The 144,179-nt window shown below is 42.7% G+C and overlaps 3 protein-coding genes and 1 pseudogene across 3 annotated transcripts; 3 read left to right on the forward strand and 1 right to left on the reverse strand.

Annotated features, from left to right (window-relative positions):
- Window positions 1–5,728: 5,728 nt before the first annotated feature.
- dnajb14 (DnaJ heat shock protein family (Hsp40) member B14) lies at window positions 5,729–71,209 on the reverse strand. The gene is made up of 8 exons (XM_067441595.1): window positions 71,019–71,209; window positions 46,132–46,306; window positions 18,935–19,080; window positions 18,656–18,829; window positions 15,177–15,262; window positions 10,078–10,187; window positions 7,391–7,563; window positions 5,729–7,270 (listed from the first exon to the last, which is right to left on the reverse strand). Exons 1-8 carry the CDS (start codon window positions 71,152–71,154, stop codon window positions 7,146–7,148), a joined length of 1,125 nt encoding a protein of 374 aa, XP_067297696.1. The 5' UTR covers window positions 71,155–71,209; the 3' UTR covers window positions 5,729–7,145.
- A 5,451-nt stretch (window positions 71,210–76,660) lies between these two features.
- On the forward strand, window positions 76,661–83,667 carry LOC137073793 (proline-rich protein 36-like). The gene is made up of 4 exons (XM_067442498.1): window positions 76,661–77,188; window positions 78,108–78,812; window positions 80,801–80,930; window positions 83,636–83,667. The coding sequence occupies exons 1-4, from the start codon at window positions 76,661–76,663 to the stop codon at window positions 83,665–83,667; spliced, it is 1,395 nt and encodes a 464-aa protein (XP_067298599.1).
- Window positions 83,668–106,482: 22,815 nt separating this feature from the next.
- On the forward strand, window positions 106,483–107,156 carry LOC137074028 (transmembrane emp24 domain-containing protein 1 pseudogene; annotated as a pseudogene).
- Window positions 107,157–108,208: 1,052 nt separating this feature from the next.
- Window positions 108,209–109,418, forward strand: LOC137073794 (uncharacterized; the record flags this gene model as incomplete). Its single annotated transcript, XM_067442499.1, has 2 exons — window positions 108,209–108,724; window positions 109,200–109,418. Coding segments are annotated over 2 exons (735 nt in total), but the record flags the coding sequence as incomplete, so codon positions are not given.
- Window positions 109,419–144,179: the final 34,761 nt, after the last annotated feature.

The raw sequence follows: 144,179 nt of genomic DNA on the forward strand, positions 1-144,179 counted from the left end.
AGACAGACATAGGTGGGCTTCAAAAGGGAGGAAAAGAACCGAAGAGTCGGTTCATTTGAAGAGTCAGTTCATATGAAGAGTCGAACAGACTGAGTCGGTTCGTTTAAACACTTGATCGGACATAGTCGGATCTTATAGTAGAATGAATGGTGCTTGGGGACTACTTGTGTATAGGCCAACAACAGTAAAAGAGGAACCTTAGATAGAGAGAAGCCCTGCTTGTAAAGCTGGGACCTCCAAGTTATAAAATCTGATAAAAGTGGACGGAGAGGCCCAGCCCGCCGCCGCACAGATATCTTCCATGGAAATACCACGTGACCAAGCCCAAGATGAGGCCATGCCTCTAGTAGAGTGGGCTAGAGGTGAGCCTTAGTGGGCTTAGACCTGTATGCTAGAGAAATAGCATCCACTATCCAGTGAGAGAGTCTTTGCTTCGTGACAGCATAACCTTTAGTGCGGCCGCCGAAGCACATGAAGAGCTGGTCTGACTGCCTGAAGGGGGAGGAGCGCTCTAAGTACAATGCCAATGCTCTGACCGGGCAGAGTAGGTTCGCGTCCTGCTCCCCCAGAGACGCTGACAATGGAAGTAGCGTAATAATCTGTGCCCTGAAAGGGGTATAGCACTTTGGGTATAAAACCATGTCTGGGTTTGAGCACAACCTTGGAGTTGTTGGGCCTGAACTGGAGACAGGACGGACTCACTGAGAGTGCGTGTAAGTCACTCACTCTCTTAACCGAGGATAAAGCCAGCAGAAACGCGGTTTTGAGTGATAAGAGCTTTAAGCTCGTGGTGTGAAGTGGCTCGAAGGGGGGACCCTTCATGGCTTCCAAAATCACGGCGAGGTCCCATATAGGGACCGAGGGAGAAGAGGCGGATTCAATCTCCTGGCCCCTTATAAACGTATAATGAGCTCACTTTTCCCTAGTGAATGTCCCGCAATCTGAGCGTGGTTAGCTGCTATGGTGGCGACATAACCTTTGAGCGTGGAGGGGGAATGACCCGCATCCATTAGCTCTTGGAGAAAAGCAAGCACTTCTGCCACCTTGCATGAGTGTGCGTCGATGTATCGCACAGCACACCAGTTTGAAATCACTGACCATTTTAAAGAATAGAGCCGCCTGGTCGCGGGGGCTCTAGCTTCCGAAATAGTGTTCATAACTCTGTCAGAGAGGTTTCCGGATACCCGTTGATGGGCCATACGTGAAGGGGCCCATAGTTCGGGACTGGGATGCCAGATTTTGCCCTTCGCCTGCGTGAGGCCAACGCTGGAGGGGGCGCATGTTTAACAGTCCCAGCCTGAGTACTGACGATGCAGAGGCCATAAGGCCGAGCATCCTCTGAAAATGTTTCAGGGGAACGCGAGCCACGACTTTGAATGAGGCCACCATGCTCTGAATAGATAGAAATAGATAGCTCGCGCTGTGACGTAAGCCACGCTCTCATGAGTTTCGAGTCCAAAACTGTGCCCAGAAAAGATATCTTTTGGGTGCGGGACAGCGAGCTTTTGGCGATATTGATCCTGAGACCCAAACAACCTAAGTGGTTGAGGAGCCAGGATCTGTGTTTCAATAACTGTGCTCGGGACTGGGCTATCACCAGCCAGTCGTCGAGGTAGTTGAGCACGCACCCCTTTCAACCTGAGCGGGGCTAATGCCGCGTCCATGCATTTCGTAAATGTGCGAGGTGCTGGGGGTAAGCCAAACGGCAGGACTGTGTACTGATAAGCCCGTCCCTCGAAGGCAAATCTCAAGAATGGCCTGTGGTGGGGGGCTATCTGAACGTGGAAGTATGCATCTTCCAGATCTATTTTGATAAACCAGTCCTCGGGGTGAATGTGTGCGAGGATCTGTTTCACCATCAGCATTTTGAAAGAGCGAGACATCAGAGCTTTGTTCAAATGTCTTAGATCTAGTATGGGCCTGAGCCCTCCGTCCCTCTTTGGGACAAGGAAGTATCGGCTGTAGAAGCCTTACTCGCTTAGGGATGGGCAAACGGGCTCCACCACTCCCTTCTCTAACAGTTTCATGATCTCGGTGCGAAGCACGTGACTTACGCTGTTTCTCACCAAGGTCTTGACCACGGCGCGAAAGTGCAGGGGCCTGCGAGCAAACTGTAGTGAGTAACCCCGTTTTATTGTGTTTACAACCCAACTTGATATGCCGGGGATGGCCTGCCAGGCCTGAGCCCGAAACGATAGTGGTTGGAGCTGGCGCGAGTAAAGGTTGCCTACTGGAGGGAACTCTGTAGCACGGCCATTTTGTGTTTGTGACACAGGGGGGGAAGTGCTTGTGTGTGGCGGCGTGCACTGTGCAGTGGGTGCCGGAACACTTATAGCATGGGTGAAAGGGGTATGTGAGTGTAGGAGTGCATACTGAGAAGTGGGCACATTTACTACAGAGAAAAAGCTCTTTTTGAGATTTATTTGGGTCGCCGTGATAACGGCGTTTGTGTGCAGGCGAGCGTGTTTGACAGCGGGCTCGTTGGCTGCAAAGTTGAGGTCGGCAGTCACCTGGGTGCAGGGAACTGGGAGACCGGGAGGGAGAGATGAGGGTCCGGCCGAGGCGGGACCTGGCCATCTTCTCTTTATCTGTGTGGCTAGGACGGCTTTGGAGGCTCGGGGTTCAACACAAGCTTGGGTCGAGGTCCCCGACGTTCGGGCTGTCTGCTGCGGTTTGTAGAGTGGGAACGTGGGCGCGTTCTGGAAGCCGAGCGAGGCTGAGAAGATGATGGAGCCCGGCTAAGCGGGCTGAGAGGGCGGAGCCCTATCTTGACGGCCTGAAGAGCTGGAGCGTCAAGTTTGCTATGTTCTTCCCAATGGCTTGCGCGGGGGCTTTAGTAGCACGAAGGGCTAAGTCCGTCGCGCTGCGAAGGTCCTTAAAAGTTTCGGAGTCGGGGACAGGGGGGACACTCATATCTGGTTACTGGCGAGGGTGAGGCACACGGTGAAACGTCCGGCTTGCAGTCGCTCTGTCGCTCAGGTGGCCTCTGGTCGTGACGCTTCTTGCTGCGCGGTCCAGGGGTTGAGGGGAGGACTGGGTCGAAGGAGGCGAGGTGAGCCTGAAGGGTCTGCAGTGCCATCTCGTCGCATTCGGGGCAGCCACCTCTGGAGAGCCCGAGCTGTGCGTGGTCCCGTCCAAGACATGTCACGCAGATGGATGATGTGACGGTCGCCATTGGAGAGTTGTGCTCTGCAAACAATGCCTCACGCTCTTTTAGAAAGAAAGAAAGGATACGGCGCCGGATGGCGTAGCTGGAACTGCAGAGATGAAGGCGGAGAAATCCGGTGTCCTCACTGCTGCGGGTTCCGCTGTGGTGCTTGATTCGACAGCAGTTGCTTCTTCTTCCAGAGGTCAGCGAAGGTGTCGCTGAAGGAGATAAAATCTGACACCTGTGGCGCAACAGGGTCTTTTATAGCCACCTGTATGCTAATATAAGCCCCCTTTTCCGGCAGGCTCTCTGGAGCGCCCCCATTATTTCGTTCCTCTCAGCCCCCTCACCATAGGTTCCTGCAGTTGCCGCGGCCCGGCCAATCAGAGCGCGCCTGGCTATTGCCGTGCAGCTGCACTGCGCTTAAGATGGATACCTTTATTAATAAAGTTTTGCTTCATATTCTCGAGAAAAGGAGTTTTTCCCATACACAATACGAGGAACCTCTCGATAAGGGAACTATTTATATTGTGAGCTTCAGCCTCCACAAAATAGTCTACCACATTTTTCCATATTTTAATTAATATTACCAGTTATTATTAACAACGAATTTCAGTTATTAACTGCTTTTTATTCATTGTATAGTATTAGTTTCTATTTGTTTCTTTCATTTTCTTCTGCTTTGATATAATTCTGCAACTGTCAGTTGTTGTTAGGCTATTTGACAAACATTTGTGTCATGTAAACATAATAATAATAATGAATAAACTGTGGCACGATATGAAGGGGGAGGAGAATTAATGCTTGCGTTTAGCCGATAAAACACTTCCGCAAAGGATCCACTTGTGTATAAATAAATATGGAAATAAATGTAGCCTATAAATAATTATTCATTTTTGGGTTTTGTTTTCTATGTATATTTATGTATACATTTATTTTTGCTTTATTACATTTCTTTGTATATTTATTTATGTATTTATTATGTAATTTATTATTACTGAATTGGCTCTATCACCCTCTCTCCTCTCCACCTATGGCTGGGTGTGGTGAGCGCACTGGCGCCGTTGTACTGTGGCTGCCGTCGCAACCTCCAAGTGGATGCTGCACACTGGTGGTGGTTGAGGAGAAACCCCTGACATGAGTGTGAAGCGCTTTGGGTGTAGGCCTACAGTAGTACATATGAAAGCTCTATATAAATATATATATAACTTTTTAAGCTGTTAATTGTCACATTTCATTTCCATTCTTTTGGAAAAAAAAAAAAAAAAACTATATATATATATAAAAAAAGTTATCTGATATAATAATAATAATAATAATAATAATAAAAATAAAAAGTTTTAAAAAAGTAAAAAAAAAAAAGGCACCCCATCATGCGCAACTGGGATTTAACCGCAGCTTGTGTCTTCTGCAGATGTGGAACTAGATTTGTATACATGGGGTGGCCAAGGCTACTTTAGGGGGTCCATAGACCATGAATATCAGGTGTAATACTTACGTTTTCATTGTTTTGACCGATGCAACATTAAATATAACAATACATAAGCAACCAATGTAGCAGTAAAATTTCACAAATCTCAACTTATATTTCACAGCAAAAACTACAAGCTTAATAATATAAATTTAAAACATTATTGAATACAAGTGAACAGTAAGCAATAAAGTAAGAACAGTGCTAAGAACGAAGTGCTTGAAGTTTCAGGTCACACTGATTCAGGTAAAGAAATTGAAAAATCAAACACAATGACATAATCTTCACTGTAAAGAAAGCCTTTACAGATTGTGGCCAAAACTGGTACTGCAATCACTTTTCAAATTACTGTAGCATTGTGTCCCCTCTCTCTCCCCTCCCCCCTGACTCAAGGTTGCCAGATAGGCTGCAGGATCCAGCAGAATGTTTGTAGCTGCAGCTGTGGTAAGTAGAACAGAGCTGGCAACCCTGGATGCCGAAACACTACTGACTTCATGATTGATCACTTAATCTTACATAAAAAAATAAAATAAAATAAAAACCCTCTTCCTCCTCTATTTCTCTTTTCTTCTTCCCTTTTCTGTTGTTTGCTACTTTTATACAAATCTTGGTATTTGGGGCACTTTTTGCGTTTCTTTGCCTCTTCTTGACGGATCGCTTCCTGTACTCCTGAGTTGTTAGTCGCTTTGGATAAAAGCGTCTGCTAAATGCATAAATGTAAATGGTAGATAGGTGGAGTGTGGCACTTCAGGCCAAAACACAAAATGTCAACATCAGTTGAGGGCTGCAACAACTTTTAAATGACAATATCCTGCCCGGACTACTGTTGTCAGATATAAGTATTTGAAATTACCATGATTTCTACTGACATATCAGGGCCATTTTATGATTAATTGGAATACATTTCATGCATACAGTTCCTTTAAATATACATTAATGCATGTGGAAACTAACTACAAAAGTTATCCAGTCAAGACCAGTGGGTGATTTTTTTTCTTTCTTTAATTATTTAAGTTTTTGAAGGAAAAAAAAAAAAAAAAAACCTAATGAAAAAATATATATTAATAATAACAATAACATTTATTTTTCCTAGGGACAAATTCAAAGATCAAAAGTATGTGTGATGGTGTGTATGGTGATGTATAGCAGGGACATTACATAATTTCTCTATAAAGTTTAACAATGTGTAATTATTTTTGTTATTGATTGGTATTAAGGATTTTTTTTTAAAGACTCAATTTCTAGCAAGAATAATTTACATTTAATGTATGAATTTCACAAATTTTGTCTACAGGTGTAGTATTTATTTACCATACAAAATATAGTTCACAACATACTCAAACATTTTGATTCTGTGTGTAAGAGCATATAACATATTTTAGAGATCATTTATAATTAACATTTCTTGGGGCAAATAAAACAGAGCTAACATCAGACCAAAAGTTTAAAGACAAATCACAGTTATAAAACAAAGGAGCCATAAATGTCCAATACTGTTCTGTCTTTATCTCTGTCATACAATATAGAATACAATGTCTACTTTTACCTCTTTCACTACCTGTTTAGCTAATCTGTCCACTTCTTCATTTTCTTTAATTCTCACATGAGCCGGAACCCACATAAACTGCACTGTTGTAAGACAAGTATACTTTGAATGATATCTAATTTTTATATCTGGCCCTGTTTCTGGTTGTTGAGTACCAGTACTAATTAATGCCAAACATAAGTCTCAGCATATGACAGCCTTCTGAATGTCTAAGTCAAGAATTGTACTGCTAGCAGAATGGCCATCAGTTCTTGTACACACAGATAACTGATCAGTTATTCTAGCCTTATTTGTAAACTTCAACTTTGGGAAATTGACTGCCATTCTACTTGGCCTCTATTTGAAATTCTTTACTCCCTTCTTCTTTTTTTCCTCACACCAGTCATGTTAGATTTGAGTGTGGGATAATCTATAAACAAACAGGTGGATATACTATATATTTTCAATGAGTGAAATTTTTAGTTGTGTGGACTTTCAATTGATGGAAAAAAAGAGAGAATATTACAAAATATCAAAACTTCCGTTCTGAAAATGAACAGAACAGTAGTCCTCTATTTACTATCTTACATTACATCTGTATAATTTAAGGTTCATTAAGATTCAAAATAGTGATCACTTCAAGTTAGTAGCACTGTAAAAACTCTAAGAGAACATTGACATGGATTGGATGCAAATTTGGGTTCAAAGTCAAGAAAGAAAAAAGATTGTGATTCAAGTGTAGATGTTCTAGGCCCATTCCCCACTGTTTAGTGAAGTCAGACATAATAGAGAGAGAGATTAAAATGGGTAAAATTATATTTTCTCAGTTGATTTTCTGTACTATGAGGCAAAGCATATTCCAGAAGAATATTAAGAGACTTTTAACATTTTTAATGTTTTCTATAAGAATGTTTAAAAAAACAACAACAACAACAACAAAACAATACATTTATACAATGGTGTCTTATTTTCCTAAGTGTCTATTAGTTTCTGTTTGAGGTTTATCCACCACGAAAAAGGTTGTTTAATCTGTCCAGCTCTTTGCAGTTCTCCATGGTCATGAGCTCAGCCTTTCGCTGTAATCTTTCATCTCTGTAGACCTTAGCAGCATACAGCAGATCCGTTTCTGAAGGGGATGACATGATGACAAAACTTTTATTACAACCTCAAAGCATATCCCTAGGACCAAAGCATATAAACCCCTAATGAAACAATAAGATGCTAAAGATGATATAATGACACATACTTGTCTGTCTTTCCTTCCAGCAGTTGTTGCGCACATTAGAAACATAATCATCCTCTACATTCTTCTCAATCTTTAACAAAGCTGAGCCTTTATATTCTGATTTGAAATCTCTGGTGACAAAATAGTCCACATGAAGGTTCTCAGTTTGTCTCTTAACAGTCTGTCCTGTAGACCTAGATGTGAAGGAGCAGAGATCACAACCATTACACAGTAATAGAGTAGAATTTAATGGTACAAGCATATAAAAGTGCTAGAATCTAATATATTTATTCAGATTTTCTGGTAACATGAGGCAAGATGACCCCCAAACCCCACCCCATAGATGGCACAAAATCTCCGCACTTTTGACGTAGTTTGAAAATGTGTAGGTCACAAACCACCAATCACAAGGTGCGGGTGGGCACTAGAATATCATTAACTATGCTCCAAAGTAGAGGAGGCTCGTTCAAATCTGGAAGCAAGCCATTCTGCATTATTCCTCTGTGTTCCAAAGCATTACATGACATTTCACAGTGAAGTAGCGCACCAATACCAGCAGCTAAAAAGGCTTCCCACACAATGACACCTCCACCTGTCAATAACTGAATTGTGTCTTTAATGTGTTTTTTTTCTGAGACAGCAATGGCTTTTTAAGTAATGCATTTGCTTACATTTGGCCAATTGCCTGACTAATCATTTATGGTTAAGACTTTTTTCTGCCCAGGAGAAAATATATCACTTACTCACACTCACACACACACACGTGCACGCATGCACATTTCAAAACAGTAATTTACATCTTTTGCACACTGTAGTGTGTCAGTAGTAATTATCCAAAACATTCCTTTTGTAATTTAGTGATAATCCAGTGATTTTTTGTATGCACAAGGAGTCTGGCAACAGATGGTATGTTCCACAGAGATCTGATCTTTCCAGCATTGAGTCTGTCTGTGATTACATGAAGAATTGGGGGAAAAAAACCTAGACTAAATCCAGAAGAATTTTGGCAGTATCTCCAGGACCCTTGAAGAAACCTACCAGCAAACTTACCTAAAAAACTATATGTAAGTGTACCTGGGACAAAAGCCCAGGTATTGATAAATAAAATATATTTATGTATTTAAATACATTATTTTAGAAAGCATTCTCACTTCACACAGCATTTTTACACAAGCACCTACAACTTTTCACAGTACTATAGCTTTGCAGGAGGGTTTCTTTATGCATGTTGGAGATCATGGCACAGTTTAGAAATTGGATTCAGACTCAGTGTTTTTTTTTATTCTTCATGTAATCCCATATGGACTCGATGACGGTGAGATCAGACCTCCTTTTGGATATACTCATATCGTGGATATACAGCATACTCGTGCATTCCAAAATTTCACTGGATTATTTAATGGCAGAATACTGTGTATATACACTGATCAGGCATAACATTATGATCAATGACAGGTGAATTGAATAACACTGATTATCTCTTCATCATGGCACCTGTTAGTGGCTGGGATATATTAGGCAGCAAGTGAAAAATGGGTAAGCGCAAGGATTTGAGCAAGTTTGACAAGCGCCAAATTGAGATGGCCAGACAGCTGGGTCAGAGCATCTCCAAAACTGCAGCTCTTGTGGGTGTTCCCGGACTGCAGCGGTCAGTATCTATTAAAAATGGTCCAGGGAAGAAACAGTGGTGAAACGGTGACGAGGTCATGGGTGGCCAAGGCTCATTGATGCATGTGGGGAGTGAAGGCTGGCCCATGTGGTGCATATGGGGCTGCTTAGCCACAGACCAGTCAGGGTGCCCATGCTGACCCTTGTCCACTGCCGAAAGCACCAACAGCTGGAAAGTAAGCATCATAACTGGACCATGGAGCAATAAAAGAAGGTGCCCTGGTCTGATGAATCATGTTTTCTTTTACATCATGTGGATAACTGGGTGCGTGTGCATCGCTTTCCTAGGGGGAAACATGGTACTAGGATGCACAACCGGAAGAAGGCAAGCCGGTGGAGGCAGGGTGATGCTTTGGGCAATGTTCTACTGGGAAACCTTTGGGTCCTGCAATCCATGTTGATGTTAATTTGACACATACCACCTACCTAAGCATTGTTGCAAACCATGCACACTCTTTCATGGAAAAAAGTGGTCTTCACTGGTGACTGTGGCCTATTTCAGCAGGATAATGCACCCTGATACAAAACAAAAATGGCTCAGGAATGGTTTAAGGAGCATAACGAGTTTGAGGTGTTGACTTGGCCTCCAGATTCCCCAGTTCTCAATCCAATCGAGCATCTGTGGGATGTGCTGAACAAACAAGTCTGATCCATGGAGGCCCTACCTCGCAACTTACAGGTTTTAAAGGATCTGCTGCTAACATCTTGGTACCAGATACCACAGCACACCTTCAGGGGTTTAGTGGAGTCAATGCCTCGATGGGTCAGGGCTGTTTTGGCAGCAAATACAATTGGGGGACCAATACAATATTAGGTAATGCCTGATCTATATATATATATATATATATATATATATATATATATATATATATATATATATATATATATATATACACACACACACATACACACACACACTCTCTCTGAAGTACAGTTTGTATAGTGCTGTGAGGTATGTATCATAAGGCATTATTACACATGATCTAAAGCATAAATTGTATGGTTGTATGAGGCAAGTATTGTAAGGTATTATGACATACGGTCTGGAGTAAAGGCTATAAGGAGGTGTGGACACCAACATCTGGCTGAGGATTGAGACCAAGACCAGCACAACTATCGGCATCAGCTGAACAAACATGGAGTACCCACCCTGAAGAATAGACACCGGCATCAGTGATTATGTACATGTTACTTCAAAACAAGAACAACAGAAAAACATTCAAATAGGGCTAGGTAAAAATAAGGATTTTCAGATTAATTGTGATATTTATTTGAACAATCCTGTCATTGAATCTTAAAAAACACCAAAGTCAATATTTTATTTTATGGCTATTATAAGTGGCAGTGTGACTATTTCTTATTTCTAAACTTATTTCTACAACAAGTCTTTTTTTTCTTACAGATATCACTTTGTACTGCTGAGCAAACTTGCTTGTGCACAGAGCAAACTCGCTTGTGCCCTGTTAATTTTGAAAGACCCCCTGTGGTGAAAGTAATGTTCTTTATATGTTGTGTTTTGAATATGCTTCAAGACAAACCAAGTGCAAATTCATATTGAGTATTTTTTTCCCTTAAAACTGCAGTTTACCAAAGACAGTTTCAAAAATGCGTTGTGAAATTACAGATGTTTCTTACGTCACAAACTACCTTGTAGCCAAACATGTCAATGTGCAGGCGAGCTTTAGCATGCAATTAACTGCAAAGGCAGGGGATGCTCAAGAGAAGCCAGGTTCCCTTTTGAAAGGGAACTTGCATTGCCTCCCCTAGGGGTCTGGAAGCATGAGTCCAAACATGATGATAAACTTTGTCAGGCGGCAGCATATGACGTTACTACTGGTGTGACTAAGTATAAAAGGGCACTTGTGGAATACATCATCCTCTTTCTGTCTTTATGAGACTATTTGTAAACATGAGTGAGAAGCATGAGGGAAATCCACACATTGTGAGGATTTCTCTATGAAATGCTCTGTTCACACTGTCCATATTCTCTAGGGATGTGGGACGCACGCGCATATGGGTGGAATGCTGTTGACTCTTCAAAGAAGCTGGATCCACTTGGTATGATGTAGTCACTAGACTAGTGCCCAACCTTTTTTGAACAAAAATCTACTTTTACATTTGTCAGTGTGCCGAGATCTACTCAGGCTGAATTCAGATTAGCTTACTAGCATACTACACTTGCTATTCCAACCATTTATATGAAATAGTAGTATTAGTAGTAGAGTAATAGTAGAGTAGTATGTTAAAGGGTTAGTTCACCCAAAAATGAAATTGATGTCATTAATGAACACAGTTTAAGATATTTTATATTTTAGTCCCAGAGCATATGCACTCTATGCCCACTTTACTGTCCATGCCCAGAAAGCTAATAAAAACATCATCAAAGTAGTCCATATGTAACATCAGTTGGTTGATTAGAATCTCTTGAAGCATCGAAAATATAGCCTGACAAGCCAGACCCACATCAAGATGTTTGGTCTGGAAACTTACAATTGACAGGGCTCAATCCAAAAATATCAAAAACTATGACTTATTAAGCATTGTCTTCTCTTCCGTGTTCCTCCAAAAAGATTCAAACGGTTCATGAATCAGTGAATCGATCAATGATTTGGGTCGCCAATGTCACGTGATTTCAGCAGTTTGAATAAAGTCATAGTTTTTGATATTTTTGGACCAAAATGTATTTTCGATGCTTCAAGAGATTCTAAATCAACCAGCTGATATCACATATTTGATGATGTTTTAATTAGCTTTCTGGACACGGACAGTAAAGTGGGTATAGACTGCATATGCTCTGGGACTCAAATATAAAATATCTTAAACTGTGTTCCGGTCTTACGGGTGTGATCTCGTGTTGTTTACTTGTCACATCGCACGGGTAGTTGGGAAACGTAGTTTGCGCACTGAAGAGAGAGAGAGTTGTCGGCGATTCTTCCTCTTGTTCAGTCATGCAGTGTGAACTCCTCTGTCGTCAAACCATTGTGCAGTGTGAACACAGCAGTGACTGAATGATACCCCAGATAGTCATGCAGTGTGAAAAGAGCAGTGACCCGACGAGTTTGAAAGTCTGAACCAGGCTTTAGTGTCTTGTGGCCGCCATTGGAAATTAGGCACGGGGGATGTAGGCAGAGCAGAGACGAGTCAAATAGGAAGGACTTGTTAGCTCAAATCATACTATTGTTCAATGCATATATCTAATTCTGAGGAATTGGAGACAGAAGAGTGTAGTATTCATTATAATTATAACAATTAGGAGTTATGCAAGAGACAGACTATGGAAAACATTTCTGTCTGGACATAACTGCCCCGCTCGTGTTGATATGCCACCTGGATAGCAGTATTGAGTCGTCTTGCCCTTGGGTTTGAGCGTTGCTAGGCCTTTTGTTCGAGGACTTCACTCTTCGGGGCTGACTCAGAAAATCTAAGTGTTAGGTTCTCTGTGAGGGTCTTTGGACGCTGGCCTGAATATGAACGTAGTTAGGCCGGAGACACACCACAAAGCGCTGCTGCTGCTATTGATGTACAGGGAAGCCCTATACTTCATGTTAAATATAAATATATTACCTATTCATACAACAAACACAACGTCGGCAGTATTGACCATACATATCTTTGGTATTGAAAGCAAAATAGGCTACAGCAGGGGTCTCAAACTCAAATTACCTGGGGGCCGCTAGAGGTAGACTCTGGGTCAGGCTGGGCCGCATCAAATTTTCCCAAAAAAAAAAAAAAAGTACAACTGATCAAATATTCTCAATCTTTATTATTAACAGTTCTTCAACATTAATGTTTCTTCTGAACATGAACATGGCTTCTCTTGCTTATTCGTGTTTTTTTATTTTTTATTGCCAATATATTTGAGATTTTTGGATCTGTTTATCCTTCGTCCTTCGCACCTATCTATTACCAACAGGTGTGTGATGGTAATTGTGTACTAATAAATATGGCCAATAGAAATTAAATCATTATGTAATACTAAAATAATAAATGTGTTTATTTTTATTTAAAATAATAGACTATTTCAAAGCAAGGCCATAACCAGGTCAAACAGATCAGTGAACGAAATTCTACGAAATTCTGAACGACATTTGCATTAATTGTTGTCAAATATTATTAGTCCCGAGATTATTCCCATGAGTGAATAAATACGTACATCCGCTGCTTATATTTGAGTTCCTTAGTGGTCTAATAGTAGACTTTTAGTAAATCGTCTCAAATGTTTAGTTTTAATCCGCTCATATAGTTTTCTTCATTATAATGTTCAGCAATGATTGTATATTAAGAGCATGGAAACGTTGCATTTTGTGTGTGTGCAATTTAGTTTTGTGATTTCACCGGAAAGAATAGTCTCTCTTCGCAACGGCATTACGCGATAGATTGACACGCTCGTGTGTGTGTGTGTGTGTGAAGACTGCGGGAGCATGTGCGCGAGCCAAAAGAGAATGTAAATCCCGCCTACTTTGATTTGATTGGCCATTTGAGCGCCGTTAAACCACATTCATTTCGACTGTCTGAACATGTCAATCACGCGGTGTCAACCAATTGTACTGCATGAGAGAGGGCCGAGCTAACTCTCTCAACACACACACACACACACACACACACACACACACACACACACACACACACACACACACACACACACACACACACACACACACACACACACACACACACACACACACACACACACACACACACACACAAAGTGAGGCATAAAGCGCGGCACACGCAACGACTCCGCCAAAAATGGTTTTCAGAGCAACACGCGGGACGCACTAACATTAAACTTTGATGTCAAGTAGGGGGCCACAAAATATCATCCTGCGGGCCGCAAGTGGCCCGCGGGCCGGGAGTTTGAGACCCCTGGGCTACAGAATTTCGTTCTGTATTGACAGGTTTAATATTTCAAAATCGATAATTTTGTTGTTTTTTATTATTACACTTAGGCCTATATCTGCATTTATGTTAACCTACAGACTTTTAAATATGAAAATGGCATTTATTAATATGTATATTCGTGTCAAAATGACATATAAACATCTTTTCCGATTCTATTTTGCCTGGAAACGCTTCCAACACACTTGCGTTTTGCATGAAAAATAGGTGTCTCTTCTATTTCAAGCTTGCACGTTTTCTGCGCGGCTTGAGTCGCATGTGAGCCGTGCGTCACGCAGACAGTGTGCAAGCTCTAACCGGTTAACATGGGAGCCAAAATAAAAACAGACATGTCACGCAGCCGGAACGCTCACGGCACGCTTGCAGTGTGTCCTCGGCTTTAGGCTTCTTCTCTTTAAAGTCATCCTGTTGAGGCCTCCGTTCTTGAGATACTCCAGTCTAGTTATTTTGTTATATGTAAAACAATAAAAAGTTGATCACAAAAAAAAAGAACGGAGACCTCAAAATGATGACTCTAAAGAGAGGAAGCCTAACTACGTTCAAATTCTGTCCAGAATCCAAGGAGGCTCACAGCGAGCCTAACACTCAGAATTGCTGTTCAGGCAGTCCTGAAGAGTGGAGACCTCAAACAAGGCATAGGCAACACACTAACCCAAGGGCAGTACCGAGAAAGTCTCAGAAAGAGCTATAAGCTTAGGCTCGGCTCTGCACTAGCTTGTGAAGCTCTGCAAAGTGGAGGCCTCCATACAATGACTCTTATAATGATAAAAGGCCTATAAACACTCTGCACTGAGGTCATCTCACAAGGAGGGTCACAGACAGCCTACTACTTGCAGTCGCTATCCCAGAGGAGCACAAGAGAGTGGAGGCCTCAAAAAATATAATTATCTTTAACAAGAGGCCGCCTGACAATACTCGCAGTAGCCAAGGAGGCTCACAGAGAGACTAACAACTTAGCAAACCTTAGCTAATCTCCAGGAAAGGAGGCCTCAATGTGACAACTCTCTAAATCAAGAAGATATCAAACAATGCCCCATGCTCAGGAGTGCCAACAACTCGTAATTGCTGTCGGAGCTCTGGGGAGTGGAGGCCTCAAGGATAACTCTCAGGGTACATGTTGTATTATGCGACTATGTATTACTTTACTGAGAGCGCATGACCTAAAATAATTTCTTTAAAACCAGCTAGTAGTTACCAAGTCTCAAATATGATTGAGAAAGACAAAAAAAGATGCTCATACATCTCCTCTCTCCTCCGTTTTTTCTCTTCTGGTTTGGTCCGTATGGTGACTGTATGTTCGGTCATTAGTGAATTCATGTGTGTTCGCTGAAAAAAACAAACACAAAATCACATATTCAGTTACCCACACACCTAACCAGACCTGACATAATAAAGGTGCAATAAGCAATTTCTGAGGAAGGCTGTTAAAAGTGGATCGGACAGACCACCACAACACACTTATACCCAGTCAGCAATAGCAGGCGTATACACTTAAGATGAGGGAGGAGAGAGAGTGAGCAAGAGGGAGATTTGAAGAAAGACTGTAGAGAAAGAAGAGTAAGAGACATTACCAAAGAGATAAGGTAAATGAACACTGAAAAAAAGGGATTAGATTGTTTAGATTTCTCCCCTATATTAATAAGCTATTAAGTTTTAAGTTACATTATCTTAACAAGCAAAGCAATTCAAAATTACATTAAATAAAATATTTTGGCAATAGATTATCAAAAATGTGACAGTTGGGTTAGGTGTACAGGTCCTTCTAAAAAAATTAGCATATTATGATAAAGTTCATTATTTTCCATAATGTAATGATAAATATTAAACTTTCATATATTTTAGATTCATTGCACACCAACTGAAATATCTCAGGTCTTTTATTGTTTTAATACTGATGATTTTGGCATACAGCTTATGAAAACCCAAAATTCCTCTCTCAAAGAATTAGCATATTTCATCTGACCAATAAAAGAAAAGTGTTTTTAATACAAAAAAAGTCAACCTTCAAATAATTATGTTCAGTTATGCACTCAATACTTGGTCGGGAATCCTTTTGCAGAAATGATGCTTCAATGCGGCGTGGTATGGAGGCCATCAGCCTGTGGCACTGCTGAGGTTATATGGAGGCCCAGGGTGCTTCGATAGCGGCCTTAAGCTCATCCAGAGTGTTGGGTCTTGCGTCTCTCAACTTTCCTTTCACAATAACCCACAGATTCTCTATGGGGTTCAGGTCAGGAGAGTTAGCAGGCAAATTGAGCACAGTAATACCATGGTCAGTAAACCATTTACCAGTGGTTTTGGCACTGTGAGTAGGTGCCAGGTCGTGCTGAAAAACAAAATCAACTCCATAAAGCTTTTCAGCAGATGGAAGCATTAAGTGCTCCAAAATCTCCTGATAGCTAGCTGCATTGACCCTGCCCTTGATAAAACACAGTGGACCAACACCAGCAGCTGACATGGCACCCCAGACCATCACTGACTGTGGGTACTTGACACTGGACTTCAGGCATTTTGGCATTTCCTTCTCCCCAGTCTTCCTCCAGACTCTGGCACCTTGATTTCCTAATGACATGCAAAATTAGCTTTCATCCGAAAAAAGTACTTTGGACCACTGAGCAACAGTCCAGTGCTGCTTCTCTGTAGCCCAAAAGTGGCTTGACCAGGGGAATGCGGCACCTGTAGCCCATTTCCTGCACACGCCTGTGCACGGTGGCTCTGGATGTTTCTACTCCAGACTCAGTCCACTGCTTCCGCAGGTCCCCCAAGGTCTGGAATCGGTCCTACTCCACAATCTTCATCAGGATCCGGTCACGTCTTCTCGTTGTGCAGCGTTTTTTTGCCACACTTTTTCCTTCCCACAGACTTCCCACTGAGGTGCCTTGATACAGCACTCTGGGAACAGCCTATTTGTTCAGAAATTTCTTTGTCTTACCCTCTCGCTTGAGTGTGTCAATGATGGCCTTCTGGACAGCAATCAGGTCGACAGTCTTACCCATGATTGCAGTTTTGAGTAATGAACCAGGCTGGGAGTTTTTAAAAGCCTCAGGAATCTTTTGCAGGTGTTTAGAGTTAATTGGTTGATTCAGATGATTAGGTTAATAGCTCATTTAGAGAACCTTTTCATGATATGCTAATTTTTTTAGATGAATTTTGGGTTTTCATGAGCTGTATGCCAAAATCATCAGTATTAAAACAATAAAAGACCTGAAATATTTCATTTGGTGTGCAATGAATCTAAAATATATGAAAGTTTAATTTATCATTACATTATGGAAAATAATGACCTTTATCACAATATGCTAATTTTTTGAGAAGAACCTGTAAGCACTGAAAATGTTGAGGTACCATCGTAGTAGTTTTGTGTGTGTCAACATTATGGCAACGTACAACACTAAGTACCTCATGCGGGAAACAATGTGTAAATGCATGTAACTAACGTAAATCAAGTAAGCTAGTATGCATAGGTCATGAAGTGTTGGCGAAATAACACATTAGCGGAACAAAAGGGACTAATGTGTAATTTTTAGGGATGCTCTGATCGATCGGCACTGGTCGATAATCATATTTTATGACTCGATCGGTGCTCACTAAACTTGGCCAATCTCACGAACCAATCGCAATTTGATGACGTCAGCGCCTGAGGACATGCCAACATGCCATGACACATAGGGTAGTAGCAAATATTCAAACGAGAGTGAATTGGAGAAGGGTTCCAAAATGTGACCGGCAGTTGAACATGGGTCAGTCGGTCCTAAGTGATGGGCGAACGCCATTCGGAAGTATCGATATATAGTCTGATACTAACACATCTGAAAAATAGTGCGGAGTAGGCCTACGCAGAATGAGCTGATGCAGGGAAAGTGCGTGATACAACTTGTCCTAAACATGACACATACTTTATATTAAGGGCTTTAAAATAACTGGTAAGCATCTTAAGTGAGATTCCAATCCAAAGGAAGCGAATGTTCAGTTCGAAGGGTACTGCAAACAGCATTGAGAAGAAAGGAACATCGATACATCTCTTCACAGGAAGTGGAGAGTGAAAAATCACCCAACTGTTATTGCGCGTCACATCACCTGTCTTAAATAACGATGGAGCAGAGCCATTAGAAACAGCTCTACGATGGAGTAGTTTACATATGCATGTGAAAATTCATAGTTATTATACAAACTAGAGTAGGCCTATTTATGAATGGTTATGGCAATAACTGTTACATTCACATATCATGTTTTATGAATATGTAAACAATTTAAAAGTGTTAAGAAACAGCTGAGGGCTGTCATTTTACCTCAGGAATGTTAACTATGCAGCTGCGCGTAGAAAAGAAAGTGTTTGCGTTTCTTTAATGATGTTGGAGGGTGTTCCACATAACATGAGCAATTATTGTCAGCGAAGTCCACTTCAGCCGATATACTGTACTTAGGGAGTAGGGAGCAGTGAACAGTGCGTCAAATGGAATGCACATGTGAATCCAGCTATAAAAATAGCCGAAACATTTGTACTATTTTTATCTCCTGCTTCCTGCTTGATAGATAAATAAATAAAAACAAAAGTATTTTGAGTGTAGACCTTTTTTTGTACCACACTATACCCTCTTTAACCTCATAATAACCAGAATTTATAAAGTGAATGCTGTGCAGATTAATCCATCTGTGTGGAGAAAACCTACACATGTATTGCATCTGCTGATTTTACATGATCTACACAAAATGTCTTACATGAAGGGAAGCTGCCTCCAAAGAACATGTTAAAGAGATCTTCAGGTGTAATATCAGATTCAAAGCCTCTGTGGAAATCAAATCCTCCATGAGCACTGCTGGGCTCCTCTCCACTTGCATCATACTGCCTCTTCTTCTCTGGGTTACTGAGCACTGTGTAAGCATTTCCAATCTCTGGAGAAGAACAAAAACAGCATTTATTGTATCATATTTTAAATTGTAAATTTTTTAACAAGGTATTGGAACAAAATTGGTATGGTGTTTCAGGGACAGCATTACTTTTAAAGGCCTCGGTTGCTCCTGGCGCATGGTTTTTGTCAGGGTGGAATTTCAAAGCCAGTTTTCTGTAGGCCTTTTTCAGTTCCTCAACATTGGCATCTTTTCTGATAGCCAGTACCTCATAGTAATTCTTACAATTCTTTATCCTAAAGACAACAAAAAGCAACAGTTTTTAAAACATTTTATCTATTTTATATTAAACTTCCTTTTATTATTACAACTGTGGCTGCAACAAACTATTAAGTGCAGCTTTGCCGAGCTACATATACACAAACACACTCATCAAACACTTTATTAGGTACACCTGCTTAACTGCTCATTAACAAAAATATTTAAATCAGCCAATCACAATAGCATCTCAATGTACTTAGGCATGTAGACATTAGCCACGTTTCCATTACAGATTTGCGCAAAACTTTTGCGATATTTTCTAAATGTTGATAAAAAACGATAGCAAAATGACAGCATTTCCATTAGCCGCAGTTATGCGACAAACGTATTTTCCTCTCGCGATAGGTGCCATAATTTTGGGAATGACCTATGTTGGTAGGTTTCCTATATCCCATCCACCGCACAAGCCATTATTTTTATTGGAAGAAGACGTGTTATCCAAGAGTTAATGGCATGTAAAGCCCCTTACTTAAGCAGCACAGAGATGTTTGTGGGTGTTTTCCCCTCAGATCTGTTTCAAGGTCTTCATGATAATGTGGCAATTCTGTGTTTAGAATCCAGTATTCCTGTAATTCTATTGTCTTTTATGAGTTTAATAATGAACTCGGTCTAATCTTCTGTCCAAACATACCGCGCCATCTGTAAAGAATAATTGACTTACGCATGCCAGGTTATTGTGACGCATTGTCACATATAGCTAAAGAGTGAAATGTTTAAATTTGCAGGGTGGTAACAACGGATGACTCCTTCTCAAAACCCTCCGCTGTAGGCTTGCGGTTTTTGAGAGGGAGTCATCCGTTTTTCCCTGCCGCGCTCCCAAACCGCGCAGGCCTATCTTAGATCTGCGAGCTGGGGTTCGCATGTAGAGCTCAAGTATGTGGAGTGCAAGCAGACGGACCTCGCCCTTTCTCTCCCTCCCTCCCCCAAGCACGTGTGCGGGGTTCTGCCGGTCAAGTTCTCTCATGATTACTCATGTCCTAGCCCAGAAGCACGCAAGTTGGTTTCTTTCGGGATAAATGACATCATGATCACTGCAGCGTCCGACTTTAAGGATTTCGGGCCTGCTTTAATCGACAATGCTCTCCCACCTAACGGCCAGGAAGCACATCCTTCAGCGACCTATGCTGAGCTTATTGACGTGCTTTCGCGCGCTACTGAAAAGCTCGCTATTGAGTGGCCAGACAAGCCCCGAGTGACGCAATCTTCTCGACTCAACAAGAGATTTTTAAGGGCTCCTAATTCTAGGCCAGCACGGAGAAAGCTGCCATTTTTCGGTGATCGACATCTCCAGATCCTGGAAACAGCCCTTCTCAGTCCGAGATTGGGCCAGAATGCAAAATCATTTCTGCCCATCTCTCCCCAGCTTTCCTTGTCCATCTCTGTCACTTTCGCCGGCCAGCACGTTTCAGAGTACAGAACTGTCCAACCCACCCCTCCTTCGGAGCTAAACGAAAGAGACGCTTCTTGCTTTCTCCCCTCATGTCCGATCGACCTACCATCCGCCGCTCGCTTGGACAGAGACTCTTTCGGTTTTCTCCAGGAGCCAGTGGGGACCACTTTCTCCACTCAGGCTGTGACACCTCCCACTCCGCATCAGGACGCCAAGCACTCTCCTTCATCGAACCTTATCTCAGGTATGTCCACTACACCTCAGCACCCCACTTCCTGTCACATTTCTCTCACAAGTGGAAAAATCTGCCAGGGGTATCACCCTGGGTCCTCCACACAGTTCTGTCCGGTTACATACTCCGGTTCTGTCAAGTTCCATATTCAGGTCGTCCGACGATGTAGGAAGTGTCATCATTGGCTCATACAAGCCCACTCCAGGGATTTGGTGATTCGCCACCATTCATTTGGTGTTGCTCTTCAGCACATTCAATCACTTGGCTTGAGAGTGAACACCAACAAGTGTGTTCTCACCCCAGCTCAACAGACAACCTTCTTAGGGGTTCGCCTGGAATCTGTTCTGATGCAGACCAGTAACCCAAACCGTTTTTTTTTTTTTTTAACCACTTCGTTATTTTGGCTTGAAATTTCAATTGTTGGAACTGAATTTAGAAATGCTTTTGAAATGAAAAAAATTGCGTTTAATAAACAAAATACATTTTTGAAATAAAGCATTTGAAGTGCAGTATATGCAAAATAATCTGTTTCCCGAGTCCAAAAATAAAAGCAGACAGTTTATAGTTTATAATTATGTATTAAACTTATCTGTATGGCTAAAAATGATGGAGCATTGGGAGTTGTTTTGACTGTCTTAAAGGGGTGATGAATTAAGAAATCAACTTTCACTTGAGCTGGAAAGTTCGGAAATATCATGGTAATATAAGAATATCCTGTAAGTTTCAAAGCTGAAAACTTCCTTGTTAGTCAAAGAAAAGCTTTTACAGACACCAGGCCCAGAAAACGATTGTGTGCTTCATCCTGACATAATCGTGTGGTAAAAACACCTCTACAGAATAAGAACCACATGTAATTCAGTAGCCTCACACACCGACTCATCAGATCACACTAGCCAGCAGCAATAAATATGTGGAAGAAGATGGCAAGATAACATGGAAGAACACAGTTGCTGCATAAGCTTCCTTCGGATCCTAATATTAGGAATGTATGATACTTCCATTTTTAATGAAGTTCCAGCTCACGAGGGGAAGACATGCACGTGTTCACTTCATTTCACTGCGGAATCGGTTGTAAACAAGTCTCAAGTGCTGGACTTGCAGACACAATGTTATGCCTTCTATACTGGATCCGACAAGAATGGTGCAACAAACTTATGTGGGTAAAACGTCTTTTATATGTAATAGTAGTTCCGGGGCTATGTGTTTTCCAGACGGGCTATCAAAACGTAAGCCTGTCGACAGGCTGATGAATCTTTCGCAACGCGCGATCGCTGCTGAGGTTGGACGCTGTAAGATAAAATCCCATAAAATCCTGTGAGTTATGGAACAAAAATGTCAAGTGGTAGACCCAAAAAGATTTCACCTGCACTGAGCCGCAGGATCCGACGGGTTGTCCGTGAAGACACAGGTCGATCCTCAACCCAAATTAAGGCCCTTACTGATGCTGACTGTAGCCCAATAACCATAAGACGTCATCTGCTAGAGAAGGGCTTCAAGAACAAAAAACGTCTTCAAAGGCCACGTCTCCTCACATGACACAAACTTGCCCGTTTAGAATTTGCAAGGGAGCACCAAACATGGGACATTGAAAAGTGGAAGAAAGTTTTATTCTCTTGACGAGAAAAAATTTAACCTTGACGGTCCTAATGGCTTCCAACGTTACTGGCATGACAAGGAGATCCCACCTGAGATGTTTTCTACGCGGCACCGTGGAGGAGGCTCCATCATGATCTGGGGTGCTTTTCCTTCAATGGGAAAATGAAGCTTCAGGTTGTGCAGGGGCGTCAAACGGCGACTGGGTATGTGGATCTGTTTGACCGAGGGCCCACGTCTGTGCGGTAAAGACTACGTTTTTCAACAGCTGCAATTCACAAAGCCCGCCTGACGAAGGACTTCTTCCAAGAGAATAATGTTGCTCTTTTGGACCATCCTGCGTGTTCCCCTGATCTAAACCCATTGAGAACATTTGGGGATGGATGGCAAGGGAAGTTTACAAAAATGGACATCAGTTCCAGACCGTGGATGCCCTTTGTGTAGGGCTGGGCGATATGGCACAAAAAAAAAAAAAATCACAATATAATTTTCCATATCAGTCGATATCGATAAATATCACGATAAATGTAAAATCTTTATTTCTTTAAAGTTTAAAGGCATATTTTTGCTCCTGAGTGAAATATGTAGAAAACAGACAGTTAACTGTGGTTTTAAACTATCCTTTATTGTCAAAACATGACAAACACTTCCCAAACAGGTGAACAATTTATTAAAACTAAGGTAGATTTATTTATTAAAATCTTAATTGTGGTCAGCATTTTTGTACTCTACACTGTATATCAATAATATCATTACTTATTGTGTAAGTAGTAAACCACTAAAAATGCAAACGGGCAAAAAAAGTTCCTCTGTGCATCTCTCTCTCTCCGTCTCTCTGTACGCACGCATGCACGCACGCAGTGGGCTGGTCGTGAGAGGAGGGAGAGAGCAAAGTTCAATATTTGTGGATCTCCAGTAAGGGCTGTCTAGTCTATTTTATTCATTTTAAACATCGGATGACATTATTTCTCTTTTGATACAGGAGATGCTGAGTTATTAATAAATCATCAAAGACAATTATGATAGCGATCGTGTACAAGTCCGATGTTTTAGTGATTATAGTTTGGTACAGTTAGCGTTAGCTAGTTGTAAGTCACCCACCGCAACTAACAAGGTAATAAGCCTGTGTGTGAATGAAGTTAATGTAGATTTACCGCTGTGCTGGGCTCAATGTTATATGGAAGAACTTCGAAGAAGCAGGATAATTTAATAAGTAAATTCCGTGTAGTGAACGTGAACCTATGATTAGGGCTGCACGTTTTCAAGTTTTTCATTAACCGTTAACCGAGGCCCTTAGCGGTTAATACTCGGTTAACCATAGTGTGCATCAGGGTTTTTATTTTTATTTTATTAATTTGACGACCGCCATCTCAGTATAGTGAACGCGCCTATAGAGAGAAATGTACAGCATGGATTACATAATCAGAGAGTAGCCTATTTCTTTTTGTTTTAAATTGTTAAAAGACATTTCAAGCTTTCTTAAGATATATTTCATGTCTGTGAGGCCTACGCTGAGTTTCGTTAAATTAGGATGAGATGCGCTCCAGTTCACGAGCAATGCAAGTGGCCGCGAGGGCGCCTGTATGATTAGGGCATGTAGTAAAATATGCAGCCGAGAATGATTCACACAGCGTTTGACTGAGCCTCTCCCGGCAGAGAGTTCAAGCATCTGTGGACTCGTTCCTTCAGCTCTGGCCATCTTGGGTTCAGTCCGGGATTAGCTTTTTTTTGTTTTCTTCATTACAGTTAAAGTAGCCTCTGCTTTTCACTAGTCCCTCACAAGTTTCTCACTTCAAACTTTCTTTCTTCTGATCCGTTATGTACAGCGCGTGCGGCTCCCGCTCTGCTTCTGCCCTAATGCGACTTATAGTCCAGTGCGACTTGTTATTTTCCTCTTCATGACGCATTTTTTGACTGATGTGACTTATTCTCCGGAGCGACTTATAGCCTGAAAAATGCGGTAAGCATTGCATTGCAATACTTGCATTTTGCCCCGTCACTCTCAATTTGTTTTATTGAGTCAATTTGTTTTATTGACTGTTTTAAGTCGGATGAGATCCAAAATATCTCCAAACCACTGAAGTTGAGCGAACTAACTTGTCAGTGCTATCTGTGTCCTCCGAGCTGGTCGTGAGTTATGAGTTTTTCACTATCGCTCATTTTTATTGCTCCACTTCACTCCGATCCTCCAAGCCTGTCAGTCACTGACTGCAAACAACAGCGCGTGCAGCACCCAGAAGCCCGGTCTGCAATACGCATGTGCAGCATTATGCATAACGCGTAAGGATTATATCGAGAATTTATCGAACTGTTGTTATTGTTTTATCGAGGAAAATTAATATTAATATGATAAATATCGTTATCGTTTTATCGCCCAGCCCTACCTTTATGAAGCCATCTTTAACACATGGAGCAACGTTCCCAACAGCCTCCTGGAAACAGTCGCATCAAGCATGCCGAAACGAGTTTTTGAAGTGATCAACAAGAATGATGGGGCAACTCACTACCGAGTCCTTTTTTGACACTTTTAGTGCTGTTGTGCGTTTATTTTTGGGCTATGGTCTTAAACTTTTGATCAGCTGATTTTTTGTTTGTTAAATTAAAGTTTTAGTTTTTTTATGTGACGACCCAGTGAGTTAACCGCATGTTGAATCAATTTAGTCTCTCAAACCAACTCTTGAATTGTCTTGCCTATATAAACTTTAATTTAACAAACAAAAAATTGCTCTGATTATTTTTCTAAATTAGGTTAATAAAGAAACGAAACTAAATATAACTACTTTGACATTAAAAACAAAACTGAACTATTTTAATGGCTGCAACAATGTAAAAAAAAAAAAAAAAAAAAAAAAAAACACGGGCTCAAGTCGGACTCGGGCTGAGAATTTTGATAAGCTGTCGGTTTTTACTAAGGAAAATGACTAAAATAGTAACTCACAGTGACTTGGATAAGTAACTTTAATCTGACTACTGGTTTGGAAATAGTAACGCGTTAGATTACTCGTTACTGGAAAAAAGTAGTCAGATTAGAGTAGTAGACTGGCATCACTGGTTGTAAGTGATCTATGTGAAATTAGCTATGGCCGCTGCGGATGACGGGCTGCGTTCGAAACAAATGATCAATCTCCTGACGACTCCTCTGTTAAGTGGGGTTTCCCCAGGCTGAGGAGGATGGTTGGCTGGCTTTGCCCTTAACTGGCTGTTCTCAGATAGCTTGATTAAAGGGTTACTTCAGCGATTAGCATATGGCTTTGTATCAGTAGAAACCCTGGAGAATATTCAAATTATTGTGCTTTCCCCTCTCATATCTCCCTGAGACGAGAGATTTATGCATTTTATTTCAGGAAAAATTCCTCCTATGATGCAAAATGCCGATTTTTGCATCATAGGAGGAATGTTTGCCCAGAGGCTAAAGACTACAGCCAGCAGAGGGAGCCATTTCCGCATGTTTTGAATCCGGCATTGGGGGATGGGAGATTACACTCAGCTTGCAGGGAGAGCTCAGCTTGCAGACAGGATCATTTAAACGGAGTTATGGTGAGCAATGTAAGTCTTTTAACTTCTCAAATTCATTTCTATGAAAGTTAAGCTTGCAAAGGCATGAACTGAAACGCGCCAGACTGAACTCGCGTTGTGAATGTATGCCGCGAGTGTAGTCGTGATTTTACCTCAGCTCTCATCACTCGTGCAGTTAGTGATCAGTGCTGTGAGACTCGCGCGGTGACTCACTCATTATATTGTAGTGTCTCTAACTCAGTCACAGTAATGAAGTTGTTGGCGTTGGGAATGGCCTCACAGGGCAGCGAAGCATTCTGGGAATTGTAGTCTTTCATCCCCATGGGACAAAAATACATTTTCTGTCTTTTCTCAGTCTAGAAGACAACAAATTCAAAAATAATTTCACATTTCTACTGCATTGATGACCCAGTTTAAATACAGATTCATCTTCCCAGCGCTGAAGTACCCCTTTAAGCACAACTGTTTTCTGACTTCCTGTTGGGTTAAAAGGAGTCTGAGAAAAAGGCCCAAGAGTCGGCAGGCTGGACTTGATTGTTGTTTTGAGTTTGTTTGACTTTGTTTCTTTGGTACATCCAACACTACAACAGCACATTACCCTTTCATGCATTCATTACACAACACACTGATTCCTGACTGTTACACTTAATACTGTTTTTTTTCTTTATAGTTCTATTTTGTTAATACATTTTGTATTTTATTTCGGCTTTCGTGTGTGTCCCAATCTTTGTTGCGTCCCTTGGAACCATGGGGCGTAACACTGATGTCAGGCCGTTAACGTTAGCTAACAAGCGGTGTTTTTTCTGTTTCTTTTGATGTTCTTGTCAGTCCGTGTTTTTGTTTGTTTAAGAGTATTTGCGCTAGTGAGCTGATTTTGATTTATTTCACCATTTGCCTAAACGGTGACAAGTGAGTGCAGTGGCATCATCAATAAATAGTCAAATTGCCTTTTTGTCTCGCGTATACTTTTTGGTTGGCCCCTTCCCAACGAACCCTTTGAAAGCAAGGTTCATAACAGTATTGTGTACGGTGCATTATTGTATTTGTAGAGAGTGTGTGTGTGTGTGTGTGTGTGTGTGGGGGGGGGGGTGTTATGGCGACGGCGTGGGGTGTGTTGATCGTTAGTGATGACTGAAACCCCATGGTACGCTATTGTGTATATTATTTATATTATTATATATATACACACACATACAAAATACATGCATGAAAAACAAGTAAATATTTTTATAGAAATAGTATATACTAAGAAATGACATGTATTTTGATATAGCACATTTTTTTAATGAGGAATAAACATATAGATTGGGCAGAACAAGAAAGGCTATTAATAATCTCTCATAGCGCAAAAGTATTATAATATAGAGCGGCAGAAAACACGTATGCGCATCCCATGTGCAGGATGATGCGCTTGAAATAACAGTCTGCATTGAGAAGTTCAAAACACAAAGTGAATACGTAGTGTATCTATGCAATATTTTACTAAGCCATTTATTTTAACAGTTTAACATTTCAGTTACTGTGTGTGAAGAACAATACAATATATAGTCCAGTGTTGTGCTCTAACAGACACCCGGTAGAAAGTAACACAATTTACAGCAATAAACGCCAGCACGACAAAGTAATTTTATGCAAAACCATACACCGTTATCAGGGCCGTTTCTAGCCTTTCTGGCACCCTAGGCAAGATTCATATGTTGAAACTAAAGCACGCTGTAACGAGTAGAAATATAGTGTGGCCCCTTTAAGAGTTGCGCGCGCTCCCTGCAAAATAAGTCTGCATTTTGTGTATGTGCGCACTGAGTCTTGAGCTCCCATGTGTGGGGATTATTTTCTGTTTTCTGTTGCTAACAGTCAGTTATTTTGTTTTATTAAGTAATGCTGTGGACGGAAAGGGCGTTTGTGATGAAAGTTCAGCGGGGAATAAAGTGCGATCTGTTTGATGTTAATCGCCTCCGTGTTTGAATCCACTCCAGTTACATTAAGTGAGCTATCCGCATTTTTCACTCCAACACAAGCGTTACAACGCCATGGATGACGACGTTCCCTGCCGCCCTCTACATGATCTCATTTCATTACAGCAGCGCCACTATCACCATGGCGACTTCTCTCCAATAATCGCAACTAATCATAATGCCTTGAAATAGCAAAAGTATGAAATATTAATAATAAAATATATATGAAATAACTAAAAAAAAATTGTTGGGGTGGGGGCTCACTGGCGCCCCCCAGCTGTTGGCGCCCTAGGCGACCGCCTAGTTTGCCTATGTCTAGAAACGGCACTGACCGTTATTAACAGATCAAGCATAATTACAGGAACAGTTAATCATTTTGGAGAGGGTTTCATCGTGTTGACTCTCGTAAACCAAACGCGACACACAGTTTGAATGCTGAATGGAGAGTGACTGAGCCGCAGCGGAGGGAAACATGCATTGATGTGAACTTGAATTTAATGACTTAAATATTCATCTGTACCTCACATTAAACTATGGAATGGCTTCAGAACACTTATAATATAGTGCACAAATCATTGGTGGTGCTTTATAATGTTTTTGAGCCTTTTGTGGGGCACTGGGGCTTAACAATAACAGAATATTATACACGGACAGCATCAGATTCGGATCGGCCTTGTCTGACCGATAACCGATCTGGCAAACAATTGGGGATCGGAGCCGATGACGTCAACGCAAAATGCGCGAGACCCCGTTTCGTTTGGCGGTGTGCACGTCAATTTTTTTAATTTTGCGTGTGGCTCCACAGCCGAAGAACCATGAGTGCCAGACGAATCTGGTCAAGCATGACGTCTCATCACGCCGCACCCAGTCTGCACATCTAGTTTAAACACCTCCTCAAACGGACGAGGTGCACACTCCGTCAGCGAGAGAGACATGGGCTGCGTCCGAAAACCTAGGCAGCTGACTCATTGCCTCGCTGCCTTATCAGACAATGACTTGTAAGGCAGTGTTTTGTGCATGAAGGCACCCCACAAAACTAATTTCGGACAAACTTCTAAGACAGTATAACAGTTTAATGATCCACATTAAAATAGAGCGAGCTTTGGTGAGAACTAAACTTATTTAATTACTAAATTAGTAATTTCTCGCTAAAAATGACATCAGAAGTGGAAAAAATTGGTAAAAAACATACATTTACACACAAACTGACCAGCAAACGCTACTTTCGGACGCCATCTTTTTCCCCCAGCTCAACTGCCACTGAATGGAAAGCACAGGATTGTGGGATATCAAAGGCAACAAAGGATACATGTATGCAGCCTTCAAAAATCGATCAGATGAAGGTCTCTCAGGAGACAGGAAGTAAAGCAAACATTAGATTATGACGTTATGACGTTGCTTGATGCCATCCTACCTTCAAATGTGTCCTCTGAAGGCAGCATTTTCCAGGTTTAAGACGCAGCTACGGAAAACAAACAAACAAGCATGCAAATGGAAATGGAAATGATCACGGCCGGAAATTTTTTGAGCTCATTATTTTTATTGTGCGATTAATTGATTTATTGACCATTGCGACAGGCCTATGTTTTGGTAGCCCGGCTTTGTAAGCACTGGGAGTCTGAAACCATATCGCAATTAACCAACAAATAAGGGATTCTCCAGCCTGTGACAGCGTGCTGGTATGTTCTGTAAGACAGGTCATGTACACAATCAATACGATCTTTAACAAAATGCAATACTATCGCATATTAAAAAAAAACATGTTTTACTCACACAAGTGTGCGGCACCTTTCCTGTCGTATCCAATATAGAATGCACAGCACTGTGTTTTAAATATATGTCTGCAAATCCAGTGATGACCTGTGCCTTGTTTACAAACAATTACCTTGCTATCTTTGGCATGTTTATTGATCGGTAATGCGATCAGTTTAGCTCCACGAGTCAGTGGGCAGGGCTGCAGAAGCAGACATACACATATAGAGGCAGATTTCACCCTTCTAATACGTCATTGATTTGAGAGTCTCTTTTTCTGAGCATGTGTCTATGAAAGCTTATCTCTTAACAAGGAAGTTTTCAGTTCTGAAACTTACAGGATATTCTTATTAGGGCTGCACGATATTGGAAAAAAATTACATTGCGATATTTTTTCCCCCAACGATATATATTGCGATATTGAGAGCCATCAATCCAGGCTAAAGTCAATAATTACCATTCCGTGATATTAATAATTTCACTAATAAGGAAGCTTCATTACAAGTGACAAAAAGAAATGTTGGAAAGTATGTGCAAAGATGAAACTAAACCTCCAGTAGGTGGCAGCAGATGACCGTCTTAACAAGTGAGTCACTGAGTCGTTCATTCAAACGATTCATTCGAACGCGGAATCGTTCACACTTGTTGCTCTGAGTGAGACGCGTTACGGGTCTGCTGTGAACGATTTTCACTGCTGAAATAGAACAAAAACACTAAATATTGCATCTAAAATGTAAGTGACTAAGTGAATGTTAATTAGTTGTTTATGCAACTGTCATATGAAATCAGTGTCATTTTCAGTCGTGATGGTATTCAGGAAAACGCTCAAGTGTTGTAATTTCTCCTCGAGAGGCTGCACGAGCGTGAACAGCGCGACCTTATTATCGTCAGTTCATTATATATTATCCACAATCGATCGCCACTTACACTAAATTAATGCACAAACATTCTTGCATTTTGGTGATTCGCTAGTTATTTTTTGTTTTAATCAGGCTCGCCTCTTGTCCGTTAGTCAAGTAAAATTCTCTTTCACTTGTCCCTTCAAAACACCCACGTCCCGGACAAGCGTTATTGTCGAGCCCTGCTTTGTATTCGTCGTAAAGATCTTTGTGGTGCCGTTTTAAGTGATCAGACAAATTGGTGGTGTTTTCTTGTTTTGTGGCCACAAGACACTCCATGCAAAGTACCTCTTTTTGTTCAACATCCTCCTTTATGTAGCCAAAATAGTCCCAAAAAGATGATTTCTGGTACAAACCTTTTTTTCCCTATTCGGATCCTCTTCGTTGCGCATTTTGCGAACCAATCACTGTGCAGGCATGAGGAACGTGCATAGTAAACACAGTAAACACAAACTTGTGTTTACTGTGTGCTACCGTTCTCTTAATAAACCATGGGCTACGACCCTTCACATCGCAAGTTCCGGCGATGTGACTATCGCACACGCGCACATCGCGATGTCGATGTTAAAACAGAATATCGTTCAGCCCTAATTCTAACATTACCATGACCTTTTATATATCAAAGGCTCAAGGGAAAGTTGATTTCTCAATTCATCAGCCCTTTAAACAGAAGTGGTCCAAGAACAGAGCCTTGAGGAACCCCCTGATAGAGAGAACACAGAGAAGATTTGAAGTTATGAATAATAATGAAAAAATGTATATCGGTATAAACCAAGATAGTGCACTATCTGTAATGCTGATAGCAGATATTCAAGAGGTGAGTATTAGGGCTATCAACGAATATTCTAATTTCGACTATATATTCAAATTTTTTATTTTTATTTTAAGTGGGGGGGAAAACGCTGCAGTAGTAGAGGCGTGGCTGTCTGTTTTGCGAGTGAGCACGTGCATGGGGGTTCAGGGACAGGTCACAGGAGTCGCACTGTCTGTCAAAGCTCAAAGTTGACGCATCTTGCAGTGAAGGAAGTAAAATTGTTGAGCCGCGAGATAAAGTTAAATGCAAGCTGTATATATTCATTTAAACTGTTATCCGCAGAGAGAGAGAGAGAGAGAGAGAGAGAGAGAGAGAGAGAGAGAGAGAGAGAGAGAGAGAGAGAGAGAGAGAGAGAGAGACTTTTTGACTTTTAGTCTTTCTTTATTTTAACAATTAATCAAAATATATAAATATATAAAACACAGAGATATTCACATATGCTCATATTCAACAACAAAAAAAAGATAATAATAATAATTAAAGCTGCGAGCAGCGATGACGGGCCCAAGCCGGGGGCACCGCCACCCCGGTGGCATCAGCTTAACTGTGCACAGCATGCAATAGGCATTTAATATGGGAAAAAATAAATAATGGGACTATGTCAAATTCATTTGAATTCACCTCATTAACTGCAGCAACTGGTGCTGCTATGACCAGGAACCACAACACTCACATCTCTGAGATCAATTACATTTTATTCTTTAATTTTATGTCAGGTGATGTCAAATGTCAATTTCAAATGAGTGCAGAATACTGTCCAAATGCTGAAGTTATATTATCCTTACACTTCTCTTAAAAATAAATTAAGCCAAATCACAGAGACCGCAACAATGATTTTAATATCAGTGTCAGGTAAGAGTAATATGCGTGCATAAAATTTATAGAAGTTTATTATAAACAGCCACTTTTATAAGATCATGTGAATTTTTTTTTTATCCATTTGAATTTTATCAATAAATAATTAGTTTAAAGAGGTGTCATACGTGATCTTTGCAAACACAGCGCATGACCTTCTTTAAAGCCCATGTTATAGAAAACAATTAAAAGTATTAGGACATCACTTTCAATTATGTGCAAATGTATTTTTTGCAGCTCAATATATATATAATACATTTTTTAAAACTTATTTTTCACAATAAAGTGATAGATATTGCTGATAGCCTATGATATGAAATGGTTAAATTATGAAAAAACAAGAAACAAGGCGACACACAGAGTGAGAGAGACCCCCTCCACACACACACACACACACACACACACACACACACACACACACACACACACATAGAGTGATCCTGAGAGAGGGAGAGTGAGGGGGAGGGGAATGACAGACACAAAATCTAAACAGTGAGAGATCATTGTTTTTATTTCACTGTTTTGCAATAACAACAATAGTTTTATCTTCAAAACAGTGTTCCTAGGACATATCCAACCTGGTTACTAAATAAGGCTACACTCTCACCTTCTGGTTATTCTATATGCCGGTAGCTCATTGGTTCTCATTTTTGTCCTTAAACAAAAGGCATTATTCTTCTCATTTTTAAGTTACACACACTACTTATTTTTTCCTTTTCTTTTTAAAGACAATTAAATGTGTTTTTTCTTTTGTTAGTAATGTTTTTTTATATTTATATATTTTTATTAATAATTATTGGTATTAACACAATTATTTAACTAATTATATAAAACAATATTGTCAATGCCCTACAAATAAACTGGTTTTATACATGAATTTTTTTATTCAAACCCAGAATAATATGTTTAATCCTTTAATGCAGGCCAAAGCACAGCATTGAGAGGTAATCTTTTTAGACAGAAGAGTGGCTCTTTCTCTCACACACACACATACACACACACACACACACACACACACACACACACACACACACTGTAGAAATCAGTGACACGTGTCCCCATGAGTCTGTGTGCATTCAGGTTGAAGTCCCCACCAGGCTAGAAAAAAGAACCCACACACACACACACACACACACACACACACACACACACACACACACACACACACACACACACACACACACACACACTATTAATGCTAAAGTATGCTGCAGGCAACTCTTATCAGTTCAGCCCACCCCACCCCACCCCCCCCCCACCCCACCCCACACACACACACACACACACACACACACACACACACACACACACACACACACACACACACACACTCATGTCTGGTTCACTATCTGTTTGGGGACTCACCATAGACATAATGGTTTTTATGCTGTACAAACCATATTCTGTCCTCCTACACTGCTCCTACCCCAAAACCTACCCATCACACAAAACTTTCTGCATTTTTACATTTTCAAAAGAACTCCTTCTGTCTGATTTATAAGCTTTTGTACCCATTGGGAAGTCCCCATGAGTCTGTGTGCATTCAGGTTTAAGTCCCCACCAGGCTAGAAAACCATTCTCACACACACACAGAGGCAAGGTTTTTTGCTTGAAAACTTATACAATATTGCCCTCTACTGGTCATTTAAGGGAGTGCATAAGTGTTGAAAAAACGGGGGAAAAAACAGAAAAACAACCAGTGTGATTATATAGAATAACCAGCAGGTGGGAGTATAGCCTTATTTATGAACCAGGCACTTGTGTGCTTATTTTGTGTTTTTTAGGCTTTTGCTACGGGAACACCGTTTGAGATATCCAATAACCGTTCGCATTTTAGCATCTTCTGTATATTTACTTCATGTTGTCCGAGTTTGGAGGAGATTGAATGAATCGCTTTTGAGGAGAAGGTAAAAACTCAGAGCTCGTTTTCGACTTCTTGTTATCTTCCAACCAAATTATCTGACTTCCTGTTGGTCAGAGCTAATGACTGTAAATTAGAAAGTTGCCCGGCTCGAAAAGTACAATATATATACCGAGTTTGGTGAATGTAGATAAAACTAACCCCCCACTTTGGACAAAAGCCACACTTCCTGCTGCCAGTTGGTGGCGCTATAACTGTGACTCACAAAAGTCATATCCATGTGATCGGCCTCTTACAACGAACACACAGCTGAAGTTTCATCAAAATGAATTAATGTATGCAGAAGTTATAACACACTTCCTGTTTCCTTTTTCTCGCCATAAATTCATCTCTTCGCCACCGCCAAACCGTTTGAGATATCAAAAAGTTGCTCGCAATTTAGCATCCTCAGTGTCTTGACTTCAGGCTGACCGAGTTTGGTGCTGATCGGGTTAATCGTCTAGGAGGAGTATCGCAAATTCCAGAGCGTGCGTTTTCCGAACAACCCATAATAGCTCACTTCCTGTTGGGCTGACGCATAACTTAGAGCACGAAAGTTGTTCAGCCCGATGAGCTCTATATGTGTACCGAGTTTCATATATGTACGTGCAAGTGTGTTTGATTTATAGAGCCCGTTTTCAGACCCCACTTTAGGGGGCGCTGTCGAGCCCCCCTGCCACGCCCGGGTCCCAGCCTCAGCCCGGCCCTGATGGCCACGCATTCTGATGCGTGTGCAAAGTTTCAAGAGTTTTCGAGCACGGGAAAGGCCCCAAAAAGGCCCAAATAGTCGGTAAAAAAAATAATAATATATAATAATAATAATAAAAACCCTTAGAAGAACAATAGGGCTCTGCGCCCTTTCAGGGCTTGGGCCCTAATTACAATAAAATACTCACACACACATTTGTAAAATTCCATCTTCTAATTTACATAAAACATCATTCAAACCCCAAGTTTGTTCAAAAGTATCAAGATCTCCAACCATTTTATAATATGCAAACTCAACCGTAAGCCGAGCAGATATCAGACCCCTTAAAGTCATCTTGACATCAGTAGAAACACTCCCATTCATCTTTGCTTTTCTTGTCAGCCACATGGCTAATTTTGCTTGACCATATAAAAAGTTTATTAACACATCTCTTTTTCTGTTTTGATAGTTATATTTAGGGCCATAAATAAAACCATTAAAAGAAAATTCAAATTTCAAATTTGTACTCCATTCTTCCAACAGCAGAAGCATTGGCTTCAATCTTTCACACTTCAAGAATAAGTGAAACACATCTTCAAACTTAAGACAAAAAGGACATTCATCCGTTACTGTTGGATCAATATGTGCCCTATGTCTATTGGTAGTTATTATTCCATGTATTAATCGCCACTGGAGGTCCGCAGTTCTCTTATCGATAGGACGTTTATATAAAGTCCTCCAGCTACCAGTAGGGGGAACATCAAATCCTTCCATCCCCTGCCATTTAGAGTCTGAGACGCTTTTTAATGATTCAAAATGCCTCACTTTTACACAGGTCTGATACATTGCTCTTTTTCCAATATCAGCAAACAAACTAAGTTCTGGAGTTTTAAAACTCAGCAACTTTCCTTTATCCTCTGGCCATATCTCCACAGCTGCCTTTACACTCAGACTTGGAAACTCAACCATCTCATTATTACATTTCTGCTTTGTTTCCTCATCCAAAAAATCTGCAAATGTTGATGGTATTACAGATAAAAATTCAGTCCTTAATCTTTCTGCGACTCGGAGTGATTTAATACCAAGCTTTGCCGCAATGTCTCTTGAAGGCAACCATTCTCTCTTACTCCAAAGATGAGAGACTTTTATAAACTTAGCTTTCACCATAGCAGTCAGCATGGAATGAGAGTTCAAGATGTCCATAGGTAATGTGGGATTATACAGGAGAGGTTCTTCTTTAATCCATGATCCACTTGCAACTCCTTCTTCACGAACAATTCTCAGAACATTCCAGGATTTCAGGACAGTTTTATAAAACGGAGTTAACTCGGCTAATATCTCATCATTTAATTTCATTAAAAACAAGTGTCGATCTAGTCCCAGTCGTCCTCCTCTCCTCAAAAGACCACAAGCCACATCAGCCCAACAGACATCTTCCCCATACAACAGCCTCTGGGCAGCTTGTAGTCTAAAAACAGCAATCCTACTATCTACATCAATTAAACCTTGCCCCCCCTCATGAAGAGGCAGGTAAAGTACTGCAGGTTTCAGCCAATGCTGACCTGTCCAAAAGAACTCAACAATACATCTCTGAATGTCCTTAATGACAGCAGCAGGGGGGTCCAATACAGTCAATTTATGCCACAAAGTTGAAGCAACAAGATTATTGGCTATTAAGACCCTTCCCCTATAGGAGAGCTGAGGTATTAGCCATTTCCAATTTGATAACCGGAGACACACTTTTTCCAATAATCCTTCCCAATTCTTTTTTTTATATGTTTCAGAGCCTAAAAACACTCCTAAAAACTTAAAACCATCTTTTCGCCAAATAATATTATTAGGCAGCTGTGGGACATTCAGCCTCTCTGAACCACACCATAAGGCCTCACTTTTTGTCCAATTTATTTGTGCTGATGATGCTCTCCCATAACATTTAAGATTTTCTAAAACCACTTTAATATCATTATTGTCCCTAATTATGACCGTTACATCATCAGCATAAGCTGATAATTTCACATAATTTGAAATATTTGACCCTTCAATGTGTAAACCTGTCAACTGTTCTCTTAATTTGCACAGTAGGGGTTCAATTGCAAGACTATAGAGCTGCCCTGAAAGAGGGCATCCCTGTCTTATTCCCCTCTGTATTTTAATAGGAACACTTAACCCTCCAGCTACTTTGACCAAACATTCAGCTTCATTGTACAATAAATTAACCCACGAAATAAACCGATCTCCGAAACCAAAAGTCTTAAGTAACTCAAACAAATAGGCATGGTCGACTCTGTCGAACGCTTTTTCTTGGTCAAGTGATATTAATCCCAAATCAACATCATTATACATTGCATAATCTATTACATCTCGCATTAAAAATAAATTATCTCTAATACATCGCCCCTTTACACAATATGATTGTTCTTTCATGATTAAAACACTCATATAATTATTTAATCTGCTGGCAATACATTTTGAAAAGATTTTATAATCCATACACATTAATGCAACAGGTCGCCAATTCTTCAAACAATATAAATCACCTTTTTTTGGTAACAAAGACAACACTGCTCTATTACAACTCTTAGGTAAAGACCCAGTCTGTATTGAAAATAAAAGCACCTCAAAATAGTCTTTTCCGATCACATGCCAGAACTGTTTATAAAATTCAGCTGTTAGACCGTCTAGACCAGGAGCCTTCTCTGATGAAAGATCTTTGACAGATTTAGTCACATCTTGGAATGTGATTGGTAAATCAATATCCTCTCGTTGCTCGGGCATCAAACTCTTAAGACATGAAAATAAATCTTCTTTACATTTAGAATCTGTGACATTAGCTGTATATAAATCAGAATAAAAATCAACAGCGATTCTTCTCATTTCACAGGGATCATAAGTAACAAGACCGTCATCATTTTTTAAACCCACCATCATCTTTCCTTGATTAGTCTTTCGCTCTAAATTAAAAAAGAATTTAGTGGGTCCGTCAATGTCTTTACTTTGAATAAAACGAGCCCTAACAAGGGCACCTTTCACTTTGTCATGCAATAAAGAGTTCAACAGAAGCTTTTTCTCTGAAAGGGCAGCTTCCAACCAGAGTCCATTCCTTGCCATCATTTTCTCCTCTATATCAGAGATCTCATTTTCCAAGTCCTGTATCCGAGTCTTCAATGTTGTGTTTGAATATGACGAATATTGCTGACAGAAAACTCTAATTTGCACCTTTCCAATGTCCCACCATTGTTTTATATCAACATAATGTTCTTTTTGCATTTGCCATGACTCCCAAAACAATTTAAAATTTGCACAAAAAACAATATCTTGTAAGAGTTTATTATTAAAATACCAATACATACTCCTTTTTCTTTCCTTTAACAATACAAAATCCATGGTTACCATTTTATGATCTGAAATTATATTTGGAATAATGTTAACATTACCCACTCTATTACTTGAATCACGTGTCACATAAAAACGATCTAACCTTGCAGCATAAACTTTGCCATCCGTAACTTTTACCCAGGTATATTGTTTAAGTGATGGGTTTTTCGCTCTCCAAATATCATCGAGATTCAAACTCTTAACTACTTCAGATAATGCAAGTGCTGATTTATGGTGAGGTTCCTCAGCATTTCTATCCATGTTAAAATTCAAAGTGCAATTCCAGTCTCCTGCCATTATAATTACGTCACTTGAATTAAGAGCTTTTAAAACACGACCCAATTTCTCAAACAAAAGAACTCTTTCTGTTCCACCATTAGGGGCATACATATTAACAAACAGAAATTTAAAATTTTGTATTTCGGCTCTTACTAGGAGTAATCTTCCAGGTTCTATCTCATGTCTAGATATAAGTTTTGCCTTCAAAGTTGGATTAAACAAGATCGCTACTCCTGCACTAAAATTTGAGCAATGACTTAAAGCATATTCCCCCTTCCACCACAAACCCCATTCAGACTCATTACTCGTATTACTATGGGTTTCTTGGAGAAATCCTACTGAAATATTCTTAATATGAAAATACTCTGATACTAAAGCCTGCTTTTTCTTATCCCTCAGACCATTCACATTTAAAGAGCCTATTCTAAGATACTCCATGAAATAGGAAGAGTAGAAAAAACAGTAGAAGAAAAGGGAAAGGAAACACAAAACTATATATGAAGCCATAATTTTTATTTAGCTTTTCCTCGATTCTTTCTTTCATTCAAGTTCCTTTTACCCTGCCGCAACACTGTTATATACTTCTTCAGTCTGTACCGTTTCTGTTGCGATAACACTGTATGATTGTATGTTTTACGTGCCCACACCACAGAAGCAACAAACTTCTCTACGTCAGGGAAGAAATCTCCTATTTCTACCCTTTTTCCTTTAGTCTCGTCCAAAAACGCATTTATCTGTTCCACAGAGTACAAATCCTCATCAATTTTACCGAGATCCGACAAATCTGACAAACTCTCATCATCCTTCATATCATCCTGGCTCTGCGTCATAATATCAGAAGCCGCATCATCCTCCTCCATATTACTACTCTGCTCACCACTGCCACAAAGGCCTACATGACTAACTACATGTTGCTCTCTTACAACTTCAGTACCATTTACATTGCTACAGCTTGGCTTTTCATTATCAACATAGTTTAAATTACTCACAGCATTCTCACTCACCTCTAATCCAATGGCCTCACTCGTCTGTACAACGGGGTCTCCGTCCAAACCTGACTTTTCCTCTCCTGGTGTCTGTTTCCCCGCCACATCCTCACGCACCAATTGTTCATCCGTTTCAACAATAATCCTAGGTTCCTCCGAAGTTGTTTTCTTTTGAGGGCATGATAGTCTTTTATGTCCATACTCCCCACATTCAAAACATCGCAGGCTTTCCGTACTAGCAAAAATCATGTACGAACTGTCGCCATCATTCACTCTAAATGGCACATCCAGTACTTTATCAGAAGAACTCAGAAGCATAAACGCTTGTCTTCTAAAAGACATAACGTGCTTAAGCGCGGGGTTCTTACATCCCAAAGAAACTGTTTTTATCTCGCTTACCACTTTTCCGAATCTCGTAAGCGCTCTCACTATGACTTCGTTTTCAATGAAAGGAGGGACGTTTGAAATGATTACTTTTGTTGCCGGAGCAAACAGCGGAGTAATATTAACAAACATTTCCTTAACCCACAACCCGTTCTCAATTACTTTATTGACCAAAGCTTCCGTTTTGAGAAAGACCACTACTGCTTTGTTCATTCTCGAAGCTGACAATATATTCTCATAGCCCATCTGCTCACCAACCGCTAACAAAACATCTTCCACAGTAGCACTCGCCTCTGGCACACACCTGAAACCATGGCGGAGAGATAATGACGTCCTTCCACCTGTGGACGCCATACCTAACGCCAGATACTCCGTGCAAAGCACGGCACAACTTTTATTACAACTCTATATTAATATTAGATAATAAACACAAAAGTAAAGAATAAGAAAAACAGAAAGAAAGTTATAAAGAATCGCGTACGACAGAAAACACGCTTTCAGACACGCACCCTTCTCACTCCCAACATGCACTCAGAGAGAGAGAGAGAGAGAGAGAGAGAGAGAGAGAGAGAGAGAGAGAGAGAGAGAGAGAAAAAGAGAGAGAAAAAGAGAGAGAAGAGAGAGAGAGAGAAAGAAAGAAGAGAGAGAGAGAGAGAGAGAGAGAGAGAGAGAGAGAGAGAGAGAGAGAGAGAGAGAGAGAGAGAGAGAGAGAGTAGAGAGTTTTAGAGTTTTCAACACACTTTATTTACATCAGCAAAAAATACAATTAAAATAAAACACAAAAACAAGAAATGTGTGCAAAAACCCGGACTAGGGCTGGGCGATATGGCCCAAAAAAATTATCACGATATAATTTAGCATATCAGTCGATATCGATAAATATCACGATAAATGTGAAATGTTTATTTCTTTAAAGTTTAAAGGCATATTTTTGCTCCTGAGTGAAATATGTAGAAAACAAACAGTTAGCTGTGGTTTTTAAACTATCCTTTATTGTCAAAACATGACAAACACTTCCCAAACAAGTGAACAATTTATTTAAACTGAGGTAGATTTATTTATTAAAATCTTAACTGTGGCCAGCATTTTTTTACTCAACACTATATATCAATAATATATCATTATACAGGGCTTGACATTAAGCATGTTCATGTGCTTGTCCTTCGAACAAGTACATCGTTCAAGCTTGTCCAAGTAAAAAATTAGCTTGTCTGGAAAAGTGTGTGTGTGTGTGTTTGTGTTTGTGTGTTGTAAATATAATTTTTTCTGAAGCAATATTCTCACCAGTGTTCACTCAGCTTTGACATATTTAAATCTGCATCATTTGAAATTTGTGATATTTTCACCTTTTATAAAGGGCATTTTCCCTTAATCTTATTAAATATAGGCTAAGCTTCATGTTTCATTTTATATTTGTAATTTTGATCAATACATTTAATTAAAATAAAACACTATAAGGGCTGTTACCAATCAAATTAAATAATTTACACTGAAAAATTACAACAGCATTAAATAATGTTTTGAGATTTGTATTTTTCAATAGACAAATAAGACAAATGTTGGAAATAGAGGTTAGATCGGGCTCAAAAAATCAAGCCCGACCCTACCCGAGCCCGTGCACGTTGTAAATGGACTGCATTTATATAGCGCTTTTATCCAAAGCGCTATATAAATATATCCAAATCGCTATATACGTTGTGTCCGAGCCCGGCCCGGCCCGACACATTAACTGTAATTATGAGCCCGAGCCCGATTTAAACCCGACCATTGTTCAATATGTGGGCGTTTTGACGAGAACGAGCCTGTAATGAGCAAAGCGCAGCGAAACGGACTGGTGAGGCTCATGATAAAACTACATTTAGTTTTCAGTTTTCTCCACAGCGACTGTACAGCCGAATAACATTTTGTTGCAATATTTTCATGTTTAACACTTTGAAGCTGCTTTGAAACAATCATCATTGTAAAAGCGCTATAGGCTATAAATAAAGTTGACTTGACTCCGCTCAATAATCCGCAGGTGCTCCGCTCATGATCCGCTCACCGGTAAACTGATGTTTGCTTAAATCCAGCTCAGACATTTATCTGTAGCTTACTTTGTTCTAGCCATTAAACAATGTGTTTTTCCCTTCATATTTATGTTTAAATATTATAATATTATTTTTACATTTCATCTGATTATGATGAGTGAAAAGATGCGAGTGGGTCAGAAATGATTTTGGTGGTTATATTTAGTTTAATATTAAGTTTTGTTTTGTAGAAAGCATTTATTTCGTTTTGTTTAAATTGTATCTTAATTTAAAAAAAAGGTTTCTTGGGCCAATTGCCTGGATTTAATAAATAAAAAGCAAATAGCAGACTATAATCGTGAGGTGAAGTCGTGGGAGTGATTGCTTTCATTCCTCATGAACTGGAGCGCGCGTCTCATAAATAAACCGAAACTCAGCAGGCTATACTTGCCTCACAGACATGACAAATATGCATATAGAAAGCTTGAAATGACCACTTTTAAACGAAACGATTCGAAGATATTTAATTAAGCAAAGTGCAGTGTTCACGCGAGCAGCTCTTGACACAGAGCGTTTCTGTTTATAATGCTGCGCTCCATCACTGCTCGAGCTGTGAGTTTAACACGCATTTTTACACTAATCCTGATTTGTGCAACATTGTAGCCTACACATTTGTTTCTTAGTTGTTGTATTAGTTCTTACTTTGCTAAATATACATATAATTTCTGATTATAGCATAGTTGCGGTTCTGCTGTGAACGATTTTCGCAGCTTAAATAGAACAAAAACGCTCAATATTGCATCATATATATTTAATTGTGTAAGTAAAACACTAAAAACGCAAACGGTCAAAAAAAAGCGTTTTAAGAAACATTTTGAGGCCCCTTCTCTTGCCTCACAGTGGATTGGTCCACCGTGCATCTCACCGACACACACACACAAACACACCTCACCGACAGTGGGCTGGTCGGGAGAGAGAAAAGTTCAGTATTTGTGGATCTCCAGTAAGGGCTGTCTAGTCTATTTTATTAATTCTAAACACCAGATGACATTATTTCTCTTTTGATACAGGATGCGGAGTCATTAATACATCACCAAACACAAACAATTATGATAGCGATGTACAAGTCCGATGTTTTAGTGATTATAGTTTGGTTAGCCTGTTCTAAATAAGTCACCCACTACAGCTAACAAGGTAATACGCCGGTGTGTGAATGTAGTTAATGTAGATTCACCGCTGTGTTGGGCTGCATGTTATATGGAAGGACTTTGAAGAAACACGATAATTTAATAATTAAATTCCGTGTGGTGAACGTGAACCTATGATAAGCAGTCCACGCACGTCGCTCTTTTTTATGTCGGATGGGATCGCTAAAATATCTCCAAACCACTGAAGTTGAGCGAACTAACTTGTCAACGATATCTGTGTCCCCCGAGCTGGCCGTGAGCGCTGCATTTTCTTCACTATTGCTCATTTTTATCGCTCCACTTATCCTCCAAGCCTGTCAGCCACAGACTGTAAACATTACCGCGTGCAGCACGCAGACGCCCGGTCTGCAATACGCATGCGCAGCATTACGTATAGCGCGTAAGCATTATATCGAGAATTTATCGACCTGTTGTTATCGTTTTATCGAGGAAAATTATATCGTGATAATTATCGTTATCGTTTTATCGCCCAGCCCTAACCCGGACTTATTGTAACATGGAAGTAAAGACCAACATTTCTTTTTCAACTGTACAAATAGCTCCATTAAAACACCATTTATGCAAAAAACTTTCTAAATCACTCATCAGCTTATAGAATTTGAAATCAAACATAACCCTTGCTTTCACCATATTCTTAAAAACAGTAACCACATGTTGTCCTTCTCTACCTTCCATTTTATTTTTCCTGGTCATGTAAACAGCAAGTTTAGCTTGGCCAATTAAAAAAATTAACAACTGACTTTTCATTCTTTGCGCCACACTATACTTGGGACCAAGAATAAAAATCTAAGAAGAAAAAAGTTAATTTCATTAGTTAATTTACTTGTTTTTGTGAAAGTAATACATTGTCAAAAATGTATAAACTTAAATAGACAACCTATACAAGTAGTTATGTCTCTTTGTATTAATTTGTCCTGTTATTGACATAATGTGCGTCATTGACAAAATGCGCAACCAGATGTTCGAATAGTTTGAATATTTGTGTTTGTTTTAGAGGGAATATTCGAACATTCGAACGTGACTTAAGAGTCCAACCCAGGTTTCTTTAAATTTGGAGTGACTGCAGCGTTTTTTAATGATAACGGGACAAAACCAGAAGAAAAAGAACAGTTGATTCGATGAGCAATAGGAGAAGAGATACCAGATAGGCAGTTTTTGAGAAGTGCGGTAGGTACTGGATCTAACTGCAGGGCTCCAGACTGCGACTAAAGCGGTTGCATTTGCGACCAAAAATATTAATTTGGGAGTGATATTATAGATCGAAAGTAAATATATAAACTAGGGATGTCAACGATTAATCGATGATCGATTAATTGTCGATAAGACATTTAATCGATAAGACTTATCGATCATCGATTAAGCAGGGTCATGCGCGTGCGTGCGTGCGGCTCAACCACGAAACGGGAGGAAAAATGATGCGAGTGTGCCCGAGTTCTATTTGGGACCATTTTACAGCTGGAGTTACACACCTTCATCATGACTGCAAGTTTGCATGTGCATTCGCAGCCTTTTGTTTTGTGCAAATGTAAGTTGTAATATTGTGTTTATTTTGTGCAGGCCTATCTATAGCTGATTTCTCATAATGATGCATTTGGTTAATAATTAACGTTAGAGGCGAGCGGTAGTAAAAGCGTGGCGGTGATCAGCTTCAGCTTCAACAGCAATGCACAGCTAATAATGACTATGATTGGGACTGTCATATTACACAACATTAATGAGAACACTATTGTAATAAAACATTGTGATTGTTAAGTATTTGGGTTTATTTGCCGTGTGTTTCATTGCGTTTATCCAGGAAGAGCGCATGCACATGATTCATGCATTCTGACTCGTGCATGTAACTTAGTTCAATTTCACTTGTGCATTCGCATCAGCTTGTGCAGAAGTAATTTGTAATATTAGATTTAATTTGTAACGTTATATATGTGATCAATCATATAGGATGCTTTTCTTTTAGCGAAATAAAACGCACTAGCAAATGGCTTCAGTCAGTGATGGCTACCGGTTTTGATTCAGTGCTTCGGCTTTAGCGCATACAGATCAATGCATAATAACGATGATTGGGACTGTCATATTATATAACAAAAATGACAACACTATTTTAATAAATGGTTGTAAAGTCATTGGGTTTAGGTGCCGTGTTCAGAGCGTTGTTCCAGGAAGTGCGCGTCTCCCATTCTGAGTATGAATATCAGCAACTCAAGTTCACTTGTGCATTCGCATCATTTTTATTGAAGATATGTAATTTGTAATATTTTGTTAAATTTATATAAATTTGATTAATCTCATATAGGAAGCTTTTTGTTGAGTTAAATAATGCGCTAACAAAGAGCTTCAGTCTAACTTACCAGTGTTGATTCAGCGCATCCGCTTCAGCTCGCGCAGTTCAAACAGCAACGCACGACTAATAATAACTATGATTGGGACTGTCACATTACATAACATTAATGAAAACAATATTTTAATAAATCATTGTGAATTAATTGGGTTTAGGTGACGTTTCAGCGTTGTTCTTGGAAGTGCGTCCACACATTCTGAATAACAGATCTGAGGCGGCGTTCGTGTTGTATTACAGGTTATATTTGGTTATTAAATAAGTCATTTAATTAAATTATAAATCACATCGACTAATTTTACAATCCCATAGCCCTTTGTTTAGATAAAAAAAAAAATTCTCATTCATTTGGTGAAGAACATGGCGTTTTGAGCAGCATTGCACATACTGTCATGCTGTCAGCTATAAGCCACTGCTTGTAGACGTATATTTCAGTATTATGGTTAACGATTAATCAATTAGTTGATTGTTAATTTAAACGATGATCGATCATGGGAATTTGTGAAAATTGACATCCCTAATATAAACCAACCCCCATACCATACCTCCCACTGAATTACACATGCTTATTAATCAGTAGAGGCGGTGTTTTGTCAGTCGATGACGTCAAGATGTGTACACGATCGTTTCTGGGCCTGATGTCTATAAAAGCTTTTCTTTGACTAACAAGGAAGTTTTCAGCTCTGAAACTTACAGGTTAATCTTATATTACCATGAACTTTTATATATCAAAAGCTCAAGGGAAAGATGATTTCTCAATTCATCACCCCTTTAATAAATATCAATCCTTAAGAATAAAAAAGGGACCATGGTACCTTTAGTGCTTGAGTCTTAATAATTTATACACAAGATCACTTGCCTTTGTACTCCTTCAGCTTGCTCCTTGGTAAATCCTTTTGTTAAATCTGCAGCAGCGTCCTGTTTTTGTGCCTGTTGGGCCTGGTATCCAGAGTCTGTTCCATTAGATGACTTCCTGCAGTATGCAGTGCTGTTCCCTGCCGAAGTACCATTCCTCAGCAAGGCTTCCAACATCACTGCCAACAAAACACAACTAGCTAAATGAAAATAGCAGATTTGACTGGGAAATAAAATGCAATTTATGAATAAAGCTAAATGGTGATGAACCTAAATGTCCCTTAAATGAATCTACAGGGACAAAGGAAACAATTTCAAGACATTAAAAAATTACTTGTGTCTTATACTTAACACTGACAGACAGTCCTCGTTCATGTTGGTGTCCACTAGATATTCAGCGAAACAAATACCAGCAAAAAATATATAGAAGGTGTACCAACATTTCAAAATGCCATAGATGGCAAAAGATATACACTCTGTAGGGTTGCCACCCGTCCCTTGAAATATATATTTACAAGCAAAATTACGCATTCATATAAGAATATTAATAGCAAATATAAAGAAATTAATTTCACAATAAGTAGTACAGAATCTCATTTGCGTAAGATAGCGTTTTAGCGGCTTTGCTGCCATAGCGACGGAGTCTCGAGAAAATGCTGGAAACTTGCACCTTTTAAACAAAAACAAACACATCATGTTTGCATCCAAGCTTGCGATCAGAGCTTGGCAGACAGAATTATTATTTTTTCTAGACATTAGACAGGTTAATTAATAGATTATAGCCTAATTAATGTTATTAATTTATAATTTAGCTAGGCTATAGTAACACAGTAATATAATATAGTAATACAGTATAGTAATAAATAATGTGTCATATAAAGTTTGGCATTAAAAAAATATTTAGATAATGTTAAATTAAATGAGCTTCAACTCCCTCGTCAGTTTATGGGAGAGATTGTTTTGAAAGCGGCAACCGTAATAATTATCTGACAGGGCACTCAAAACTTATTTTTCGAACAAACACAATGATTTCTCTCATCCACCCACGATTTATCGATTTTTTTATTACTTGGCCCGCCCAATTGGTCAACATAAGCACGAACCACGGACGTGCACTTTTTAAATATCAAGTCAAGAGAGTGAACAACAAATCAAGAAATAAATGTTATTTCACTATAAAAAATTTACCGGCCTGTCGACATGCTTAAGTTTGGGTTAGGGCTGTGACGGTGGCAGTTTTTTACCACTGTGGTGGTGTAGGTATGTGCAGGTGAACGTGAACAGTAGCACCGACAGTGCGGCTAAATGTTTTATTATTTTTTTTGTATGTGAATGATGTTTTAAGTGGATATTATGACACGAGTAAAGCACAACGCTTTATTCACAATTACAGGGGTACTTCAGTTCTGGGAAGATGAATTTGTATTTAAACTGGGTCATTAATGTAGTAGAAATGTGAAATTATTTTGGAATTTGGTGACTGAGAAAAGACAGAACATTTATTTTTGTCTCATGGGGATGAAAGACAACAATTCCCAGAATGCACTTGCTTCGCTGCCCTACGAGGTCACTCTTAAAGCCACTGCTACTGGATTACTGGATCATGAAAACGTAGCAGACAGTCTGTATATCAATCAATCAATCAATCAACTTTATTTATATAGCGCTTTTACAATGATGATTGTTTCAAAGCAGCTTCACAGTGTTAAACAGGACAATATTGCAACATAACTTGATTTGGCTGTACAGTTGTTCTGGATAAAACAGTGATGTTTTCAGCTTATTTTAATTTATCATAGAGCGACAAAGTTGGCAGATCAGTATTATAGTTTATAGAATTAAATAAGACCTAATTAAATAATTATATTTGTATATTTAGTTGAATAATTTGGATCATAATTTTAGTGTCCCCAACTGAGCAAGCCAAGCCAAAGGCGACAGTGGCAAGGAACAGAAACTCCACCAGGGCATGATGGAGAAAAATAAACCTTGGGAGAAACCAGGCTCGATATGCCTTAATAGAGAAAGACGACGCATATCCCTGCATTATGTCTTAAAGGTTCAGTAGCCTTTACTGCTCTGTTTAATGTCAAACCAAAGATAAAGACATCACTCTGCTCTTGATTGAATAGCTTTTGTAAGTTTAATAAGGATTAATCTTTCATTTAAACAGTTAAATATGCAGTTATTTTACATTTGATTACTTTATTCAATTGTTTGTACCTTCCTGCAAGCCTGTACATGTATTTTTATTTAATGTACACATGAGTGAAGTCTATTTAAAAATTTTAGTTTGAAATTTATTTTATACTGTGCATTGTTGCAATGTGCTAAATACATATTTGCATAATTTGTAATTTATTTATTATTTGAAACTTTAATATTAATTTATGCAATTGCAATGCCTTGATTTTTAGTAAAGTTGTTTAAAGCTGGATCTGAAATGAAACGCTGCTTGTGAATCAACAGTCGTGGGAGGGGTGTCCGATCGTGTGATGTCACACATCGAACGGTTCGATTTGAGACAGGGGAAAACGTATAAGTAGATTAAAAAAAAACCTGTATCATTATAGGATAGTTGTGTACAGGCACTGCCAACACACATTTCCATATAATTAGCTTGTAAAAGTGCATGTACCATTATATGACCTCTTTAAAGTTATGGCAGTTTAATGCCTACAAAAACAGTCAGTTTTGACTACAATGAGCTTCTTCCCGGGTTGGTGACATCATAAACCCTTGCTAGTCACCGCAGATGTGACTTCTGCCCGCAATGGTAAGGGGTGTGGCATTTCCGGACAACCTGTACTTGGCACTTCAGCCAATAAAAATACATGAAACTACATTTGGCCATCTAACCAATCTAAGACCATTGTGTTTTTCGGAGGGATGGGCTTCACAGAAGCAGGAAGCAAACAAGTCGTTCAAAGGACAGTGGAGACAGTGGTGTGGAATAAAGGTCAAATATAAGAAAAATACGGCGTTTAAAAAACGCCCCATAAACACAACCAAGCCTAGAAAAAAACACGGAACCACCCCTTTAATATGATCAGCACAGCAGAGTGGTGCGATCAAGCACTTTAAAAGCCATGTATTCAAAATATTTTACATAGTATCAGAATAGACAACTGCTAAGCCACCAGCCCTATTACAGAGACAAGGATTAGACAAACATTTATAACCAAATGGAGGTAGGAGATTTAGATGAAAGTAGTCATTTGGTGACTGCCAGGTTTCTGTGAGAAGCAACATAGCCAGTTGAGTGTCAGTAATTATTAGTGATCGATCAGTAATTATTAGTGATTTTTTATAACTGATACCGATTATTTGCATGTTTATGTGCCAATAACCGATATATAGAACCGATATTGATTTATTGTGTTATTTCTGTATTTTACAATTACAGCAACAGCACTGAACTGAATTTTTTAAACAAAAGACACTTACATTTACAATTGACACTTTATTTAAAAATACAGCCATATTAACAACAGGAAAAAAAACATTTACAAAGTCTAATGTAGGCCTGTCACTATAACAAATTTTGCTGGACAATAAATTGGCCAAGAAATGATTGCGATAAACGATAATATTGTCGTTCTGAGACCATTTTCTTCTAAAATAATGATAATGGCATAATAATGCAGGTACATTTTTTCAAGATCAATAAACTTTTATTTCTAAAGACTAGGGCTGGGACTTTAACGCGTTAATTAAGATGAATTAATTACATGACTTTAACGCGTTAATTAATTACGCAAAAAAAAAAAAAATTAACCACACTTATTTTTGCACCGCGGAATGTTTTTCAATGAATGAGTTTCGACGGACCGATTACACTGGAACACCAACTAGCGCTCCGGAGTCACGACAACAACAAACCATGGGTGCGTCTCAATCAGCTCCCTAGTTCAGTGTCAGGGCACTGATCAGGGAGTCAGCCCATTGACTTATGTCCTGATCAGTGCCCTGACTAGTGAACTAGGGAGCTGATTGAGACGCAGGGCATGAGTGAACATGAACGAAGAAGCTGATGAGACTGCTTTGCTTGGCCCCGTGGATGGGAAATTTTGTTTTAAAAAACGAAAGAATGGAAGCGTTGTCAAGAGCATGGTTGTGTGCAAGCTAAGTTATACAACAAGGAATTTGCGTATCACCGCAGCACATCGAGCCTCAAATATCACAAATATGCTTTTGCTAAACTTAATGGCAAACATTGTGCTGGTCTGCTGGACTGAAATAAATAAACAATATTTTGTTGATTAAGCTTATGTATTCAGTCATTATTCAATGGTATACTAAAAATACATGTGAAAAATTACTTCTCATTGTTTTCAGGTCAAATATTTATATGCAATTAAAATGCGATTAATTTCGATTAATTAATTACAAAGCCTCTAATTAATTAGATTAATTTTTTTAATCGAGTCCCGGCCCTACTAAAGACTATTTAACACTGAAAACGGAAAACATTTAAAATATCTACAATAAATGAACAAAAAGACCAAAAACAATAAATAAAATGGATGAAAAGTGCAACAGATGAGGTGCAGATTAGGGGTGGCACGGTTCACAAAACCCACGGTTCGGTTCTGTATGGTTCTTGTTTTTGTTTTTTTGTTTTAATCATTAAAACTCCAGAAATTTACTTCAGCATATGATAGATAACTTAATTATCAACAATTTAGCATACAGCATTAAAAAAAAAAGTTATATCTTGTAATCATGCTCAAAAAACTTGACCATCTCTGAGGAAAGCTAGGTGAGATTTTGATACAGAAAGAGAGAAGACATTGATTATCATTTATTTGGCAAAAAAAGGAGAATGTGTATTGCTATCTCTACAGGAACTTATGTGCATTTTTTTAGCACACAAAGATTGAAATGAAGAATTAACTTGCATTTACAAAACTGCCAACTTCAGTGTAGCTTTAATCCTCTTTTATACACTGTCAGAAAAAAAGGTGCATTGCTGTCACTGGGGTGGTACCCTAAGGTACAAAACTGAAAAGGTACTATATGTAGCTTTAAGGTACAAGGTACTAATTTGCACTCTTAAAGTACTGCTATGTACCTTTTAAGGCACTAATATGTACCATTTAGGGTTGAGTAGGTCCAAAGATGTACCTTTTCACTTTTGTACCTTAGGGTACCGCCCCAGTGACAGCAGTGTACCTTTTTTTCTGAGAGTGTACTCGGCGCGTCTGCACGAGTGCGAGGGTGCGCACGGCAAAATAACGTCAACGCTGAGACCGCGAGACCCCATTTCGCATGGCGCTGTGCACGTCAAATTTTTCTAACTTTGCCTGCGGCTCTGCACCCGAAGAAGCATGAGCTCCAGACGAATCTGGCCGAGCTTGAGGCTCATAACACCGGCACCCAGTCTGCGCGTCGAGAGTTTAAACATCTCCCCAAATGAGACACGCGCGCACAGTCAATGAGCGATGAGGAAAACAAGCAAGCATACAAATGGAAATTATCGCGGCTGGATAATTTTATTTATCGTGCGATTTATTGATTTATTGACTATCGCGACAGGCCTAGTCTAATGTTTTTTTAAATGGAGAACATAAATAAATGAGAGTTGAGTCTATCAACTCCCCATAACGCATAAATATAAGCATTCGTTTTAAAAGGTTTATATGTTTAATAGACTAAAGAGTGAATATTCTCTGGAATATGCAAACATTGTAAGAAAAATAAACAAACCCGCGAATACATCATCGCTATTACAGAGTCGATCTCATGTGGTACTGTACCAGAGTTATTTTAATGTGTCGGTCTAGATTATGAAATGCTGATGAGAGCGCTTTTTTCATCTCTGCGTATACACGTCTCTCGCGGAGAAAGGCCTAATAATTAATTTCCACAGAGCTGTAATTATTAAGATGTTTATTATATAAATTATATATAGCAGATGTTAATGTAATTTAAGGAGTTTTAAATTAGTCGGTCTTGTTTAGTTACATACGGTGACTAGCCTAGCCTATGCTGGAGCAACAGCCAGTGAGTGAATAGGAAATATGTGTGTGAAATATCGGGAAAAATATCGGGAACCCGATATATCGGTCGATCACTAGTAATTATATCATTGAGGAAGGATTCTTTTTAAGTCAGTGAATGGCAATTTAGTAGTGAAAAGTTTTTGGACAGATGCAGACCAGAATTAACATCATAGAGGTGACAATTCTCCCTGGCCGGGGACCTAAATGAAGCACTATCTCAAACGACATGAAGACAAAGTCCTTTTGACGGATCTACTGGCCCAGGTAGACGACATACAGTGCGCTATATATCACGCAAATGCCTGGTAGAGCGATGTTGATAGCAGAATCTTGGGAGAATCGGGATAAAACTTGGGCAAAAATCATGTTCATGGTTGCAATTATTAGTGCTGCTGAAGTATGAAGCAGAGCAGGAGCACAGCATTTCCCACACATAGACTAATTTGAGGCGGTCTGCCACAGAATCAACACCGGCCACCACACATTGCTTCATCATTCTTTTTTTTCACGCTATTTAAAAAACACGTTCAGCTGCATTAACTTAATTAGCTCTCCCTCTGCCTCTTGCGCATCTCTCACTCACACACACACACACACACCTTCGCCTTTGACCGTAAGTCTTCAACAAGTTTTGTTGCATTTTGGGGCATTTAGTGTGGCATAACAATTAAAACCAGAGAAGTTGAATAATAGTTGCGACATGATCTCGCGGCAGCGTGCGTGGTCACGGCGCTCTCAATAGTTCTAAACAAACCAGCGCTGTGTCAATCAATACATTTGAATAGACCATTGTTTCCCAACCGAGATGCCGTGAGCAGGGGTGCCGTGTAAAAGATGCCGGGACGCACTTGCACCGTGGTTCATCTCACATCTTATGATGCATCTATACTATGGGTTGTAACTTGAAAATAATGCTTTATTTATGTTTCTGTCGCTGGATACACATGCTGGCTCCTCAGTTATACACTAAAACCACAGCGATAATAAAAGAAAAACGTGTGCAAAATAGAGGTCGACCGATAGTGGATTTTACCGATACCGATAGCTAGGTTGGACCACACTTGTCGATAACCAATTAATCGACCGATAGTTTTTAAAAAGAAACTAGATTAAAATAATAGTAATGATAATAATAATAAAAAATTAAAAAATAAATACACAAAACAGTGCTGAACTTTATTACAACAAATAAAAAAACAGTACTGAACCATGAAAATGTTCTAAATTGCATATGTAAATATGAATATATTAAAATGACAAGTTCTAACAGAAAATCTACAGAAAAGAACTAAAACATTAAAATATTACAAATAAATTTTTCTTTAGCTATAACCTAGAAAGATGTAAATGAATGTCAGGTAACAGACTGCAAGTCCCATTTGTTAACAAGGATATATAAGCTTATTTAGCTATCTTACGTAAATGCTATGCAATATACATTTTACACTGTGTAATAATAGTTGAGCAATACAATTGTATCTTAATCATTTATCTTAGTTCATAGTGCATAAAAAAAGTTAACAAATAAAACTTACAATGAATGATACTTCTACAGCATTTATTAACCTTATAGTCCATGGGCCAAGCCAGAATTTGGTACCACCTAAGGTGGCAAAATCTCTTTGGTACCAGTTTGTTTGTAGAGTCCATACAAGTACTTTGAAACATGATAACCATTTCAAATGAGTAGCTTTACAAATTTTTTGGGACAATCATTATTTTAGGCCATTATAGTCCTACAGTTTCTGCACAGCAGGTTTAAATAAAGTATACATGCTATATATTGATTTTTTTAGGACAGTCAGGGATATCCAGATCTGCCATAGTTTTACGTTATTTTTGTTGTGTATGTTTTATATTAGCCTTCATATAAAAGAAAACATATTTTTGCATCTATTAAATTGTTATATTTGAATATCTATAGGGCCCTATAATTTCCGCGATCACGGAATCGCGGACGGAATCGCAGAATTGGCATATTAACGCGGAATCTGCATATAAACGCGGAATCTGGTGTTAATGCAGATTTCCCCGGAATTTTACATATTTGTAATGAAATTCTATGTCTTGTCGGTGGAGAACGCATGTCTGAGGAAAGTGCAGACCGGGGGAAGCAAATCTTCGCACAACCCCTCCCGTCATTTCAGCTCGCCCTTCAAAACAATGAAAGTATGGCGAAGTTGGTCTCCACGGCTCTGCTTTCGGCAGCGAAAAAGTTAAGAAACTCGACGCTAACGGCGGTTTCACACTGCACGCGCAGGTGGCGCATAAGCTTTGCATATGGAGAGCGGGAGCCGCGCGCTCGTTGTGCTCAGGCAGCATTGGTCACGAGCGCACCTGAACCGTGGCTCGTGTATTGCACAGACAGACAAATATTGTCCATTCTGTCAGAATTTCCGGTGTTCTGCTCGACCCCTGTCATCTCGTGCTTTGATTTATAATGGGCACATTAGGCAGCAATGCATATCTGCTGCATATGCGACCATTTTCCCCTCTGTTCCAAACATATGCATTTAACATGCTGTATATGGGTAGTTTACATGATAAAAGTTACCCTTAAGTTAAGATAAGCATCTAGTTTTAATAATTTAAAGGGGCCTTTGAAGTTGGGGGACTTCTGGCAGTGTTGTGTTTTCGTGTATTTTTTATTTTTTACAGTTCTGGATATCATTATGGTGATTGTTAAACACACAGAACATTTCACTACATGACTTCATGGTGAAATGTGTTATTTTTTCATGTTAATTTTCAGCTTTAAATGTTTTACTTAATAGTACTGTATGTAAAAGATGATTATGATTATTATTATTTTTTTAGTTCTTTATTTTTTTTACTTGAAAGAAAAAGCTAATGGAGCACTTTCATTTTAGCTTATATAAACTACTATAATGTATTTTACCAGAAAGTTTAAAGGGGTACTTCAGCGCTGGGAAGATGAATCTGTATTTAAACTGGGTCATCAATGCAGTAGAAATGTGAAATTATTTTTGAATTTGGTGCTTTCTAGACTGAGAAAAGACAGAAAATGTATTTTTGTCCCATGGGGATGAAAGACTACAATTCCCAGAATGCTTCGCTGCCCTGTGCCATTCCCCAACACCACCAACTTGATTACAGTGACTGAGTTAGAGAAGACACTACAATTAAAAACTGAACGTGTCTGTTCAATATAATGAGTGAGTCACCGCGCAGTATCACAGCACTGAGCACTAACTGCACGAGTGATGAGAGCTGAGGTAATCGCGACTACACTCGCGACATACATTCACAACGCGAGTTCAGTCTGGCGCGTTTCAGTTCATGCCTTTACAAGCTTAACTTTCATAGAAATTAATTTGAGAAGTTAAAAGACTTACATTGCACACCATAGCTCCGTTTAAATGAGTGCCTGCCAGCTGAGCTCTCCCTGCAAGCTGAGTGTTATCTCCCATCCCCCATGCGCGAGTTCAAAACATGCGGAAATTGCTCCCTCTGCTGGCTGTAGTCTTTAGCCTTTGGCCAAACATTCCTCCTATGATGCAAAAATTGTCAATTTGCATCATAGGAGGAATTTTTCTAGAAATAAAATGCATAAATCTCTTGTCTCAGTGAGATATGAGGGGGGAAAGCACAATAATTTGAATATACTCCAGGGTTTCTACTGATACAAAGCCATATGCTAATCGCTGAAGTAACCCTTTAAAGCTAATAACTATTAATATTTGAAGTACTTGAAGTGCAGTGTTATGTTGCATCATATTGGTCCTAAAAAGTAAATGTGATGTTTGTTACCTCAAAAATTTAAGGTCATTCCTATTTTATGTTTTATGTTCTATTATATTAACATTAAAAGCACACTGTTTTTTCACCAAAATAACAGTAAAGGGTAAAACAAACTGAATTGCCAAATATTTTAACAGAAAAAAAGGAATCTGCAAAAATTAAAACGGAAAAAACGGAATTTGCAAAAATTAAAACGGAATTTGGGAAAAAATAAAACGGAATTTGGGAAAAAATAAAACGGATTTTATAGGGCCCCATATCTATCTCAAAAGATATTGATGATAGAGAATATATCTTTTCAGATATGGATTGACAAGATTGTGTGTAATCTGGTGATATGAGAACCATGATGGTGGGACAATCCATGAAATAATAATTTGGAAAAAATGCATGTACTGTATATGAAATAGCATTTTATGCAACAACAATGACTGGTGCTAGTTTCAAAACCAGATTAAACAACCATACTATGTTGAACAGATAAGCCACTTGCATCATCTGAAAAGGTGAGTCCTGTTGTACTCCGATCATCTTTGTTCTACAAGCAAGGTACTAGTTCCACCGTGAAGCAGAAAGTCCACTCTTTCATTTGATTAGGGTTGGGCATCGTTTTGATTTGAACGATTCTGATTCCGATTCCGATTCTTACTTTCGATTCCGGTTCTTTTCGATTTTCGATTCCGATTCTTTGAGGGGTGGAGTCAAAACATGTCACATCGATATTCAATGCTATTTTCAATACAATGGGGGAGAACGCTGCATATACTGTCAATTAGATATTTTTTATATAATTTTTTTTTTGTCTGTCTTTTGAAAGTCTAGGCAATCAAAAATTTATTCTGAAGAGATCACTAAATATAATAAAGCTTTTAAGCTTTTTCTCATATATAAACATTGATCAATGACTATTAAAATTATCTCACAAATATTTGTTAACTCAATGTATTTTTTACAACGGGGTAATGTGTTGCAATAGTTTACACACAGCACAAGTAAGCTTGATTTTGAATGGTAAATTGAATAAACAAAGATACTTATTACACAAAATAGCACAAATAAATACAATAGAATAAAAGATATAAATTAAATAGACTGCTTTATTTTTTCAGGTAGGTCTAACATTCAGGTAAGAAACTGAATAAAAAAACGCAAAGTGGCTAAATAAATTTAAAATAACATTGGATAATGTTTTTGCAAAAAATTAAATAGTTTCATATAAAACCATTAAAGTTACACACGTTGATCAGTCAAGAGCAGTGTGATCGTTTGTCTTTTTGTAGTTTGACTTTGAATAACAAATGACTGCGGTCCCTTTAAGAACTGCCGCACTCATGGATCCTGAACACTGTTCCTGTTACTCATTCTTCATTTCTTCCTGAATTGTTTAAGACTGTTTACATACTCTTCAAAATGTACACTGAGAATTAGTTTGAGTGTATTTGACCAATAATAAGCTGGAAAAAGAAGCACATATTTGCACTTGTATGTCAGAGGGGGCTTTATTACGGTAGACTATGTGTGTATGTGCGCTTCAGATGTGAGCGCGAAATCTGCGGGGATTCGTAGAATTATGTGCAATCCCGCGCGAAATTCAGACCGATCACACACACTAACACTAACACGCTGTCGTAAGGAAAAGTCCAGCAGAACGCGCGTCCGTCGTGTTCAGGGGTTAACCGGCTGAATGAGAATATGCGGCTGCGCTTCAACTCGCTGTCGGTCGGAGAGGAGAGGAAAGGAGGGCGCAGCTGGGATCGATTGTGTAGGCTGAGCAGGCTATATCTTTTCAGATATTTCAGTATCGATATTTTTGACAACACTAGTTGCACTGTGCCGACCCAGGCTTTTAAAAGTGAAATAAACCCACACTTCAGAGCCGCTTACCGGGCTTCCATGACTAAAAGAACAAGCGTGCGCGCAAGCTCCGGAAATCACGTGGCCATGGAAACCAAAACTTGCCGGCTTGGAACCGAAGATCGGAACCGAAAATAAATTTTCTAAACGATTCCAATGGAATCGTTATTTTTTAAACGGTTCCAAGTTAGAACCGGTTCTCGATGCCCAACCCTACATTTGATACCTGTTTAATACAATAACTACTTCATGAGTAATTAAAAAAAGATTGAGTGTGTGGAGATGCAGGAATGGAAGCATTTTTTTTTTTTTATATTTATGAGTGTGCGGAGATACAGAGATTTTAGAAGTATTTTAAGATGGCTGAAATTTTAAAACCAGATTACTTTTCAATAATTTGTTGCACAGACTAGTCCTGATGCTATTTTTAGCACCACATATTTAAATGTTCCTTGTTCCTGATATCCCAGTATTTCTGTTATTTTCAGAGTAATGTACATCACAGAATAGAGAAGTATGGCAGAACAAAGTGCAAAGCCAGAATATTTAATACACTGTTCGGAAGATGACTCTAACCTTGTGGCACCTATGAATATAGATTCATGGAACACACTACTCAGAGCAGCTAAAATAAGAGGCTACAGCCCCATCCTTGATCTTGCTAAAGACCCACCTAGAGGTAGCATACCATCAGTATTGCATCACATGAAATGTTGTAGCATCTTCACTATAAAGAAACTGCTTGACAGTATCCTTGCAAAAGAAAGTTCCTCAGAAAGAGCTCTCACAGAAGACTTAAGAAAATCCACTAGACTTGGTCCACCGGCATCAAGGGTGTATGAGGGCAAATGTATATTTTGTGACAAATGTAGCAAGTAATTGAAAGGTCAAAAGACAAACGAGAGCCTGACAAAATGCACAGACTAGAGAGCTGATTATACAATCAGGAGAGCAGCTGTCAGGAAAGGTGATAACAGAATGGACATAGATGGACAACTGATGACAAAGGTATGCTTAGTTAGTTGTAAGCACAGCATAGGAATACCTGCAAGTCATTTCTGCCTGACGTATACCTCCGTATACCTCCTTGGGTTGGCTGCAGAGTCGTCAGCCAGGAGCCACCCTTAGTTGATGTTTCGCTTCTTTAATCCAGGAACATCTCCGGGACATCTCCCTACTGTACCCTGAAGCCAGTCTTAGGATCCTTTTCTCCCCAACACATTGTCCTTTCTCCAGGGCCAGAGCCAGAAGCTCCCTTGCTCTGCCATCTCTGCTAGCCCATTTAGTGTCTTTGATAACCTGGCACCTCTCACAGCTACGGACTTCAGGAGCCATTGCATGGAGGTTCCAGTGAAGTCTCAACAGCCGACTTCCACTGGGTATGTGGTAACGTGCCACCCTGCCTCTGTGTATGCAGCTCATAGGTCTGCATACTTCTCCTTTTTCCTCTCAAAAGCAGACTCTAGGCCGTCTTCCCAAGGCACAGTCAGTCAGTCACAAGAACGGCACATAACCGTTCTTGTAATGGTAGACCAGAGCACAATGTCTGGTCAGAGGGAGGTTACGGTGATCTGCTGTGGAAACTTCAGTTGGTGATCAAGATCAGCTTTCAATTTCCAGTTGCCTCAGAGTGACAGTAAGGACAACTTCTCTCAGGTGCTTCTTAATCCTCACCCCCTTGCCTCACAAATTAGATCAGCACGTAAGTTGCTGCTGGGCTGGGCCTGTTGGCTTCCAATCTGCGTGCCTCGATGACTTCAGCTACTTTTCGCAGGACCTGGTCGTGACGCCAACCATAACGTCCTTGGGTCAGTGCCGTTTTGAAGCTGGATAGGTTGTACTGTAAGCTGGGGTTCTGATGTCCACAAAGCTTGTAGGTATCCTCTGAGCCATACCAAAGGTACAGATTCTGGGGGCTTGGTAGGGTATTGTAAGCTAAGCCTTGCCTGAGGCATCCATCACAAATCAGCATCACGTCACAGCCTTTTCAATGACAACCTCCCAGGGTGTCCATCTCCCTTGTTGGCATTGGCTCATGGCTTTGATTTTGTTCCTCCCTTACAACTTCAGATATACCAGGTTTTTTCTCTCTACCTTTGAGGCTTTGGACCCCATCTTTAGGTGGTGTTCCCCAACCAAAGCCTGCCCTGCCATATTGCACCAATCCGACAACCTCCTGGTGTTGTAGGCAGGTAATGGCCTGGTGTACTGACTGACTGTGATGCTTTCCATTTCCTTCCAGTCTACTTTTGGGCCTTGGTGTATTGCACTGCCGGATCCAGTAAGTCGTTCTGCTCTTATAACAGATGCAACTTCTCCAGCTTGTAGTCGAAGGTGGATTTCATTGGGAGCCTCAAGGAGTTTCTTCAAACAGGGCTACATTTGACAGACATCGGGAAAGGCCCAGCCACTTACAGATATATTTGTTAGCCTTTGAGTCCATCTTCTGGACTGCTGATATGCCGATGTCAACAGGTTGAGGGGCCACATCAAGAAATGGTACAAAGGAAACTGGTAACACCAGATGTTCATTTTGCCAGGTAACAAGTTTTGGTCAACCTTTCAAGGCATTCAGAGAGAATATGATGATGATGATGATGATGATGATGATGATGATGATGATGATGATGATGATGATGATGATGATGATGAATAAACAGAAACAGTTTGCAATGACCAAATATGTTCATAAACAAGGTAGGATTGTTTAGTTTTTTCTTTGTATGACATGTTCTGTTCAAATAGTTACAAGATTTTTTCATTCTTTGGCTCAACGGTTAGTGTCATTGAAGGCTATTTTTTGTGACAAAGCTACAACTAACAAAAGGTTATCATGTAATATCTAGAGATATGGATTAAAACAAAAAATCAAACTAGAATTTGCCACCTTGGGTGGTACCAATTAGTGAAAAAAGTGGCCTGGGCTCATGGACTATTACTTAATGTTACAAATGGAATATTGGATATAATGTATTATAATGGATTACTGTATTATATAAAGTGTTTTCATATAAATCCAAACAGTTTGCTTTTTTAGAACACTTTAGGGTGCTTTCACATCTCTAGTTCCGTTCATTTGGTCCGAACCAAGGGCAAACAATTATACATTGTTGCATTTTTCAGCTTTTTTGGTTCCTTTTCACACCGCACTGATTGCTTTGGTCCGAACCAGTTGAAACGAACCAAAACGCAGGCACGTGACAACATCCACATCACACATTGGCCATGGCGTATTTCCTAAACTGCTTTTCGATTGGTCAGAATTTACGTGTGGGAAAATTCCAACAGAAGAGCCAAAGCCAGTAAACTATAACTATGGAGAGACGACTGCGTGGGCCAGTTTTGTCCCTGGCCATAATCTACTACACTGTGTGTATTTACCATAGTATGCAAACAAAACATTTCTATAATGAAGCGCGGATGCAACCAAGGGGGTAATCTAGCGCTCGGAAAGCGTTCCACCCCTAGGGGCTGCCATTGCTAACCAAGCCATCACCTGCTGTTAGCATCCCATTGACTCCCATTCATTTTTGAGTCACTTTGACAGTGAATAACTTTACATCTGAGACGTTTAAAGACTCCATTTGTCCATTGTTTATTTCTAAAGAAACACGACAATGCATAAAAGGCTCCGTTACCTTGTATCTTACACTATCGCCCCGCAGAAGCTGTTTTTGTAAAAAATAGGCTAACGATTGCGTCATAACCAACGCGACTTTGTCGCACAGTTGAGAAATTACCGTATAGACCTGAGGAGACGCTCGCAGGCAATCTTTTACTGTCTATGAGACAGTCGGGGGGACGTGGAGACATAAAGTCTGATAAAGTCAAGGGAGAAGAATGGGGAGAAGCCCATAGTGAGCCAAAAGCAACGGGAGAAAATATTTAAACAACGTGATTCTGATTTCACTTTCCACAACTACTAGAAGACCTACAGCTGTCAGACAGGAGGCTCACGTCACATCTACATCCTCAAGCTCAGTCTGAGCCTGCGCAGTTCGCTCAGCCATCAGGAAGTGAGTGCCCCTAGGTTGACTTCATTATTTTGCCGTTGACGTCAATGGGGTCGCTGTGTCCATTTCTTTTACTGTCTATGGATACAACATGAAAACAACGTTCTAATGCACTGCAGATGGCGAGCGCGCATCGCTCGTCACTTCAAGCGGAGGCGTGCATTAATTATTAACTCTTGACATGCTCATCTTCCGAAAATATTGCCAACGATCTATCAGGTAATAATATCATGCACACAATGTCAGCGCAGCTTACTACAGCAGCTGGTTCAGTCCAAAAATGATCAGTACTTTTGCAGTTGGTTCTGTTCAAGGTCGGATCACGTTCTCACCACAAACAAACCGCTCGAGAGTTCGTTTGAAATCGTACCGAGACCACCTCTTCAAGGAGGTCTCGGTACGCTTGTTTGGTCCGCTTTTGGTGCGCACCTGAGTGCGATTGCTGCTTTCAGACCTGACCAAACGAACCGCACCAAAGAGGGAAACAAACTCTAGTACGATTCAACCGAACTAAATGAGGCAGGTGTGAAAGCACCCTTAGACGGTTTTCTTATCAAAATAACTAAGTATGTATTGAAATCGAATGCGTTTCTGACGTGTTTATATTTCTGTCGGATGCATGACCATACAGTTTGGTTTCTTACATCACTAGTTGTTACATCGCTTTAACTGCTTGAGGTAAATGTTACTGGTACTGCTAATGTTAGCGTCCTGTCAGCCTCGATGACAAAGTAAAGTACATAACCAACTCACCAAAAAAAAATTACTTTATAATGATTTGGCAACATGTACTGAAGTGTTCTGTATTCATACCGTTTTCCTTTTGCTGTTTTAAACGCGTGTCAGATGTGTCAGCGCGCTCTGTGCAGCGTGCTGTGAAGCGCGCAGCCTCACGTGTTAATGTAAACAGTGAGAGTTTTTTATTTGGCCTGTAGAGGCCGCTCTTGCGCCAGCAGACCCTTCTCAGAGCTCTCATAGGCTACTGTGTAAAGACAGCACCCTTCTCAGCCGCTCACACAATGGACGCAAACCGGAAAAACTATCGGTATTGATTTTTACTGATAAACGATTGTTCCACCAGTCAGCTATCAGTGCCGATTAATCTGCAAATCCGATGAATCGGTCGACCTCTAGGACAAAACAGAGTCTCTTTTGTAAACTTTGTTCAATGCATACGAGTGCTGCTGTATGTCTGATTATGGGCCGTCATCACCCGGGTGTAGAGCGAGAAGATGCGAATGAGAACTCGCGTGCACGCTGTGAGAAGATCTGTCTCTGTGCACTCGTTCCAAAGCGCACACAAGTCTCACAGTGCGCAAATATTGAGTTCTCTTTCAAATCTTGTGCTTGTACGGTCAAAATCACACACACAAAAATATAGTATCCAAGCAGACATAGTCTGTACTCTGTATATGCCTTAAGTGAACTTTATACAGTCAAGAAAGACGACGCATATCCCTGCAATAGGTCTTAAAGGGACATCACTCACTGCTCTTGATTGAATAGCTTTAAGCATTCATTTTTAATTTAAATAGGTAACTATGCAGTTATTTTACATTTGATTACTTTATTACATTTCTCTCTGTGTGTGGTGTTGCTATGATGACGGCGTGTTGATTGTTAGTAAAGGCCCTGACTGAAACCGCACGGTATGCTACTGTGTGTGTGTGTGTGTGTATATATATATATATATATATATATATATATATATATATATATATATATATATATATATTAGTGCTGCAACGACGCGTCGACGTCATCGATGACGTCGACTACGGAAATACGTCGACGTTCGTGAAATGCGTCGACGCGTCGTGTCAGACGTTCAACTCGCGTAATGTTGGCTTCTGCTCCTGGTTCTATAACAAAAACCTAGACCGCGAATATCAAAAGTATGGGAATACTTTAAACAGAGGCCAAACAGTGTTTCCCACACATAGACTAATTTGTGGCGGACTGCCACATAATCAATAACGGCCGCCACATTCGTCATTCATTCATTTTTACGCTATTTAAAAGACGCACGCATATTCGTTTAGCTGCATTTCCTTAAGTTCTCTCTCCGCCCTTTTGCGCGTCTCTTACTCACTCACACACACACGCGTTGCATTCGACCGTAAAACAAGTTTTATTGCATTTTGGCGCATTTTAAAACCAGAGCAGTTGAATAACAGAGTTGCGACAAGCCTTCATCACGCGGCAGCGCGCGGTCACGGCGCTCATTATAATCTAAACAAACCAGCGCGGTGTCAATCAATACAGACCAGTGTTTCCCAACCGGGATCCCGAGCAAAAGTTGCGGGGACGCACTTACACTTCGGTTCATCTCGCATCTGATGACGCATCTTTAATATGGGTTGTAACTTGAAAATAATGCTGTATGTATGTTTCTGTCGATGGATACACGTGCTGACTCCTCAGGTAGACTACAACAACAGCGATAATAAAAGTAAAACGTGGGCAAAACGGTCTCTCTTTGTGAACTTTATAAAACGCATGCGAGTGCTGCTGTACGTCCGAATATGAGCAGTCATTTTCACCGTCATCACTCCCGTGTAGCCAGGAGACTCGAATGAGAAGATCTGTCTCTGTGCACTCGTCCCAATGCGCGCAAATATTGAGTTATCTTTCAAATCCTGTGCTTAAACGGACAAACTCACAAAAAGTATGTCAATGTCATAGCCTACTCTATGCCTTAAGTGAACTTTATACAGAAAATACGACGACTATCTGTGGGTCTTAAAGGGGCAGTAGCCTTCACTGCTGTCTGTTTAATGTCAAACAAAAGATAAAGACATCACTCACTGCTCCTGACTGAATAGCTTTTGTAAGTTTAATAAGGATTATTTTTTAATTTAAACAGTTAAATGTGTGGTTATTTTACTTTTGATTACTTCATTCCATTTCTCTGCCTAAAAATGAATGTTAGACCTACCTGAAAATCCTGAAAAGCATTGTTTATTTTATTCTCATCTTTGCTCAATAGTATTTATTTGTGCTGCTGCTTCTATTTAAGTTATCTGTTCTTATTTTCTTTATTTTCATTTGACAGTAGTCCTTTTTCCCCTGAACATAGCAAATACCGAACTGTACTGAAACGTGAACTTAAAACTGTGATACAAAGCGAACTGTGAGCAGTCTGTACTGTTATACCTCTAGCGTAACTTATGTGAGGGGTGCCACAGAATTTTGAAAAATTTCAAAGGGTAAAAAAATTAATCGTTAGATTAGTCGACTAATCGAAAAAATAATCGTTAGATTAGTCGACAGAAAAAATAATCGTTAGTTGCAGCTCTAATATATATATATATATAGTGTCAAGTCTCCCGAGCTCTCATCAGCGTCACCCTGGCAACAAAACCAAAACACCTCAACGCAACCAGCAAGGGGCCGGACCGTCACAGCTGCAGGCCATCACCACACCCTATGACAGCCATCACCCTGGAACACCAGTCTGAGCACAATCTCCATGCAGCACTACGCTAACGCTTGTCTCTCTCATTCACCCAGACAGCAGCCTGTGACGCTCTGGCCACACCGTCACACAGACGTCACCGCTAGCACCAGGGAACCCGGAAGGAGGACACACACACAGTGCACCTGCACCACCACTATTCAACTTTTGTTCACTATATGCACAATAAATCCACCCTCTGGGGGTTTTGCACCAATTGTATTGTTGCGAGATCCTTCACCCTGCCACTATATATATATATATATATATATATATATATATATATATATAGTGGCAGGGTGAAGGATAATATATTTTTTATATATATATAAAAAATTGTTTCTTTTTTCGGATTTCCCGATAAATGGCGCCATCTTGTGGACGTTTTGAGAATTGCATACAAGCGCGCCATTACAGGACTGTGTCTGAGGGGAGATGAGTCAACAAGGGTGTTCAACGGTAAAATAACCGTCATCTCTTAATTAATAAACTTTGTTTAACATAACAGTCAGGCACAATTGAGATATCCTCAAATAAGTTGCTATGAGATGATATTGTGTAGTTATGTAGTTTAAATGCAGTGAGGTAATCTGTCATGTCACAATACAGACTTAACGTCACATGAATTAAATAAAACAGCCATGAATGAGAGCATATTGGAAATAAAAGCGCCAAACTTATTTCTTTCTGTTTATGCTCTGTTTTTTCCGTACCCATGTTAACGGACTACAGCTAGATGCAGATGCAGCGATCGTTTTCGTTTTTTACTTTGCTACACTGCTGCATTAAAGTGATAGAACATTGTTCACATTAAAATAAACATGTAGCATACTGATGCGAAAATCTAGTAATTTCACCACAGATGCATATAGCCTAATTTAAAATATAGCCTACTCTTGTTTCAAAGTCAACACATGGCTTTTTTCTCAAGTAAAGCAAGGAAACGACACCTTCCCTGGCACTTAGGTAAAGAAAAAGCGCCTAAATGGATATAGCACTTGTCCTTTCTTGGAGGTGGAAAACAAAGTTCTTTATGACCTTCAGGATTTCTTTTAAAGGGGTTTAAAAACGAAAGAAAAGACTGTTTTTGAAAAGCCTATTGTAAGTTTATAATTTAAAATGTTTAAGATTTTAGGCTATAACCTATGTTTAAATGTTTTCCCACTTGTGTGAGCTAAATCTTAAGTCGGCTACTAGGCTATAAATATGAATTAATGCAAATCTGAGGAGCCACGTTCAGTAACAACTTTTGAACCTTAAATAAAAAATAATGAATAAATGCTGTGTTTGTGTAATGCAACAGTGGCTCAGTTGCGGACTGCTGACGCAGCATATGTGAAAACACAGGGCGTGCGGCTCCTGCACCGCACACGCAACGCAAAACAGGCGTTAGGCTACATATTTGCGAGCTCCAACTTTTGCGATATTTTTAAATGTCGATAACAAATTATATCGAAATGACAGCGTTTCAATTAGCCGCAGTTATGCGACTAAAATGTATTATTTTCCTCTCGCGAGGTCATTCCAAAATGATGGCACTTGGTAGGTTTGTATATCCCATCCACTGCAATAGCCATTCTTTTTATTGGAAGGAGACGTGTGTGTTATCCAAGCATTAATGGCAAGAAAAGCCCCTTAGGCTTAAAGCTACACTGTGTGATATTTCCCCCCATCTAGCCGTGTAAAGGTATATGCCCATCCAGTGAATAATAGTTTCTATTCCTCTCAATTCTGATTTCGTTTTAACTCCTACGGTGGCCGATTTAGTCCAAGATTAACATGGCAATCCCTCTCTTCACATTCGACACAGTGCCATCGAAAGTTAAAACGCGAAAGGCGAAGCTTGAATTTACGGGTATGTCCCTCTTTGGCTAATGTACTTTCAAGATGGAGGGGCAACATGGCGACCAGCATTCGAACCCCTCACCCGTATGTATTTTCAATGGCATATTATAAACTTACGAGAATACTTTATTACTTGAAAGAAGTAAATATACATTAATGAGCACATATATTTTTAAAAGAACAAAAATATGTTCTTATGTAAGAACAAAAAAAAAAAAAAAGAAGAAGTGATTTTAGCTAAGAATAAACTAAAAAAGTTACAGAGTGTAGCTTTAAGTGGAACGTATATGAGGTGTGTGTGTGTGTTTCTCTCTAAGAAATGCTTTAAGGTCTTCATAATAATGTGGCATTTCTGTGTTTAGAATCAGTATTCCTGTAATTATATTCTCTTTTTATAAGTTAAATAAAGATCTCTGTCTCGTCTTCTCTCCAAACAAACCGTCATCTGTAAAGAATGATCGACTTTTACGCACGCCAATTTGACGCATATAGAGAAGAGCGAAATGTTTGAATTTGCATGGTGGTACTGTTGTTGTTTGTTGTTGTTGTTGATGTTTTACCACTTCGTTATTTTGGCTAGAAATTTTGTTTGTTGGAAATATTTACTGAATTTAGAAATGCTTTAGAAATGAAAATCTTTCAGTTTTATAAACTAAATAAATGTTTGCAATGAAGACAGCTTTTGGAGTGCACTGCATGCAAAATAATCCGTTCCCTGAGTCCACAAATAATAGTAGACAGTTTATAATTATATATTGAACTTTTCTGTATCCTATTGCGCCACTGTGGGGAAAAAAAGGAAGAAAAAAAAGAAGAACGAAGCTTAATCTAATGACCGGACCAATCAAAATTTGACTTTGCCAGATTTTCTTTACTAAACTTGCTATTTAAGCTTAATGTTCACTCTAGGAAGAAAATGCAATTGGCAAATGTTATTTTCTAAATAGAATATTTTATCATTAAAATCCCCTTAACATTCATGGTGATCTGAGGGGGCGAGAGTGTCCTGGTGAGGGGGCGAGAGTTGATGTAAATGTATTTTGGTCTGTATGTAAGAGAGTGAAACTGCAAAAATTACAGTGTTTTAAACGCTCGGTTTAGTACTGTTGCTGTAATTGTAAAAAACAGAAATAACGGTTATATATATCGGTTACCGACACATAAACATGCAAATAATCAGTATCGGTAAATTAAAAAAATCTATATCGGTCGATCACTATACATATATTGCCAGATTCTTGGCGATACATAGCACTACCTGCAACCAGAAAAAAGTCGGAAAAAGCACAACACCTGCTAATACAGCCTTTCTCAAACTTTTTTCAGTCAGGGCACCTTTCAAAAGTTCATAAAATTTCAAGGCACCCCAGTTTAAAATATAATTTAAAAACACTGCATAAGCCAAATTTAAATGCAAATGTCCTGTTTATTTAGACAGGACAGTAATGAACAGAGCATAATACGAACTGTAAATAACAATAATAATAACTTTATAGCAACTTTATAGCACCTAAGTAATTAGGTTTACAAAGTAATTCACAAAATAATTAATCAGAGACACAAATGCCATAAAACCGTAAGAGGTGAACCGCACAATACAAGAACCCAACAACAAATCCTGACCAGGAGAACTAAACTGAAGTGCAGGATGCAGTTAAAATAAAATAAAAAGGGGCAGACATGACAAAAATAAAACATTCTGGCTGACCCCTCAACGTGAGTTTTTCAAAGCAACCGTTATTAATGTGAGTTAATATGGAGTCATGGTCCATGGAGTGGACCACAGTGTGCTGCGGAGCTAACAGAGACTTCCACCATCAGCTGTTTTCTGTTCACCATCAGCTCTGTTTCTGTTCACCATCAGCTCTGTTTCTGTTCACCATCAGCTCTTTGTGTTCTGTTATCTGTGTTGGTTGATTGTTTGTAGTATTCTATATTTTTACTTGTTATTCATTTTTTTGTTATTTTCCCCCCCTTTGTTGCACTTTGAGATTCTTCGGAATGAAAAGTGCATTATAAATAAAATCTATTATTATTATTATTATTATTATTAATGTGTCACTTTATGGTTTCCATGGTGACGTGTCATTGCTTGTCACGTGACACACCGCAGCAACAACAGAGCTGAATGAATGATGATCTGCTTTTATGTCATTTTTCCTTTTTTATTCAAAATATTCACAAATTTGTTAGATATGGCCTGAATTATCTGATATTCCGATTGTCAAATATATACAAGTGGAAGTGTTTAGTCGTTTAAACACCTTTATAATGATCGCGTTAGTTGATCTGTATGCACGATGGGCACCGCCATCGCCACCGCTGGCGCAGTTCAGAAAATCGGATCTGTTGGATTTACAAGACGTGAATTCATCCACTTCTCCCAAAATACATGAAAGTAAATGGCAGGTGAACTGGGAGAAGAATAGAGTAAACTTTAAAGTTACTTACACAATGTGTATCTGATATGAATAAACCTAATTATAATTGAAAGGATTATTATTGCCTCTTCATTTTTCATCATTGTGTATTTTACAAACTCTAAATGTATTGTTTAGTACGTATATGTATGAAACCTAAAAGAAACATTATGTGGCTGAAAACACTGAAAAGTTGTGATATATGACAGCTCTGAGCGCGCCTGTCTCTGGCTCAGTGCAAGCCATCGCGAAAGCACATTTGAATTTACATTTGAATGAACGTGATGCACTGACCGTTCTAATCATGTGTGAATGTGTGATCGTACGTGCGAAAGGGTTAAAAAGAAGAAGAATGTATTTATGTAAATTCAAATATATTTTATATATGAAATTTCAGATTTTTTTTTATTTTTTAGCCTATGTAATTTTTTGGCGGCACCCCTGACACAGTCAGGAGGCACCCCAGTGTGCCGCGGCACCCACTTTGAGAAAGGCTGTGCTAATACAGGAAAGAAAACCATTTTATGGATGTCAATGGAGGAGAGGCTTCTGAATAAACTGGTTTTAACTGAGCCTTTGTGCAAGTTAATTTTAATAGAAAGATACAGAATAACTGATAGTTGATATTTTAGTTTGATTACATCTTGTGAATTGGATGGTGCCTTACATGGCTGACATCGCCGTCGGTGTATGAATGGGTGAATGTGAGGCAAAAAAGTAAAGCGCTTTGGATGGCCATAGGGTCTGTTAAAAGCGCTATATAAATTCAGTCCAAATTTAGTCCATTTGATTAATATTGTAATTTAAAATATTTGTTTTAAATTATTATTACAAGTTATTGTTGAGGCATGTTATGTTTTATGTGCTTTCATTGTGTTTAAGTTAATAAGTATATTTTCTTACAATCAAAACGATTATATTTTTGATATAAACTTTATTTTGACTCTTATCTCTTTTTACACATCAGGTCATTAGCTTTATATAATACATAATTCTTTTTTATATAATTACATTGCACTTAATTAGGTTAAGCAAAACAAATGTGTCATGTCCGAAAACCATTTCAGTATTTAATTCAGGCAACAGCAATAACAAAAATAGGCTAACGTACGTTACTCAACTGCAGACACTGAATTGACATACTTAACGTTAGTGTCCCTTATAATTTCCGTTCATTTCCTAAAAAGAACCATTGTCCTATTGTTGTGCTAGCAAACCTCATGATTGCGTCCTGTATTCAGTTACGTTAATTGTACCCATTATTTAATGACACCGATGAAATGTGTTTTGAAATGTGTGTGAAACCCTCTGCTAGCCTGTTAATGATGTGTATGAAATGTTATTAATGTGTTACTTGATAGCCAGATTTTTATATGTGTAAGTTCTCCATATGTTGTGTATTAATATCGCTTAAGTGTCTTGCTTTTGGAAATAATATTTAAAACAAATAAGTTAAACAGATATTCAGCTAACGTTAGCTTCCATCTGCTGAACTAGCTTTTGTGGCGTTTGTAAATAAGACATTGATAATTTACCTTTTGCTTTCTTGGTTGGGTACAGCTTTTCTGCTTTGTAGAGGAATTTCAAAGCCTTTTCTTTATAGCCATCTTCGAGGGCTTTAGCGGCAATATTTAAACATTTTTCAGCTTCATCCCGGTTTCCTTCCATCATTTTCAGCTGACAATCAACACTGCGATTCAGGACAACACTTTCGCTTTCTTCTTCTTCTTTGGGGTTTAATGGCTTCACTACTGCCATCTTCTGGATTTATTTTCTTGACCATCATATTCTCCTCTTCAGTCCCGTAGATATACATAATAAAGGCTTTATTTTATATATATATATATATATATATATATATATATATATATATATATATATATATATATATATATATATATATATATATATATATATATATATATATATGTTCAGTCCTGTTAAAAAACTTCTGCTTTATTCATTCTCAGCACTTACTTCCTTTATTCCTGTACCTTTTTTTCTAATTCTTCCATCATCTTTTTCTGTTCTTCATAGTGTCTGCAACAAAATAGCATGCTCTATTTTCTGCAACCTGACAATATAGATAGCCAAAAAAACAAACAACAAAAAACAACAAAAAAAACAGTTGGGTGCTTCTTTATAATGTGTACTGTGCCATTCAAATTGCTGTGTAACATATTGCATATGCGTATAGGATTACGCAACCTACTATACGCATACGCATAACGTGTAACACAGTAATTTGATATAGGCTAGCCTAGCTCCTTGTCAGACCGGCTATTTGTAGCTCACTTATCAAAAGTCAAAACTGATTAATTGTAGTTGTACCAATTCAAAGTTCACATCTAGCCAAGTACAGTTCAAATCCCCAGATGTGTCCTCCTCCCCTTTTATCGAGGATGCATCAAGAGGTGACTTGTGGACTTCAGACAGACCGGTATCCCAGAATGCATCTCGCACCGATCAGCAAGCGTCAATAGCGGATGAGAAAACCTGCACATAACTGGCAAGAATGTATATGAGAACAAAACCTGCATTTAAAAATACTACATTTAATGTGTCACAAAATGTAGTTTTGTTTTTTTTGTTTGTTTTTTTTTAACAAAAAAAAAAAAAAACGGCAAAATACAAAACTCTCGTAGGGGAAAGATAATATACATACATATATACAAATGTCAAAAAAAAAAAAAAAAAAGGTAAAACAGCAAACAACAACAACAAAATGGTTACTTAAGAACAAGTCAAAGGCAAGATGGCTAAAGATAATAAAATTAACATATGGAGCAACACACACAAAGGGAGATTAATCAAAGCAGCAATTTCCTAGATATGTCACTGCACATTTTTCTTGCGATTTTAGTTGATTTGATCTTTTCCAGTGAGGTAAAAAATAACTTATAAACCAAACAAAAGAAGGCTTAGAACATCTCCACTTACTGCAATGAATATAATATTTACCCATAAGAATAATCATATTAACTAAATCTGATACTGATGAATCTATGTTATCCATATAAAAGAGGATGTGTGTCAAGGTAAGAGTAGGGATTTTATCCATCTTAAGTGACATCCAATTGTGTAGCTCTGACCAAAAGCTATTGGACACAGGGCAAAAAAAGAACATGTGTTCCAGAGTCTCATCAGTCATCTCGCAAAATGCACAAGGGTCTACATCAAATTTAAACATTTTCCTAAGAAAGTCCGCAGCCGGATATATTTTATAAATTATTTTAAAGTGAGTCTCTTTGACTTTTGGGGAAATGGGCCATTTAATGAATTTAAAATGTGTTCTTCCTATGGACAATGCACCCATATTCAGAACCTGTACACACAATCCTCTGTTATAATCAAAAAACAGTTTAGATCTTAAAGCATCATTAATATATTTATTATTACATTTATTGTCTGCTAAAGTACAATCATTGATAACTAAATTTGGTAAAATTGATAAGGGTCTTGTTTTTGTATATAACAATATGTTTTGAATTAACTGTAATAATGGTACCGGTATTGCTTTACATATCTTATTGTATTCATATGTACATTTTAAATTATATTTGTCTAAGAAGGCTTTATATTCCAACAAGTTTCCATTATCATCTATAACATCATTCACAAACACAATGCCCTTTTCATACCAATCATATCTGAAAAATGATTTTCTATTGATTTTAATGACCCTGTTGTTCCATAAGGTAGATCCGTGTGGAGAAAAAATATGGGTGAAGATCATTTTCCAGTATTGAAGAATTTGTTTATGGAATTTTGATAATTTAACAGGAATTTTGGTCACGTCAAAATCACATTGCAAAAGAAAATAAAGCCCTCCTACTTTTTTAAATATATGTCTGGGAATGTGAAACCAAATAGAATCTGGTTGTGATAGATATGATTTTAACCATTTAATCTTAAAGGTCCCAAACATTGATTCAAAGTCCAAGACTTTGATACCACCCATATCATATTCTTTAACAAGCTGTGATTTCCTAATATAATGGGTTTTATTTTTCCACAGGAATTTGAAAATAATTGAGTTGGCTTTCTTAATATTACCAGAAGAAATGTACAGGGAGTGACATGGATATATTACTTTGGAAATACCTTCTGTTTTAGATAAGGTAACTCTACCAAAGATAGTGAGGTCTCTGGTGAGCCAGCGACTTAATGATTTTTCCATATCTGTTAATCGGTTAGAAAAATTGACATATTCCCTTATGATTGCATTTTTGGATAAGACTATTCCAAGATATTTCACTTCAGATTTAACCTCAATTGAAGATATGATTGAATCTGTTGATGAGTGAATGGGAAGTAGCTCACATTTTTTTAATATTGAGTGTTAATCCTGAAGCTTTAGAGAAAATTGAAACTGAATCCAGGGCAACATCAGCCATGAATTTATTCCTTAAAAGGACTGCGGTGTCGTCTGCAAATTGACTAATTTTGAATTCCTTATCAAATATCGAGATACCATGCAATTCAGGGTTATGATTAGTGAGCATGATAAGTGATTGGGTGGCTAGAATAAACAGTTTGGGAGAAATCGGGCACCCTTGTCTAATACCGCGGAGCACCTCAAACCTAGGAGTTATACCAGGATTCAGAGATACAGAACTATATATGTCAGTATAAAACATCTTAATTATTTTACAAAATTTGCTCCCAAAACCTAAAAAATCCAAGACATCAAATAAAAAGGCATGCTCAACGTGTTCAAAGGCCTTGTAATCGAGAAATAGAATAAAGGCATCAGTATCAATGATATCTTGATAGTCAAGCAAGTCTAGTAGCAGTCTAGTATGATTGTGTATATTTCTGCTCCTTATAAAGGCTGACTGACACTCATCAATAATAAGTGATAATCCCTCATTCAGGCGATTAGCATAGACAAGTGCCAGTAATTTATAATCGGTATATAATAAGGTAATTGGTCTCCAATTATCTAATAAAAGATTATCTTTGTTAGGTTTGGAAATTAAAGTGATAATACCATGTTTCATAGTGGGAGAAAGTTTACCTTTTGATATACAGTCTAAATAGGCATTATAGAGCATTTCTCTGATATCATTTCAAAAGAAAGATAAAAGCTCCACGGTTATCCCGTCTATACCAGGTGTTCCCTTTCAGTCGGTCACGTTCGACGTACGTCAGAACTGAACCGACGAATTGGGATCTGCCCTCAGAGACCTATCCACTTCGAGTGTAAAAAACGAGCCAATCGGAGATTGGCATGTGATCCACACATTCCACGCTCCGCCCCGCAGCGCGGGTATAAATAGGAAGTGGAATGGTAGATCAAATGCTTTCAACTTCGGAGCCGAACAGTTCATTCTGTTTCCACGAAGAGTGTTTAAAAGACTGAGTCTTGGAGAGAGAGGAAGGAGAACTGCCAGTGCGGGTGTTACAGCGCTTCTCAGCGAGAGACCGACCAGTTGCAATTGTTTGCATTCATTTAAAAGAGCTTCCATTGTTGGTTCGCTGGGCGTTTTTCCCTGTTTTGAGTGTCACACGCAGGCTTGCATTCGGACTGCATGCTGACCGCGGTCATCTCCCTGAGTGCTTCAGCACAACTAAAAGAGCAGTTTTCCATCCTAAAAGAGCAACACGGTTTGACCCTGCGTCTTTTTCAAGATGTCATTCAAACCGTGTGTTTCTGGGTGCGGTCGCTTTCTGTCCCCGCTTGACGGTCATGTTCGTTGTCTCTCGTGTCTGGGCACTCAGCACGCAGAGGCTGCGTTCGTGAATGACTCATGTTCCCATTGCGGGAACATGACCATCGCAGTGTTACGGTCCAGACTCCAATACCTCAAGGCAGGTGGAGCACCCTCGCGCATCCCCCGGTCTAGCGGTCCTTCTGCGCCTAAGCAGAGGGCTGCTACTCTGGCTGATGACTTGGGTGGGGACCTGAGGGTGACGGTCAGGGCAAACCCGCCGGGTCATATGGCTCCTCGGGCCCCTCCCCCCTCCGCTGCGCCGGTGGAGTTTCCGGAGGAGCGTGCTGACCTCTCACGTGGAGTGCCAGCCGTTTCCTTTGGGGCTCCGGCGGAAGACAGGATGTCGGTCGCTGCATCGGGGGACGAGCTAATGGGCTCTGAGGATGAGGATTCGGCTGCGCTGCCCCCTTCGGGTGTGACAGCGTTGCCCGAGTCTGACCCAGAGCTTACGGCTATGCTTTCCCGGGCCGCCGCAAGCGTAGGGCTCGAGTGGAACCCTCCACCGTGTCCCGAACCTTCGCGGCTGGACGATTGGTTTCTCGGGACGGCCCGTGCTGGTTCTCAGCGCCCCGCCCCGGTGCCTTTCTTCCCGGAAGTGCATCAGGAGATCTCGAAGTCGTGGGCAGCGCCGTATAGCGCTCGCTCGCGATCGACGGACTCCTCCGTCCTCACCTCCCTCGATGGCGGTGCGGTGAAGGGTTACGTGGGAATCCCCCCGGTCGAGCGGTCAGTGGCGATGCACCTGTGTCCCAAGACCGCTGCGGACTGGCGTGGTGCCCCGCGTCTCCCCTCCCAGGCGTGTAAGTTCTCGTCCGGGCTGACCGGCAAGGCTTACACAGCCTGTGGAGAAGCCGCATCGGCTTTGCATGCCATGGCGCTCCTGCAGGTCTACCAGGCCAAAGCGCTCATGGAACTGCACGAGGGAAGTTCCGACCAGGGCGTTATGCAGGAACTGCGTGCGGCGACGGACCTCGCTCTACGAGCGACGAAAGTCACTGCACGCTCCCTGGGTCGGGCGATGTCCACTCTGGTGGTCCAGGAACGCCACCTGTGGCTGAACCTGGCAGATATGCGTGAAGCGGACAAGGTCCGCTTCCTGAACGCCCCTATCTGTCAGGCCGGCCTCTTCGGCGACGCCATCGAGGACTTTGCCCAGCAGTTCTCGGTGGCCCAGAAGCAGACGGAGGCTATCAGGAACATCCTGCCCCGGCGACCTGCTGCTGCCTCCACCCAGTCGCCGGCCGCAGCTCCCCCGCCTGCTCGTCGCCGAGGGCGTCCCCCAGCGTCCGCCTCCGCCTCCGCTCCTGCCAAGCCAAAGCAGCAGCCTCCACAGGCCAAGCAGGGTGCCGGGCGCAAGGGTGGCGCCCAACCTGTCCAGACCGCTAAGCCTGCCGGCAAGCGCAAGGGGAAGCGGCCCTGAGACAGGCAGCCCAGGGAGGACAGGAGCTGCTCTTCGGGAGATGATGTCCGCATCCCTCCCACACCCCCCGGAGGAGGACCGGGGGGTCCCGACTGGTCCGAAACATCTGCCGCCAGCTCTCCGGAGCTCGGCGGTACCCACATACTCACAAAAAGAGCAGTTTCCTATCCCCCTGGGCCCCAAGAGGGTCAGGGTGGCAGTTCACGACGCCTCCGGGCTTTGTCTCTCCCTCCCTCCCCTCCCCTCGCCAGGGGGCAGCAGAGTGGGCTCCGAGGACGCCTCCGGGCCTTCTCACCCACTCTCTGCCTCTCCCGGGAAAGCTCAGACAACACTCCGGGCCGCCCACTGGCCTCCCGAGTCGGGTCTGAGCATCCCACCTCTCTGCCTCCGGGCAGCGAGCAGTCGAGCGGGCTCCGAGGACGCCTCCGGGCCTTCTCACCCGCTCCCTGCCCGCACCAGGAGAGCTCGCGCGACACTCCGGGCCGCCTCCGGGCCTCCCGAGTCGAGCCAGAGCTCTCCGATGCGCTGCCCCACCCCGGGCATGTCTGTGGTGCCGTTGGTCCCGCTGGTACGGTCCCTGGGAGCGTGGCTACAGCTCCCTCGACCGTCCCGTTGGCTCATCCGTACCATCAGACTCGGCTACGCGATTCAGTTCGCGCGCCGGCCACCCAAGTACAAGGGCATCCTCTTCACCTCAGTGCGAAGCAGCGATGCTCAATTCTTGCGGTCAGAGATCGAGGTCCTACTGGCGAAGGACGCGATCGAGCCGGTTCCTCCAGCCGAGATGAAGACAGGGTTCTACAGCCCTTACTTCATCGTGCCCAAGAAAGGGGGTGGGCTCCGGCCAATCCTGGACCTGCGCGTCCTGAATCGGGCCCTGCACAAGCTCCCGTTCCGGATGTTAACGCAGAAACGCATTTTTCAATGCATCCGTCCCCAGGATTGGTTTGCAGCGATCGACCTGAAGGACGCGTACTTTCATGTCTCTATACTCCCCCGACACAGACCGTTCCTACGCTTTGCGTTCGAGGGGAAGGCATACCAGTACAAAGTCCTGCCCTTCGGGCTGTCCCTGTCGCCTCGCGTCTTTACGAAGGTCGCGGAGGCAGCCATTGTTCCACTCCGAGAACGCGGCGTTCGCATCCTCAACTATCTCGACGACTGGCTCATTCTCGCCCAGTCTCGGGAGCAGTTGTGCGAACACAGGGACATGGTGCTCAGTCACCTCAGCCAGTTGGGCCTTCGGGTCAACCGAGAGAAGAGCAAGCTCTGTCCTACGCAGAGAATCTCTTACCTCGGTATGGAGCTGGATTCGGTCAGCCAGACTGCGCGCCTCACGGAGGAGCGAGTCAGGTCGGTGTTGAACTGCTTGAATATGTTCAAGGGCAGAACAGCGGTCCCACTGAAACTTTTTCAGAGGCTCCTGGGGCATATGGCATCCGTAGCCGCGGTCACGCCGCTCGGATTACGCCGAGGGCGTCCCCCAGCGTCCGCCTCCGCCTCCGCCCCTGCCAAGCCAAAGCAGCAGCCTCCACAGGCCAAGCAGGGTGCCGGGCGCAAGGGTGGCGCCCAACCTGTCCAGACCGCTAAGCCTGCCGGCAAGCGCAAGGGGAAGCGGCCCTGAGACAGGCAGCCCAGGGAGGACAGGAGCTGCTCTTCGGGAGATGATGTCCGCATCCCTCCCACACCCCCCGGAGGAGGACCGGGGGGTCCCGACTGGTCCGAAACATCTGCCGCCAGCTCTCCGGAGCTCGGCGGTACCCACATACTCACAAAAAGAGCAGTTTCCTATCCCCCTGGGCCCCAAGAGGGTCAGGGTGGCAGTTCACGACGCCTCCGGGCTTTGTCTCTCCCTCCCTCCCCTCCCCTCGCCAGGGGGCAGCAGAGTGGGCTCCGAGGACGCCTCCGGGCCTTCTCACCCACTCTCTGCCTCTCCCGGGAAAGCTCAGACAACACTCCGGGCCGCCCACTGGCCTCCCGAGTCGGGTCTGAGCATCCCACCTCTCTGCCTCCGGGCAGCGAGCAGTCGAGCGGGCTCCGAGGACGCCTCCGGGCCTTCTCACCCGCTCCCTGCCCGCACCAGGAGAGCTCGCGCGACACTCCGGGCCGCCTCCGGGCCTCCCGAGTCGAGCCAGAGCTCTCCGATGCGCTGCCCCACCCCGGGCATGTCTGTGGTGCCGTTGGTCCCGCTGGTACGGTCCCTGGGAGCGTGGCTACAGCTCCCTCGACCGTCCCGTTGGCTTATCCGTACCATCAGACTCGGCTACGCGATTCAGTTCGTGCGCCGGCCACCCAAGTACAAGGGCATCCTCTTCACCTCAGTGCGAAGCAGCGATGCTCAATTCTTGCGGTCAGAGATCGAGGTCCTACTGGCGAAGGACGCGATCGAGCCGGTTCCTCCAGCCGAGATGAAGACAGGGTTCTACAGCCCTTACTTCATCGTGCCCAAGAAAGGGGGTGGGCTCCGGCCAATCCTGGACCTGCGCGTCCTGAATCGGGCCCTGCACAAGCTCCCGTTCCGGATGTTAACGCAGAAACGCATTTTTCAATGCATCCGTCCCCAGGATTGGTTTGCAGCGATCGACCTGAAGGACGCGTACTTTCATGTCTCTATACTCCCCCGACACAGACCGTTCCTACGCTTTGCGTTCGAGGGGAAGGCATACCAGTACAAAGTCCTGCCCTTCGGGCTGTCCCTGTCGCCTCGCGTCTTTACGAAGGTCGCGGAGGCAGCCATTGTTCCACTCCGAGAACGCGGCGTTCGCATCCTCAACTATCTCGACGACTGGCTCATTCTCGCCCAGTCTCGGGAGCAGTTGTGCGAACACAGGGACATGGTGCTCAGTCACCTCAGCCAGTTGGGCCTTCGGGTCAACCGAGAGAAGAGCAAGCTCTGTCCTACGCAGAGAATCTCTTACCTCGGTATGGAGCTGGATTCGGTCAGCCAGACTGCGCGCCTCACGGAGGAGCGAGTCAGGTCGGTGTTGAACTGCTTGAATATGTTCAAGGGCAGAACAGCGGTCCCACTGAAACTTTTTCAGAGGCTCCTGGGGCATATGGCATCCGTAGCCGCGGTCACGCCGCCCGGATTACTTCATATGAGACCGCTCCAACACTGGCTTCATGGCCGAGTCCCGAGGTGGGCGTGGCAGAGCGGCCAGTACCGGGTCCCAGTGACTCCTTACTGCCGCCAAACCTTCAGTCCGTGGTCCAACGCTTCGTTTCTCCGGGCCGGGGTGCCCCTAGAACAAGTGTGCAGGCATGCTGTGCTATTCACGGATGCCTCATCCACGGGTTGGGGGGCCACGTACAACGGGCATGCAGTTGCGGGTCTGTGGACGGAACCGCAAGTGCATTGGCATATCAATTGCCTCGAGTTGCTAGCAGTACACTTGGCACTGCGCCGCCTCAAGGGGCCGCTACGTGGCAAGCATGTACTGGTCCGTACGGACAGCATGGCGGCCGTTGCGTACATCAACCGTCAGGGTGGTCTACGCTCCCGTCGCATGTTCCAACTCGCCCGCCACCTGCTCCTGTGGAGTCAGAAGCATCTGAGGTCACTTCGGGCCATGCATGTCCCTGGTGCGCTGAACCAGACAGCCGACGAGCTCTCTCGGCAGCCAGCACCTCCGGGAGAATGGCGACTCCACCCCCAGGCGGTCCAGCTGATATGGGACCAGTTCGGAGCCGCACAGGTAGACCTGTTTGCCTCTCCGGACTCGACCCATTGCCAGTGGTACTATTCCCTGACCGGGGGTACCCTCGGCACAGATGCACTGGCGCACAGCTGGCCCCGGGACCTACGCAAGTATGCGTTTCCCCCAGTGAGCCTTCTTGCACAGACCCTGTGCAAAGTCAGGGAGGACGAGGAGCAGGTCTTGTTAGTTGCGCCGTATTGGCCCAACCGGACCTGGTTTCCAGAACTAACTCTCCTCGCGACAGCCCCTCCTTGGCCCATTCCCCTGAGGAAGGACCTTCTTTCTCAGGGACGGGGCACTCTATGGCACCCGCGTCCAGACCTCTGGAATCTTCATGTCTGGTCCCTGGACGGGACGCGGAGGTTCTAGATGGACTACCACAAGCAGTCGTAGATACCATCTCTTCAGCTAGAGCCCCCTCTACGAGGCGCCTCTATGTACTGAAGTGGAACCTGTTCGTTGAGTGGTGTTCTTCCCGCCAGGAAGACCCCCGAAGGTGTTCGATTGGTGTTGTGCTTTCCTTCCTGCAAGACGGGTTGGAGCGAAGGCTGTCTCCCTCCACCCTCAAAGTGTACGTCGCCGCAATAGCGGCGTATCACGACGCAGTCGAAGGTAAGTCCGTCGGAAGGCACGACCTAATCGTCAGGTTCCTCAGAGGGGCGAGGAGACTAAATCCTCCTCGTCCATCCTCGATACCCTCTTGGGACTTGGCTCTAGTGCTCAGAGCACTTCAGAGCCCTCCCTTCGAGCCGTTGGAGTCCATTTAGATTAAAATCCTGTCAATGAAGACAGTGCTCTTGACTGCTTTGGCCTCGATCAAGAGGGTAGGGGACCTGCACGCACTTTCGGTCAGCGAATCGTGCCTAGAGTTCGGGCCTGGTAACTCTCACGTTGTCCTGAGACCCAGGCCCGGATACGTGCCCAAGGTTCCTACCACTCCCTTCCGGGACCAGGTGGTGAACCTGCAAGCGCTGCCTTCGGAGGAGGCAGACCCAGCCCTGGCTTTGTTGTTTCCGGTCTGCGCTCTTCGCGCTTACATTGACCGGACCCAAAGCTTTCGGACCTCAGAGCAACTCTTCGTCTGTTACGGAGGCCAGCAGAAGGGAAAGGCTGTCTCCAAGCAGAGGTTAGCCCACTGGATAGTGGATGCTATAGTCTTGGCTTACCAGTCCCAAGACGTGCCTTGCCCGTTCGGTGTAAGAGCACACTCCACTCGGAGTGTTGCTTCTTCCTGGGCGCTGGCTCAAGGCGCCTCGCTGACAGACATTTGTAGAGCTGCGGGCTGGGCGACACCTAACACGTTTGCTAGGTTTTATAGCTTACGTGTAGAGCCGGTATCTTCCCGCATCCTCGCCCCTGGTGGCCAGGAGCGCTAAGTGCCCGTTCTAAGTGTCGGCTTGCAACGCCACTCCCGCCCTCTGGGCCGGATACATGCGTTTATTTGTCTCCAGTTGTGTTCCCTGGGAAACCGGCTAACCCTGTCGAGCTCCTCCGTCACCCCATGCGGTGTCAGATGTTGCGGACCGTCTGACGCTAGGCCTGCACCCGTATGCTTGTGGAACATGGTTGTAGGCTGGGTTCCATATGTAGCGGTTCCCTCACGGCAACCCCATATGTGTATTCATCCACGGTATCGGCTACCCTTCGGGCTAGCTCCGTGTCTTTCCCTCGACAGAGCCCGCTCTGTCGTCTCTGGGCGTGTTCTTTCCCCCCTTCAATTAGGTTGGAACCACCCCAGAGACTGCCATATGTTGCACTACCCTGCCAGGTTAGTCCTTATGTGTATTCCGCCACCACTCCTTCCCTGAAGGACGTGGCCCCGCAGCGTACCTCTTCCGAGAGGGCACGCTTCCCAGCGGTCTATGGTCACTCTAAGTGGGTCTTGCAGAAACAGCAGTGACTGACCTCCCTGCTTGGAGCCCTGACTTCCGTACCATACTAGACGGTCCAGTGCGCTCAAGCAGGACGCTGGAAGGGCCAGCATCCTGGCGTTTTCCAAAGGGATCCCAATTCGTCGGTTCAGTTCTGACGTACGTCGAACGTGACCGACTGAAAGGGAACGTCTCGGTTACGTATGTAACCCTCGTTCCCTGAAGGAGGGAACGGAGACGTACGTCCCGTCGCCAGGAGCTGTGCTTCAGCTAGGAGCCCAGTCACGTATTCGGCTCCTCAGTTGAAAAAAGCATTTGATCTACCATTCCACTTCCTATTTATACCCGCGCTGCGGGGCGGAGCGTGGAATGTGTGGATCACATGCCAATCACCGATTGGCTCGTTTTTTACACTCGAAGTGGATAGGTCTCTGAGGGCAGATCCCAATTCGTCGGTTCAGTTCTGACGTACGTCTCCGTTCCCTCCTTCAGGGAACGAGGGTTACATACGTAACCGAGACGATTTCCCCCTAGACATCTGTCGAACAGCCAAGTCTAGTTCCTCAATTCTTAGCTCATCTTCCATTAGTTGTTAAAAGTTATCATCTAGTGTCTTTTTAAACCCCTGAATCTTATTTAAGAAGAAATTGCAATCTTTTTTAGAAAAAAGTGATTTATACAAATTACAGTAGAAATCTTTGATTTTTTCGTTTACCACTTCTTGATTTTCAACAATAATATGATTGGTTTTTAACTTTCAAATTTTTTTCTTCGTTTGTCTTTGTTTTTCCAGACTAAAAAAATAGGAAGATTTTTTTTCCCCTTCTTCAATCTAGCGAGCCCTTGAACGGATAAATGCACCCTTGGCCTTTTCCAGATATTATCAAGATGGGACTGTAGATTTTTTAATTCAGTCTGCTCTTCCACTGTCAAATCATCTTTACAGCATAGCATATTAATGTGACTAATAATGTCCCTTTGTCTTATCATTTTAAGTGTTAATGCTTGTTTACTTGTATTAATAGCTATCTGTCTAACTTTGAATTTGAACCATTCCCATTTACTCAGAGAACACATTTCCAATTAGTTTACTTCTCTAATCAGTTGTTTAACTGTTTTACAAAATTCAGTATCTTCCAAGAGAGTATTGTTAAATTTCCATATAGAGTTTATTTTGTTCTCTCTACCTGGCGAAAGAGTCAAAAATATTACACAATGATCAGTAAGGGGTGATGCTGAGATTTCACATTTATTGACCTCATTAACTAGATTAACGGATATTAGCCAATAATCCAACCTTGAGCACTGGCCATTATTAGATGAGTTAAACCAGGTAAATTGTTTTCTGGTCTGGTTTTTCATTCTCCAGTAATCTATTAGATTGGCCTTTGTGATCATTTCAACTATTGTTTCATCAAACGTGTGGCAGTGTCTCTTTGTTGGTAGGCGGTCTAGCCAAAGATCAGGGGCCAGGTTAAAATCTCCTCCAATTATTACTCTAAATACGCCACTGAAGGTCTCCTGAGCGCTTAGGTAAAGGACTTTTATAAAACAACCGCCAAGAAGGTGACTGTTCTTGGGATACAGATAAGAAACTTCTCCATTTTGTATCTTTCTTCTCTATTAATTGTTTAGAAAATGTAATTTTAACACATACAATAAATAATTGTCTTTTATTTATTTCTAATAATGATTTGTGTTCTAGCTCTCGAAATGAAAGGAGTGGTCTTCTTGATAACTACTTCTTGATAACTATCTTGATAACTATGTGGAGTAATAAACATCTCAGGAAAGAGGCATTGCTTTAACCCAGTAGACAGAAACCTCTCAATAAACTGTCTCAGTAACACTGGAAAGGATTCTTTCAGCTTGTTTAACATATTTCCAACAATTCTCCCATATATCCCCCAACTTGTCTACAAATTTCTTGTACTGAATTCCATTTTCTTTCCTCTAAATCAATTAAATCTTCTACTTTTGAAATACCTGCTGAAACAAAATGCTTAATTTCGGTATCTGATATAACTTTTTGGTGAAACCATGAATTATAAAAAAGTGGTTTGTCAAGGACAAAATGCTCTTCTCTGTCAGTTTTAAATTGATTCCAGACACTTAAGATATTCTTATAGAAACTAGTAAAAGAGCCATTTTTAAACATTTCATTTGACATCAGAAATAATTGTCTGTCAAGTCCTCTTCCACCAGAGTTCCGTAAAATGGCTAAACTGAACATTATCCATGGCTGAGGGTTTCGATCATAGAGCAGTCTTTGAACTGTCTGTAATCTCATTGCCTTCACTTTTGAGACTAGATGAATAAGGCTCCCTAGATGAATCTCATTGCCTTCACTTTTGAGACTAGATGAATAAGGCTCCCTCAAATACTGGCAAAATGAATAAACCTCCCTCAAATACTGGCAAACACAAGATTCCTAAATTCAGCCAGTGATATCCTCCCCAGAAGAAATCCACAAAGTGTTTCTGGAGTAGTTGTAAAAGGTCTGTTGGAGGGTCTTAAACGGACAGATGATGCCACAACATCGAAGCAGCCAAATTATTAATAACTAATACCCTTCCTCTATAGGACAGCTGAGGTTGAATCCACTTCCATTTCTGAAGTTTCCCCAACACTTTTTCTGCTATTCCATCCCAGTTCTTTTTCATGTATTGATCAGTACCAAAGAAGACTCCAAGTATTTTAAACCCATCTGTTTTCCGCTGGCACATTTGAGGAAGATGAGGTGGACTTTCTTCTTGCCAATGGCCCAGAAGTAGTGCATTGGTTTTATTCCAGTTCACCTGTGCTGAAGATGCTTTCTGATACAGGTCAAGACTCATTTTCAAGTGTTCAATATTGTCTTCAGATCGTATTATCACGGTGATGTCATCCGCGTAAGCTGTAAGGCTTACGTTAGTTACTTCTGAGATATCGGGATTAAGAACTGAAATTCCATGTAGATTTTTCCTCAAAAGTCTCAGCAAGGGCTCTATGGACAAGGTGTATAAAAGTCCAGAAAGGCTGCAGCCTTGTCGAACACCTCTGCACACTGGAAAAGTTCTTGTTAAAACTCCATTAATCTTCAACATACTGTATACATCAGTGTATAGTAGCTGGATTTGTAAAATAAATTTCTCTCCAAACCCAAAGGCAGTCAGAGTTTTAAAGAGGTAGTGATGGTCGACTCTGTCAAAAGCCTTCTCCTGGTCAAGTGACAGAAGTCCAACATCAAGCTTGTATATGTCAGTTAACTGTAGTAGATCACGCACCAGAGACAAGTTTTCAACGATGGAGCGTTTTGGAACACAGTATGATTGATCTTCATGGACTATGGAAGCCAAGCATTCTTTCATCTGATTCGTTTAATTCTTTTGAAAGTATCTTGTAGTCTGTGTTTAAAATTGAGATGGGGCGCCAGTTTTTTAAGGACCTTAAGTCACCTTTTTTAGGTAATAGAGTTATTACGGCTCTTCTGCAACTCAGAGGTAAAACTTTCAGTTTTTCACTTTCAGTAAAAACAGAATGTAAACCAGGTCCAATAAGTGACCAAAAAACTCTGTAAAATTCAGATGTCAGACCGTCCAACCCTGGGGATCGTCCAGAAGACTGTTGTTCCCAAGCTGTACTTAGTTCTTCAAATGACAGTGAATGTTCCAGTTCTTTCTTGTTGTCGTCATTTAATTTAGGGACATCATTAAGAATATGTACGTCTCTCTCCCATCGGGTAGTTTAAGATGATCGATTGCTTTTATCTCTCGAACTTTCTTTTCCGAGGTAAAAAATAATTTTGAGGAAGTGTCCATGTTGTGAAGTTGAGCGATTCTTGCTCGAACTATTGCTCCTTGGTCTCTTTCTTCATACAGATTTTTTAAAATAAATTTTAAAATAGATCTTCACTTTGCCCATCTTCTTCACTTATGGAGCTACTTAACTTTAAAATGTCTTCTTCCAAAAGTTTTATCTTCTTTTTAGTTTCATTCGTATTTTTTTGTGTATACTGTTGGCAGAAAGACTTCATCTGGATTTTTCCAATGTTCCACCATTGGTTTAAGGATTTAAACTGTGAGCTTCTCTCTCTCAAAGCTCTCTAGAAAAGAGTAAAAGAGTGCATGAGTGATCTTTTAACAGTCTATTATTGAATAATAGACTGGCATTTTGAATAAACTGTCAAATACTGGCAAAATGAATAAACCTCCCTCAAATACTGGCAAACACAAGATTCCTAAATTCAGCCAGTGATATCCTCCCCAGAAGAAATCCACAAAGTGTTTCTGGAGTAGTTGTAAAAGGTCTGTTGGAGGGTCTAAAACGGACAGACGATGCCACAACATCGAAGCAGCCAAATTATTAATAACTAATACCCTTGTAAAGTTTTTTGTAGAATGACAAGGCTTGTGTAACACGGTGTCCACTGAAGAGGCGAGGTTTAGAACAGAAGTGCAGTTTAATTAACAAAAATCCAAACATAAACAAAAGACTTGGCAAAACAAAATAAAACTTTATTAGACTTGACTTAGACTTTACAAAACACTCACCAACAGTGGGTTACAACATCATCAATAACTGACCAAGACTATGTCAAACATGAGGGCTTAAATACACAAGGGCAAGTGACAAAACGAGGGGCACCTGTGAACAATGATTAACCAATGAAAACAAGACACAGGAACACGAGGCAGGAACACATGAGGGCATGGAATCACATGACAAAAGATCACATGACAAGACCAGGAAGTGCATGACAAAACATGACAGTGAACATGAAACATGAACCTACACCCAAACACCTTGTGACAGATCCCCCCCTCTATGGGCGTCCCCTGACGCCCATACATAAACAAAGCAATCAACAAAGTCTTGGGGGGCGGACTTGGGGGAGGGATGGTGGGCCAGGCCCGTGCCAAGGCACCGGACCGGGACCGTGAGGCGAGGGCGGACCCGGACCGTGAGGCGAGGGCGGACCCTCGGGCGTGGACAGGCTTGGACCCTCGGGCGTGGACAGGCTTGGACCCTCGGGCGTGGACAGGCTTGGACCCTCGGGCGTGGACAGACATGGCGGTAGAGACAGTTCAAGGGGCCATGGCGGTAGAGGCAGTTCAAGGGGCCATGGCGGTTCAGGCAGTTCAAGGGGCCACGGCGGTTCAGGCAGTTCAAGGGGCCATGGTGGTAGAGGCAGTTCAAAGGGCCATGGCGGTAGAGGCAGATCAAGGGGCCCCTTGCCCCCCCCCAAAAAAAAATTTTCTTGGGGGAAGCTACGGGCTTGTGGGCTGGAGCCTGGACAAGGGCTGGAGCCAGGACGTGGGCTGGAGCCGGAGCGGGCTCATGGGCTGGAGCCTGGAATGGGGCTGGAGCCGGAGCGGGCTCATGGGCTGGAGCCAGGACGTGGGCTGGAGCCGGAGCGGGCTCATGGGCTGGAGCCAGGACGTGGGCTGGAGCCGGAGCGGGCTCATGGGCTGGAGCCAGGACGTGGGCTGGAGCCGGAGCGGGTTCATGGGCTGGAGCCAGGACGTGGACTGGAGCCAGAGCGGGCTCATGGGCTGGAGCCTGGACTGGAGCTGGAGCCGGAGCGGGCTCAAGGGCTGGAGCCAGGACGTGGGCTGGAGCCGGAGCGGGCTCATGGGCTGGAGCCTGGACTAGAGCTGGAGCCGGAGCGGGCTCATGGGCTGGAGCCTGGACTGGGGCTGGAGCCGGAGCGGGCTCAAGGGCTGGAGCCGGAGCGGGCTCAAGGGCTGGAGCCAGGACGTGGGCTGGAGCCGGAGCGGGCTCATGGGCTGGAGCCTGGACTGGGGCTGGAGCCGGAGCGGGCTCATGGGCTGGAGCCTGGACTGGGGCTGGAGCCGGAGCGGGCTCATGGGCTGGAGCCTGGACGTGGGCTGGAGCCGGAGCGGGCCCAAGGGCTGGAGCCAGGACGTGGGCTGGAGCATGGACTTGGGCTGGAGCATGGACTTGGGCTGGAGCATGGACTTGGGCTGGAGCTGGAGCATGGACTGCTGTGGGACTAGGGGGCTCTTCCTCCACAGTCCCCACAGTAAATGATGAGCCACATAACAATAACGCACAGTCTAGATATTGTGCCAGGGAACAAGTTGTTCTTTCCCCAGGCATCTTTGAACGAAGTGGTTCAGTTAAGCCATTACAAAAAATGTCCTTAAAAACCACATCATTAAAGTCCAAACGGTGAGAAAGCTCCAGAAACTTCTCCACATACTCCTCTATGCATTGACTGCCTTGACGAAGGCGTAGGAGGGCAACTGCTGGGTCCATTGCTGGCGGTCAGTTATTCTGTAACACGGTGTCCACTGAAGAGGCGAGGTTTAGAACCCAAGTGCAGTTCAATTGACTGATTGTTAGGCTGCATTAACTAGGTCAGCCGGAACCGGGAACACTTCCCATAACACCTGATGTACTCGTTACATCATAAAAAGAGTGACATCTACGCTAATGTTAGTCTCTCTGTTTATCCCGAGGTTTATCCCGGATCTGGGCCCTGTCCGGATCGGATGGTGGACCTGCCTGGACATGACCAACGCATCCTGGAGTGTCTGCTGAGCCGTGTCAAATGGTGTCTCCTCTGAATTTGCCTCACTGGCACGACATGCTCAAAACCCGTCTTCGGCGCAATAATTCCGATCTTTCATGTATTCATACTCTTGTGTAATTGACGCCCCATCCTAAATAAATCTGTCTCTTCCGTGATACCCTGAAATTTTGGATAATCCGATCTAATATGATTTTCGACCTGTAAGGTTGCCAGAATAATAATCTTACACGGTGTGTTAATAGGCCAGAGGAGAACTGGCACCCCGACTGAGTCTGGTTTCTCCCAAGGTTTATTTTTCTCCATCATGCCCCGATGGAGTTTTGGTTCCTTGCCACTGTCGCCTTTGGCTTGGCTTGCTCAGTTGGGGACACTAAAAATATGATTAAAGTTATTCAACTTATTATACAAATAAAATATATGAATTAGGTCTTATTTAATTCTATAAACTATAATACTGATCTGCCAACATTGTCGCTATATGATAAATTAAAATAAGCTGATAACATCACTGTTTACTCCAGAACGACTGTACAGCCAAATCTAATTTTGTCGCAATATTATCCTGTTTGACACTGTGAAGCTGCTTTGACACAATCGTGATTGTAAAAGCGCTATATAAATAAAGTTGATTGATTAATTAACAAATCCAAACATAAACAAAAGACTTGGCAAAACAAAATAAAACTTTATTAGACTTGACTTAGACTTGACTTGACTTAGACTTGACTTAGACTTTACAAAACACTCACCAACAGTGGGTTTCAACATCATCAATAACTGATCAAGACTATGTCAAACATGAGGGCTTAAATACACAAGGGCAAGTGACAAAACGAGGGGCACCTGTGAACAATGATTAACCAATGAACCAATGAAAACAAGACACAGAAACACCAGGCAGGAACACATGAGGGCATGGAATCACATGACAAAAGATCACATGACAAGACCAGGAAGTGCATGACAAGCATAAGTTTGGATTATTCTAGAAGGGATATAATGCCTCTGATTCATTACCTACAGTAGATGGCGGTAATGCTCTTATTAAGAATGCGAACCGCCAATAAGCCGAAGAAGAAGAAGAAGAAGTGCATGACAAAGCATGACATCCCACATTAGACACATCACTTGTAGAGAACTACAGACCTGTTTCTCTCCTACCATTCATTGCGAAAACACTTGAAAGAGTTGTTTTCAACCAGGTCTCATCTTTCCTCCCACAGACTAATCAACTGGACGTAAACCAGTCAGGCTTCAAAAAGGGCCACTCAACTGAGACGGCATTACTGTCAGTTACTGAAGCCCTGCGGCTGGCTAAAGCTGCATCCAAATCATCAGTCCTCATCCTCCTTGATCTGTCTGCTGCCTTTGACACTGTGAATCATCAGATTCTTCTGTCCACCCTCTCATCACTGGGCATCACAGGGACTCCACTCCACTGGTTTGAGTCCTATCTCACAGGTAGGTCTTTTAAGGTTGCCTGGAGAGGAGAGGTATCCAAAACACATCAACTGACCACGGGGGTTCCTCAGGGCTCAGTGCTTGGACCTCTCCTCTTCTCCATTTACACTACATCACTGGGACCCATCATTCAGGCACATGGTCTCTCTTATCATTGCTATGCTGATGACACACAGCTCTACCTCTCATTTCAACCAGATGATCCCACAGTAGCTGCACGAATCTCAAACTGTCTGGCGGACATCTCGGCATGGATGAAAAAACATCACCTGCAGCTCAAGCAAAGACTGAGCTGCTTGTTTTCCCTGCTAACCCCACCATACAACACGATTTTACCATCCAGCTAGGTTCATCTCTGATTACTCCTTCGGGGTCGGTCAGAAATCTTGGAGTAATCTTTGATGACCAGCTGTCCTTCAAAGACCACATCTCGAAGACGGCTCGGTCATGCAGGTTTGCATTGCACAATATCAGGAAAATCAGACCGTTCCTTACGGAGCATGCAACACAGCTTCTTGTCCAAGCCCTGGTCATTTCTAGACTTGACTATTGCAACGCGCTTCTGGCTGGACTTCCATCTTGTGCAATCAAACCGTTGCAAATGATCCAGAACGCTGCAGCACGTCTTGTATTCAATGAGCCCAAAAGGGCTCATGTCACACCTCTATTCATCTCTCTGCATTGGCTACCACTCGCTGCCCGGATCAAATTCAAAGCCCTGACTCTTGCTTATGGATCTTCCACAAGCGCAGCACCCGCATACTTCGACTCACTCCTACGCGTCTACACACCAACCAGAAGCCTTCGCTCAGCTAATGAGCGAAGGCTTGTGGTACCATCACAGAGAGGCATGAAATCCCTCTCTCGAACTTTTTATTTCATTGTTCCGGGTTGGTGGAACGACCTTCCGTCCTCCATACGCACAACAGAATCACTCACTTCATTCAAAAGACAGGTAAAAACTCATCTCTTCCATGAGCACTTAATCTTACATTAAAAAAAAAAAAAATCCCCCTCTATTTCTCCTTTCTTCTTTCCTTTTCTGCTCTTTGCTACTCTAAGCAGTGTACAAATCTTAGTATTTAGGGCACTTTTTGTGTTTCGTTGCCTCTTCTTGACGGATCGCTTCCTGTTCTCCTGAGTTGTAAGTCGCTTTGGATAAAAGCGTCTGCTAAATGCATAAATGTAAATGTAAATGTAAAACATGACAGTGAACATGAAACCTTAAAACATGAAACATGAACCTACACCCAAACACGTTGTGACAGCTTGTAAGATAATCTCCTCTTTATCTGACGTCTCTCTCCCATCGGGTGGTTTAAGATGATCGATTGCTTTTCTCTCTCGAACTTTCTTTTCCGAGGTAAAAAATAATTTTGAGGAAGTGTCCATGTTGTGAAGTTGAGCGATTCTTGCTCGAACTATTGCTCCTTGGTCTCTTTCTTCATACAGATTTTTTAAAATAAATTTTAAAATAGATCTTCACTTTTCCCATCTTCTTCACTTATGGAGCTACTTAACTTTAAAATGTCTTCTTCCAAAAGTTTTATCTTCTTTTTAGTTTCATTCGTATTTTTTTGTGTATACTGTTGGCAGAAAGACTTCATCTGGATTTTTCCAATGTCCCACCATTGGTTTAAGGATTTAAACTGTGAGCTTCTCTCTCTCAAAGCTCTCTAGAAAAGAGTAAAAGAGTGCATGAAAGAGTGATCTTTTAACAGTCTATTATTAAAGTGCCAATAAGATTTATTATGAGTATTCAATGTTGTGACCGTGACAGATATGTAGTGATGATCAGATAGGGGTGTGGGACTAATATTGCTGTTAAGAAAATACTGTCTTTTAGTTTTTTGAACATAGATTCTATCTAACCTGGCTCCAGATATAATTTTTGAACTCATCTTCAACCATGTGTATTGTTTTTCTTTTAGGAAAGGATTCTCTCCACACATTAACAGGTGCATGATATTTTCAAGATACAAAAATTTCTAAGTGCTTCTGATGATTTTAGGTGAGGCTCATCGTGATTCCGATCAACTGTATGATCAATAGTGCAATTAAAATCTCCGGCTACAACAATTACTCTTTCTTGGGGAATTCCATTAATCACTTCTTGTAATTTTCTAAAGCATTCAGTTATGTCAGATCCAACGTTAGGGGCGTAAACATTAATGAATGAAAAAGATAAACCTTGCAAAAAAATATCTACTTGCTGCATTCTACCAGGTATAATATCTATCATACTGAAATCCTGTCCTTGGAGTTTAGAAGATATCAGAATAGCAACACCAGCACTGACATTTGACCCATGGCTGAGAAAAACCTGCCCTTTCAACTCACTAAGCCATTCTGTCTGGTTATATTTATCAGTGTGAGTTTCCTGTAAAAAGATTACACCTGTCTTCTTTAAAGTTAAAAAATTAAAAAGAGCAAATCTTTTCCCTACACTACGGCATCCATTAACATTTAAGGAACAATGTTCAAGGATGCCATAATTATTAACAGGGAAATATTAATGCAGCTGAGTACCATTATTGCAAGCTTCATCTTAACCTGTTACACTTTTTTATTGCTACATTGGATCATCTTTTTTACTTTAGTCATAATTTTCTTGAGACAATATCGTTTTTGTCTATTGAATTCTTCAAAAGTTGCATTTGTCATTACATATCTAGAAGAGGCAAGAAAGCTTTTCAAATCTGGAAAAAACATTTCCATCTGGGGATTCCTGGTGCCTTTAGTTTTATCAAGGAAGATACTAATTTGTTTCGCAGAATATAATGGGGAGTTTGCATCACTCGTTTCTACAGATCCTGCTTGTGAACCGGTTTCTTCCATGTCAACAAAACTCCCTTCACTTTCACTTCCATGATCTGAATCATCATCTGACAGAATATTATCTGCACTTACATTTGACAACTGACTAAATTTCCCTTCTTCAGATTCATTTTCATTTGTTACAATACTTTGTTCTTCTGTGTCTTTTTGTAGTAAACAGGTATTTTTCCCACTTTTAGACTGAGAAACTGCGTTTTCTGACTGACTTACATCAGAAATCTCAGCTCTCTGTTCTGGTTGTTTGCCATCGTTTGTATTTTCCTCTCGGTTTTGAGGCTCTGAGTTTGTCTCTTCTCGCACATTAGAGCTGTCCTCTCCTGCACTGTTAAAAGATCTAGGGCACGTCTGCCGAACATGACCATGGTCACCGCAAACATAACAGCGCATCTGTTCCGTGCTGATAAAGATTGTGTAATCTTTACCTTCGATTGATATCTTTATCGCTACTTCTAGCGGGTCACATTGTGCATTCGGTATTATATACGTGAATCATCGGGAGGACATGATGTGCTTTATGTCAGGATTTTTAAGTCCTAAAGGGATCATCTTGATCGGTGCAGTTACTTTACCGTAACGCTGAAGTATTCCTTTCAAAGTTTCATCTTTTATGAATGGCGGTACATTGGAAATAACTACTTTTTTGGAGGGACTAGATAACGGCAGTAATTGTAAAAACATATTGTTTACCTCAAGTCCTGTCTCGATTAATTCATCAACCATCTCAACTTCAGTAAGAAAAACAAGTGCTTTGTTCATCCTGGCAGCTGATTTAATATTTAATCCATCAACCTTCTGACTGACGGCTAGCAGAATGTCTTCGATGTTCATGTTCTCCTGTGGCATGCACTTGAATCCGTGTTTAAGAGTTAGACGCGAAAAAGCGTTGTTTGACTCCATTATTGCTCGCAACTAGGGCTGCACGTTTTCAAGTTTTTCATTAACCGTTAATCGAGGCCCTTAGCGGTTAATACTCGGTTAACCATAGTCTGCATCAGGGTTATTATTTTTAGTTTATTATTTTGACGACCGCCATCTCCGTTTGAACGTATTAGTACTAGAGAGAAATGCACATCATGAATTACATAATCAGAGAGTAGCCTATTTCTTTTCATTTTAAATTGTTAAAAGACATTTCAAGCTTTCTTAAGATATATTTCATGTCTGTGAGGCGTACGCTGAGTTTCGTTAAATTAGGATGAGATGCGCTCCAGTTCACGAGCAATGCCGAGAATGATTCACACAGCGTTTGAGTCGTGCGGCTGAGCCTCTCCCGGCAGAGAGTTCAAGCATCTGTGGACTCGTTCCTTCAGCTCTGGCCATCTTGCTTTCACTCCGCGATTAGCATTTTTTGTTTTCTTCATTACAGTTAAAGTAACCTCTGCTTTTCGCTAGTCCCTCACAGATTTCGCACTTCAAACTTTCTTTCTTCTGCTCCGTTATGCACAGCCCGCGCGGCTCCCGCTCTGCTTCTGCCCTAATGCGACTTATAGTCTAGTGCGACTTATGTTATTTTCCTCTTTATGACGCATTTTTTTGACTGATGCGACTCATACTCCGGAGCGACTTATAGCCTGAAAATGCGGTAAGCACTGCATTGCAATACTTGCATTTTGCCCCGTCACTCTCAATTTTTAAGTGCTCCCACACTTTCTTTGCCGCTTCTTTGCCCGCTTAGAAAGCGTCTCGGGTTACTATTGTAACCCTTGTTCCCTGAGAGGGAACGAGACACTGCGTCGTCGAGTGACGACACTCTGGGAACGCCCCCAGCGTGACGGCTCTGAAGTATGAATGAAATCAGCCACAGTAAATCAGTAGGCGACGGCGTAAGCGGAAGCTATAAGAAGGCGCCGCCCCAAACGAAAGACAGCCTTTGCGATGAAGCGAGCGCTCTACGTGTAGGTGTGGCGACGAGACGCAGTGTCTCGTTCCCTCTCAGGGAACAAGGGTTACAATAGTAACCCGAGACGTTCCCTTTATCGAGGGAACTCAACACTGCGTCGTCGAGTGACGACACTCTGGGAACGTAATACCCACTATGCCACACCGAAACACGCACATCCTGATGTGAAGCTGAGAACCAGGCACACTCAGGATGCGAGCACTCTAGCACCCGGCGTAGCCGGGAGATCCAGCTTATAGAACCTTATAAAGGTGTGTGGATTAGCCCATCCTGCCGCCTCACAAATCTCAATAAGTGAGGCTCCCGAAAGGAGGGCCACCGAGGAGGCCAAGCCCCTCGTAGAGTGAGCCCTCACGGCTATGGGTGAAGGCAGATTGCGCACCCAATAAGCCGTGGCTATAGCCTGCACGATCCAGTTACTAATAGTCTGTCTCGCCGCAGGCAACCCTTTCTTAGGGGGGCCAAAGCACACCAAAAACTGGTCCGACTTCCTCCAATGAGCTGACCTGTCCAAATAAATTCTCAATGCCCTGACAGGGCAGAGGAGGTGCAGCCTAGCTTCCTCTGCCGTCGCGTGAGGCGGAGGATGAAATGCCTGAAGAAACACCGACCCCATCCCAGATGGGACCTTGGGCACATAGCCCGGTCTGGGGTGCAAGATAGCTTTCACCCCGTCAGGGGCAAACTCCAAGCAAGTTGGTGTTACCGCCAAGGCCTGAAGGTCCCCCACTCTCCTCAGAGAAGTGATAGCGAGGAGAAAAGCTACCTTGAGGGTCAGATTTCTCGCCTCAGCCGACTCTAATGGTTCGAAGGGGGCCTCAACCAGCCCTTCGTGAACCACTGCCAGGTCCCCTTTAGCTGGGACTCTGGGATAAGCCGCAGGCCTCAACCTCCTCGCCCCACAGAGGAACCGTACTACCAAGTGGTGTCTGCCCAGCGGGCCCCCTTCTAAAGGCGAGTGGAAAGCCCCTATGGCAGCCACATACACCTTCAGGTGGATGGGGTCAAACCGGCGGAGAAACAACTGCACAGTTAACTGGGTTCACCCCCCGTTCTCTACACCAGCTAGTGAAGACATACCACTTAAGGCTATACAGTCTCCTCGTAGAGGGAGCCCTAGAGCTGAGAATGGTCTCTACGACCTCTTGTGGCAGGCCATCCTCTAGGTACTGTGCCCCCTCAAGGGCCAGACCCAGAGGTCCCACAGCTCTGGCCTGGGGTGGAATATCATTCCCCCTGCCTGAGACAGCAGATCCCTCCTCAGAGGGACCTGCCATGGGTGGCCGTCCATAGTGCCACAATGTCGGAGAACCAAACTCGGAACGGCCACCGGGGTGCCACTAATAGGAGGCTGATGCCCTCCCGGTGGACTCGCTCTAGAACTCCCGGGAGCAGAACGATCGGGGAAAATGCGTACAGACGCCGCCTCGGCCACGTCTGTGTCATGGCATCCAGCCCCAGCGGGGCCGGAGGCCTGAGGGCGAACCACAGCGGGCAGTGGGTCGTTTCTAGAGATGCAAACAGACCCACTTCCACCGGGCTGAACCTCTCGCACATGGCCTCCACCACCTCGGGGTGGAGCAGCCACTCCCCGGGCCTCAGCCCCTGCCTCGACAGGACGTCCGCTCCCTGGTTCTGGTCCCCTGGGACGTACATCGCTCGAGAGACGACAGTTTCCCCTGGGACCACAGGAGGATCTGATGCGCCAACCTGCATGGTGGGCGCGACCTCAGACCCCCCTGGTGATTTAGATACGACACTACCGACATGTTGTCGGATCGTATCAGGACATGGTAGCCGTGGAGGTCCGGGTTGAAAGCTCCTCAGAGCTTTGTAAACCACCAACATTTCCAGGCAATTTATGTGCCAGGAGGAATGCTGGGGCCCCCACAGACCTCTCGTAAACCGGCCTTCCATGACCGCGCCCCAGCCTGTGAGGGCGGCGTCTGTTGAAAGGATCTTCCTGCAACATAACGCTCCTAACACTGGCCCTTGGGACAGGAACCTCAGATTTTTCCATATGACGAGGAAACGAAGGCATCTGCGCGTTACCCTGATCATACGGAAAGGTTTTCCCCTCGAGGAGAACCCCTTGGTCCCTAGCCACCACTGGAGGGGCCTCATGTATAGCAGGCTGAACGGAATCACGTTGGACGCTGCTGCCATGAGTCCCAGCAGTCTCTGAAACTGCTTCACAGTGCGGCTGTGGCCTAGCTTCATTCCTGAGACCTCCGCCAGTATGGAACCCACCCGTGCGGGAGACATGCTCGCTCGCATCGAGGTTGAGTCCCATACTACACCGAGGAACGTGGTCCTCTGGGCGGGTGTTAACACGCTCTTGGCCGTGTTCAGTCTCAGCCCCAAGCACCTGAGATGGGCTAAAACGACATCTCGATGCCGAATCGACATCTCGCGCGACTGTGCCATAATGAGCCAGTCGTCGATATAATCCAGTACACAGATGCCCTGAAGCCTCATCAGGGCCAGAGCCGCATCCATGAACTTTGTGAAGGTGCGAGGGGAAAGAGCTAGACCGAAAGGAAGCACCCGATATGGGTACGCTTCGCCCCCGAAAGCAAACCTCAGGAACTTCCTGTGGGCACGAAGGATGGAGACATGAAAGTATGCGTCCTTTAGATCTATCGTGACGAACCAGTCCTCGAACTGGATAAGGCTCACGATCATTTGAATTGTGAGCATCTTGAACCTGAATCTCCTCAGAGACCGATTCAAGTACCTCAGATCTAATATTGGACGTAAGCCCCCACCCTTTTTGGAAAACAAAGAAATAGCGGCTGTAAAAAAACGACTCCCTGTCTGGCGGAGGGACCTTTTCTATCGCCTCCTTGACCAGCAGAGACTGCACTTCTTGTTCCATAACATAATAATCCGATCTAATATGATTTCCGACCAGTAAGGTTGCCAGAATAATAATCTTACACGGTATGTTAATAGGCCAGAGGAGAACTGGCACCCCGACTGAGTCTGGTTTCTCCCAAGGTTTATTTTTCTCCATCATGCCCCGATGGAGTTTTGGTTCCTTGCCACTGTCGCCTTTGGCTTGGCTTGCTCAGTTGGGGACACTAAAAATATGATTAAAGTTATTCAACTTATTATACAAATAAAATATATGAATTAGGTCTTATTTAATTCTATAAACTATAATACTGATCTGCCAACATTGTCGCTATATGATAAATTAAAATAAGCTGATAACATCACTGTTTTCTCCAGTACGACTGTACAGCCAAATCTAATTTTGTCGCAATATTATCCTGTTTGACACTGTGAAGCTGCTTTGACACAATCGTGATTGTAAAAGCGCTATATAAATAAAGTTGATTGATTGATTGATTGATAACCTGCCTCTGGGCCGGGGGGACCACGGTCCAGACCACACCGCTGAACTTCAGTGGTGGAGCTCTGAACTGTAATCTGTACCCCCTTCCCACTGTACACAGGGCCCCAGCAGAAATATTCGGGAGGCATAACCATGCGCCGAGATATTCCACTAGGGGAACCAACCTCTCGGGGTTGGTCTCTGGTACCCACCGAACCCCCTGCCTGACCCCCTGAAGCGGCCACCCGGCAGAGCTTAGTCGGGAAGGATTTTCGGTGTGCGAACGCAGTCGCTGCCCCGCTGCAAGTCTTTCTAGAGGCAGCTGGAGCAGCATGCGTCCGCTGGAAATCGATGTGGCCCGAGCGTTGTAGACGGCGGATCGCAGCATCGACTTCCAGAAAACTCCACAGAGGAGGCGACCTCGATCGCTCCCCGGGAGAGGGGGCTGGCCCGCAGGCCACTGGGCTGGGTACACCCCAGTCCAGACCACACCGAAGAATTCGGTATTGGAACACTGAACTGCAGTCTGTACCCTCTGCCCACGGTAAACAGGGCCCAAGTAGATATATTCGGGAGCATAACTATGTGCCGAGATATTCGACTAGGGGAACCAGCCTCTCAAGGCTGGTCTCTGGTACCCACCGCGCCTCCTGCCTGACCCCCTGAAGGGCCACCCTGCAGGGCTTAGTCGGGGAGGATTTTCGGTGCGCGAACACGTTCGCTGCCCAGCTGCAGTCTTTCTAGAGGCGGCTAGAGCAGCATGCGTTCGCTGGAAGTCGATGTGGTCCGAGCGTCGTAGACGGCGGACCGCAAGCATCGACTTCAAGAAAGCTCCACAGGGGAGGCGACCTCGATCGCTCCCCAGGAGAGGGGCTATAAGAAGCCCAGTGAACACAATTGAATGATAGGGTGATAATCTAACTCCTCAAAGTTAGATAAATCCCATTTAATTCCTCAGAATTAAATGCCCCTAATCATCCCTCAAGTGAACATGGTCTGAATAATAGGCTGAATAAACATACCCAACTCCAAAGTCAGATAATGTTTAATTTTAATTCCTCAGAATTAATAAAGCCCTAATTTCCAGACGATACTGTTTAAACATGTATTTAACGAATCGTCATCTACACGCTGCCTCAGCAACGCGAGATTCGACTCGTTACAACATATTTGGCTTTCATCCCTCAAGATGAAAGACCACAGGCGCAAGGCTGAAACACTCGAAACGCACGGCTGTACGCTGCGAGATACTCAACAAACACAGCCAGCACCCTCAGGAGCTGACTGCACTCGCGCCAAACAGTATCACATGTGCACCGATGGCGTGTGTTCACAAATATTACAGACCGTAATCTACGCGCTGCCTCGGCAACGCGCGATTAAGCCTTGCATTATGAAGCGCGAGCTCTCATTTACTTCGCTACCTCGATACTGAGCACGTCTAATTCCTCGGAATCGGACTGCTAAAGCATCTAATTCTCCATCCCGGGGGAAAAAGCCACAGCATGGGTTTCCACACGAGGAATGAGAACATTGGCCAGCTACAGACAACCCCCTCGAGAGCTGCCGGCGCCCCTTTATTTTATGAATGAAGTAGCGTATTTCCTGGCTTAACGCTTCGACAGCCTCAATGCTGTGCGCGTCTGATTCCTCAGAATCAGACGTCTCGACCATCGGGTTCTCCGCCTCGGAGGAAGAAGCTGCAGCGCGGGCTTCGTCACGAGGCGGAAGAGCGTCTGAATCATCGGACGAGGATTGGGAAGATGCCTCAGCATGCCCGCCTCCCGTCGCGAGACCCAGTTGTGAGCCCCATGATCTACGCCGCCGCGCTGCCTCAACAGACGCGGGACCGGATCCCTGGGGCTTGCGAGCCCGGCCGCTCTCCTTAGACACGGCCAGCCGTGAGCGCAGCACCCGGAGCGGAAGCTTCTCACACCCGCTGCAGACGGCACCCTCAAGCGCCGCCTGAGCGTGCTGCGCCCTGAGACACTGCACACACAGCTGGTGTGTGTCCGAGCCCGAGATGAAAATGTTGTCATGACGTTGCACCAATCGGATTGGTGGCTGATTTCATTCATACTTCAGAGCCGTCACGCTGGGGGCGTTCCCAGAGTGTCGTCACTCAACGACGCAGGGTTGAGTTCCCTCGATAAAGGGAACTGGTCATGACTTCTTCTTGTGGATATTACAAATATCTGTGAGCGCTCTGGCGGTCTCTAGGGGTGCAAAAATATATTACAACTAAATTCAAAGCACGTCATTGACCCCACTTAACCGAGCAAAATGTTTTACTCGGTTACGCAATTTTTAACGGTTAATCGGTTAATCGGTTAACCATGGACACCCCTACTCGCAACCCTGCGCTATGCGCAGTCTGTGGGTAAATACTTTAACAATTCTTACGTTCAATTTATGAATGACTATAAGCAGAAAGTTGAAAAAGAAAAACAGAAAAGTTTTTGCACGTGTGCTCAAGCACCTGCAGTCTTCCCGCTACCCACAATCCCCTGAGAGAGAGAGAGAGAGAGAGAGAGAGAGAGATTTTCTGAGTTTTTCACAACAACTATTATTTCTCAGAGCTTCACATTGTAACTGTTACATTCTAATCACACTATCCCTTCTAGTTTTATTTTCCTTGATATATATATATATATATATATATATATATATATATATATATATATATATAGCTCTTTTATCTTGTCCAACCAAGAAATTTAGCAGTTGACCTTTGCTTTTTTGTGCCGCTCTATAACATGGACCGAAAATGACATTTTGACTGGAGAAGTTGTCACCAAAATTAAGAAACATTAACTTGAGTATATTAAACAAATTCATTAATCTTAAACATTCTAAAAAGCAGTGAAAAATCGTTTCCCTTATTTTACAAAAAGGACTCACAAATGCATTAACAGCAACTGTGCCGTGCAATATTTTCCATTGAAGATCACCAGTGTGCTTTTCTAATGGTGACTTATAAAGAATTCTCCATACAGGTTTAACATCATCTTCCAACCCCAGTTTTTCTCTCCACACTGTATCCTTTCGTTCTTTAAGAATAGTTTTGTTTAAAACCTTTACACAGCATTTATATAACACTTTCCTTTGAACATCTTGAAAATTCAAATTCTCCAGACTTTTCAAATCCAACAAAATGCCACTTAACCCCTTTAAATCAGGAGTAATTAACATTATTGGAAATGGATCTGTAGTAGTATAAACCACTTTGCCGTTATAATATTCTTTCAACAACATTTTTTCTTCTACTGACAACCTTTGCATTAACAAATCTAACACTTTTCCAACTTGTCTTACAGATTGAATTCCCAAATGAGATGCCACTGCTTGAGCGTTACATAGCTCAGGACCAACAATGTCCATTAAATGATGTAACTTTAATGTTTTGGATGAACACAGTATTTGAGATAGTCCTGGTGTGGCTTCAAAAGTCACATCCAACCTCGCTCCATGAACAAGAGGTTCCTCAAGCAGCCAGTACAGAGATGTTGTGTCTTGCCTCTGTTTTTTAAAAAGTTGCCAGGCATTAAGAAGTCCTTTGTAGAATTGAATCGACGTATTCAACTGCAGTTTTACGAAGTCTGTTAGAAAGAGTCCTAAGTTCAAATTCAATCCACTCACTTGATTAAAGATTATGTCAGCTACTTTCCTCCATACCAAATTTTCTGGTCCAGTCAAGTATCTCTGAATAAACAGCAATCGAAAAGTCGCTCTTCTGCTGGCCAGATGTATGAGTCCTTGTCCGCCCTTCTCCGTGGGGAGAAACAGTACGCTCTGGGCAATCCAGTGAAATCCACTCCAGAAAAAGTCTACTTAAATGGTTTGTAGTTTTGCCAAAAGCCCAATAGGAGGATCAATACAAGTCAGACGGTGCCATAACATCGATGCAACCAAATTGTTAATAACTATAACTCTCCCTCTAAATGAAACCTTTGGCAAAAGCCACTTCCATTTGTGTAATTTCCCTTTTACTTTTTCTAAAATACCTTTCCAATTTTTTTGTATCATAGACTCATTCCCAAGATACTTAATTCCATCATTTCTCCAGGACAGGCCTCCTGGTAAACTAGGAGGAACTCCATCCCATTTACCGCACACCAATGCCTCACTTTTAGGCCAGTTTACTTTGGCTGAAGAAATAATGCCAAAATCATCATTAATTTTCTTTAACATCAATATATCATTTTGATCTTTAATCATAACAATAACATCATCAGCATAAGCTGATAATTTGACTTTTTCACCTGATTGTGGTATCGACCAGCCTTCAATATTATTTCTGATTTTTAACCAACAAAGGTTCAATCGCCAAGGCATATAACATACCTGACAATGCACATCCCTGTCTGATCCCTCTTTTGACTTTAAAAGGTGCACACAAACCTCCATTTATCTTTAGCACACTCTCAATGTCCTGATACATAACCTTGATCATAGCAATAAAACCTGGGTTGAACCCAAACTCCTCCAGTGTACGCTAGAGATAGCCGTGCTCAACCCGATCAAACGCCTTTTCCTGATCTATGGAAATAAGACCAGTATTTAAACCCAATAACCTAGAGACTTCCAAACTATCTCGAATCAAAAATATATTATCAAAGATAGACCTCTTAGGCACACAGTACGTCTGATCGTGATGAATGACCCGACCAATTACCTCCCTCAGTCTTATTGCCAAAACTTTGGATAAAATTTTCAAATCAGTGCACAGAAGTGAAACGGGTCGCCAATTCTTCATATCCTTCAAATCTCCCTTCTTTGGCAGCAGGGTTATGACTGCCCTTCTGCAGCTCAGTGGTAGCAAGCCATCAGCCAGACTCTCACTCAGTACTGCAAGCAAGTCATCCCCTATTACTGCCAAAAAAGCCTTGTAAAAGTCACTGGGGAGACCATCCATCCCAGATGCCCTGCCACATTCCATGCTCTGCAGTGCAATCTGCAATTCTGCTATGGAAATGGGCTTCTGAAGTTCAACATTCATTTCATTCGGCACTTTTGGCAACTCTGTATGAAACTCATTGACTGACTCATACACTTCTGGGCTCTCACTCATATACAATTCTGAATAAAAAGACACCACCCTTTTTCTAATCTCAGTAGGCTCTGTTATGTCTGTTCCAGTTATTGAGTATAGCGAGTGAATATAACGACTTTGACCATTCTTTTTTTCTAGACCAAAGAAGAACTTAGTCGGGCCATCCATCTTCTCAATGCTCTGAAATCGAGAGCGGACCAGTGCATCCTGTGCTTTAACACCTAACAGTTCATCTAACTTACTCTTTTTGGATTTGAGGAGCTCACTAAGCCCTTGGTTTCCCGTGGATGCTGTTGAATTCTGCAGTTCCACAATTTCAATCTCCAGGTTTTTCATCGACCTGGAAATGTCTCTGGAAATATTGAGTGTGTATTGCCGGCACAGTTGCTGTATTTTCATTTTACCACAATCCCACCACTGTTGTAAAGATCTATATTCATGCTTTTTCAACCCAAACTGCTTCCAAAAATATGTAAATGTCTCAATAAAAGACTTCTCTTGCAACAATAAGACATTAAAGTGCCAATAAGCACTTTTGGGTTTTATATTTGCTATATAAATATTACATTCAACTAAACAGTGGTCAGAAAAACTTCACACATTTCTTTCACACATTTCTTTATAACATTAAAATGATGCTTACAACAATAAAATCTGTCAAGTCTAGCCAAAGTAATTAAATTCTCTCTTGCCTGTGCCCATGTATATTGTCTTTCATTCTTATGCAATATTCTCCAGATATCATAGAGATCATGCCCAGCAATGATTTTCAACATTTCATTCTGAGATGCAATAGGAGGCTCTTTATGGTTCCTATCTACTTTAGCATCTGCTGTGCAGTTAACTCTTGAACCATCATTCAATTTTTTCAAAAAAATAAACCCTCTCAGGACCACAAACAGGAGCATAAATATTTAAAAAAAAACTAAAACAAATTTTTCAAATTTTGCTCTAACTTTCAACAATTTGTTCAACTTCGTATGATGAAGGTTTCATGTGTTTTTGAAAAAGAACAGCTACACCACCACTAGATGAACTTTTATGACTTAAAATAACTTCTCCATCCCATCCCATTTTCCACTCAGTCTCATTTTTTGCATCACTATGGGTCTCTTGAACCAACATCACATCATATTTCTTTTGTTTTATTAATTCAAAAGCTTTGTTCTCTTCCCACTTTCTCGTACTCCATTTTAGCAACTAGCAACTCTTAACAGCCACCAGGACTAATACAGGACTAATACTAATACAGCATTATATAAGCTATTTATTTGTTGTAAAGTGTAATAATCATCTCAGAAAAAAAATAATTCTTCTGTCAGGTGCAGTTAAAGTAAAAACTGCCTGGGGCAATATACACTGTGTCATTATTCCAACATTATCTTCATAACTTACGAAATAAAAAGTTTACCCCTCAGAAAAATGAGCTTTCCTCTCTTCTCAACATGAGCGCGGCGCGCGCTGTCACGTCATGTAAGGACCCACACTTAAAAGTAATCGGTCAGGTCGTTTACATGGTGAAAAATAGACTGTAAAAAAATGAATAACGAGTATGGAAGAGATTCAAGCTGTGCTGCTTTTGCTGGTTATGTATAACGCTAGGTTTACTAAAGAGGTAATTAACAACGACAGAAAAGAGCACTAATATGCAGATTCAGCAGCATGCAGCATATTCAGAAAGCTTGTAAAGCTAGATTTAAAATGACAATGTATATTATTATCAGCTATTACGGACATTGCACGCGAGATGGCTGAGACGATTGCACGCCATCAGACAGAGAGCTACAGTGATATTTACTGAACGCAGACTGAACCTCGCAAAAGACTTTTAAAAATGACGTTGAAATAAAATGCTGCGTGATTTAAACCAATCAGCATGTTCAGCGCCCAAGTCCCGCCCTCGAAAGTTCCTGAACTTTGAAAAAGTACTACCTCGCGAGAAGGGCCGTTTGGAGGGGGAAATATTTACCCGGAACTTCATTTAGACCCTGGTTCCTGAGGTCTAAACACACCGAGTACCACCCCAAAGTTCCTGGTTCCTGCAGTCGAAACGTGGCTTAATACACTGGTGAAAATATATAATTGCAATTATTCTGGGTAAAATTTTGATCACGATTTAAAATGCAATTATTGTTATTATTATTTTTTACAAATGAAAAGTATGTGTATATAACAGTTTGTGTTTATATATTAATTTGACTTATAATAATTATGATTATTATTACTGCTAAAAATATTTTTAAAAATAAGAAATATTACCATTACAATAACATTTTCATAATTACAAATAAAAAAAGAGTATGTCAGAACAAATATGACAATATAATACTAATACTAATTATTATTATTATTTTTGAAATATTTTACAAAAAAACTGCTGGGTTACCTATTAATATGCAAACAGCCTATGACAAAAAAAACATTAGAAAGGTCTAAGCCTAAGGAGTTATTGTAAAAAAAAAAAAAAATGTAAATATATATATATATATATATATATATATATATATATGTGTGTGTGTATGTGTGTGCGTGCGTGCGTGCGTGCGTGCGTGTGTGTGTTGTTTATCTGTGATATCAATTTCTTAAAGTCTGTCTTTAATATGAAATATGAACCTCTTGTGCATACACTGTGGGGAAAAAAAACTCCTGTACATTGAAGAAAAACATGGACTGTCCAATAAATTTATAATTTTTTTTATTTTTTATTTTAAAAGTTTGTGAAGATGTTTGACACGTGTTGCTTTTTCAAACGCACATTATAAGCGACTCAAACTCGCAGTCTTTCAGACGGAGCAGCGTTTATCACAGAGCCGCTCTTCGTTAACACACTGGGCATTTATTTAATTTATTTAAATCGCAAGCCTTTGAGCTTTCATAATCACACACAAGCCAAATCACGATTGCAGTTCGAGTTTGATTAATCGTGCAGCCCTAGTGTGTGTGTGTGTGTGTGTGTGTGTGTGTGTGTGTGTGTGTGTGTGTGTGTGTGTGTGAGTGAGTGAGTGAGTGAGTGAGTGAGGGAGAGAGAGAGAGCGAGTGTGGGGGGGAGCAGAGAGACAGAGGGAGAGAGAGGGGTAAGCGGAACACATCCGTCGCTGGAGGGATGGAGGTGTTTTAACGGGTTTCCCCAGCATTTAAAGCCTCTGTCTATGGTAAGAAAAGCATGGATGATGCGCGGAGGATGTGCGTGTCGCTGCTCGCGGTGTTTCTCAGCGCGGAGAGCGCGTTTAGCCCCATGGACAGCGAATTCAAGTTCCTTCTGCCAGCCGCCAGTAAAGAGTGTTTCTACCAGAGCGCCGTGACCAACGGAAGCGTCGAGGTCGAGTACCAGGTGATCACTGGAGCACTTATGGATGTAGATTTCTCCATCCTCTCTCCTCATGGGAATCATCTGGTGTCGGAGTTCCGGCGGTCTGACGGCGTTCATATGGTGGAGCCCACGGAGGCGGGACACTATTAGATCTGCTTCAACAAAACACCTTCAGCAGGTTCTCCGAGAAGATGGTCTTCTTCGAGGTCATCCTGGACAGCCCGTCCAATGACGCAGGGGTGGACGACGAGTGGGCGGAGCTAGGAGAGCCAGAGAACCTATTAGAGTACAAGCTGGATGACATAAAAGAGTCGATGGAGACGGTTCACTGGCGGCTGGAGCGCAGTCGGCAGATGCAGACGATCCTGCGGGCCTTCGAGGCTCGAGACCGAAACCTGCTGGAGGATAACCTGTGGCGGATCTCCTTCTGGTCCTCTATCAACATGCTGGTCCTGCTGAGTGTGGCGCTCACTCAGGTCTACACCGTGCGGCGGCTGTTCGACAACAAGCGGGAGGTCTGCTCCTGAATCGAGACTGAGTCCTCCATGCCTTTAGATGGACTCTAGACTTTCTCATTGGTGTTTCCGGGTGCCTGTGAAGTGCAGTCGAATAAGACTCCAGAACTGCTGAAATAATAATAATAATAACAGACTGCAAACCGGTCCGCCGACTCTTGAGGACACAAGACTTCCGTTTCATGTCTTCCTGTTATAGTTTTTTTTAGTCCTGTCATTTCATCGCACAAGATGATGGCGTTTCGGGAGAATGTGCCGTTATGGTTAACAAAGGGAATCTTCTGTACAGCCTTTTTTAAAGACTTTCACACAATAAAACTAATAAAATGGGTTGTATTTAAAAAAAGAAAAGAAAAAAAATGCTTGATTGTTCCTGATCGATTGCTCCTGTCTGCCTGCTGCTGCTGCTGCCTGCCTGTTACAGCGTTTGTTGCTCTGTATAGCTGCGTTTGAATCTCTATTTGATATATATTTTTTGTTATCTACACTGCTAAATATAACTTACTCATCACCATATAGTGTTTAATATAGCCTATCAAGTTAAATTTGACATCACTAGCTTTTAATCTAAATCAATACCACGCGTTAGCTTTTCGCTAGCCTGGTAGCTTTCCATCCCGGCATCTGGGTCTCCTGTTTTCTGAGTTTATTAGACAACTGTGGTGAGTTGGATTATTAAATAGACTCCATCAAACAACTGTGGTATGTTTTGGATTCATCAACAAATACGGTAAGCCATGTCTTCTTCTCCTGTCATTGTCACTTGCACTGCATGCTACATGTTTAGCATATCTATCTCCGTAGGCGAACAGGGCTTCACATGTGATAAATGTAAGGAATTAATCAGGCTGACGGAGAAGATTTCAGATTTAGAGACACGCATCCAAGCTTTATGTGAGAGTAGTGAGAATTTAACAGCTTTAGATACTGCTTTGGATGCGACTAGCTTAGTGAACACTCATTGTTTGGTTCCGGCTGAGCCTGCGCAGCAGGGCTGGGTGACGATGAGAAAGCATAGTCGCGGATCAAAAAACCACTCTTCCGTTCTGATTAAAACATCAAACAGGTTCTCCCCACTCAGTGACGCACCCACTGAGGATCCTTTTGAAAGTGCCCTAGTTATTGGCGATTCTATAACACGGAACGTGAAAATAGAGACACCAGCCACCATAGTCACATGTTTACCGGGAGCCAGAGCGCCTGACATCAAAGCATATTTAAAAGTGCTGGCTAAATCTAATCGTAAATTCTCTAAGATTATTATTCACGTTGGCACTAATGATGTTCGACTTCGCCAGTCGGAGATCACCAAAATTAACATTAAAGAGGTGTGTAAACTCGAAAGTACAATGTCAAAGGCAGTATTTTTCTCTGGTCCCCTCCCTGCTAAAAGGAGTGATGAAATAGTTAGCAGATTATCATCACTCAATGGCTGGTTGTCTAAGTGGTGTCTGCAAAATAACATAGTTTTCATAGACAATTGGAAATGTTTTTGGGGCAGACCTGACCTGTTGAAGATAGACAGCATTCATCCCTCCTGGGCCGGTGCTGCTCTTCTCTCTGGTAATTTGGCACATAGTCTTAGAGCTAAACCTTGACTCACTGGGGCCCAGGTCAGGAAGCAGACAAACTGGCTAAACCAACCATCTGCTAGCTGTCTCACGTCACCAAAGTCAGCTAAATTCCAGCACATAGAGACTCTTTCACCTAGATATTATCACATAGAGACTGTGTCTGTTCCCCGAATTAGTAAATACAAAAAAACATCAAAACCATTCAACAGTTAAAAGTTAATTGATGTCCAACAAATAAACAACAGATATAATACAGATGATTATTTGATCCCTTTCTCCAAAAACACTTATTGTTAATGATATGATTATAGATCATAACTTAGATGTTATAATCTAAGCTCGTGAAACACGAGCCACGTCTGAAAGGTAAAGGGGGAGGTGTTGCAATGAGACCTAGTTGAACACAACTCTTTCAAGTGTTTTCATTGCGAAAACACTTAAAAGAGTTGTGTTCAACCAGGTTTCATCTTTCCTCTCACAGTCTAATCAACAGGACGTAAACCAGTCAGGCTTCAAAAAGGGCCACTCAACTGAGACGGCATTATTGTCAGTTACTGAAGCCCTGCGGCTGGCTAAAGCTGCATCCAAATCATCATTCCGAATCCTCCTTGATCTATCTGCTGCCTTTGACACTGTGAATCATCAGATTCTTCTGTCCACCCTCTCATCTCTGGGCATCACAGGGACTCCTCTCCACTAGTTTGAGTCCTATCTCACAGGTAGGTCTTTTAAGGTTGCCTGGAGAGGAGAGGTATCCAAAACACATCAACTGACCATGGGGGTTCCTCAGGGCTCAGTGCTTGGACCTCTCCTCTTCTCCATTTACACTACATCATTGGGACCCATCATTCAGGCACATGGCCTCTCATATCATTGCTATGCTGATGACACACAGCTCTACCTCTCATTTCAACCAGATGATCCCACAGTAGCTGCACGAATCTCAAGCTGTCTGGAGGACATCTCGGCATGGATGAAAAAACATCACCTGCAGCTCAATCTAGCAAAGACTGAGCTGCTTGCTTTCCCTGCTAATCCCACCATACAACACAATTTAACCATCACGCTTGGTTCATCTTTGATTACTCCTTCAGGGTCATTCAGAAATCTTGGAGTAATCTTTGATGACCAGCTGTCCTTCAAAGACCACATCTCAAAGACAGCTCGGTCATGCAGGTTTGCATTGCACAAAATCAGGAAAATCAGACCGTTCCTTACGGAGCATGCAACACAGCTTCTTGTCCAAGCCCTGGTCATTTCTATTGCAATGCGCTTCTGGCTGGACTTCCATCTTGTGCAATCAAACCGCTGCAAATGATCCAGAACGCTGCGGCACGTATTCAATGAGCTCAAAATGGCTCACCTCTATTCATCTCTCTGCATTGGCTACCACTCGCTGCCCGGATCAAATTCAAAGCCCTTACTCTTGCTTATGGATCTTCCACAAGCTCAGCACCTGCATACTTTGACTCACTCCTACGAGTTTACACCCCCACCAGAAGCCTTCACTCAGCTAATGAGCAAAGGCTTGTGGTACCATCACAGAGAGGTATGAAATCCCTCTCTAGAACTTTTTATTTCATTGTTCCTGGTTGGTGGAACGATCTTCCGTCCTCCATACGCACGACAGAATCGCTCGCTGCATTCAAAAGACAGGTAACAACTCATCTCTTCCATGAGCACTTAATCTTACATGAAAAAAACCCTCTTTCCTCCTCTATTTCTCCTTTCTTATTCCCTTTTCTGGTTTTTGCTACTCTGAGCGGTGTACAAATCTTGGTATTTGGGGCACTTTTTGTGTTTTGTTGCCTCTTTTTTGACGGATCGCTTCCTGTTCTCCTGAGTTGTAAGACACTTTGGATAAAAGCGTCTGCTAAATCAATCAATCAATCAATCAACTTTATTTATATAGCGCTTTTACAATCACGATTGTGTCAAAGCAGCTTCACAGAGTCAAACAGGATAATATTGCAACAAAATTAGATTTGGCTGTACAGTCGTACCGGAGAAAACAGTGATGTTATCAGCTTATTTTAATTTATCATATAGCGACAATGTTGGCATATCAGTATTATAGTTTATAGAATTAAATAAAACCTAATTCATAAATTTTATGAATGTCCCCAACTGAGCAAGCCAAGCCAAAGGCGACAGTGGCAAGGAACCAAAACTCAATCAGGGCATGATGGAGAAAAATAAACCTTGGGAGAAACCAGACAGTCTGGGTGCCAGTCCTCCTCTGGCCTATTAACACACCGTGTAAGATTATTATTCTGGCAACCTTACAGGTCAGAAATCATATTTAGGATGGTGCGTTGATTACACAAGAGTAAGAATACATGAAAGATCTGAATTATTGCGCCGGAGACGGGTTTTGAGCATGTCGTGCCGGTGAGGCAAATTCGGAGGAGACACCAATTGACATGGCTCAGCAGACACTCCAGGATGCGTTGGTCATGTCCAGGCAGGTCCACCTTCCAATACGGACAGGGCCCAGATCCGGGATAAACCTCGGGATAAACAGAGAGACTAACATTAGTGTAGATGCCACTCTTTTTATGATGTAACGAGTACATCAGGTGTTATGGGAAGTGTTCCCGGTTCCGGCTGACCTAGTTAATGCAGCCTAACAATCAGTCAATTAATTTGAATAATTAAAGTTAAAAAATGTCTATGTGTATGCCATAGTAAAGATGTGTTCCCTTTCGGGGAACTCGAGCTGCGTCGAAACGCTGTGAGAACGCCTCTGCGTTAATGCGTCGTGAAGCGCCTGTAGAACCATTCCATCGGAAAAAAGATCGATCGTCGGCGTGATGACGTCATCGACCGGAAGCTATAAAGCGTCCGTGAAAACAAACAGGAACTAGCTTCTGAGCCTTCAGCAAGCGATCTGTGTGAACCTGTCTGTCTATTTGGTGTTTTTGTCTGTCTATATCAGAGTTTTTCCACCCTTTTGTAGCACTAACGAGTCTCGGGGAATAATTATTTTAAAAGGGACTCATATTAATGAGTCTATAATGTGACTCGCTGGTTGTACATAAGTTATTAACCTTATAATGGGACTTTCAGTCCAGTTATTATCAAAGTCGATTTCAGTTATCCAGATTTTCCTCTCGTCTTGCGAGTGGAAAATGGGATTTCTTCATCGAATATCAATCTTACAAACTCGAAGAAATACCAATCTGTTTGATCAGGACAAATAATATTTCATAAGTTTGTACAATTTGTATTACTGAAATAGTAACACGAAAATCAAGCTTAATTTGTAGCTAAGATCTTACGTCGTCAGTGACTTCAAATCTATGAGCAAAGCATTCACTTCAATGAAATTATTGGATTTTAATAATCAACTAAAGTATACAAAAACTACGATTTCACACAGGGTAAAATATGCATATACATGTGGGTAATAAAACAAACAACATACAAGGGAAAATCAAAACTTATAACGAATGACATAAAGTACAGATAGAGAGAGAGAGAGAGAGAGAGAGAGAGAGAGAGAGAGAGAGAGAGAGAGAGAGGGAGAGTGAGAGAGGGAGAGAGAGAGAGAGAGAGAGAGAGAGAGAGAGAGAGAGAGAGAGAGAGAGAGAGAGAGAGAGAGAGAGAGAGAGATGGAGACAACTTTTATCAAGCAGTTCTTTCCAAGAGGCCCCAGTTAAATTCATACTATTCCCATAAACAGGAATGGTCAAGACAACCTTTAAGCGCAGTTTGTTTGCGAAATAGGATACTTGCATTTAAGTTTTAGGTGTGTAGGTCTGTTGCATTTTCTTAAGGTTCTCCTCAAGACAATGAAGCTTGGATGGCGTTCTTGGAGGAGTTTTCCGGGCGTGATTGCTGGCGTGTCTCTCGGGCAGGTTTGCCCATCTCTCCTTGCCCGCTCTCGTGCTCAATCGTTCATCTCTTCATCCCATCTCTCAAGTTGGAAGCGCCGAAGCGTGGGTCTGTCTTTGGCGGAAGGTGCTCGCAAAGAGACATTGTGGGTCTAGGTTTTTATAGATGAAACAGGCAGAGATAATTCAGTCAGAAGATGAGTGGTCACAAGACCCCCTCTGTTCCTATTGATAGCCCCAACTTCCTTGTGACTCAAACAAAGATGGGTGATTTATTAAGAGTCGATCTTTCTTTCTTTTCCCGGAAAGTGTATAGTTTCATATTGATGATTTTGTCGCATATTTAAGCACCGAAATCGTCGCCGTTGGGCGTCTGCGATTCCAGTGATACCATGAATGACAGTATTGACATTTGAGAATGCAGAGATACAGAATTTACAGTTACTAGCCTACAGAAGTTGATTTCACATGCAGTAAACGTCCAAGTTACTTCAAAACATCATATAAAACATTGCATCATCACAATACAACACAGTACATTGAAGAGGTAATCTAATCTAAAAGTCCATATATTGCTGATCTGTGTGTTCTCAGAGCAGTTTCTCTGTGTATGTGTGTGTGTATGGGTCAGAGGTCGAAAGCAGGGGGGTTGTTTGGATGACGTGTATGCTGCAACCCAAAAGGCCTAAGGTGTCCAGGACTTTAGCACACAAAATCCTTTCTTTGGGATTATAATGTGGCACCTCATCAGTTAATTAGTAGTATAGTTGCAGTACAAGGGACCTCTGTAGGGTGATTACATCATCCCAGGATACGTGATTATCTGAGCTCTGGTCATTCGGTCATATGGTTAATTATTAACTCACTACCATCTCCCATTGTCGCTACATTCCCCCCTTGGTTGTTCGATAAGGTCTTATCGTCATTATCGGACAACCTCTGATGACAATGGTTTGGATGGTAGATGAATGGGGTCGGGTCAGATAGCAGGTGTTTGTTATGGCTGAGGAGCCAGCCCGATGAGGTTCGCATCTGCTTCTGGCGTGGTACCTTCCCTCCGGGGTTTCCATCGGAGACCTTCCGACACAGCTGTCGTGAGTTTGGCTGTGGAGGTCCTCATCTAGTTGAATGTCCTGTACAGGAGGAAGGCTATGCCCAAGGTGAGGGTATTGCCGATGATCATAGAGATGCATAGGGCAGTGTCAGCGGCGGTTTTGTCCACACAACTTGACATCGACCTCTGCATGGTGGAGAGAGTCCTCAGTCCAGCGGGCTCCGGCCCAGCTGTACTGGGCTACTGTGCGAGGGTAGTGTGCTCTGTAGACGTGTTGTGGGAGTCGAGTCGAACGTACACTTTCTGGCTGTGCGTCCGGCAATTTGTGATCAGGAGTCCAGGTTGGTCTCTCAGTACAATGCCTGAGGCTGGTCCTGGTGTGCTGATATCTGGTGGCGGCTGGCCTCTGGTTGACTGGAGGCACAGGTGGATGATCACGGCCGCGTCTCTTAGGCATTTCCAGATCTGTTGCATGATCTCGGTAGTGAAGTGGATGCCTCTGTCTGAGTTGATTCTCAGTGGCAATCTTGACAGGAAAAAGATGTGATTCATCAGGGGGTATGACGTGGTCTGGGCAGTGTCGTTGGGTGCTGGCAGACACTCTACCCACTTGGTAAACTGGCGCACCACTGTGAGAAAGTACTTTTTGCCTTTTGTGGACCTGGGCAGGGGTTCTTCCCGGTCGATTTGTAGGTTTGACCATGGGAACATGATCCCTCCGTGTTGCAGTGGGGCTCTGTGGTTCGGGTTTGCTGGTTGGAACTGGCAGCAAACCAGCCATTCTCTAACATACTCTGCCACATCTTGACGCATCTCAGGCCAGTATGCCACCTGTTTCAGTGTGTCATACGTGGCTCTGGTGCTGTGGTGTCCAGCACATGGTGTGTTGTGGGCGTACATTAGCATCACCCCCCTTTGCGACCGTGGCACCACAAGCCGTGGCGCTGTGTTGCCATCGGGTGCAAACCAGAGAATGTTGTCCAGAATACGCATCATGTGTCTGGAGTTATGTAGATGTCTGTGGCTAGAGTCATCAATGAGCTCAGAGTCAGTGATAGGGTGGTTGGAGGGGTCTGAGAGGTGGTCAAGAATTGTCTTTATTGCAGTGTCAGAGGCTTGCCTATCCGCACTATCGTTGTTGGAAAACTGCGGAGTTAGCGATAGCAGCTGCGAGGCGGGCATTGTAGCCGGTGCCGATCGCTTGTTGTGGGTTAGCACTGCAACGATGGGGCTGGATGTGGGGTTTGGGGGTGCCCACATGTCGCCGTGTGGTGTGTTTTTACTGATTGCATTGCACAGTGAGAGACTTTTGGCTGAGTTGTCTGCCCACAGTGCAAGGATACTGTTCGTTGTGGTGATGTCATTCAGCTGCAGGTCAGTCATGACCGTGGGGCTGTATGTATCAGAGTTTATGGTGAGCTGAAATGTGCAGAGTAGCGAACTTGAAACTTCCTCTGGGCCTTGGGCTGTGTTCTCATGGCTGGCTGCAGGAGTTCCCGTGACCTCTGTGACTTGACAGTCTGGCTCAGACGGCCTGTGGGTCTGGAGGGGGAGAGGTTCTCGCACTTGAGCCCAGAATTTCAGCTGTTTGAAGTCCAGTAAGGGTTCAAAGCGGTCCAGCAGGTCTTTGCCGATGAGAAACGGGTAAGTGTTCAAAGGTGACACATAGATAGGATGTACAAGATTCATGGGCCCAATTGCCAGGTGAATGGGAGCTACAGTTCTGAGCTGGATGTCGTTCTGGCTGTATGACTGCACATTCAGTTTACATGTGTGAAGGTTAAGAGTGCGGTTCTGTCTCTGTGCTTCACATATGAGTTTTTCAAACAGTTGGGCAGATATCAACGTGAGGTCGGAGCCGGTGTCAACGAGGGCTTCGAGTCTCAGTTCATTTTCCAAGGTGATGGTTAGGTAGAGTTTTCGAGCCATTCCCTTCTCGATCAGGTTCCCTAGGAGTCTGGGTTTCGGGACCTGTGTGTTGATCGGTGAGCGGTCGGGATATGTCTCATTGTGAGTGCAGATAACCAAAACAGCGCTTTCATGTATCTTGGTGTGTGGGGTGGTGCTGTCTCGGTCAGGAGGTGTTGCCGTCAGCTGGAGTGAATGTGTGTTGCTGACGTGGGATGCAACAGCTCGTTCAATAGTCTGTGGTTGGGAAACAGTGTTCTGGGTGTTTGGTTCAGTTGCAGAAAGGTCAGGAAGGTTGATTTCAGGCGTCACGTCTAGTCATGCGGTGTCTGGCTCATCCTTCTTGTCTTCCTTGTAAGGTTTCTTTTGGAGAAATTCTTTCAGTACCTTTAGCAGTTCTGCAGCTTCGGAGTTGGCCGCACTTTCCTTGTTAGGCGTGTGCTCCAGTCCGAGCTTACCAGTATCACGTCGAGAGTGACCCCTCTGCCGGCTTCCTGGGCTTGGTGTTCTGGGAGATCGGGTTTGGTTCCTTCTGGGTTGCCGGCCGGCTTCCCATGTGCCCCCCCCCTTTTGGTGGTGGAGGGGGCGAGGCCGGTCCCAGGGACCCCCAGAGCGATCGTTCTGGTACCTTGGATGGGCATCACCACGATCACGCTGCCCTCTGCTGGCTTGGAATGGTTTAGACTCTCTGTTGACGGGTCTGTAACTGTGATTCTGTTGGGCGCCCTCTAGGGTCAGCTCTGGATGATGCTCAGAGACAGGGCAAATGGTGGGGTGTTTTACAGTCTTTTCAGAGATGGCCTTTTGCTTGGTGTAAGCCTTGTGGGCCAGATCTCTCAACTGTTGGGTGGTCATGCTGCGTGGACAAGCCAGAACTCCCAGATGGTGACTGATTGTGGGGTGCAGGTTTCGGAGGAACAGGGTTTTGAAGTTGACATCTTCCTCCATGCCTGGTTTGTTTCGTGCTCCGAAGTAGGCACGTCGCAGTCGGTTATAAAAGTTCTGTGAGGTTTCAAGTCGGTTTTGCCTGAGGTCCACAGCAGTGACGAGCCCCTGGTCTGATTCTGGATCAGAGTATTCACGAATTAGGGCGTGTCGTAGATGTCCGTAGTTTGCTTTGACAGTCTCTGGTTGACGGTCTAGAAAGCTACGTACCTCACGGTTAGACGTGATTCTGAGTAGGTACAATCTGTCCCAAGTGTTCGCGTTAGCGATAGTCTGCAGGTGAAAGTCTATGTCTTGCAGGTAGGCGTGAACGTCGTGTCCTCCCGCAGGGTCTGGGCTGAATGTAGGGATGTTTCGGGCCAGCTTGTCAAGGTCTTTGGAAGCTACATGGCTGTGGCGGTTGACCTTGACTTCCTGGAAGGGCTCCCTTTCCTCCGCTGCTGACGGGAATTCGTGGAAGCTGGCGGGTGACATTCTGAATGGTGGGCTGTCACCCCTCCTTTTAGCTCTAGGTTCTTGGCTAAAAGGTGCGGACCTGCTGGTCGGGGGAAACTCTGTGTGGTGTGTCTCCCCTTCCCGGTCACCTTGCAGTTTATACGAATGTTTAAGTTCTCTGTGAACATGGTCAAGTTCATCTTTGAGCTCACGTCTTTGCTGGACAAGCTCATCGATCTCAGTTCGGGCAGCCTGCAAGTGTTTTTCATAGGCGTTGCCTTTAGCGTCTCTTTCTTTAAGTTCTGTGTTGGCTCTCTCTAGGAGAGCTTCGGCATGTCGGAGCTGTTTGCTGAGTTCTTTTCTGGCATCTTGCTCCGACTGTTCTCTGCGGTCTGTGTCCAGACGAAGATTTTCCAGGGCTTTTTGAAGTCTTTCTACTTCCTTTTCTTGTTCTGTGTCCGTCTCGTCCTCTTTTCCAGTCTCTAGAAGTAGCTGATCTAGCTGACTCTGGACCAGGGCCTGGTTTCTCCAGGCCTCCTCGGCTTGGAGCTTTAGCGCTGCCGTTTCCTGTTCCAGGTCGGCGTTGCTCTTTTCGCTGAGTCGTGCCTGGGCGACAAGGTTGTGAGCGAGGCTCCCGAGGATCTTGGCCAGTTCTTTGTGAGGGTAACTCTGTGTCGGATCGTGTGCCATCAGCTTGTCTAGCTCAGTGTCCAGTTGCTCCTGGCTCAGCTGCCGCAGGTCACTGGCGTCCTTGGACAGAACAGCGCTCGTCATAGCTTTCAGCCATATCTCTAGGCTGTCCCAAGGGACAGGGGGGCTGGATGACCGGGACATACTGGTTCACTGTGGGCGAGGGAAACACAACACACACACACACACAAAGGGCCAATGCAAGTTTGTTCTAAGGCGAACGAGTTATCGTGCGGACTATGCCGTTGATAAGAATTTTGGCTAACTGATGTAGACAGTTAGATAGTTAAACAATTAGGCGGGCCAAATTGTGGGTCAGCCTGAAATAGAGATTCTGACAGGCAGTAGCCCTGTGGGTCACCTAGTGACGCCGGCTGCTCGGTTGTCCCTCTATTACTTAGTATTCCTTGGGGTCTCTTGGTGAACTGAAAGAAAACAAAATTGCAACAGTCCGAACAGTGAAGATAGGGAAAAGCACAGTAAAACAAAAGCAGAAATGAATTAGTCTGCAATGAAAGGAGAATAAGCGCGAACGCTGGGATTGTTAGAGAAAACAAAAAGGCTAAGCCTGCTACCCTTTGTAAGAGTTTCTGATAGGGCCTACAGCACGTGTGGCTATCGGGGTAGGAAACGTTGGAAGAGGGTGCGGCTTAGAGAGGAAAGGTGGGCCAAATGCTCAGGATATACTTGGGGGATATCTAATATCCGGCTTATATTATGGGTTTTATCTCATTTCAGTTCATCTGGGGAGAATTGAGGTCGCTCAGGTGGAAAATTTAGCAGCGCAGCTGGCCTCCGAGCGTTCCCAAACACCCAACTGCCGTGTCCTCGGTCCCGTTACCCTGTGTCGGTCACGTCGGTCGGACGACTTTGCTCGTGGGGACCAATTTGAGTCGATTCTCAATTCACCACAGATGCCTATTAGCCTTTCAACAGATACACAAAGAGGGTAAAAAGGTGAAATTAAAATTAATTAAAACTCTCTTGTTTACCGGAAAGGAAATGGAAAATTATATATCAAGAGCTAATTTGGAAAACTAAAACAAAACAAGGGTTTCTATCAAATAATGATAAAACAAAAGGTGTTCTCGATACTTTTGGTAATTATCAAAACGAACCTAACCCAAGTGAAAGAAAACGAAAGAAAGGAGAGAGAAAAAAAAACTAAATGAAATTAAATTAAAAAAATTAAATTTGAGTAATAAAAATAAAATAAAATAAAAATTTAAAAATAAAGAGAAACTTTTCAAATCAAATAAACAATTGAAACGACCCACTTAATTCAAATTAAATTCAAAACAAGTTTAAATTAAATTGAAATAAGCCTCTAAGGAGAGTTTAAATAACGTTAAAGTTAAATCAGTAATCCAAAAGAAAATTAATCACAAGAGGAAAACAGGAAAAATGTGCTTCACCCAGAATTGGAAGAAGGGAGAGAGAAAAAGAAAAAGAAAAAGGAGAGAGCTGTAAGCTGACTTGGCAAGGTACGGCCACACGGTGGCGTCCTTCCTTCCAAGTGGACCGTTAGTAATTTGAGGACCTGATTTCAATTGAAGTTAGAGAAAATCATTTTTCCTTTTAAACTCAAATTAAAATAAGGTTGTTTAATCAGTGAGAGAGAAAACCTGAGAAAGGTCGCTGCCTAACGCCAGTAAATTTGTATGAATGAAAACGTTACTAACAGTAATCAATAAACAATTCACATGCTTTAACTAGGCAGTCAAAATTAATAGCGGAGAGTAGAACTATCCGAAACTGCCCACACGATGGCGCAGTAGAGTTCATCCAGACTAGGGTCAGTTCTGGGGAATGCTCACCCGGTGGGGCTGTTCCGCCCCCCTTCGGGATGAAGCTATGGTGATGTGTAATTCTAGAGCCGTTAGGTCACTTCCTGTGACTGCGCACAGAATTATCAACAATCACAATTAATCTTTTAGATCGCGGCGATCCTTTCGTGTATTGGCACGAGAAACATGTGGTTACAGGAATTAACATCTGTTTACATTTAAGTCCAATAGACCTTTGTCAAAACTGACGTTTTCAACATCTGATTCAAAGTTCTAGGTCTCTTTTGTGCTGCAGTGGCACAAGAATTAAAATATAACAAGAATGTGGATACAGGAATTAACGTCTGTTTACTTCACATCATAGAACTCCGATAGACAAATTTATCAACGGCTGAGGTTTTCAGCATATGATTAAAAATGTGTTAGGTCTCCTTTTTGGGTAGCTAAGCCAAATGTTAAACCGGGAGCTATCGTTTATCTTAACGATATAATATTAGGCCTATTATTGGACAGGGGAATCTCGCCCTGTTCCAATCTTCCACGTCGACAGAAGTTTTCTTCGTTCACATCACGCGGGATGACGCAACATTGTACATGTCTACAGGCATCACAAAGATATCTTCATCTCTGTGGAACATGTAATATTGCAATTTTTTTTTAAAATTTTTTTATTTTATTTTTTTGCATCTGTTATGCTTGCGCTGAGCTCGGCCTCGTGCCGTAGTAGTGAGTGAGTTCGCTTTGCGCGGTTTGTCTCACAATTCCCAAAAAGAAAAAAAAATTGAACGCGCGTGTGAAATATTAATACCCAAAAATACATATGTGAATATTGCTCATAAAAATAAAGTTTGAAACTTGCCCGCATTAATTCTCCACCAAAATAATGTAGCACTAACGAGTCTCGGGGAATAATTATTTTAAAAGGGACTCATATTAATGAGTCTATAATGTGACTCGCTGGTTGTACATAAGTTATTAACCTTATAATGGGACTTTCAGTCCAGTTATTATCAAAGTCGATTTCAGTTATCCAGATTTTCCTCTCGTCTTGCGAGTGGAAAATGGGATTTCTTCATCGAATATCAATCTTACAAACTCGAAGAAATACCAATCTGTTTGATCAGGACAAATAATATTTCATAAGTTTGTACAATTTGTATTACTGAAATAGTAACACGAAAATCAAGCTTAATTTGTAGCTAAGATCTTACGTCGTCAGTGACTTCAAATCTATGAGCAAAGCATTCACTTCAATGAAATTATTGGATTTTAATAATCAACTAAAGTATACAAAAACTACGATTTCACACAGGGTAAAATATGCATATACATGTGGGTAATAAAACAAACAACATACAAGGGAAAATCAAAACTTATAACGAATGACATAAAGTACAGATAGAGAGAGAGAGAGAGAGAGAGAGAGAGAGAGAGAGAGAGAGAGGGAGAGTGAGAGAGGGAGAGAGAGAGAGAGAGAGAGAGAGAGAGAGAGAGAGAGAGAGAGAGAGAGAGAGAGAGAGAGAGAGAGAGAGAGAGAGATGGAGACAACTTTTATCACGCAGTTCTTTCCAAGAGGCCCCAGTTAAATTCATACTATTCCCATAAACAGGAATGGTCAAGACAACCTTTAAGCGCAGTTTGTTTGCGAAATAGGATACTTGCATTTAAGTTTTAGGTGTGTAGGTCTGTTGCATTTTCTTAAGGTTCTCCTCAAGACAATGAAGCTTGGATGGCGTTCTTGGAGGAGTTTTCCGGGCGTGATTGCTGGCGTGTCTCTCGGGCAGGTTTGCCCATCTCTCCTTGCCCGCTCTCGTGCTCAATCGTTCATCTCTTCATCCCATCTCTCAAGTTGGAAGCGCCGAAGCGTGGGTCTGTCTTTGGCGGAAGGTGCTCGCAAAGAGACATTGTGGGTCTAGGTTTTTATAGATGAAACAGGCAGAGATAATTCAGTCAGAAGATGAGTGGTCACAAGACCCCCTCTGTTCCTATTGAAAGCCCCCACTTCCTTGTGACTCAAACAAAGATGGGTGATTTATTAAGAGTCGATCTTTCTTTCTTTTCCCGGAAAGTGTATAGTTTCATATTGATGATTTTGTCGCATATTTAAGCACCGAAATCGTCGCCGTTGGGCGTCTGCGATTCCAGTGATACCATGAATGACAGTATTGACATTTGAGAATGCAGAGATACAGAATTTACAGTTACTAGCCTACAGAAGTTGATTTCACATGCAGTAAACGTCCAAGTTACTTCAAAACATCATATAAAACATTGCATCATCACAATACAACACAGTACATTGAAGAGGTAATCTAATCTAAAAGTCCATATATTGCTGATCTGTGTGTTCTCAGAGCAGTTTCTCTGTGTATGTGTGTGTGTATGGGTCAGAGGTCGAAAGCAGGGGGGTTGTTTGGATGACGTGTATGCTGCAACCCAAAAGGCCTAAGGTGTCCAGGACTTTAGCACACAAAATCCTTTCTTTGGGATTATAATGTGGCACCTCATCAGTTAATTAGTAGTATAGTTGCAGTACAAGGGACCTTTGTAGGGTGATTACATCATCCCAGGATACGTGATTATCTGAGCTCTGGTCATTCGGTCATATGGTTAATTATTAACTCACTACCATCTCCCATTGTCGCTACACTTTTGTTAAATATTTCATTATTAACAAACAAAGAGAAAAGAAAATAGATAGAATATGGCGAGTGAAAGCAGCAATTTCAAAAGGTGTGTTCATCCCTGCCCACGCTACATCACGAGCGGGGATACACACTCTCTTTGTGTAGCCTGCTTGGGAGCGCAGCATGCCCAGGCAGCCCTCGAGGGGGCTGCTTGCGAGCACTGTGAGCGATTGCCATTAAGAACGCTGCGCTCCCGCCGGGCACTCTTCGAGGAGGGTGCCTCGGCTCGTGTTCCCCGCGGCTCTGGTCCCGCTGCCGCCGAGGCGGAGCGAAGGCTGCAGTCGTGGGGATCACAATTGGATGTTGCAGAGGGGTTAGAGACGGGCGCTGCCTTATCTCTGCCCTCACCTGCTCCATCCAGCGGCTCTTCTCGGGGCATGGAAGCACGCATGGCGGTTTCTTCCCCCCCGAGAGAGTCGCCGGTGCTTCATCTGTCCAGCTCTGAGGAGGTGGACGTTGAAAGCATCGACACTGAAGACTCGCCACTTCAGTCCCCTGCTAGTGAGGAGCTAGTTGAGGTTTTGACGCGAGCAGTGGCCAGATTAAACATCGACTGGCCCACTGAAAGATCTGAGGCAGGGAGAAAACGTCATAGCAAGCTAGACGAACGCTTCCTGCCATCTCGCGCTTCAGAACCTCAGCGGCGGGGCCTGCCGTTCTTCCACGACTTGCACACCGAGGTGGCAAGATCGTGGAGGAGACCGGCATCATATCGTGTGTTCAGCCCGCAGACTTCGGTCTACAGTAACATCAGCGGGCTGAGACAGTATGGTTATGGGGCGATGCCAAAGGTTGAAGAGACGCTCGCGAGCCATCTCTCGCCTTCATCGGCATCGTCCCTTAAGGCCCCGACTTTACCCACCAGACCTTTAAAGACAACGTCGGCGCTGGTGGGTAAAGCGTACTCGGCAGCGGGTCAGGCGGCTGCATGCCTGCACACGATGGCTATCGTGCAGGCATACCAGGCTGACCTGCTGAGGGATCTGGATAGTAGTGATGCTGTGGGGGGAGATATTGTCGCTGAATTGAGAACGTCAGCTGATTTAGCTCTCCGGGCCACCAAGGAGACGGCCAGATGTGTTGGCCGCTCCATGGCAGCATTGGTGGCCACGGAGAGGCATTTATGGTTGAACCCCACAGACATCAAGGAGAGGGAGAAAGCCTTTCTGCTTGATGCGCCGCTTTCTCCTGGAGGCCTCTTCGGTGACGCAGTCCACACTGTCACCGAGAGGTTCCAGGAGTCGAAAAAGCGAGCTGCGGCGCTCAAGCAGTTCCTCCCTCTCCGGGTCCAGGTCCCTGGGGCTGCTGCTGATACCACCAAGCAGCCCAAACCGAGTACGAGCTCCTCACACAGGGCTCAACAAAAGCAGAGCGTCGCTGCCCGAGCTCCCCCTCAGCGTGGGGATGAGGGGCGGCGCTCTCAGACGAGGCCTTCGAGGGGCAGGGCTGATCTGCGGACAGTCCTGATCGCCAAGAAGGCCTCGTCGAAGCGCTCCTGACGCCAGAAGCGTCAGGACGCTGAGGGTGGTTCCCCCCGTAGGGAAACGGTGTTTACCCCTGCCTACGGTACCCGTTTCCCTACGGCACCCTCGGGGGGCCGCGCTGCCAACCCCGCCGCAATGCCGGGGCGCAGTCGGTCTCCGCGGGCCACCCGAGGGTGGTCCGCACCCCCTTCGGGGGGCCCCCGAGCAGTCAAGTCAGTCGTTCCCTGCCGGTCCGCCGCTTCAGGGCACTGTACTTGTTGCTCAAAATACACCAGAGGCCAGCCCTCGAGAGGCTGGTTCCCTTAGTAGATTTTCTAGACGAGTGGAAACGTCTATCAAATATATCTCATTGGGTCCTGCAGATAATAGAAAAGGGGTACGCCATTCAATTCAGAAGTCGGCCACCTCCTTTCTGCGGTGTCCTACCTACAGAGGTGGGCCCGGAGCAGACTCTGGTAATGGCACAGGAAGTAGAGACACTCCTGCAAAAAGGGGCTATAGAGAGGGTTCCCCCTCCCAGCAGGGAGTCTGGCTTTTACAGCCGTTACTTCATCGTGCCGAAGAAGGATGGGGGCTTATGCCCGATATTAGATCTGCGGCTATTGAATCGCTCCTTGGCCAAGCTCAAATTCAAGATGCTTACACTCAGACAGATTGTAGCGCAGGTCAAATCGGAGGATTGGTTTGTCACCATAGACCTCAAAGATGCGTATTTTCATGTCTCCATCCTTCCACATCACAGGAAGTTCCTGAGGTTTGCCTTCGGGGGAGAGGCATACCAATATCGTGTACTTCCCTTCGGTCTAGCACTGTCACCCCGCACGTTCACCAAGTGTGTGGATGCAGCTCTGGCGCCGCTGCGTCTGCAGGGCATCCGCATTTGAACTATATCGACGACTGGCTGATTCTAGCGAATACAGAGCAGATGGCGGTTCAGCATCGAGATGCTGTTCTCGCCCATATGTCGAAGCTGGGGTTGAGGCTGAACGCCAAGAAGAGTGTGCTTTCTCCGGCTCAGAGAACCACTTTTCTAGGTGTGAACTGGGACTCGGTAATTATGCGGGCGCAATTATCGCCGACACGCATAGCATCGATCCTGGCAGCCGTCAAAGAGCAGAAGCTAGGCTGAGCCGTCACTGTGAAACAGTTCCAGAAACTGTTAGGTCTCATGGCAGCAGCGTCCAACGTGATACCTTTTGGCCTACTGTACATGAGGCCACTGCAGTGGTGGCTCAAAACGAAAGGGTTCTCCCCGAGGGGAAATCCGCTCCGCACGATCAAAGTCACGCGGCGATGCCTACGTGCTCTGGTCATGTGGAAAAACCCGGGGTTTTTATCTCAGGGTCCCGTGTTGGGGGCTCATGTTCGTCGCGTAACGCTAACGACAGATGCCTCCCTCACGGGCTGGGGGGCGACCATGAGTGGTCGCTCATCCCAGGGTCTATGGCAGGAACATCAGCGGCACTGGCACATAAATCGGCTAGAGATGCTCGCAGTGTTTCTTGCATTGAAACAGTTCCTGCCCGACCTCAGGGGCCACCACGTACTAGTCAGGACAGACAACACGTCCGTGGTCACCTATATAAATCACCAGGGGGGTCTGAGGTCTCGTCCATTGGACAAACTGGCACATCGGATCCTCCTGTGGGCCCAAGGGAAATTGCTGTCAATCAGGGCAGTATATATCCCGGGGGCCCTGAATCAGGAAGCAGACAGCCTGTCGAGACAGGGGCCGAGGCCCGGGGAATGGAGACTCCACCCCGAGGTGGTGGAGCTCCTTTGGAAGGTTTATGGGAAAGCAGAAATAGATCTATTTGCTTCGGCGGAGAATTCCCACTGCCCGCAGTGGTTTTCTCTGACCCATCCGGCCCCGCTGGGGCTGGATGCCATGGTACAGGAGTGGCCGAGGCTGCCTCTGTACGCCTTCCCCCCGATTGTCTTGCTTCCAGGAGTTCTGGAGAGGGTACGCCGGGACGGGGCCCAGGTACTTCTAGTGGCTCCGAACTGGCCGACCCGAGTATGGTTTTCGGACCTGATATCTCTCCTGGAAGGCTCTCCGATGGAGATTCTGACCAGGAGGGATCTACTCTCTCAGGCGGGCGGGAGATTCCTGCACCCACGCCCGGAGATGTGGAAACTGTGGGCCTGGCCTCTGAGGGGGCTAGGCTTATAGAGGAGGGTCTCTCGGCCGAGGTCGTAGAGACCATCCTACACTCCAGAGCTCCGTCCACGAGGAAGCTGTACGCTTTGAAATGGAGACTTTTCTCAGCATGGTGCAGAGAACGCCAGTGGGACCCAGTTAACTGCCCGGTTGGTACAGTGCTGGAGTTCTTGCAGGCAAGGTTCTCGGCAAGGTTGACCCCCTCCACAATAAAGGTGTACGTGGCGGCCTTGGGTGCCTTCCACGTCCCTTTCGGTGGAGTGTCTTTGGGAAGACACCCTCTAATTACACGCTTCCTTCGTGGCACTTTAAGGTTGAGGCCGGCTATGCACTCGAGGGTCCCAGCATGGGACTTGGCCATTGTTCTGAGGGGCTTGTCTGGACCACTGTTCGAACCTCTGGAGGAGGTTTGGATAAGTTCCTCACTCTGAAAACCATCTTCTTGTTGGCCATTTCTTCTCTTAAAAGAATAGGAGATATTCAGTCCCTGTCGGTAGGGCCCTCATGTTTAGAGTTTGCGCCGGGGATGGTGAAAGCATTTCTACATCCCAGGCCGGGTTATGTCCCCAAGGTTCCTACGAGCCCACGGGGCCCCATCACTCTAAAAGCCTTCTGTCCTCCTCCGTTTAAGACGTCAGACCAGGAAAGATTAAATCTGCTGTGTCCTGTGAGGGCACTGGATACATATGTCCACAGAGCTGCCCTGTGGAGAAAATCTGAGCAATTATTTGTCTGTTTCGGACCCCCTAAGAAGGGGGCTCCAGTATCCAAGCAGAGGATGAGCAAGTGGGTGGTCGAGGCCATCTCACTTGCTTATGAAGCGGCCGGGCAGCCGTCTCCACTGGCTGTCCGGGCGCACTCAACCAGGGGTATGGCTGCTTCAAAAGCACTCTTGTCGGGGGCTTCCCTCCACGATATCTGCAACGCGGCCGGATGGTCGTCTCCGTCTACCTTCGTCAGGTTCTACGAACTAGACCTGGCATCTACAGTAGGGGCACAGGTTCTCTCGTAACCGTGTGCGCTTCGGCTTCACACATACGAGACACTTGGTCCTATGGCGATGTGGGTATAAGCGTTCTCACAGCGTTTCGACGCAGCTCGAGTTCCCCGAAAGGGAACGTCTCAGGTTACGTATGTAACCCTAGTTCCCTGAGTGAACGAGACGCTGCGTCGCTCTGCCATACTCCCGGCGTGTCCGTGATCACTTACTTCAGGCTTTATCAGAAGTTAGTTCCTGTTTGTTTTCACGGACGCTTTATAGCTTCCGGTCGATGACGTCATCACGCCGACGATCGATCTTTTTTCCGATGGAATGGTTCTACAGGCGCTTCACGACGCATTAACGCAGAGGCGTTCTCACAGCGTTTCGACGCAGCGTCTCGTTCCCTCAGGGAACTAGGGTTACATACGTAACCTGAGACGTTTTTAGTCTAGATTTAAACTGACAGAGTGTGTCTGCTTCCCGAACAATGCTAGGAAGACTATTCCAGAGTTTAGGAGCTAAATAGGAAAAGGATCGACCGCCTGCAGTTGATTTAGATATTCTAGGTATTATCAACTGGCCAGAGTTTTGAGACCACAATAGACGTGATGGAGTATAATGTGTTAAAAGCTCGCTTAAGTACCAGGGAACTAAATCATTTAGTGCTTTGTAAGTAATAAGCAAGATTTTAAAATGTATGCGATGTTTAATAGGGAGCCAGTGCAGTGTTGACAGAACTGGACTAATATGATCATACTTCCTGGTTCTAGTAAGAACTCTAGCTGCTGCATTTTGGACTAGCTGTAGTTTGTTTATTAAGCGAGCAGGGCAACCACCCAGTAGAGCATTACAATAATCTAGCCTTGAGCTCATGAACGCATGTACTAACTGTTTAGCATTTTGCATTGAAAGCATGTGCCGTAATTTAGATATATTTTTAAGATGATAGAATGCGGTTTTACAGATGCTAGAAACGTGGCTTTCAAATGAAAGATTGGTATCAAAGAGCACACGCAGGTTCCTCACTGACGACGAGGGCTTGACAGAGCAGTCATCAAGTGTTAGACAGTATTCTCGGTTACTACTTGTGGAGCTTATACTGAACTTGTGATCGGTGTGACATCTCTTCATTTACTGCTACAAACTGATAACGGTCAGATAAGTACGATTTAAACCATGCCAAAGCAGTTCCATTAATGCCAACATAATTTTCGATTCTATTCAGAAGAATATTGTGATCGACAGTATCGAACGCAGCGCTATGATCGAGTAACACTAATAGAGAGATACAACCATGAGCTCAAGGCTAGATTATTGTAATGCTCTACTGGGTGGTTGCCCTGCTCGCTTAATAAACAAACTCCAGCTAGTCCAAAATGCAGCAGCTTTTTGCAGAGTTCTTACTAGAACCAGGAAGTATGATCATATTAGTCCAGTTCTGTCAACACTGCACTGGCTCCCTATTAAACATCGCATACATTTTAAAATCTTGCTTATTACTTACAAAGCACTAAATAGTTTAGCTCCCCGGTACTTAAGCGAGCTCTTAACGCATTATACCCCATCACGTCGATTGCGGTCTCAAAACTCTGGCCAGTTGATTATACCTAGAATATCTAAATCAACTGCAGGCGGTCGATCATTTTCCTATTTAGCTCCTAAATTGTGGAATAGTCTTCCTAGCATTGTTCGGGAAGCAGACACACTCTGTCAGTTTAAATCTAGACTAAAAACACATCTCTTTACTATGGCATACACATAGAACATTTTTAACTTTCATTATTCAATTCAATTGACTGATTGTTAGGCTGCATTAACTAGGTCAGCCGGAACCGGGAACACTTCCCATAACACCTGATGTACTCGTTACATCATAAAAAGAGTGACATCTACGCTAATGTTAGTCTCTCTGTTTATCCCGAGGTTTATCCCGGATCTGGGCCCTGTCCGGATCGGATGGTGGACCTGCCTGGACATGACCAACGCATCCTGGAGTGTCTGCTGAGCCGTGTCAAATGGTGTCTCCTCCGAATTTGCCTCACTGGCACGACATGCTCAAAACCCGTCTTCGGCGCAATAATTCCGATCTTTCATGGATTCATACTCTTGTGTAATTGACGCCCCATCCTAAATAAATCTGTCTCTTCCGTGATACCCTGAAAATTTTGAATAATCCGATCTAATATGATTTCCGACCTGTAAGGTTGCCAGAATAATAATCTTACACGGTGTGTTAATAGGCCAGAGGAGAACTGGCACCCCGACTGAGTCTGGTTTCTCCCAAGGTTTATTTTTCTCCATCATGCCCGATGGAGTTTTGGTTCCTTGCCACTGTCGCCTTTGGCTTGGCTTGCTCAGTTGGGGACACTAAAAATATGATTAAAGTTATTCAACTTATTATACAAATAAAATATATGAATTAGGTCTTATTTAATTCTATAAACTATAATACTGATCTGCCAACATTGTCGCTATATGATAAATTAATATAAGCTGATAACATCACTGTTTTCTCCAGTACGACTGTACAGCCAAATTTAATTTTGTCACAATATTATCCTGTTTGACACTGTGAAGCTGCTTTGACACAATCGTGATTGTAAAAGCGCTATATAAATAAAGTTGATTGATTGATTGATTGAGTCTCAGTACTATGATACGGTCTAAATCCTGACTGGAAATCCTCACATATACCATTTCTTTCTAAAAAGGAACATAATTGTGAAGACACAGCCTTTTCTAGTATTTTTGATAGAAACGGTAGATTCGAGATTGGCCTGTAATTGACTAATTCTTTAGGATCAAGTTGCGTTTTTTTAATAAGTGGTTTAATTATAGCCAACTTAAAAGTTTTCTGTACATATCCCAATGTCAAGGATGAATTAATGATATTAACCAGAGGATCTATGACCTCTGGAAGTATCTCTTTTAATAGCTTAGTCGGTATCGGGTCAAGCATACATGTTGTTGATTTTGATGATTTAACAAGCTTAGCCAATTCTTCTCCTCCTATAGTAGTGAATGAGTGTAATTTTTCCTCAGTGACACTACAATGCTCTGTCTGAAGTGATAATGTAGTAGACGGCTGCATGGTTATAATTTTATTCCTAATATTATCAATCTTACTAATAAAGAAGTTCATAAAGTCATTACTGCTGTGTTGTTTACAAACATCAAAAGTTGAAGCTTTATTTTTTGATAATTTAGCCACTGTATCGAATAAATACTTAGGGTTGTGTTTGTTTTCTTCTAAAAGAGTTGAGAAATAAGTAGATCTAGCAGTTTTTTATGGCCTTTCTATATGCCATCATGCTCTCTTTCCACAAATTGCGAAAAACCTCCAGGTTTGTTTTCTTCCAGCTGCGCACCATTTTTCTGGCTGCTGTTTTTGGCCCTCGTCGTCAGTGAGGAACTACCATCTTAAAAATATATCTAAATTACGGCACATGCTTTCAATGCAAAATGCTGAACAGTTATTACATGCGTTCATGAGCTCAAGGCTAGACTATTGTAATGCTCTACTGGGTGGTTACCCTGCTCGCTTAATAAACAAACTCCAGCTAGTCCAAAATGCAGCAGCTCGAGTTCTTACTAGAACCAGGAAGTATGATCATATTAGTCAAGTTCTGTCAACACTGCACTGGCTCCCTATTAAACATTGCATACATTTTAAAATCTTGCTTATTACTTACAAAGCACTTAATGGTTTAGCTCCCCAGTACTTAAGCGAGCTCTTAACACATTATACTTCATCACGTCTATTGCGGTCTCAAAACTCTGGCCAGTTGATAATACCTAGAATATCTAAATCAACCGCAGGTGGTCGATCCTTTTCCTATTTAGCACCTAAACTCTGGAACAGTCTTCCTAGCATTGTTCGGGAAGCAGACACACTGTCAGTTTAAATCTAGACTAAAAACACATCTCTTTACTATGGCATACACATAGAACATTTTAACTTTCATTATTCAAATCAACTGTGTGAGACCGTGTCAATTGGTGTCTCCTCTGAATTTTCCTCACCGGCACTTCATGCTCAAAAAACCTGTCTCCGCCGCAATAACTCCGATTTTTCAAGTATTCATACTCTTGTTAAATCGATGCACCATCCTAAATAAACCTGTCTCTTCTGTGATACCCTGAAATTTTGAATATTTCGATCTAACATGATTTCTGACCTGTAAGGTTGCCAGAATAATAATCATACACTGTGTGTTAATAGGCCAGAGGAGAACTGGCACCCTGACTGAGTCTGGTTTCTCCCAAGGTTTATTTTTCTCCATCATGCCCTGATGGAGTTTTGGTTCCTTGCCACTGTCTCCTTTGGCTTTGCTTGCTCAATTGGGGACACTAAAATTATGATCAAAATTATTCAACTAATTATACAAATAAAATGTATGAATTAGGTTTTAATTAATTCTATAAACTATAATACAGATCTGCCAACATTGTCGCTATATGATGAATGAAAATAAGCTGATAACATGACAGTTTTCTCGAGAACGACTGTACAGCCAAATCTAATTTTGTTGCAATATTATCCTGTTTGACACTGGGAAGCTGCTTTGACACAATCGTGATTGTAAAAGCGCTATATAAATAAAGTTGATTGATTGATTGATTGAGAGTGTGTGTGAGAGAGTATGTGTGTGTGAGGGAGAGTGTGTGTGTGTGTGTGTGTGTGTGTGTGTGTGTGTGAGAGAGAGAGAGAGAGAGAGAGAGAGAGAGAGAGAGAGAGAGAGAGAGAGAGAGAGAGAGAGAGAGAGAGAGAGAGAGAGAGTGTGTGAGGGAGGGGGAGAGAGAGTGTCTGTGTGTGGGAGAGGGAGGGGGAGAGAGTGTGTGTGTGTGTGTGTGTGGGGGGGGGGTGAAACACTCAAGCCCCTTTCACACTGCACGTCGGACCTGCAATATTCCCGGAACATTGCCGGGTCGCCTTCTGTGTGAAAGCTACCACGTCCCGGGATTGATTACCGAATTTGACCTGGGTCGGGGACCTAGTAATATTGCGGTATTCGACCTGGGACGAGCGCTGTGTGAACAAAAGCCAAAACTAATGCCGCACGTGTCAACTCGACCCAGGACCGTTAAGCGTTGTGTGTGAAAGCGCACATATTACGGCATTTTGCTGGCAGTGTGAATGGACCAAATCTAGCGGCCTGGGAACAAATGCCTGGTCGCATTATCCGTGTATTTGCCGGAATCGCAGTGTGAAAGGGGCTTCCGTTTCAGTCAATCTCATGTCAATCTTGAGTACCTATAGAGTAGTATTGCATCCTTCATATCTCTGAAAAGTCTTTAGTTTTATTATATTTAAAAAAGAAATATGGGCTGTACCGAGTCTTTTCCGGAAAAAAACGATCACCTGGAGGCGTATCGTGTGGGCGGAGCTAAAGAATGACGAGCGCGCAAAGCGGTGACGTCCTCAAGCGTGGAGAAACCCATCGCTATCGATCTCAGCTAATAGATATATGATCCATAATCATTCGGAGGCTGAAATAAATTGAACAGGAGAAACAGCAACAGCAGGACATCTGTCTCTGTGGTATGTACTGTATTTAGTGGCCTGTCAACATTTGTGTGTCTTTGCTCACAGTTTATGAGGACGTGATTCGGTTAATGGACTATTGTATGCGACTAAAGCCTAGTTCAGACTGCATGATTTTTGAACTCGTCGGGTCACTGCTCTTTTCACACTGCATGACTATCTGGGGTATCATTCAGTCACTGCTGTGTTCACACTGCACGATGGTTTGACGACAGAGGAGTTCACACAGCATGACTGAACAAGAGGAAGAATCGCCGACATCTCTCTCCGGTGCAAACTACGTTTCCCAATTACACGTGCGATGTGACAAGTAAACAACGCGAGATCACACGTGCGTCAGACCAGAGTTCTCGTGCAAGACTTGGAATTGTTATTAAAAATAATAAACTGCACAAAGTTTGCTTCAAATTGTGTGCGCGCTGATTTGTGGAGAAAAAGAAAAAATATTATGGCGGAAGAAATTGTTGGAGAGACAGGAGGAGCCAGGATTGTGTTCTGCAAAGACAGTTTGAGGTAAATAAATAATTTTGTAATGTGCTGCTGCTGTGGCTGGATGTGCAAATGTTTGGGCTTTGTTTCTGTTTGATAGAATTGTAAATATATCTAGTAAAATACTTATATTCTGCTCTATAACTCCTCCCTGAACCTCCCGCTACCATCTATCTCACTCTTTCATTTGGCTGTCGGTCATCGCCAATGTAATTTTCATTCAGAACGCTGTTCACACAGCAGGAGCTTCAATCGCCGACAGCTCCAGATATTTAGCATGCCGAATATCTCATGGGTGTCGGCGACTCGTCTGCAATTCTCTCTGATCGCGTCTTTGATTATTCACACTGCGTGATTGTCACTCGCGTGCACGAGCACCGATTTGCTTATGATCTCGGGCATTTGTCTGCAATTTCACAAAACCTGTCGGCGACTCAAAATCGGGGCAAAAATCGGGCAGTGTGAACTAGGCTTAAACCTTAGCAGTAGCAAGCAAAACGGTTTTGCACGTCAGACTAGTGTAACGTTATACATAGAACAACAATGGAGTCCGTTAGCACATTGGAACGACGAAGCACGCGATCGTGACGTTTACTGATGTTTACTCACGTGACGATAGCCAACGACATAGACATTTGAAGGAGTTTTACTCGCCGGCTGCTTCCAAAGCAGGAACGAACCTTTATCGCTGGGACCGCTCCGTCAAAAACACACTTCTTTGGTATGATTTGGTAAAGTCCTGACAGCAGTGAACGGCGGAGATCCACTTTGCGACAAGACTGGAGCGATGTTGTGAAGCTTCCCGTCATTTCTGCGTTCAAATCGGTTCAAATGCAGCGCTGCCTTTCCGGAATGCTGTGCTGAAGCGTTGAAGTCGCTCGACGTCACCCATAGGAATAAAGTGGAGCGCGGCGCGACCATAGGGCGCGTCAGAAGTGTTCACGGATGACTGGATCTGCACCTTGAAAGAGTGTTTATGGGCGTGCATTTCCTCTCTCGCTCTAGTCACGCGCGCGCACCCTACCGGGAGAAGAGCCCGTACGGCCCATACAAGGACCTTCCGCTTTGTTCACGTCAAGCAGAGCCATACTCGAAAAAAACTCTCCGAAACTTGTGAGAAACCGGAAGGAGTATTTTTAACACAGAAATACTCCATCAAACGTCCAACATTAGTTTTTGAAACTTTGTCTATGTTTAGGATGGGAATCCAAGTCTTTAACAGTGTAAAAAGCTCAGTATGCATGAAACAGCATTTCACCCCCCTATAACGTTTCACCACACTTGTTTGTAGTTCTTTCTTTATGTAGGCCCTAATAGAAATGCAATGTCTTGACTCTTGGTAGAAATGCATATTATGTTCTTTATTGTCTTCTGTAAACATCACTGAAGGGATTATTTTCCTAATTTATATGATATAGATATATTAACCTATATAGACCCATATACTAATGCAAAATGACTCAAATTAAAGGTTAACTATTAGCAGCTTTTAATAAAAATAAAAAAACGACACAAACAGACGATACTACTGACCTCAGACCAAAACACGGCAATTTAAGTAAGTTAAGCCTAATATCACCAATGAATTGCAAAGTATGGAGAAAACTGATCATCTATGTTCATGTAACAACTCACAACTCCTTTAGTATTTTGGATTGGCAACAATGTAAACACATCGCAAGGCACAGTTAAGTTAGCCATGGCTTTACAGATCGATTGAGCGGTGGATTTGGTCATGCGCAGTCTATTTTTCAGCATGTAAATGACCTGACCCAATTACATTGGAGTGTGTGTCCTTACATGACGTGACAGCGCGCACCACGCTCACCAGGCAATAATGTTGACAAGAGAGGAAAGTTCATTCCTGTAAAAAAAAGTTCCTGGTACAAATTGTTCCAGGTAATTTTGGTGGAAACGGGGCTCAAGCCAACCTTCGGCCATTGTTAGCAATAGTCGGACCCCTGTTGGCAGGGGTTGTCCCTTGGCCATAGCTTTTGCAGTGTGTTTCAACTTTTTGGCCCAGATACAAATGACTCATGACACCATTGATGTCACTATTTTTTTTATGTCGGCTTAGTGTGTCATGGCCTAAAGTGTTAGTTAGTTCACCCAAACATTTCAATTGAAAAAGTTATTTGGCTCAATTTATAAATATTGTCTGTTGCATACAATCGTTATTGCTCTACAGTGCAGTGGTGTTATTCCAAACACATTTTGCTCATGGGAATGCTGTTTTAGACCAGGACACAAAGCATTAATGAATCCTTTAGCATCCAAGTGCGAATGTAGAAACATTTGGATTCGTGCAGAATGAGAGAAGAACACCTCTAGTTTCTCTTTAAAGGCTGGCCTAAATTTGTTTATGCTTTAAAATAAATATTGTTTGAAATCTAATGAATGGCACTATAATTTGGGTTTATTTGACATTTTATAGTTTTCATTATTGTTTTGCATTGAATTTCGTTACATTTAAAGGATTTATTTCTCTAGACAACTTAAGTCTTACCCATGCATACTCAGGTGCTACTCAGTGTGTCAGGTCTGGATTTCGAACCCCAAGTGTTGCTGGAACCCCAAGGTTCTAACCACTGCGCTATTGGGCGGTGAGGATCAGAGATGTTGGTCAAAAGGGTCTCTGCAAAGTCTTTCAGGGTAGTCTGAATGAGTAAACACAAAGGCATAGGCTAGGCAAGAGAACTTTTAGACTGAGCAAAGGTACAAGCAAATGCAAGTCTTTAAATATACAATTGTTAACACTAACAAGCTAGGCACAGGTGATTTCATTGAACTGATAATGAGCAGTGAACTAGGAAGATGTGGATGGTCTTGTGCTCACAAGTTCCCTCTGCTGAACAGACCGTGGTGTGATAGGGCCCCCCCCCCCCCCTCCACCCCCCTCCACTCAGGTACATTCCTCGGGCCCATAACCTTGCCAGTCGACCAGGTATTGAAAGCCACCGCCGCGGCGTCTTGAATCAAGCAACCTTTTCACTGTGTATGTGGGACTACCTTCTATAATGCGAGGGGCTGGAGGGGCGGGGGTGCGGGGAGACAAAGGAGAGGTTAATATGGGTTTCAAATGGGACACATGAAAAGTACGTCTTACTCTTAAAGATCTTGGTAGGGCAAGCTGGTATGTAACAGGGTTGACCCATCTGATTATTTTGAATGGGCCAACAAATCTTGGGGCAAGTTTCTTGGATTTGACCTTTAACGGCAAGTCTTTAGCTGAGAGCCAGACTCTTTGTCTGATTCTAATGTGTGGAGTTGCCCTCTTTCTCTTGTAGCATACCTTTTGCATACCTCTTGTAGCGGGTGGAAGCACTCTTCAAGGCTACATGAGGCTACATGAGCCCTTTTCCATGTCCTTCTGCAGCGCTCCACAAATCTCTCAGCATTAGGGACACTAACCTCTATCTTTTAGGTTGAAAAACAATGGTGGCTCAAATCCAAATTGATGCTTGAATGGAGTCAGAACTGTGGAGGAGCTTCGTAAGATGTTGTGTGCCAGCTCTTCCCATCGTAAGAAACGACTCCAGGAGGATGGCTGATGAGATTCTGTTTGGCCATTCAACTGAGGGTAGAAACCTGAGGAGAAACTGACAGAAGAACCAAACAGGGACCAGAATGCTTTCCAGTAACGAGACATAAACTGGAGACCTTGATCCGAAACAATGTCTACTGGAATTCCATGGATTCTTACAACATTCTGAAGAATAAGATCAGCAGTGTCTTTGGCAGAAGGGAGTTCGGAATGAAGTGTGCAGACTTAGGAAAGCGGTCCACCACCACCAGTACAACAGTATTACCGTCTGATGCTGGTAACCCCGTGATAAAATCCATAGAGATATGTGACCAAGGGCGTTGTGGGATAGGCAAGGGATGTAGAAGGCCGGCAGAGTGCTGATTATAGGATTTCTGTTGAGCACAGACTGGGCAGGCTTGTACAAAAGATCTGACCGCTCTTGTCATCTCTGGCCACCAGAAGAGTCTCCGAATAAAATCCAACGTCCTATTAGTTCCTGTATGTCCAGCAAGGGCAGACACATGACCCCAGGGGAGGACCTCAGATCTTGCTTCCTTGGGCACAATCAAGCATCCTGCTGGGACTTCATTAGGAATCTGTATATCATGTAAAGCCTCACGCACAGTATCCTCAATGGACCGGCAAACCAGTGCAAGAATGCAGTCTCTGGGGATAATGAATTCTGGGGAATGGTCCTTCTGGGAACAATCATACTGGTGTGACAATGCATCAGCCTTAACATTTTTGGATCCAGGTCTGTAAGAGATCACAAAATTAAAACGGGTAAAAAAGAGAGCCCACCTGGCCTCTCGGGTGTTAAGGCGCTTTGCCTGCTGTAATTAGGACAGGTTTTTGTGGTCTGTCCACACAACAAAAGGATGCTTAGCCCCAGTGCCGCCACTCCTCTAGTGCAAGTTTTACAGGAAGGAGCTCTCGGTTACCCACATCATAGTTTCTCTCTGCTGGCAACAGGGGTCTGGAAAAGAAAGAGCGTGGATGGACCTTGTTATCTGTGATAGACTTTTGAGAGAGCACTGCTCCAAATGCAACTTATGATGCATCCACCGCCACGATAAATGGCAATTCAGGGTCTGCATGTTGCAGGATAGGGGCAGATGAGAACAGTCCCTTTAACCTGTCGAATGCCTGCTGAGCCTCAGCAGTCCAGTGGATATGAGTGGGTGATCCCTTAGTAAGAGTAGAGATGGGCACAGCAATAGTGCTGAAATTGTGAATAAACTTCCTGTAAAAGTTGGCAAACCCAAGGAACCTTTGTACCTGTTTTAGTGTTTTATTTAGGCTCGGGCCAGATACCTTCATCGGTTCCATCTGGATGCATTCTTGTGAAACGACATAGCCCAAAAATGAAACTTGGGGCACATGGAACTCACATTTTTCAAGCTTTACGAAAAGGTGATTCTCAAGAAGCCTCCTCAGGACCTGTTGGACATGTTGAATTTGTACCTGTAGAGAGTCTGAGAAAATGTGTATATCGTCTAAATAGACAAACACAAAACGATTCAACAAGACATCAAAACCTCAAGACGTCATTGATGAAGGCCTGAAACCCTGCTGGGGCATTAGCTAACCCAAAAGGCATGACTTGATATTCCCAGTGACCAGTTAGTGTACTGAATGCTGTTTTCCATTCGTCTCCTTCCTTTATTCGTACCAAGTTGTACGCATTTCGTAGATCTAACTTTAAAAAGATTTTTCGCTCTCTGGAGCAGTTCAAAAGCAGATGACATTAGCGGGAGAGGGTAGCGATTCTTAACAGTCACTTTATTGAGCCCACGATAGTCTATACCGGGCCTAAGAGTACCATTATTCTTAGGGACAAAAAAAGAACCCAGCACTAGCTGGTCAGGGAATGGGCGAATAAAACCAGTACTCAAAGCATCCTGGATATATTCATTCATGGCCCTAGTCTCTGGGGCAGTGAGGGAATATAGGTGACCTCTAGGAGGGAGTGTGCCAGGAAGAAGGTCAATAGCACAATCGTATGGTCTATGAGGGGGTAGCTTAGTAGCGCATTGTTTGCTAAACTCTTCTCTCAAGTCATAATATTCATGAGTGTTAAATCTTGTGGCTTATTCAAGGCACTGGCACTCACCCCCTTAACAGCTGCCAAAATGTATTTACTCCCGACCACAGTAGAAGCCAGAGAGAGACAGGAATCAGCGCATACAGAGTCCCAACGGAGGAGAGTTCCAGAGGTCCAGGAGAATTGAGGGTCGTGAAGCCGTAGCCAAGGGTAACCTAGAATAAGGGATTCTCTGGAAGACTTGATCAGATAAAAAGAGATGGTTTCATGATGGTTAGTCTCAATGGTCAAGCATAAAGGAACGGTTCCATTCCAGACCCTATCGGCCTGCCATCAAGCAATTCAACCTTCCAGAACGAAGAGTAAGTCACATAGGGGATACACATTTTCTTAGCCAAATTAATATCCATAAAGTTATCTGCTGCACCACAATCTACAAATGCTTTCAAAGTTACTGTCTTCTCATTGCTGCTCTCCCCCAAGTTAGAGTAGCTGGCAGCAGTAAACGGGAGTGAGGAGTGTCAAACTGAGCAGCGAATTCCACTCGCTAAGGACCAGACTCCCCTTAGCGAGCCTTGGCTTTTACCACTAACTCAGGGCAAGAAGAGCACAAGTGGTCAGAGCCACCACAATAGAAACACTGACCTTTTCTCATGAGTCTCTCTCTCTCTCCTTAGGTGAAAGGCGGGCCCTACCCAGCTGCATATGCTCCTCTTCTGTCTCTGGAGTTAAATGGGAAACCTCTGGGGCATTAAGGGATGGTAACATTAGCATGTCTCAGGTAGTGCAGCATTCTTATCTTCTCTCATGAATACGGTTATCAATTCAGACAACCAAAGTTATGAGTTCCTCCAAACTTGTACCCCAATCTCTACTAGCTAATTTATCCATAACCCCTCCAGAAAGGCCACGATAGAAGTTTGAAATGAGCACCTCTGAATCCCACTTACTCTCAGAAGCCAAAGTACAGAACTCAATGGCATAGTCGGACACAGATTGATGCCCCTGATTTAGATCTAACTGTCTCGTGGCTGCCTCACAGCCACTGACTGGATGGTCAAATACTTGTTGAATAGTATCTGTAAACACTTTTAGATCAGAGTAGATGGGGGACTGTTGTCTCCAGAGAGTTGAGGCCCAATCCAGTGCACAATCACACAAAAAGGAGATAATGTATGCAATCTTAGCCCTCTCAGAAGCAAACATGGCTGGTTGGAGTTCGAAGATGAGTGACACTTGAGTAAGGAAGTCCTTGCAGGTAGCAGGCCTCCCATCGTAGTGCTGAGGGGTTAGAATCTTTGGTTCCTGCGGCATTACGGCAGTTAATGGTGGGGTCTCTGGTGCTGGTAGTACCACAGGTTCTCGAGGAAAGTGTACCTGTAGTTGTTGCAGTGACTCCCCAATCTGGTTCACAGCCTCTGTCAATCTCTGGAGCTGTGTCTCATGTGTTCCAAGCAAAACTCCCTGTTTGCTAATTGCTCCATGAATCTATCTTTTCAGTATCTGCCAGGTCCATATCTTGTTTGGCTCAGTCTTGCTGTCAGGTCTGGATTCGAACCCATACTGTGTTGCTGGAACCCCAAGGTTCTAAACACTGCGTTATTGGATGGTCAGGATCAGAGACGTTGGTCAAAAGGTTCTAAGTCTTTCAGGGTAGTCTAAATGAGTAAACACAAAGGCATAGTGAAACCCGGGTGATCCAGGTAACCATTAAAGGAGTCAAGAGATATGTTTAAAGATGGAAAAATTAAGGAAAGAGAAAAAGAGAGAAAAAACAAGTGCTTTAGAAGGAAAAATGTCTTGTCCAATCATTGATTGTGCTGCAGTGACAGGCACTCCAACGAGCCAATGGTAGCAGCGCATTCACGCGGTGGCCGGGACACTGCCGCTGTCAGGGGAAACAGAAAGGGGGAGGGAGCAAACGAGTCAGACAGAGCAGCTGCATGCTGAGTGATCACCAAAAACTTTGCGTTGAAAGAGAAGATTCTGAGAAAAGTTACAGTGAATGCAATGAAAAGACTGTGATTTCTGGAAAATGTGATAACTTGGAGGAGCTGATATACGGAGCAAAGCACCGCAAACTTCCTTGATAGATTAAAATTATTGCCTTGGCTGGGGTTTTTTTTCCTTCTGGAGAAAATTGTGATCACCTGTACATGTGAGACACCTTGATTACAAGCATCATCATACATTGTATGTTGTTGTTTGACAGTATTTGAGATTTGCACACAACAAGCAAATTGTAATTTAAGAATACAAGATTTCAACGAGTAAACAACTTGCCTTTCACCTACCTGCTGTGTTGTCTCCCTCTCTCCAGTAGTCGCATCTTTTCTTCTGATCAATTGGCCCATATTGAACCGTATGCAAGTGTGACATGTCAGACCAGACACACATGCTACAACTTTGGCGAGCCAGCCAGGAGGGAGGGTGCAGCGTCAACTTGGATGACAGAAATGGATGTTGTGGAATGAGAGATTGTTAATGTGAAAAATGTAGTGCTTGTCAGTGGCATAACACGAGTTTCATCGTAGCGCAGTAGTTGAGTTCTCGCACAATTCTGCCATGTGCAACATTGAGCCCCACCTGCCGCTAACCATAGTAAGCCACACTGATCCATACACAGTGTATCGTGTGCGCACACCGAGTAGTGTTTACACTCCCACTGTCAGTAGCGCTCCCACAGAGTATTTGGAGAAATTGCATTGTAAATGGAGAATCCCTACAAGATATGCTCCAACGGGAGTTGATACGGGTGAGTGGCATGAGAACTGATGCATCACCTAGAGCAGACCCTGGGCTTGAGCATCAGCCTTTAGAATCTCTGAACATGTGTGACAAGCACCGCTCAGCGATTGGAAGAGTGTAAGTCACCTTCTGTGCCTCAGTGGAGGAGGGAGACGAATTATTAGCCAAGCACCCTGCAGAATCCTGGTGAAAAGTAATTTGCTTACCTTCACAGATTGCACGAAATCCTGAGTACTACCATCAGACAGGATGGTGTTGCAGAGAGTGAACGAGACCGCTGTCTGTTGAGTTAGTTCTGCCGTGGCTGCTGGGACAATGCACTGAAAGCTGATCTGCAGCTCGAAAAGAGAAAAGCAGACCCACCTCCTTTTGCTGAATTAGCAATTCTCATCTGCACAGCTGAGGAAAAACAAATATCAAAGGAAGAGAGAATGAGGAAGCATTTGGGTATGAACAAGCATCCATCCATTTAGAGTTTAGATTCTCTGCCCGAACCCGAACCTAATCCGGGTCGGTCGAGATTTGCCAGCACTATCCTTGGGCCGGGTAGGGCCGGGTCCTTGATCAAGCGTTTGTTTTTTTTAAATCATTTGCCTGCTTTACTAGTCTATTTGAGTGGGCAGAAAGCTATGCTATAATCAGAAATTATATATATGTTTATGAAATATCTTAGAATCGTATTGTTTAAAAGTGGACATTTCAAGCTTTCTATATGCATATTTCTCATGTCTGTGAGGCAAGTAGTTTAAGGCTGAAAAAACTAGTAGATGCCGAAATATCTAAAGGAGGAACAAGGACTCTCTAAGAAAATAAAGGGAAATTAACATCTGAACTGTCCCTCACGCATCACTGGAGACGCAAGTCTCACCTCAGTATCAGCTAATTAATCTACATCTTTCCCTATTGACTCCCTCTCCCCCAATTCCTTCCCTCTCTCATGCTGAGATCACTGAAAATACACCCAGAATCTCTATATTACAATGTCAATCCACACGATACAGTATTATATGTGTTTGATATCATTTGAAATGTCTCAGTGCGACTGGTACAAAGATCTCATCCCCACAGAAGTTAACCAAAAGATAATCAATGTTTTAAGAGTTTAGAAATATATTGTCTTAGTATGGTGGGTGTGGCTTTCAGCCATTTGGCCTTTGCATCAATACAAGTCTTGATTAATGCAAATTCCCATTGTGAACTCATGCTTACATTTGAAAGAGTTTGTATATTTGTTTCTGGATATTTAAGGGAATGTTGCAAAGAGCTCAGGGCTCGATACTGTATTCAGGTCAGCCCATAATGCTGGAAGTTTTAACCCATGCAGCATTATGTAACCTTGATAAATGCATTTATATAGCGCTTTAAACAGACCCTATGGCCATCCAAAGCGCTTTTACATTGTGCCTCATATTCACCCATTCATACACCGACGGCGATGTCAGCCATGTAGGGCACCATCCATCTCGTCAGGAGCAGTTGGGGTTAGGTGTCTTGCTCATGGACACTTCTACACTTGGTCAGGTGAAACCGGGGATTGAACCACCAACCTTTCAGTTTGTAGACAACCTACACAACCTACAACCACTAAGCCACTGCCGCCCTGACTGTTAATAAATTGTTACACTTTGTTTGATTTGACTTGGTCTGGAATTATTTAGGTTACGAACAGACATAATTTCAAAAAAGGGTTAAATGGAATAATTAAATGTGTACGTAAACTATGAAATATAAATGACCAAAAAACCAATTGGCATTCTAACCAAAATTCTAAATTATGATTAAATGGAGTCAAATTAAGAAGAATTGGAACAAAATTCTTTATGCCCAACTGAAAACATAGAACGTGCAGCGACCTTCACCCGCCATCGTTAGGTTCCATTGGGACGATTTGGGCGGGCTTTACAAGTAGCCTGCTGAGTTTCGGTTTATTAATGAGACGCGTGCTCCAGTTCATGAGCAATGAAAGCGATCACTCCCACGACTTCATGTCACGTTTATAGTCTGCTATTTGCTTTTTATTTATTAAATACATGCAACTGGCCTAAGAAACCTTTTTTCAAAAATTAAGATACAATTTTAAAAAAACGAAAGAAATGCTTTCTACAAAACAAAATTTAATATTAAACTAAATATAACCACCAAAATCATTTCTGACCTACTCGCATCTTTTCACTTATCATAATCAGATGAAATGTAAAAATAATATTATAATATTTAAACATAAATATGAAGGAAAAAACACATTGTTTAATGGCTAAAACAAAGAAAGCTATAGATAAATGTCTGAGCTGGATTTGAGCAAACATCAGTTAACCGGTGAGCTGTTCATGAGCGCGCGCCTGTGGATTATTGAGCCGAGTCAAGTCAACTTTATTTATATAACGCTTTTACAATGACGATTGTTTCAAAGCAGCTTCAAAGTGTTAAACAGGAAAAATATTGCAACAAAATTTGATTCGGCTGTAGAGTAGCTGTGGAGAAAACAGCAATGTTATCAACTCATTTAAGTTGATCAATGTTAGTTTTAATATGAGTCTCACCAGTCCGCTTCGCTGCGCTTTGCTCATTGCAGGCTCGTTCTGGTCAGAACGCCCACATCTAAAAAAATTGTCAGTTTTAAATCGGTCTCAGGCTCATAATTACAGTTAATGTGCCGGGCCAGGCTCGGACACAACGTGCACGGGCTCGGGTAGGGTCGGGCTTGATTTTGAGCTCGATCTAACCTCTACATCCATTCCCCTTAAACTGCGTACAGCATCACACCAGCAGTCTACTTTTTGCCGGCACATTGGAGGAAGACACTGATTCCCCAGCTCTCGCTACACCTAATCAGAAAGGCTCTAAGCAGAAGGGTAAAACTCACTGCCCCGAAACGTCCGAGGTTGGTCGTCTAAAGAAAGAGGTTTCTACGCTTCAAAGCCAAGTTGTTAAAATCCAAGTCGCTACTTCTGGTGCACAGAGAAACCAACCTGAAAGGTCCTCTCATCTGAGAAACAGTCTGAGTAGATCCAATGCGAGGGAAGTCGATGGAAGGGCAAATGGGAGGCCACAGTATGGAGAAGCGAGCACTAACCGACCTCGCCCATGGTATTATTTTCGCTTTGGAGAGGATGGTCACTTAGCAGTCAACTGTGAGAATG

This window comes from Pseudorasbora parva, chromosome 4 (assembly GCF_024679245.1).
Source record: "Pseudorasbora parva isolate DD20220531a chromosome 4, ASM2467924v1, whole genome shotgun sequence".
Classification (NCBI taxonomy): Eukaryota; Metazoa; Chordata; class Actinopteri; order Cypriniformes; family Gobionidae; genus Pseudorasbora; species Pseudorasbora parva.

Excerpts from the sequence above, each read along its gene's own strand:
- dnajb14 (XM_067441595.1), bottom strand. The coding sequence starts at position 71,154 with ATGATGGAAGGAAACCGGGATGAAGCTGAAAAATGTTTAAATATTGCC. Across the intron at positions 19,081-46,131 it reads CAAGCTGAAGGAGTACAAAG|GATAAAGAATTGTAAGAATT; the intron begins GCAAGTGATCTT and ends TGTTGTCTTTAG. Across the intron at positions 7,564-10,077 it reads TATAGCCTTTACTCCAGACC|GTCTACAGGACAGACTGTTA; the intron begins GTATGTCATAAT and ends CTTCACATCTAG.
- LOC137073793 (XM_067442498.1), top strand. The coding sequence starts at position 76,661 with ATGATGTCCGCATCCCTCCCACACCCCCCGGAGGAGGACCGGGGGGTC. Across the intron at positions 77,189-78,107 it reads TGGTGCCGTTGGTCCCGCTG|CGTCCGCCTCCGCCTCCGCC; the intron begins GTACGGTCCCTG and ends GGCGTCCCCCAG. Across the intron at positions 80,931-83,635 it reads GTATCACGACGCAGTCGAAG|GCGGTCTAGCCAAAGATCAG; the intron begins GTAAGTCCGTCG and ends CTTTGTTGGTAG.